Source organism: Mobula birostris, chromosome 5 (assembly GCF_030028105.1).
Source record: "Mobula birostris isolate sMobBir1 chromosome 5, sMobBir1.hap1, whole genome shotgun sequence".
Taxonomy (NCBI): domain Eukaryota; kingdom Metazoa; phylum Chordata; class Chondrichthyes; order Myliobatiformes; family Myliobatidae; genus Mobula; species Mobula birostris.
Window position 1 is genome coordinate 33135017 of NC_092374.1, and position 117088 is coordinate 33252104.

The 117088-nt window shown below is 41.6% G+C and overlaps 1 protein-coding gene across 5 annotated transcripts; it reads right to left on the reverse strand.

Annotated features, from left to right (window-relative positions):
• Positions 1–3260: 3260 nt before the first annotated feature.
• Positions 3261–113497, reverse strand: LOC140197613 (cardiomyopathy-associated protein 5-like). 5 transcript variants are annotated; one of them, XM_072257823.1, is made up of 13 exons: positions 113209–113497; positions 86170–90610; positions 73424–73519; positions 69895–70125; positions 55706–55728; positions 45905–46026; positions 40605–40754; positions 38322–38471; positions 34501–34648; positions 30172–30305; positions 27305–27419; positions 11569–11742; positions 3261–7319 (listed from the first exon to the last, which is right to left on the reverse strand). In XM_072257823.1, exons 1-13 carry the CDS (start codon positions 113355–113357, stop codon positions 7061–7063), a joined length of 6192 nt encoding a protein of 2063 aa, XP_072113924.1. In that variant the 5' UTR covers positions 113358–113497; the 3' UTR covers positions 3261–7060. The 5 variants fall into 5 exon arrangements, 4 of the variants coding, with proteins under 4 accessions (XP_072113924.1, XP_072113926.1, XP_072113925.1 ...); XR_011885974.1 differs by lacking the exons at positions 3261–7319; positions 11569–11742; positions 34501–34648 and having other exon boundaries at positions 27328–27419; XM_072257824.1 differs by lacking the exons at positions 3261–7319; positions 11569–11742; positions 27305–27419; ... (2 more) ...; positions 38322–38471; positions 55706–55728 and having other exon boundaries at positions 40668–40754.
• Positions 113498–117088: the final 3591 nt, after the last annotated feature.

The window sequence follows — 117088 nt, forward strand, 5'->3', positions numbered from 1 at the left end:
GCCTTCATTCTCCTTTTGTTGTTCATTAGTGACGAGTTCTGAGTTCTCCCATCCCCCTGTACAATCAAAGCAGCTGCGATCCAGTGCTTTCAGTGCCTCGTGAATTGTCAAAGAAAGCTGCCTACACACAAAATAGCAGTAAAAAATATTGGTTAGTCCACACTTGGAATATTATGTACAGTTCTGGTCACCGCACTACAAGCAAGACGTACTAGCAATGGAGAGGGTGCAGAGGAGATTTACCAGGATGTAGCCTGGAATAGAGGGCTTTTAATACAAGGAGGGGTTAGGTAGGCTAAGCTTATATTCAGCTCGGGGTGATCCTATAGAGATTTACAAAATTATGAGGGCACAGATAGGATAAATAGTCCTAACTTTCTTCCGAAGGTAGGATAATATAAATTTAGAGGGTACAGGTTTAAGACGAGAGGGGAGAAATTTAAAGGAAATCTAAGAAAGTTTTTCACACAGAGGGTGTTGGATACCTGAAACAAGCTGCTGGAAGAGGGAGTGAGGCAGACAATATTACATTGTTCATAAGGAAGGATATAGGCAAATGCGATTAGTGTTCATAAGCATCACAATTAGTCTGGAGGGGTTTAGCCATAAAGACGTGCTTCTGTGCTACATGTTGCTACTTTACTAGGATTCTATGAAAACATGACTTGACACTTTTCAATACAAACAAAATATTTAATGACAGCTCGTGAATTTATGGTAACCACTGTCTAAAGATCCTTCACACCCTTCACCTCACACGCAACTAACAATACATGATCCAGATTTAGGAAAAGATGGATGAACATGATAACAGTTGAAATGATAAACTTATCCCTTAGTCTCCAGACTTTGTGACAAACATGAACAGATTAGCACCCTCTGGATTGATGATCACATTGTGGATCTTAAACGTTTAGCTTTGAAAGCATATTAAAAGCAAAATCTGTAAGGTATATCTGGTTTTAAAATATTTTACAGGTAAAATAAGCAAATTGAGTCGATGTTGCAATAACTGGAACAGAATTAACATAAATTACACATGCAGAGTGTCTGTAACCTAGGATCCTGCATGTTGTATCACATGTGATGCATGTGAATATATTGATTTATTTAAAAATGAGGTTTGAATAGATTGCAAATTAAAATTAGCTTCATGTTCAAGGGAAGGTTGAGGACTTTCAGAAAATGATGCATAGGAAAATTGTTAATAAAGTGAACAATATTATTATGACACAAGGCTGCAGATGCAGGGATTTGGGCAAAATCAGACTGCTGGAGGGACTCAATGAGTCAGAAAGCATCTGTGGAGGAGAGGGGTAGTAGCCATTTCAGGAATGCAAAGGGAAAATAGCTGTTAGTTAAGGAGGTGGAAATCAATGCAGGTGAAGAGAGGTTATTGTGCAGGTGGATCCCAATGAAGAGAGGATCATGGGCAGAAAGATCCAGGAAGAGGAGGAAAGGATGGAGACAGCAACAAAGCTAGGAAGTAATTAAGAGAGACAACAAAATGGTGGAATATAGAGAGTGAAACCAGGGAAAAGGGACACTGGGCAAATGGGAACAGTGGAGGACTGAATGTGATAAGGAACTAAGTGGGTGATAAGCAAACGGAGCCTGGGGTGGGGGGTTTGGGGGAATAAATTCACCCATGTTTTGTCGATAGTTTAGCACTGAGAACTTAATATTGGAGAAATGAAATTGAATTTGCCAATTTTTATGGAAATGCATCCGTTTCCAAATGGTCAACATTGGGAGTGAATGATTCAGTGAGCATGATTGAAATAGTAATTCCCACATTACTAGTTAAGGACTGGTAAGCAGACTGATTAAGTTGGCATCATGCTTGCATCACTGGTTATCTCAGTCATCAGCAGGCCCAGGGTTTTGGTCATTAGCACTGCTTTTACTAGCGATTCCATTACTTCATCTGCACTGGTAAAATACATTGCACCTCCCTTCATACTGACCTCCAGAATTCCACTGCCACAAGTTCTAAAAGAAAAACGATGGGCAGATACAAGACACAATGTTGGAGAGAAGGATGTTGAAACACTGTATATACTGAAATCTTGAAAGCCATCTACCAATTAAAACTTCACTTCTCTCATGACTGGTGTAATAAATAGAATGAGTTATAATTTTCAGTTAGGTTCTAAATTACTAGTAAATCCCATGTGCTAGCCTTCCTGAAGCAACTACTCAAAATATTTTCAATGTACCTGCAGATGTATTAAAGAAACAACTCCAATCACAGGGTGGTCTAAGTCTTTATTTCTCAGTCTCTCTCCCACTCGACCCTGTATTTGATCTGTTATATCATTTCAGTGAAGTCTAACATAAGCTCACAAAGCAATATTTCATTTTCTCAGTAAGTACCTTACAACCCTAGAACAACATTAAATTGAACCAGTTCAGAGAACTATCTTTTCCAGCCTGTAACGGACTAGCCAATAGTAACAATAGGTCTTCAATCTGCAAAATTAACTCCATTGTTCAGGGTGCTGACCTGCTCGTTAATTCCAAAGTTCCCTTTTGCATCTGGTTAGCTTCAATTCCATTGCTCTATCTCTCACAGTTTCACCATAATTGTTCTATCTCTTAGTTTTACTATAGTTGTTCTATCTCTCAGAGTTTCAGTATTGAGTTGTCTCTCCTCTATCCCCAGTCACCTTTTTCTTTTTATTTCTCCAGATGGTGTAGATCATCTTTCTTTGTTGCCTTCTTCTCTCAGCTGGCACAACTAATTCATTCATTCTTTCTCTTGATCTTTGCCTTTTCACAGATGTCCTCCCCCACACCCACAGAACACAAAATTTTCTTTCCCAGTTTTGACGAAGGTTATTGACCTGTAAAAATGCTGTTATAGTACCATTGATCACTGATAGGGGTTCAATTCCTGCTGCTGTATGTAAGGAGTTTGTACTTCTTCCCATGACCGTGTGGGTTTCCTTCCATATTCCAAAGACATACAGAGACGGCTAGTGAGATGTGGACATACTGTGTTGCCGCTGGAAGCCTCATTGCTAATTTGATTTGATGAAAACAACACATTTTGCTCTATGCTTCAATATTTTGATGTAAAAATAAAGCTAATCTTCAATCTTTAACTCTGTGTCTCTATCTAAACTCATTGCCTGATCTTTTTACTAATTCCAGCCCATTTTCCATGTGCAAAAATCAAATTTAGTTTGCTATATTTCAATTAACACTGTTACAAACAAAATAAAGACACCATATTTTTGAAACTTAAACCACTTTATTTTACTGTTTATATATGTAAATAGCATAATTTACAGTAATCAAAGAGAACAGCTTACATTTCTTTCTAGAAAGGCAAAAGGAAAGTATATCCAGTCATTTGCACACATGGTTTATTATCAATTGGAAGTTCATTATCCAAATCCTTAACAATCTGTGTAAACTTTATGCCAGGAGCCAAAAGAGATCTTATTTTGTGAGAATAAGTTCAGATTCATGATCTCTATAAACAATCAAAGATCGATTCAGAACACTTACCGTTAAGGTTTCTTTCAGTAAGGAGCTGCCCTGTACCTCACTTGACTTAATTTTTATGGTGGATTAGAGGCGCTGATATGTTTCAAAGGCCCAATTTATGTTGCAATCTTAGAACGGAGATGAAGGGATAGTTGGTGAATAACGCAATGGAGCCATTATCAATATAAATTGTTTATAATTATCTCCTACATATTTTCTATTAGCCGCATTGTTGTATTTATGATGCCAGAATTTAAAAATTTCATCAGTATAGATGTTGTTCCTTTTTGCGCCCTGTGGCGCATTGGGCAGCATTTTTTTTTTGCCGTTTCCTTAACATTTGTCTGCTTTTTATGAGACTGAGTTGCTAGCTTGACCCTCAACACAAGCAGGGGTGGAAAGTGTGCAAGGAACCGATCGGATTTGAACCCGGGATGATCCTCCTCAAAGTCCAGTGTGGATGTTACTACACCACCAGCCAGCCAGTATAGATGTTGCCACATCTGTTTTCTCTTGACTTTTAGGTAATTATATAAAGGCTAAAACTAAAGTTTAATATCTTTTCATTCCTGTGCTAAAGATTTTCTATGATAATTTAATGAAATTATCCATTAATCTTTCTCTCTATAACAACATTCTCAAATTCCTCCTGGCATTTGATATAACACAGAGTGTTTATAATACCCACATTAAGGGGTATTGTCAGCTCAATAGGGGTTTTTTTTAGCTGCAATGCATAGCATTGACATATGACTACTTTCAGCTTCATTTTTATGAAATAAAATATAAATTAAAATAAATAAATTCATAGCAGAAAACACAATTGATAGTTAACCACCTAACAATTTATTGCACCTTCTAAGAACAGTGTTTTTAAATGTATTCTTTCATATGATGTGTACATCATTGGTGACACCAGTGTTTATTGTCCATCCCTAGGTGCCTCTGATTGGTTGAGATAGTAATGACTCAGCACAATGGTTGATCTCAGTCATGCGAAGGCCAGACCAAAATAAGGATGGTGGATTTCCTCTGAATGACACAGGTGAACCAGATGAGTTTTTACAACAATCCAGTAATTTCAAAAGCCTACAATTACCAAGACTAGCATATTTTTAATAAAAAATAGACCCCAGGTTTATTTAATTAATTGATTTAAATTCTTGATTAGCCAAAGTGTGTTTTGAACTTATTTCACTAGATCAATGGCATTGAAACTTGGCAGCTAATCCAGTAATTGAATTAATATGATATCTTACATTTAATTCAGACACTTACAAAACTAGTCCTATAATACTCCCCATCACAATATTCTTTCATTGAACCTCAAAAAATTCTTAGTAAGAGCTGTACAAGCCTTTTATCACAAATGAAAAGTGGATCAGTAAAATCTTTTCAGCCATTCTACCTTATCCATTCAGAAAAAGAAACCTCATCACAGCACCTAACACATAGTGGAAGAATCATAAGGTTGTTTGCCTCCATTATTTTTCTAATATCCATTTCATAGTAAGTCCTAAACATAATTTAATAGTTTCTATTAATCAAGGTCTCAGATTCCAGGGATTAGTCTTATGATTTTCCTGCAAGGTTAGATAATCTATTTTGTGAATTGCTGGCATTAATGGGCATAACCGGAAATTTGAATATAAGAAGCTCACTCCTCTCTTTCCGAAATTCATTTTAGTTGAAGTCGTTGTTTCCCTCCATAGATGATTTCAATGGCACCAACTTTCCGAGGTGGAGTATAACATGTTATCATTACTATAAAGCTGGCTCATGGATAAATTTACAGAGTGTCTCACCAAAACAGCAGAATTTTAGTATGACATCATTTTACATACTTCCATGGCCTTTAAACCTACAATTTGCCTTCCTAACCTACAAAAACCAGCCCAGATTATCTTAATTTACATAAAAGGTTCAATTAAACTAAAAGGATTGAAAAGTACTGAAACCTACAATTGTCTTTGCCTCTGACAGACAATAACCGCAGTTTCACAGAATCAAAAAATAGCTTTCATTTGCCTACTTGATGACAAGGAATTCATGCCAATGCAAAAAAAGGTATGATTTCCATTCATGAGTTGAAATTAACAGTAATATAAAGTACCCGTACATACCACAAACATGGTAAGATATGTTAACAGCTCCCTCTCTGACTGGTAAATTTCATATCAAACTGTCCTATATGACATGCCACTTTTTTTAAAAAAAGAAGAGTATCCACAATAGAGCATGTTAAGTATCAGTTTGGCCTGTGTAAAAATGCAATTGTTTTAATTTTCAAATATATCAATTAATTAAAGTAATACAAAACGTTCCTGCAAGAAAAAAATATTCTTGTGTGTCACATATATTACATAGCAATACATAAAACAAGCATGTTGCTGTCAAATGATATCCTCAAAAGCTGTCTATGTAAGAATACTATTTTAAAGTAATTCTCTGGGGGATTGGACTAGACAAATTTATCACAAAGGAGCATAAGTCGAACCTCAAGAAATTTGGAATTTTCAAGGGAGTCTGGTTAATAGGCAATCTGCTATTAGGCATTGCTGTAGTTATGTTGTCGATGTTCTAACTACTGCATGATCAGGGCTCTTGTCATGACTTTCAATGTCATAATTTTGAATTTCACTGAGATTATTTCCCAAACATCTTCCAAATCTACAAAGAAGGTATATCCAGCAGAATGATAAAATAGACAATTAAACCACAGTATGTATGATTATTTATATCCAATTCTATATTATCAGAACTTATATTTTGATTTGCACAGGTCTACAACAAAAATGGTTGCAGTGTGAAAAGACAACCTTTTATGTAAATCAACACATGATAAATAATTTGGACTATCATTAAAAAAAACCCAGACAGCAGTGTTATTTTAACAAACATGCAGTATCAGGGATATGCTACGGGTAGATATCAAACAATATCTGAAGATATTTTTCACCCGTTAGTAAGCATGATGAATATCAAAACATCATTTAATGCACATTTTAAAATCCCTAAAATTATTTAGCTCTTAAGCACAACCATTTGGGCACACTCATTGGGTTGAATGGCTTAATTCTGCTCCTCTGTCTATGGTCTATGGTTTGTCAATTGAATATATTTAATGGATTAAACTGGGGGATTTTTTTTCCAATAAATTCCAAAGAAGGACTCCACTGAAACTGATCACCATCTTTCTATTTTTTTTAATGATATCATAAAAACTTAGAGAATGTTATCCAACCAGCTTCAACATAAGGAAATAACACTAAGAAATAGCAATTCCCATGCAACGGTGTCCATTGTTGATTGGATCTACTGGAAGCTTCATTGCACTGTGAATAAAATGGAACATATTTCTCTTCTAAATTATTTCAGCATCTTTAATGATACCGTGGAGCTGAACTGTGGATAATCCTTCACAATGAGTTAAGAATATGTTGAATTTGTTGAGACAGATACAGCTGCTTCTTTTGTGTATCAGGATAAGTTTGGGATGTGAAAATCAAAGATTACAACAGTTGAAAGACTTGGACAACTGAAGTCTCTGATAGCATGAAAATGTTTAGCATTTGCTGCATTTAGCAAACTTTGGTAATTCAATTCCTGTACACAGAGACAGAAACCCAGGCTTCTCAACTACAAAGGCTGGACAGATGAAATCAGTGAATTGGTGCTTGAAGGTATGAAGTAACTGTCCGTTGTGGGCATTGAAGAACGACAATTGGCCACTGTCACAGTCCACAAAAACACCAACGCTTGTTGGGAATTCTGTGAGAAGGACATCATGTGATGTACTGTTGTGAAGAAATTCGTATCTATGCCTATTTAGAAAAACAAGAATGTTAATAAGGTAACAAAATGAATGCAATGACAAGATAAAATTAAGCAACAAGCTCAAAGAATATGTTCGGTGTTCACATCAATTATTATGATCTCATCAACCAACTCAAAACAAAATTCAACCACTGAATGTCAATCAATGTTTGCAACAAAACAATGTTTTTCAGTTGAGGTTTTGCTGCAAGGAAACCAACTGAGATCAGTCAAATTACTGTAATCACAATTTTAGAAAAACGGCCCTTAAGTCCATTAGAAAAGGCTCAGTGTGACAGCAATCCTACCTGATTACACGATTAAAGTTGAAGTAGTATGTATGTACGAAGCTGCACTGAGGTAATGAACCATTGACTACCTTACTGCAATGGACAGCCAGCCAAATCATCATTAGTGATCCCTCAAACACGAGGAAATCTGCAGATGCTGGAATTTCAAGCAACACACATCAAAGTTGCTGATGAGCACAGCAGGTCAGGCAGCACCCCTAGGAAGAGGTACAGTTGACGTTTCCAGCCGCGACCCTTCGTCAGGGCTAACTGAAAGAAGAGCTAGTGAGACTCTTACTAGCTCTTCTTTCAGTTAGTCCTGACAAAGGGTCTCGGCCTAAAACATCGACTGTACCTCTTCCTAGAGATGCTGCCTGACCTGCTGTGTTCACCAGCAACTTTTATGTTAGTGATTCCCTCGAGTATTGATCATCAGTGATCCTTCGAGTGTTGATCATTAGTGATCCCTCGAGTATTAATCACCGATGGTCCACTCAAGGTGACCAGTAGAGTTCCGCAGGGATCTGTTCTGGGACTACCCCCCCCCCCCCCTTTGAGATTTTTATAAATGGCCTAGATGAAGTAGAAGAATGGGTTTAGTAAGTTTGCTGATGACACAAAGGTTGGGAGTGTTATCAATAGGCTGGAGAGTTGTCAAAGGTTCCAGCGGGATAGCAATAACATGCAAAACTGGGCTGAGAAGTGACAGATGGAGTTCAACCCGGATAAGTGTGAAGTGGTTCATTTCAGTAGGTCATATTTTGAAGACAGAATATAACATTAATGGTAAGACTCTTGGCAGTGTGAAGGATCAGAGAGATCTTGGAGTCCATGTCCATAGGACACTCAAAGCTGCTGCACAGGTTGACAGTGTTGTTAAGAAGTTGTATGGTGTGTTGGCCTTCTTCAACCAAGGGATTGAGTTCAAAAGCCGTGAAGTAATGTTACAGCTATATAAGACATTGGTTCGACTCCACTTGGAGTACTGTGATCAGTTCTGGTCACCTCACTACAGGAAGGATGTGGATGCTGTAGAGAGAGTGCAGAGATTTACAAGGATGTTGCCTGGATTAGGATGCCTTATGAGAATAGGGTGAGTGAACTTGGCCTTTTCTCCTTGGAGTGACGGAGGATGAGAGGTGACCTGATAGAGGTGCATAAAATGATGACGGGCATTGATTGTGTAGATAGCCAGAGGTTTTTTCCCAGGGCTGATATGGCTAACATGAGGGGGTATAGTTTTAAGGTGCTTGGAAGTAGGTACTGAGGGGATGTCAGGGATAATTTTTTCACACAGAACGTGGTGGGTGTGTGAGATGCACTGTCAGTGAAGGTGGAGAGCCGTATACAATAGGTTATCTTAAGAATGTCTTAGATAGGTACATGGAGCTTAGAAAAATAGAGGGCTGTGCGCTAGGGAAATTCTAGGCAGTTTCTAGAGTAGGTTACATGGTCGGCACAACATTGTGGGCCGAAGGGCCTGTAATATGCTGTAGATTTCTATGTTTCTATGTTTAAAACTCTCAATAATGTAACTACTACCAACTTTACAAATTGGTTCAAACCGGCAATGTACTATTGGCCTGATATGCACAAGCACCACTTAAATGAACCATGCAACCAGCAGAGAGTTGGATTTGATTGCTGGTGTCTGCTGGTTTTAACTGATCTTTGCAAAGAAGCCAGAAAGACTTCTGCAATTGGATTTATGTAACTAGTGCATAAATCACTCATCGTTCCTGTTCGTGATCGTGAACTTTCTGCTAGAGGGTGAGTATCGACACGTGGGATGGCCGAGTATCCAACTTGGCTGTGAGTTTTCCCTCCCAAGCGCAGATGGAGCTAAGGAATTAGCTGCACATGTGAGCAGCTGATCAAGCTGGCTGTTGCTATGACTTGATGGATGCATATCACTTTAGCGGATGTGTTAACCTGCTCAGAATCAGTAATATAGTAAATGATTGCATCATCTACGGAGCTCCGGAGCATAGAGTCAATGGAGCACTACAGCACAGAAACAGGCCCTTTGGCCCATCTAATCCATGCTGAACTATTAATCTGCCTAGTCCCATTGACCTACATCGGGACCATAGCCCTCCATACCCCTCCCATCCATGGGCTTATACAAACTTCTCTTAAATGCTGAAATAGAAGCACATTCATCACTTCTGCTGGCAGCTCATTCTACATTCTCATCATTATCTGAGTAAAGATGTTCCCTCTCATGTTCTCCTTAAACATTTCACCTTTCACCCTTAGCCCATGACCTCTAGTTCTAGTCTCACCCGACCTCAGTGGAAGAAGCCTGGTCGCATTTATCCCACCTATACCCCTTATAATTTTCTATACCTAACAGATGTACCTATATCGAGCAGCAAAATGATATAGTTAACTATAATGTTAAATACAATCTTAAGATATTAAGACCTAAGCAGAACTTAATGCATTATGTTTTACACTAGCTGAGAAGGGAATGAGCTTGTAGGACAAAATTTTCACCCCATTAGATTTAAAACCAAATCTTTTTAATGCTATTTCATGTTGGAAATCTACTTTATCCATGCTTGCAAATACAGTAGGCTCATGGTCTTCTGCTGCTGTAGCCCATCCACTTCAAGATCTGATGTGTTGTGCATTCAGAGATGTTCTTCTGTGCACCACTGTTGTAACACATGGTTATTTGAGTTACTTGAACCAGTCTGGCCATTAATTCTCCTTTGACCTCTTTCATTTACAAGACATTTTCACTCACAGAACTGCTGTTCACTGGATATTTTTTGTTTATCGCACAATTCTATGTAAACTAGAATGTTATGCATAAGAATCCCAGGAGATTAGCAGTTTCTGAGATACTCAAGCCACCCGGTCTGGCAGCAAAAATTATTCCACAGCCTAACTCACTTAGATCAGATTCCTTCTCCATTCTGATATTTGGCCTGAACAACAAATAAACCCCTTGACCATGTCTGCGTGCTTTTATGCCTTGAGTTGCTGCCATATGATGGCTAATTAGATATTTGGATTAACAAGGTATAGAGGTGTACATAATAAAGAAGCCACTGGGTGTACAGTATATTACTTCTCCAACACAACAACATCTGCATTCCCATGATCTTCTGTACTGGCCACAAAAGCCCCATGTGAGATTAATCAAAAACTACCTTTATGTGGAAGTTCACCTTTCCTGGGCCCAGCACACAAGTGCAATAACGAAGAAAGCAAGGCAGCACTCGACTTCCTTAGGAGTTTGTACAGATTTGGCATGAGATCTAAAACTCTGACCAACTTCTATAGATGTGTGGTGGAGAGAGTATGTTGACTATCTGCATCACAGCCTGATATGAAAACACCAATGCCCTGGAATGGAAAATCCTACAAAATGTAGTAGATATAGCCCAGTCCATCATGGGTAAAGGCCTCCCCATCATTGAGCACATCTACAGGAAGCGTTGTCGCAGGAAAGCAGCATCCGTTATCAAGGACCCTCACTACCCAGGACATGCTCTCTTCTCACTTCTGTCATCAAGGAGGCACAGGAACCTTAGGACTCACACCACTAGGTTCAGGAACAATTATTACCCCTCAACAATCAGGCTCTTAAACCAAAGTGGGGGGGGACTTCATTCAACTTCACTTGCCCATCATTCAAACATTTCCACAACCCATGGTCTCACTTTCAAGGACTCTTCATCTCATGTTCTCTATATTTATTGCTTATTTGTTACAATTATTTCCTCCTTTTGTATTTGCATAGTTTGTTGACTTTTGCACGCTGGCTGAACGCCCAAGTTGGTGCGGTCTCTCACTAACTCTGTTATGGTTATTATTCATTTATCGAGTATACTGCAAGAAAATGGATCTCAGGGTTGTATATGGTGACATACATGTACTTTGATAAAAAATTTACTTTGAAGTAGAATAGCCCCTGAATCCCACTATTGTGTAGTAAATAAAAGACAACTCATACCCTGCTGCAGTTGCATAATATCGCATGCACCACGATTTGTTACTTCTCCCCAATGAACAGCTTCTTGTGCTGAGGTATGTTACTCCAATCCTGTAGGCTTCACACCGGTCAACTGTTACTTCCCAGTAGTGTTGACCCCGAGGAGGCAAAGTTTCTCCAAGAACAGAACGGCACCTGCGGAGAGAGAGTGGTCACACAGAGATAATAATTTACAGGATAGCAATACGATCCACATGACAAACCTGCACTATCTTTGTTGACTATTATAACTGGGAGACTGATTCAGATCACTGGTGAAAACAATCTCTCCCTCAATGTCACAAAAACAAAGGAGCTGGTTGTGGATTACAGGAGGAATGGAGATGGGCTAACCCCTATCAATGGATCTGGGGTTGAGAGAGTAAACAGCTTCAAGTTCACATCACCGAGGACCTCACGTGGTCCGTACACACCAGCTGTGTGGTGAAAAAGCCAAAACAGCGCCTTTTTCACCTCAGATGGTTGAGGAAGTTCGGTATGGGCCCCCAAGTCCTAAGAACTTTCTACAGGGGCACAAATGAGAGCATTCTGACTGGCTGCATCACTGCCTGGTATGAGAACTGTACCTCCCTTAATCGCAGGATTCTGCAGAGAGTGGTGCGGACAGCCCAGCGCATCTGTAGTTGTGAACTTCCCATGATTCAGGACATTTACAAGGACAGGTGTGAAAAAAGGGCCTGAAGGATCATTGGGGACCCAAGTCATTCCAACCACAGTCTATTCCAGTTGCTACCATCTGGGAAACAGTACCGCATTATAAGCGCCAGGACCAACAGGCTCCAGGACAGCTTCTTCCACCAGGCCATCAGACTGATGAACTCATGCTGATTTGAGTGTACTCTATATTGCACTGACTATTCTATTTATTATAAGTGATTATAAATTACTATGATTGCATATGGCACATTTAGATGGAGACCTAACATAAAGATTTTTACTCCTCATGTATGTGAAGGATGTAAGAAATAAAGCCAATTCAATTCAGTTCTACACAGGAGTAGTTCACCGAGCTGACACCAATGATTTTAATGTATTGACTGTATGTTAAAAATGACACGTGTAATCAAAGATTAGGATAGACAGTAAATTGGCTGAGTTTGGATTCCTAACATCATGTAGAAAGAATTTTGATGAACACCTTGAGTATTGTCAGCATTTTTATTCCTTGGTTCTATGTTCTTGTCTCCAGAGAAAACACAACCAATCTACAGCCATCCTTAACAAATCGTTCCACTGAGAGCTTTGTAGCCAAGAACAAGACCATTGTACCGTGTGGTGGGAATTGCTGATCCTATTCCTCTAATGTCAGGGCTCTTTCACTGTTCGTTTCTGAATGACCCTTTGTGCTATCGTCCTCACCCAGATCCCCCACCCAATAATAGAGTTATACATCATGGAAAGAGGCCTTTCACCCCTACTGGTCCATGACACCCATCTCAAATAGCCCCCTTTGCCCGCTTTTGACCCACATTCCTCTAAAACTGTCCTATCCATATTCCTGTCCACAGGATTATAAGTGTTGTTAATACACCGGCCTCAACCACTTTCTCTGGCAACTCATTCCATGTATGGAATTCCGTATCATTTCATAAATATTCCACTCCCCACCATCAAATGTAAGACAGCCTGATAACAATGTAAATAATACTACCCTTCCCTTCCAAATGCCAGAAATTCTGCCAACTGCCTACTCAGTTTTAAATTTATAACAAACATCATGAATGCAGGCAAAGCTAGAAGGCACTGCAGATGGTAATGTTATTAAAGATTGTGAAGCCTGAGACCAAGTTCCAGCACAGAAGTTCCAAGTATACAATAGATGCAGGTCATCAAATGCATCCCCCCACCCATCTACTAATCCAATGCTGGCATCAACTCAGCCTTTGTGTTACGTTGTCTCCCACAGCCCTCAGTTCTTCAACCTTTAAAATATTCAACCTTAAATACACCTCATGATCTGGCTTTGACCACCCTCCAGACCATGGAATTCAAAAGGTTCACTACCTCAGAATAATTTAGGGTTTTAATTACAGCAAGTACCGTGAACTTGCTTTATTATCTCAAAAATATATCTGCTTTCTTCATGTCCTTTAAAAAACAAAACATAGTGTCCTTACTTGGTCTGACTTATACAAGACTACAAACAGATAGCTCTGTGGTTAACTCTCAGCTGACCTCTGAAGTGGTCCAGCCAGCCTGTTATGTTTGGTAACGGGAGTCCAAAATGCAGGTCTAACTTTGAGTTTACTTTAAGCGAGGTGCACACGTATTACGTGATAGATAGAAGGATAGAGAGATACTTTATTGATCCCAGAAGAAATTACAGTGTCACTGTAGCGTTACAAGTGCACAGATATACAAATATTAGAAGAGAAGTGAGAAAGAATAAAAAAAATAAGTTACCTCCAACAGTCTAACAGGAGGTGGTCATCACTTCCCTGGCTATAGATTGACTCTAAGAATGTAGAGTGATCTCATGTAGCGCTCTTTGGAGCAGCACAGTTATCTTAGTCTATTACTAAAAGTGCTCCTCTGTTCAGGCAAGGCGGCTTGCAGAGGCTGTGAAACATTGTCCAGAATTGGAAGGATCTTCCTTGGGGTCCTTTGTTCCACCACAGCCTCCATTGTGTCCAGTTTGACTCCTATAACAGAACCAGCCTTTCTAATCAGTTTATTGAGACTGCTGGCATCCTGTGTTAATGCCATTGACCCAGCACACCAAAGCATAGAAGACTGTACTGGTGACAACAGACTGGTAGAACATGTGAAGCAGAGGCCTGCATGCTCCAAAGGACCTCAGTCTCCTCAAAAGTAGAGGTGACTCTGGCCCTTCTTGTACACAGCCTCTGTGTTGGTGCTCCACTCAAGTCTGTCACCCAGGTGCACCCCCAAGTACTTGAAGGTTCTCACCACATCCACATCCTCACTCTATCAGGGAGTAGTGCAGGCTTAGTCTCCCTAAAGTCTATCACCATCTCCTTTGTCTTACTAATTTTGAGCTGCAGATGATCCAGCTTGCACCATTTGACAGAGTCCTCCACCAGGGCCCTGTATTCATCCTCCTGTACCCCCTTTATACACCCAAATATTGCTGAATCATCGGAGGATTTCTGCAGGTCACATGACTCAGTGTTATATTGAAAGTCCGAGGTATACAGGGTAAACAGGAAGGGAGCCAATACAATCCTCTGTGGGGCCCCAGTGCTGCTTATAGTCATGTCTAACACACAGCTCTGAAGCTGCACAAACTGTGGTCTGCCAGTTAGGTAGTCCGTTATCCAGGATACAATGGAAGTGCCAACCTGAAGTGAACTGAGCTTCTCCCCCAGCAATGAGGGCTGCATGGAATTGAAGGCACTTGAGAAATCAAAAAATATGATCCTCTTATCTGCTTATCCAAATGGCTCTGTTCAGCAGGTAGATGACAGCATTGTTGACTCCAATATGCCTCTGGTAGGCAAACTGCAGGCGATCGAGGGCTGATCTGACCAGGAGTTAGAGGTGAGCCAGGAACAGCCTCTCTAGGGTCTTCATGATGTGTGAGGTCAGGTCCACTGGACAGTAGTCATTCAAGATTTTCGGTTAGCCTTTCTTGGGTACTGGGACCAAGTATGATGTTCTCCACACAGTCGGGTCTCTTTCCAGGCTGAGACTCAGACAGAAGTCACATTTCGCGATGTCATAATGGCGTGAAGACATATACAATTCACATATATATTTATATATCACCTGTAATGAATTTTTTAAAGGAACCACATAGGACATCCACTGCATAGTGAAGTTTTAAATTGTTCCATTCAGGCCTAAAGATTTAATCACAGTGGAGGATTTCTTACTCTTGTGGAGTATAACTTCTTTCTTCACTCTGCTTGGCAGATGAGACTTGTGGCTATGAAACCAATTTCAGGTTTTGGAGCCTCCTCCATGATGACTGTAGGAGTTGACTCGGAGACTGCAGAAATGGTTCTGACAGCTCCAGTGATTTTTATTCTTGTTCTTTTTCCATCTTCTAGTTTGTGAATCCTGATCTTGATCCATGCATTTAGTTCACTGGAGTATTCTCTTATTAATCTTTCTGTTGCTCCCTTTACAATTTGATCTCTCCTCTTGGTAGCCAGGGCATCAAAGGTTACGGTGAGAAGGCAGGGGAGTGGGACTAAATGGGAAAATGGATCAGCTCATGATAAAATGGCAGAGCAGACTCGATGGGCCAAATGGCCGACTTCTGCTCCTTTGTCTTATGGTCTTATGGTTTCCTCGTCCACAACAGCATCTGATGAATCTTCTATTTTCATATCTTCATTGACTCCTTTCTTCATGGCCTTCCATTCATCCAGCTGGGCTTTGGTCTTGGCATCTACTTTTACAAACAGCTTTTTGTCTCCCATTTGAAGTTCATGTAATAGCCTTAATGATTGCAGAGTAGATTCTAGTTCTTTATATTCACAAAAGTCAAATGTTTGCAACTTTCCTGAAGCTTCTTGAGCTCTCTTCTAGCTTAAAACCAAACCACATTTCATAAGTAACTGCCCGATAAACATATCAAAGGTTTTCTCAGATATATTGCCTACAAAAGCAGTTGTAGTCAGACCAATGCTTCCATTACTTTCACAGTTCTTCTGAGCAGCATGGTCCTTCCTTTGTCCAATATTCTTTCCAACCAGAGTACAGAGGTTGACACCAAAATCTGTTTGTGCTCTGTTGGCCAATGTTTCATGGTGTACAGCATGGAGACAAGTGTGGCATCATACAGTACCTTGTTGAATTCACTTTCAGTTGACTTCATTGCAGGGAACATGGGATGCAAATCATGGATGGATCTCCAATCAAGTTGTACTTATCTCAGCCAATCAAGCCCCAACAATGCTGGTCCTCCTGTTTCTATCACATGCAAACTCAATGTGGTTTATTGGTTGTTTCATTTCATTCACACGGATTTCATTCTCACAGGAGTCATCTTTTCTCCAGTATAAGTTCTTAGTTGGATATCTGCAGGCTTCAGTTTAGCATCTTTGAAATGCTGTTCAAAATCATTTTATGGAATGACTGTAACAGCTGAGCCAGTGTCCAATTCCATTTTAATTAATTTGTTGTTCATTTCTGGTGTAAGCCATATTGCATGTCTATTGTTAGTTTTCATATTGAAAATCTAAAGGGTACTCAGTCTTGTATCACTCTCATCATTATCAGATTTTTCATCAATGGCATGCAGATTAGTGCTCTTTTTGCAAACTGCAACTTGACTTATTATCTTTTTCTCCTCTCCGTGCAGTCCATTTGTTTTTGTCTGCCCGACATGATCTTTGTATGTGATCTACTTTGTTGCACTTTCTGTGAGTTTCACCTTAAATCTGTAATTGTTCAGTGTATGAGAGCCCCTGCCACAATGGTAACACAATTTGATTGACCAGGCTGATTTCTGTTTAGACGCTGCAATTTTATTCATGTTCACTTTCATTCCTGAGTGCAACTCAACTGCATCTCTGTCTGTGGTTTCCATTGAAACAGCAATTTCAATTGCTCTTTTAAATGTAAGTTGGGCTTCAGTTAGGATCTGCTTTTGAATGCTTTCTTTTAAGATTCCACAAACTAAATGATCTCTTAGTGTATCATTAAGTCCATTACTGAACTGGCAACACTCAGACTATCTCTTCAATTCAGCCACATATGCTGAATGGAATCACGCTCTTCTTGATTCTGCTTATGAAATCCAAAGCGTTTTGCAATCAAGAATGGCTTCAGTTCTAAGTGTTCCTGCATTACACTGACAATATTACCAAAGCTCATTTCTGCTGGTTTGGTTGGAGCAAACTGTACACCTTTTGCACTTGGAAAAATTGGCACTTGCTTTTCAGTGGCTATTTCAGTTGCTTCAAAAATACTGTTCAGTATACATAAGCCAATTACCAATTGTGTAATCAAACTTGTCAATCTTTTCGATGTAGCCAGCCATTTTTGCTTTTTTTATGATTATTATCATCCAGTACTCACTTTTTACGAATCATCAATTCTTTCATTTGTGGCCTTTATTTTCTCTGCATGTGCTGGGCTACGTTTTTTACTCACCGTGTTTTTTTTTAGTTCAAACGATTCCCTGCATTTGAACGGGTCTGTACCCATCTCGGGCTCATTTTAAAAATACCCTGTTGCCAATATTATGTTTTTGTAACTTCAAATATTGAAACTAATTCAAAGGTACAAGAGTCCAAAATGTGAGTCTAATTAAGTTTACTTTAAGCAAGGCACGCATGCATCATATGTGTATATGTATGTATATATATATATATATATATATATATACACACACAAACTACACTACATTACTTAAATATTAAATACACAACTGCATCAAGTCTCTACAAGGCGTTCAAGCAGGCAACAACTCATCACCCTTTCCTTGGGGAAATTAGGACGAATAATAGTGCTATCTATACCAGTCACATTCTACAGATGAAATTAAACAAAAATCTCCCAGGTCCATTTGAAATAACAGGGATCTTGGCAACTGAAACTTTCGTGACCACTGGTGGTAAGTGAGGACTTGGCAGCCGACAGGTTAAACAGTGAGTTGGATGGATGAGCTGAATGACATAGGGCAGGAAATAAACAGCAGGGCTTTGCAAAGCCTGCAGCTAATGGACAATGGAGCATGAAATGCTATAAAACAGATTTGGGGGTTTCAGCAGGAGTAAAACTGTTACACAGGTAGGGTGAAATGAGCTAACAAATGTGATTCTTTATGCATTTTATTCAGTACCTTATTTAAATTTGGACCATAAACACAAGGGATTCTGCAGATGCTGGAAATTCAATTTTAATTTTGACCATAAACACAAGAGATTCTGCAGATGCTGGAAATTGAAAAGCAACACACACAAACTGCAGGAGGAACAAACAGTCGATGTTTCAGGCTGAGACCCTTCTTCAGGACTGGAAAGGAAGGGGGGAATATGCCAGAATAAAAAGATAAGGGAAGGGCAAAGAGGACAGCTAGATGAAATAAGTGAAGCCAGGTGAGTAGGAAAGGTAAAGGGCTGGAGAGGAAGGAATCAGATTGTGAGGAGAGTGGACCATAGGAGAAAGGGGAGGAGGAGGGGCAACTGGAGGTGCGGAAGGGGGTGTTAGATAGGCAGGTGAGAAAGAGGTAAGAGGCCAAAGTTGGCAATAGAAGAAGAGGGGAGATAGAGGGAATTTTTTTTCACCGGAAGAAACTGATATTCATGCCATCAGTTGGAGGTTACTCAGACAGAATATAAGGTGTTGGTACATGGACCAACATGTCAAAAAGGGTATGGGAATTGGAACTAAAATGTTTGGCCACCAGGAAGTTCCGCTTTCGGTGAATGCAGCAGAGGTGCTCGATGAAGCATTACTCCAATTTATGTTGGGTCTCAGCTATGTAGAGGCTGCATCGGGAGCACTGGACACCATAGACAACCCCAGCAGGTGAAGTGTTGCCTCACCTGGAAAGACTGTTTGTCCCCTGAATGGACGTGAGGGAGGAGGTGAATGGGCAAGTGTAACACTTCGGCCGCTTGAGGGGATAAGTGCTGGGAGGGAGATTAGTGGGTGGGGACAAATGGACAAGGGAATCACAGAGGGAGTGGAAAGCAGAGAGTGGTGGGGGGGGTGGAGTTGAAGGTAAAGATGTGCTTGGTGATAGGATCCCTTTGGAGATGGCGGACATTCCCTCCGGTGAATGATGTGTTGGATGCGAAGGCTCATGGGGCGCTAGGTAAGGACAAGAGGGACTCTATCACTGTTAAGGCAGTGGGAAGATGGGGTGAGCGCAGAAGTCCAGGAAATGGAGGAAATGCACTTGAGGGCAGCATCAAAGGCGAAGGAGGGGAAATCCCATTCTTTGAAGAAGGAGAACATTTCTGAAAGGAAAACCTCAGGCAGCATCAAAGGTAGAGGCGAAACCCCGTTCTTTGGGCAGCATCAATGCTGGAGGAGGGTGGAGAACACAAACATAAAATGCTGGAGGAACTCAGTAGGTCAGGCAGCATCAATGGAGGGGAATAAACAGTCCTTCATGAGGACTGGAAGGAAGGAGGAAGAAGCCAGAATAAGAAGGTAGGGAGAAGGGAAGGAGTACAAGTTGGCAGGTGATAGGTGCGGAGGAAGGCATGTGGGTTGGTAGCACTTTATTACTTTATATTTGAATGAATTCTACTTCCATTGAATCTGCATATAATTGAGGAGGTTTTGGAGTGTCTCTACTAAAAGTGGTATCGTTGTGATTTTACTTTGAAGTGAAGAGGAGATGGAGTTGAAATTCAGCTCCAGCCTGAACGAGGCACTAAGGGTGATATACAGTACTTTGACTCAGGTGAATGACTGACCAACTGTTGATGGGAGATTGCTTGTGTTTGAGCTGGGGAGCAGTGTCACAGATGGTGTGAAAGCAACATTACTGAACTTACCAATGTCTACTAGATGGAAGTTAAGCCACATGCCGACATAGAGTTAATGTGAAATGTGGCCTTTGTTTTCAGTCCACTGTTGCTGCCTGATTCATTGAGCATTTCCAGTTTATTCTTTTGAGTTTATGTCAGACTTATAGCATCCAGATAATGTAATTATTTTAGTCTGTTTAGTGACATTTATTAAACCAATTCAGGCACAGGGCACTTCAGAGAGAAACGGATAGGAAACTACGGAAGAGGTGGAGTTGAGCATTTTAAAAAAGAATTTCACGAAGATGGAGAAAGGGCATGCATCAGAGAAGGATCATTCCTATCCTGATGGCTGTGATATTGCCATGAAGGCAAGGTGAGTGAGTTTAGTGAATTCAGTCAATATACTGGGTGAACCGTATGGGATTATGGGATCGATTGCAAGAACATGGCAAGAGTGTGTGTGGCTGATTGGTCGTGCAGTGAACTGATGGGGCCTCCTGCGCGGGGAGGGCTCTCTCTTTCCGCACGGGCTGACGCTCATCTCAGTGGGCCTAGTTCCTCGCTCCCACACTGTCAGTTACCCAGCATGTATTGTGGCTAATATGACTCAGTGAAAACATCAATCCAACTGCGTGGTTGTCATTCTTGCTCTGCGCATACTTAACACTGGAAATGAGAAGGGAGGGAGGAGTGGGAAGTAAGTAGACAGAAACCGAGATGAGAATTCAAGGTTAAGATGGAAGGAAAAATTGAGAGGGAATACAGAGTCAGCAGAAAGGTGAGGTGGCTTTGCTTTGCAGCACACAGAACCAGTGCAAATAGTACCATAGTTTAGGATTATCATTACTCCCCAGGATAGTCCTCAAGTGTTAAGCAATACAGACCTGTAATGTCAAATCATATCTGAAAACTGGTGGCTATATCAACTGTGCAGCAGGCACAGTCAGATTTGCATTACTTGTAGTTGAGGGAGTTGAGAAAGAATCACAATCAGGTTTAATATCACTAGCATATGTCATGAAATTTGTTTCATAGCAGGACTACAGTGAAATACATAATATTTTAAAAATTATAAATACAATAAATATACATACTGTATATATAAAATTAAATTAAAGTAGTGTAAAAAGCAAAAAATAGTGAGGTAATGTACATGGGTTCATTGCCAATTCAGAAATCTGAAAGTGGAGGGGAAGAAGCTGCTCATAGAAGATTGGGTGTGTGGCTTCAGGCTCCTGTACGTCCTTCCCTGATGGTAGCAATGAGATAAGGGTATGTTCTGAGTGGTGGGGAATTATTTCATAGATTTTCTAAATCTTTTGCTGGTAATAAAGGTATTAGAAGAAGAGGTCAGGATGAGTTGCAGCAAATTAACAGTGGATATGACATCAATATTTATAATAGATTTGTAACGGATTTCCATTGAAGTTAATAGAACTGAGGCTCAGGAGCAAAATAAAATGTAAATTCACTACTATATGGTGCATCTAGTGGATGAAATTCCAGGCAGCTGTACGTCACTGTTCCTTCTAGTGATTAATTTGACAAGAACTATCCCAAAGAGGAAATTGGAAAGAACCAATCTGTGTGTGTAAGCTTCTAAATTAAGAATACAGTAAATGTAGTGAATCCACAGGTAATGGTTCACAATTCCACTTCTAAAGAGAGGGGAGATTTTCAAAGATAACAGAATGTGGCTCGAATGTTCGCAGGGATAATCAATTGACACAAAATACAGCTTCTGGCAGCAGCTTAAATCACTGCGGGAAAAGTCATATGATTGGCCGACAGATCTCCGTGGATACTAGATACCCTTGATTGAATTACCAGCCAGTAACCCAGCTGAGGGAGTCTGATGAGGTAATGAATTGGCTCAAGAACCTTATGTTTGTCATCTGAGAATGAATTACCTTAAATCCACTGAGAGACGATATTCATCATTTCTGACATTTATCCCTCACAGAAACTTTGCTAAAGAAACAGCTTCTTTGTTACACATTCCTTTGGCGGGGAAATAAAACATACCTTTGTGCTGTGTCTATTCCCCATTAAAAGGCGAGGGTATAAAGTGGTCTAGTCTTAATATTTATAATGAAAGTGTGCTCAAGTAATGTCACAGCAGTCTAGATGCAGAATCATAAAAAATACCCATTACTTTACATTTTGTAAAATGGTTACATTGAAACTCCATGTACAAATTACATCTATTAAAATTCCTCAAAAACACTATTATACTTCACCTCAGGTTTCTTGTCTGAGCCTTGTACTTAAAATAGCTCCAGGGGAACGGTGGAGCCTCTGAAACCAACAGTTGCAGTTCTTTTCTTAGCTTATCTGGTTCAGTTAGGCCATAGCAAATGGACAGCATATTTGAAGATGACATCAAGGTAAAAGGTACAGTGGACAGTGAGAAAAAGCAATTAAAACTTGCAGTGGGATCTGGACCAACTGGAAAAATGGGCTGAGAAACGGCAGATGGAATTTAAAGCAGACAAGCAACACTCACAACCCGCTGGAGGAACTCAGCAGGTCAGGCAGTATCCGTGGAAATGACCGGTCAATGTTTCGGGCCGGAACCCTTTGTCGGGACTGAAGAGGGAAGGGGCAGAGGCCCTATAAAGAAGGTAGGGGGAAGGTGGGAAGGAGAAGGCTGGTAGGTTCCAGGTGAAAAACCAGTAAGGGGAAAGATAAAGGGGTGGAGGAGGGGAAGCAGGGAGGTGATAGGCAGGAAAGGTGAAGAAGGAATAGGGGAAAACACAAAAACTCTTAACTGGTTTTTCACCTGGAACCTACTAGCCTTCTCCTTCCCACCCTCCCCCCACCTTCTTTATAGGGCCTCTGCCCCTTCCCTCTTCAGTCCTGACGAAGGGTTCCGGCCCGAAACGTTGACTGATCGTTTCCACGGATGCTGCCCGACCTGCTGAGTTCCTCCAGCGTGCTGTGAGTGTTGCTTTGACCCCAGCATCTGCAGATTATTTTGTGTTTAAAACAGACAAGTGTGAGGTGTTGCACTTTGGAAGGACAAACCAGGGTAATTTTTATATAGTGAATGGAGGGATACTGAGGAGTGCAGTAGAACAGAGATATCTGAGAATCCAGATCAATAATTCCTTGAAAGTAGCAACATAAGGAGATAGGGTAATAAAGAGAGCTTTTGGTACGTTGGCCTTCATAAATCAGAGTATTGAGTACAGTAATGGGCCATATTCGGGGACTCATCTTTGGATCTGAATGAATGTGTCACAGTTGGCACCCCCTTCATCGAGACTTGTGGATGAGCACGTGCCTTTGAGAATATACCAGGCATATCCAAACCCAATGCCGTGGAGGAACCAGGAATCTCATAGTCTGCTGAGGCCGGGAACCGTGCCATTCAAGACTGCTGACCTAGAACTATACAAGTACTTCAGGTACAAACTACGGAAGGCTATATTAAGATCAAATAAACAGTTCCAATGGAGGTTACAGACAAAATAGGATGCACATCAACTCTGGCAGGGCTTGCAGGCCATTACTTCCTACTAGGCAAACCCTAACATCATGAATGGCTCTGATGTTTCACTAGCAGATGAGCTCAATGCCTTTTATGCACGCTTCGCAAGGGAAAATAAAACTACACCTACACAAATCCCTGCGCTATCCTGTGACCTTGTGATCACTGTCTCAGAGGCAGACGTCAGAACATCTTTTAAGAGGGTGAACCCTCACAAGGCATCAGCCCCTGATGGTGACCTGATAAGGCTCTGAAAACCTGTGCCAAATGATGGGAGTGTTCAAGGACACTGTCGGTCTCTCACTACTGCAGTCAGAGCTGCCCATCTGTTTCAAAAGGTGCCCAAGACCACCAGGATGATCTGCCTCAATGACTATCACCCAGTGGCACTCACTTCTACTGTGAAGAGGTTGGTCATGGCTAGAATCAACTCCTGTCTAAGCAAAGACTTGGACTCGCTGCAATTTGCCTATCGTAGTCTTAAATAGATCTTAAAGCAGATGCAATCTCATTGGCCTTCCACTCGACCTTAGCTCACATGGAAAAAAGTAATATCCATGTCAAACTGCTGTTTATTTGTACAGCTCAGTGTTCAACACAATTGTACCCTCAATTCTGATTAATAAGTTCCCAGATCTGGGTGTCTGCCCCTTCCTCTGCAACTGGATCCTTGACTTCCTCACAGGGAGACCACAGTGTGGGTTGGAAATAACATCTCTTCCTTGCTGACAGTCAACACTGGTGCACCTCAAGGATGCGTGCTTAGCCCACTGCTCTACTCTCTCTACACCTATGACTCTGTGTCTAGGCAAAGCTCAAATGCCATCTATAAATTTGCTGACAAACACAACCTTTGTGTTGGCAGAATTCCAGATGGTAACAAGCAGGCATAAGGAGCAAGATAGATGAGTTGGTTAAGTGGTGTCGCAGCAACAACCTGGCACTCACTGTCAGTAAGACCAAGGAATTGATTGTGGACTTCAGGAAGGGAAAGTCGAGGGAGCACACACCCGTCCTCATCGAGGGATCAGCAGTGGAAAGGGTGAGCAGTTTCAAGTTCCTGGATGTCAGCAGCTCTGAAGACCTATCAAGGGCCCACCAAACTGATGCAATTACAAAGGCACAACAGCAGTTATATTTCACTAGGTGTTTGAGGAGACTTAGTACCACACCAAAGACACTCGCAAATTTCCACAGATGTACTGTGGAGAGCACTCTAACTGGTTGCATCACCGTCTGGTTTGGAACGGCCACTGCACAGGATCAGGAAAAACCTGCTGGAAGTTGTAAACTCAGCAAACTCCATCACGGGCACAGGCCTCTGCAGCATCCAGGACACCTTCAAAAGATGATACCTCAAAATGGTGGCATCCATCATTAAGGACCCCAACATCAGGATATTTCCTTCTTCTCATTGCCACCATCAAGAAGGAGACACATTCAACGCTTCAGGAACAGCTTCTTGTCCCCCGTTCCTGACATCAGATTTCTGAACAGACAATGACTCTGCGAACACTACCTCATTTTCTCTCTTTCTTTTTGCACTGATTTAATATATATATATATATATATATATATATATACTTTTTATTATAATTTACAGCTTCTTATAATTCTGTTTTGCAATGTGCTGCTGCCGCACAGCAACACATTTCACAACATATGCCAATGGTATTAAACCCGATTCGAATTCTGATTCAGAGGTTAGGATGCTATGCTGAAGCTGTATAAGATGTTGGTAGACATTTTTAATATTATCTCAAAGGTTTTGAATAGTGATATTTCTCCCCATCCTATTACTGCTATCTTTGGATTACCTATAACTTCTAGTAATTTACCCCCCTCAGTGCGTAGAATGATTGCATTTCTTACTTTAATGGCAGAAAGATGTATTCTACAACATTGGAAGGAGATTAATGCCCCAACTACGTTTTTTTGGTTCTCTCAAACGATACTGTGTCTAAATTTGGAAAAAACCAGAAGTAATCTTTATGATACTTCAGTTAAATTTGAACAGACCTGGAGATCTTTTATTCAATATTTTCATTTAATGTAACTATTTTTTTTCTCTCTCTGATCATACATACATTCCCTTTGTGGATTTATCTGTTATTAGTGGAGGTCGGGTCTGAGGACGTGATTGTTTAATTTGTTCAAGTCTACTATTTACCTAGTTAGCCCATTGCTTTGCTTTGTAGGTTAGTTGCATGGTAGGTTTTTTCCTGGGTTCTTTTTTCTCGTTTTATTGGTATATATGGAAAATTAGTATACAACTATATTACCTTGTTATTTTATAACTAACTTACGTCGTTTGCATTGTTTTTTTTGTATTAATATTACTTGTATATTTATATCTTAACAATGTATTGGTTGCTATATGTTTTACCTTTTGTGTACTAATTCAATAAAAAGATTTAAAAAGATATTGGTGAGGCCCAGTCTGGAGTATTTTGTGTAGTTCTGCTCACCTACCTACAGGAAAGATTGCAATAAGATTGAAAGAGTACAATAGCATTTAGAAGGATGTTGCTGGGATTTGAGAACCTCGGTTATAGGGAAAGGTTGAATCGGTTAGGAATTTATTCCCCAGAGCATTGGAAATGAGAGATTTGATCAAGGTATACAAATTTATGAAGGGTATCGATGGGGTAAGTGCAAGCAAGCTCTTTCCACAGAGGTTCGGTGAGTCATAGGTTAAGGGTGAAAGGTGATATATTTAAGGGAAACCTGAGGGAGACCTTCTTCACTCAGAGGGTGGTGAGAATGTGGAATGAGTTGCTAGCAGATGCAGGTTCACTTTCAACACGAGTGAAATTTGGATAGGTACATGGATAGAGAAGTATGGAAGGTGATGGTTCAGGTGCAGGTCGATGGGACTAGGCAGAATAACAGTTTGAAATGGACTGTAGTGCACAATGACTCTACAGTCATATAAGCTGTGAGAACTTGGAAAAACATGGTCACATACAGGAGGCCCCTTTGGAGTGCAGACTATGAAATCAGTGAAGCAACCAATTATTTTTACTAATCTTGTTCAGTTCCTTTGTTTGGGCAGGGCCTTGCCTCTGGTGGAGATTAGGCGTCTTTTTAAAATTTCGTCCTAGTTCCTATTTAGTTGTTCTGCACGCCCCAAATCACACTGCACAACTGACAGGGCAGGAGGAAGATCTGAAAACTGAGTGAAATGAGTGAAATGAGTGACTGGGAATTGCAACAGGATAGTCGGAACATAACCTGAGTTTGGTCAGGTTGGAGGAATAACATCTTATATTCCATCTGGGTAGCCTCCAACCTGATGGCATGAACATCGACTTCTCTAACTTCCGCTAGTGCCCCACCTCCCCCTAGTACCCCATCCGTTATTTATTTTTATACATACATTCTTTCTCTCACTCTTCTTTTTCTCCCTCTGTTCCTCTGACTATACCCCTTGCCCATCCTCCGTTTTCCCCCCCTTCCCGTCTTTCTCCCCGGACCTCCTGTCCCATGATCCTCTCATATCCCCTTTGCCAATCACCTGTCCAGCTCTTGGCTCCATCCCTCCCCCTCCTGTCTTCTCCTATCATTTTGGATCTCCCCCTCCCACTCCCACTTTCAAATCTCTTACTAACTCTTCCTTCAGTTAGTCCTGACGAAGGGTCTCGGCCTGAAACGTCGACTGAAACTCTTCCTAGAGATGCTGCCTGGCCTGCTGTGTTTACCAGCAACTTTCATATGTGTTGCTTGAATTTCCAGCATCTGCAGAATTCCTGTTGTTAGAGTGAAATTGTTCTTTTTGTGCTTCACTGCTGTGGCTACTTACTCAGTCAGTGGATTCTCATTTTCCATAGCTTGGTCATCAAAGTGAATGACTGTCCCATCTTCAGACAGCTGCATACTTGGAGGGACTGTTTCTTTGTTCAGATGAAAGCGAGTACCTATTCAATGACAAATAATTTTAAAACAAGGTTTTATTCTCTATAACATTCAACACATAAATATAGGCCAAAGGGAATTGGGTGAAACTCCCGAACATCCACACATCTCTTTTGCCAGCTTCAAATCTGGTCATGAGCTATAGGCAACAAATTACAGCTCCTCATCCTTAGCACGATGCAAGGTCTCTGTGTGTATTTCATTGTCAATCATTCCATATCCCTAGTTATGTATCCAGACATTACCCCAGGGTTCTCAGAAAAGGGAAAGGACAAGTCCAAATTCAATTTCCTGGTTTCATGGTTTTTTTTTTAAACTTTTGACTTTCAATACAATGTAATACGATTTTGAATTTCTATTCTGTCCTCTGTTGTGAATTAATCCTTAATTCCAGTTGCATTAAATGTGTTCACCCTCTTCCTGCTTCTAATGATATATTTGGTTAAAATTTAGAGGTTACAGTTCAATTTCTTTGCCGATAAAGCTCTCAAACCACATTTACCATGCCCATGTATATTAACGATCAATACAATCTACCCTCTCTATCGAGCAAATTCTCCTTAAGCAGGTCTAAGTCAATGCAGAAGATAGAACACAGAAAAGTACCGCACAATACAGACCCTTCAGCCCAAGATGTTGTGCCAACCTTTTAGCCTACTTCAAGATCAATCAACCCCTTCCATCCCATATAGCCCTCTATTTTTTTTTCCCATACATTGCCTACCTAAGGGTCCCTTAAATGTCCCTAATATATCTGCCACTACCACCACTCCTGCCTTTGCATTCCACGCATTTAACATTCTCTATGTATAAGGCTTACCTGTGACATCTCCCCTATATTTTCCTCTAATCACCTTAAAATCATCCCCTCCTGTATTAGCCATTGCCACCCTGGGAAAAAGGCACTGCCAGTCCACACTATCTATGCCTCTTATCATCTTATATACTTTTATCAAGTCACCTCTCATCCTCCATCATTCCAAAGAGAAAAGCCCTCGCACGCTCAAACTTTTCTCATTAGACATGTTTTCTACTCAAGTCAGCATCCTGGTAAATCTCCTCTGCACTCTCTCTGCAGCTTCTACATCCTAACTAATGAAGGACAACACAGCATATATCTTCTTAACCAGCCTATCAACTTGAATGGCAATTTTGAGGGAATGATGGACATGGGACCCAAGATCCCTCTGTTCCTGCACACTGCTACGGATCTTGGCATTAACCTTGTTCTCTGCCTTCAAGTTTGCCCTTACAAAGTTATCACTTCACATTTTTCCAGATTGAACTCAATTTGCCAATTCTCAGTCCAGCATGGCATCCTATCAATATCCTGTTGTAACCAAGACAACCTTCTATATAATCCATAGCACCACCAACCTTAGTGTCATCTGCAAACTTACCAAGCCACCTTTCCACTTTCTCACCCAAGTCATTTATAAAAACCACAAAGAGCAGGGGTCCAAAAACAGGTCACCATGGACCACCACTAGTCATAGACCTCCAGGCAGAATACACTCCATCTATTACTACCCCATGCCTTCTATGGGAAAGCGATTTCTGAATCAATGCAGCCAGGTTTCCCTGAATCTCGAGCCTCCTGACTTTCTGAATGAGTCTATTGTTAAGGAGTATTTTGGAGTCATGTGAATGCAGACTTTAATTCGAACAAGAACCAGTCTTCAGCTCTTAATGTGGATTGTAAATTGTAAGCAACAAATCGAAGTTAAAACCACACCTCTGCACTATACATGGAGCACAGGCTGGCCCATAGACTAGGAGATAAGGCTTGTCAAATGGTGACCATGAAATGCTTGCATATGTATCAGGCAAATATTAAGACAATAGGGTTGTGTTAATTGGCCTGCATCAAACATTGCTAAATTATTTGCACCATTGTGACTTGAGTTCAAACTGGAAGATCAGGCTGGGTTCCTCCAGCATTTTGTGTGTGTTGCTCGGATTTCCAACATCTGCAGATTTTCTTTTGTTTGAGGTCAGATTGACGTTGTCACTTAGCATTTCAAACATGGTCACAGGTATTGTTGCAATCAATAGCTAATTTATTCTTTTGTGTGCTCAGAGAGTCAGACTGCACAGACACTAATCTTGAGCATCTAGCTCTTGATCCTCAGAGGTTTTTAGAATATCTCTGTCAATTAGTTTGTCCCAGCACGGGTGTTTGAACATTCCAAGGTGTCTCCCACTCTAGCTATGAAAATCAAAGGAAGCATTGTCAAGCTAAAATATCAAAGTGAATGATATCATTGTAACTATTGAAATTGTATTGAATCACCTGCTGTTAATCTTTGATTTTAAGGGTATAAAAATGTGATTTTTTTTGGGCTTGTGAGACTCTACCAGGAGGATCTCCAGAAGAAAGCCTGTTTGCCGTGATGAACAGAGACTTGTGTGTCAACAGCTTCAGTGTTTCTCCGATCACAGTCACAACATGGAGAGCCTTGCAGAAAGCCTTACTAAAATCCATATACACTACATCCACTGCTCTACCTTCATCAATTTGTTTTGTCACGTCCTCAAAGAAATCAAATCAGGTTCATGAGGCTCATTTAGTTCAAAGCTACTCTGATCTTCGGTTGCATTTCATTGACTGTTTTATTGCATTTCTTCCTTCCAGGCTAGAAAATATTCTAATCTCAACAATTTTTGTTTCAAATAATTACTTAAATTAGACGAAGAAAAACTGATAGATATCGAGCATTTCATTTTCAAATATTGTAACAATACAACTCCTACTTTTAGTGGAAATCAGTGCTGGTTTGCTTGTGTCACTGCATCCAAGATTGTTCACAGCTTTAACAAAGAACAGGAAGTTCTCAAGTGGTGGCAAGCTGACTGTCTGCTCACATCCTCGGATTCTTGCCATAGACCTGAAAGGAAAAAATAAAAGGTTGGAACTGAAATTGGAGTTGAAATTGGTTTTTTATTGTCACATGTGCCGCTGAGATTCAGAAAAGCTCGTCTTGCATTCTGTTCATACAGAACAATTCATTGCATGATGTTGAAGGGTCTCGACTCTTTATTCCTTTTCATAAATGCCACTTAACCTGCTGAGTTCCTCCAGCATTTTGTGTGACTGACTCATCATACAGTGAATTCAGATTGAACAAAGTAAAATAACTATGCAGAATAAAGTGCAACCGTTACAGAGGGGGTGCAGCGCAGGTAAGCAATAAAGAACAAGGTCATACGAGGTAGATCCTATCATACTAAGGAACATCTAATAGTCTTATAATAGTGGGGTAGAAACTATCAAAAGTAACTAATGGAAGTCATAATCTTGCAGCTAAGACGACTTTCTAGCTTCCTTATTATTTTAAGTCATGGAATGTGTAGATTGCTGTCAACGTCTGCATTTACCATCTGTGCTTGTATCCTATTTCAGAGGGCAGCTAAGAGTCGAACACAGTGCGGTGGGTCTGGGATCAGATCAGTGCACAATCACAGATTTACTTCCCCACTGCACAATTTATGACATTCTGACATCTTTGTAGTCACCAGTACCGATTTCTTCAACCAGTCATGTTGCTATTAAGAGATTTGAAGGCATATCCGCTGATTATTGGTCTGCACAAGCCTATACTACCTTATCTCTACAGGCATTAAATAACTCATCTGATGAAATAACAGACAATGAATTCTGGGCCCTTGATTATAATTAGCAAAACAGACGTCAAATGTTGCTTTCAGCTTCAAAAACACCTTACTTACGTGTTAGGATTAGTTGGTGAGGCTTTTCTCAGAATTCAAGAGACTCAAGTCTAACTCAGGATATGAGCATGCAGCGTAATCTAAACATACATCATAATACTAAGAGGGAGAAGCAATGCAAAGGGTGATGGCGAGGGGGCAGAGAAGGGGATGGAAAAGGGTGATGGCGAGGGGGCAGAGAAGGGGATGGAAAAGGGTGATGGTGAGGGGGCAGAGAAGGGGATGGAAAAGGGTGATGTCGAGGGGGCAGAGAAGGGGATGGAAAAGGGTGATGGCGAGGGGGCAGAGAAGGGGATGGAAAAGGTTGGGGGCGAGGGGGCAGAGAAGGGGATGGAACAGGGTGATGGCGAGGGGGCAGAGAAGGGGATGGAAAATGGTGAGGGCAAGGGGGCAGAGAAGGGGATGGAACAGGGTGATGGTGAGGGGGCAGAGAAGGGGTTGGAAAAGGGTGATGGCGAGGGGGCAGAGAAGGGGATGGAAAAGGGTGATGGCGAGGAGGCAGAGAAGGGGATGGAACAGGGTGATGGCGAGGGGGCAGAGAAGGGGATGGAAAAGGGTGAGGGCGAGGGGGCAGAGAAGGGGATGGAAAAGGGTGAGTTCAAGGGGGCAGAGAAGGGGTTGGAAAAGGGTGATGGCAAGGGGGCAGGGAAGGGGATGGAAAAGCGTGATGGCAAGGGGGCACGGAAGGGGATGGAAAAGGGTGAGGGCGAGGGGGCAGAGAAGGGGATGGAACAGGGTGAGGTTGAGGGGGCAGAGTAGGGGATGGAAAAGGGTGATGGCGAGGGGGCAGAGAAGGGGTGGAAAAGGGTGAGGGTGAGGTGGCAGAGAAGGGGATGGAAAAGGGTGAGTTCAAGGGGGCAGAGAAGGGGATGGAAAAGGTTGAGGGCGAGGGGGCAGAGAAGGGGATGGAAAAGGGTGAGGGCGAGGGGGCAGAGAAGGGGATGGAAAAGGGTGATGGCGAGGTGGCAGAGAAGGGGATGGAAAAGGGTGATGGCGAGGGGGCAGAGGAGGGGATGGAAAAGGGTGAGTTCGAGGGGGCAGAGGAGGGGATGGAAAAGGGTGAGTTCGAGGGGGCAGAGAAGGGGATGGAAAAGGGTGAGGGCGAGGAGGCAGAGAAGGGGATGGAAAAGGGTGAGGGCGAAGGGGCAGAGAAGGGGATGGAAAAGGGTGATGGCGAGGGAGCAGAGAAGGGGATGGAAAAGGGTGATGGCGAGGGGGCAGAGAAGGGGATGGAGAGGAGGCAAATTATGACCCTTTTACTTCTTTCTTCTGATCTACAGAGATCATGGTAGCCCTTTTTTTTAAAAAACAGTGCTTGTGCACTTTGTCCATATCAGTACTTTCAACTGCTTGACGTTCCAGAACTAGAAAAGTACCCAATGCTGCTCCTTGGTTGGCAGATTTCAGAGATCATGAACCAGCTTTACAAGTCTTCCAAGCTTAGCAGCTTTATAAAGCTGAATCAATTTGTTCTGTTCACTGTGTGATTTTAATATCCATCTGACGATGGAATACCATCCAAATCATAGGGCCAACAAGTGACAAAGGCAAATTCTGGGAGGCCACATCAGATGCATAATCTCGGTGAAACAGGGCCGTGGACCATATGTGTATGTAACATAGAAACATAGAAAACTTACAGCACAATACAGGCCCTCCGGCCTGCAAAGTTGTGCCAAACATGTCCCCACCTTAGAAATTATGAGTGTTACCCATAGCCCTCTATTTTTCTAAGCTCCATGTACCTATCCAAAAGCCTCCTATCGTAGCTGCCTCCACCACCGTTGCTGGCAGCCCATTCCACGCACTCACCACTCTGCATAAAAAACTTACCCCTGACATCTCCTCTGTACCTATTCCCAAGCAGCTTAAACCTGTGCCCTCTTATGGCAACCACTTCAGCCCTGGGAAAAAGCCTCTGACTATCCACATGATCGATGCCTCGCATCAACTTATACACCTCTATCAGGTCATCTCTCATCCTCTGTCGCTCCAAGGAGAAAAGGCCGAGTTCACTCAACCTGTTTTCATAAGGCATACTCTCCAATCCAGGCAACATCCTTGTAAATCTCCTCTGCATCCTTTCTGTGGTTTCCACATCCTTCCTGTAGTGAAGCAACCAGAAATGAGCACAGTACTCCAAGTGGGGTCTGACCAGGGTCCTATATATCTGCAACATTACCTCTCGGCTCCTAAATTCAATTCCACGATTGATGAAGGCCAATACACCATATGCCTTCTTCTTAACCACAGAGTCAACCTGCGCAGCTGCTTTGAGCATCCTATGGACTCGGACCCCAAGTATGGGTATGGAGTAGCATAGGGGGAAGAGGGAAAAATGGCCAAGGAAGGAAGGAAGGAAAGTGACAGGAAAGTGAGGGTCAAAAGGGGATCTACGAGGGGTAATTGATAAGTTCGTGGCCTAAGGTAGAAGGAGATGAGTTATACAGCTCTCGTTACATGCACGTGCAGTTCAACTCTTTGGGTGACTATGCAGAAAGTTTGAAGTTAATAACTCATCTCCTTCCACCTTAGGCCATGAACTTATCAATCACCCCTGCTGTGGACCACTTTCTGGAGGTCCAAGACACTGACTTCTACAAAGAAGGATCCGTATGCTGGACTAAGTGTGTAAATGTAGGAGGGGACTATGTTGAAAAATAAATGTGCTAGGTATTATAAAATTGACTCCTTCTACCTTAGGCCACGAACTTATCAATCACTCCTCGTATAACGAGTTTCATAAATGATGAGAGAGAAAGGCAGATTTGGGGACACAGGAGATGGATAAAAGAAGAGTTACACATACAGTACAAAATGCTGGAGGAAATCAGCAGGTCAGGCAGCATCTATTGGAAATGAATAAACAGTCGACGTTTCAGGCCGAATCCTTTCATCATGAAGGAAGGGCGCTGGCTCCTACCTCCCTAAGGCTGGTTTACCCCTCAGCATGGGGCAACTCTGCCCAGGATGGTAAGAACACAGCGCCAGAGGCACATAGGGTCAGGGAATATTGTTGAGATGATGACCAATGTTGGAAGGTTTATTCAGACCAGAGAATCAAAGCTGAGGAAACTGCTGGCGAGGTCATTTTGCTTCATCATTGGCAATGCTTTATGTCCAGTGAAACATGGTCTTTCTTTACCTGTATCAGGTGTACTCTTTATCCTACAGTCTGCTCTGACTACACTGGTACCATGAAAACCTGGAAATGTGGAACCTATAGAGCATAAGATCTGTTGCAGCTGATGAAATACTTCATATTTGTATTTGCTTTTTTAAAAATTAGTAGATAAGTTGTTTTAGAAAATAGCAGCTGAATAAGACGACTTCTCGACCAGGAGTCAAACTGACCTGAACTTTGATTTTTGATGATAGTTTTGTTTGTGAAACTCAAGGATGAAGAAGTCAATAGTATCGAGATCTCCAGACGTCCAGCGGATAGTGGCACTGTCCCAGCACACAGTACAATCCTCAGCATTAATCATAGGTGCCGCTGGAACTGCGCAAGAGACAAGTCACAATATAATTATGCAGCTTCATCTCCTGACTGTACGATGGCCACTTACTACTTTGTAAAAGAAAATCCTCAGTACGTGGAGAGCATGCTTTTCACCACCATCACCATGGACAAAACATAACGCTATCAGGCTGGGCCAATTTCATTACAAGCATCACATAATATCACACCCCATTCCACAGATTGAAAGTTTAATTTCGGGCTAATGCTAAGTTTTAAGTTTTCCTTATGGGACATGGGTATCAGCAGCAGATAAACAATAAATATTCACGACTAATTCCCTGGAAAGGTGAAGACTGAACCAATAAAGCCCCAGTGAGGAAGCTTCTCCCACATAGTTGCTCATTCTATTGATGTGTTCTATTTTTAATTATGATTTGTTACAACCATTTCAGAGGGTAGCTAAGAGTCGGCTGCATTGTTCTGATCCACATAGTTGGACTAAGAGAAGCAGATTTCCTTAACCACTGGCCATCAACAAAACAGATAGGTTTTCCTGTACAGTCACTACAGTTGCCAAGGGCGATACCGGCCTTTACAAAAAAATATCCAGATTACTTCATAAACTGATTTTATAGTCAGAGTTACACAACACAGAAACAGACCCATTGGGCCCACAACGACCTAAAGCATTAATTTCTTTATATTCTCCTCACATTCCTATTGACTCCCCAGATTCGACCACTCACTGCCATGTTTACAAAATTTACAGTGGCCAATTAACCAATCAACCTGCCAGCTTCTGGGATGTGGGAGGAAACTAGAGGAAACCCACGCAGCTGAATTTGCTGCTAGGCAGTGAAGATTGGTATTTACTACGTATTGCTAGTTTTGACAGCAATGCGGAAGAGAAAAAATAAAACATTTTATGTTAACCCTTGATGGAATGTTTGTAACAGATATGACACTCCTTCTTGTTAAGGGATCTTGTTAAGGAGTAGACAACTGGATGAAACACTTGATGAAGGTGACCACGTGACATGTGATAGTACAAATCAGCCCCTGCATAAATGCAGGGCCAGATTGGAAGACCAAAAAAAAGACAAGGAACAGCAACTCTATAAGTGACTGCAGCTCAGGCATCACTGGTAGAAAGAGGGAAATATAGACTTAATGTATCTGCATAATGACCTCTCATTAGAAATTGCACTGGTGAAATATCATTCATGCGAAACACTAACTGTTAATTATCTTTCTTCAAAGTTAACTGCTTCACTCTCCATTAAGTGGTATTCGATCGGGAGCATATTTTCAGCATGTTCTCTTTTTATTTCAACACTGTAGGGTTTTGCCTTGGTCTTTCTGTGAACAACTAAGTTTGAAGCTTTTTAGAAAGAGACAATGATGGTCTCATGGGTGATTGAATATCCAGTGGACTGCGCACAGAACTGGTTATGGGTTTATGTTAGAAGTTCTTTGTCAAGGCTGTCTTCATATATGGAACAAATTTATGATTTCTATGGTTTAAACACTTCAGGAGAGAGCATCACTTCTTGTGAGACATGATATAAAACCATTCTTCGCCAATTAAATGTCTCTTTTTTTAAAAAAAAGAGATTAGCACCTTCAGAAAGGGCAGTGAGTATCTTGAGCCCAATACACTCCTCTCATTTGAAAGAGTGTGGATCAAAATCAAATATCAGTGCTCAACGGCTCTGAATTTTCTGCAAAATAAATATATCAGTTTGAAATCTATTGACAATTAATGTTAAACAGGTGACAGTGACCTGCCAAAGAGATGTAATATAAACAGCATACTTAATGCAGGTAAAATGTTTCAAGATCTTTTCTTTTCTAACCTCCATTGGTTCCGCTACCTAGCAATATGCACGCTGACAGTGTCAGGCTCCAGCTACCGTTTTGACAGAGTGTCCCTTTAATACAACTGGGGACCTGCAGTTAGCTGGAAGGAAGCAGCAGCTTAACGTAGCAGTAACAGCGGTGCAAGCACTCGAGTTGAGTGCAACATCCTCCTAAGGGGTTGCATTCTCCCTTAATGAAGAATACCCGTGCATGACTTTGATTAATGTGGGGAGGTTGATGCACGCGGTCCTTGAAAGAGCGGGGTCAGGGCCCAGTGGCACGGATTGCAAGATGACTGGGGCTGCTGCAGCCTTGCTCTGCCTTCACTCCTGTTGTGATGCGTTATCATCCTTCACCAGCTCCACTGCTTATTTGGAGGTCTTACTTGGATTGCTTTTTATGCAGAAATTCCCCCTTGACCCTACCAGGAGCTATGTGCCAGATGGCTGAACACTAGACACCATCACTCTCGGGATCTCAGGAACACAGAATCGTCTCCACCACCACAAGGTGAAGATCCTCAGAGAAGAAGATGCCACCAGCATCCCTCTGTTCCTCAGTCTTAGCTGAGTAGCTGCAGGTGACGTTATTTCCAAGTAAAAAAACTCATTGATTTGGTAATGGATCAGACACTTAATTTAAATTAGCAAAAACCAAAAATATGCAATTATGTGTGTACTTCTCAGCAGATGATAATTGTTTGTGAGGTAAATCATTCAAGTCGTACAGAAATTGATTCAGTAGTCAATAGAGCAAAAAGCAGACATTAGCTCAGTAATTTAGTTAGTCTCACAGATTAACCAGAGACTTATTTCAAATTTGTTTGTCAAGGGTTATGGGAGCAAGTTGGCAAAATTCTGCTTCAAGGTGAACTGGTGAACTGTCCTCGTAGAGGTAATTCAAGATTGAAAGTAAAATATCTTAAGAAACAGGAAGTCTCAGTCACATCAGAATTTTTTTAAAAACTAGCTTTCTTTGCTCAACAGCACAGGGAGGCACAGTAGCATAGTGGTTAGCACAGTACCAGCAACCCAGGCTCAAGTCCTGCTGCTGTCTGAAAGGAGTTTGCACGTTCCCCCTGTGACTATGTGGGCTCTGTCTGGGAGCTCCAGTTCCCTCCCACGTTGCAAAGGTGTATGAGTTGGTATGTTAATTTGTCACACGTGTATAATTGGGTGGCATGTGCTCATTGGGCTGGAAGAGCCTGTTACTGTGCTGTATGTCTTTAAATAAACTCCTCAGGATACAGATGATTTGATGTGTTTCATTTTACACAATCTCCTTTGCTGTTCTGAGAGCCTCAGCAATGTCAGATTGTGATCCAGTCACAGGGGTGAGTGATATAAGAGAAATATGATCCCATTTGGATCAAATCCGTTCTCACCTGATATACACGTGTAGTAAAGGCCATCGTATAGTGTTCTGGACTGGAGACCTGACCATTGGAGTCCTCGCTATACCAAACAGGCAACTGCCATCTATTGTAAACACGGGAAAATCTGCAGAAGCTGTAAATGCAAACAGCACACAACGCTGGAGGAACTCAGCAGGCCAGGCAGCATCCATATAAAAGAGTAAAACAGTGGACGTTTTGGACCGAGAAACCTCAACTGTTTACTCTTTTCCACAGATGCCGCCTGGCCTGCTGAGTTCCTCCAGCATTTGTGTGTGCTCCCATTTATTGTAGCTAATCCACCACTCAGCTGAGTAAACTACTCTTTGAATGAGCTTATTGAACAGCAAAGTGGGAAATCAACTCATGGTAGCATTTACATGGAACTTCTAGCTAAAAGGTAAAACATATTATCACCATGTAGAATATTTTTCAGCCACACCACTTGAGCATACTCACCAGTTTGAATCATCACTTTCTCACTAGGCAGACTGCACCCAGCAAAGTTCACTGCCATCACCCAAACTAGATAACGCCTGCTTGGCTCCAGATTGTCCAGAACACAATAACTTTCCTTCACTGCCATTTTATATTCTTCAGCAGTACTCCCTTTAAGAAAAAAGTGAGAAAGTTGTATTGCAGCTTCATAAAATTCTGGGGAACTGCATTACAGAATGATGTGGAGGGTATACAGAGGGTGCAGAAAAGGTTTACCAGGTTGCTGCCTAGATTAGAGAGTATGTGATACAAGGCTGGACAAACTAGGTTTCTTTTCTCTGGAATGATGGAGACTGATGGAAGATATGATAGAAGTTGATACAATTATGAGCGGTATCGATAGGGTTGAAATACTGCAGGTCTACCCCATCAGCGAGTTGCTTGTTGGTGGAGGAGCTGGACTTGCAGACCGTGCTGCTGCCTGCTACAGAAAGGTGTCAGAGTCAGTGCGAAAGTGGTGTGTGGTCTAACAGCGAGTGAATGTCTTGGATGCCTTTTTCACAATCGTAAAATTCTGGTGGACATTGGTAATATAAAATGCTGAGTGAATGGTTCACTGGTTAATCGGTGTGGCAGCTGCGTAGCCTCGGTTGTAGCGAGGTCTAAGCATCGTGCCGCGGGCTCGCCTGTCGCAGCAGTCCACGAGGCTAAATGCTGGAGGCGGTGTGGAGTGTATGTTGTACTGGGGGCTGTCCCCCAGTGTTCGCTCGGTAGGACACAAACTGGATTGCATGTGTGCATATGTTTGTCTGGGGACTGCTGAGAACCGCTTGCTCCTGTCAACAACACCCCATGCTCCATCAATTCACAGAACAAGGCTTTTTCCCAGGACCAAAATGGCGAACGTGAGAGGGCACATTTTTAAGGTCCTTGGAAGTAGCTACAGAGGAGATGTCAGGGGTAAGTTTTTTTATGCAGAGAGTGGTGAGTGCATGGAATGGGCTGCCAGCGATGGTGATGGAGGAAGACACGATAGGATCTTTTAAGAGACTCCTGGGTGGGTACATGGAGCTTAGAAAAATAGAGAGCTATTGGTAACCCTGGGTAATTTCTAAAGTAAGTACATGTTCAGTACAGTATTGTGGGCCAAAGGGCCTGTATTGTGCTCTAGGTTTTCTGTGTTTATGTGTTTCTATGTCACTCAGGGACTTGGGTGACAAATATTCTTTGAGACTGTATGTTTACTGCTATCTTTACTGCTGTTTACTGTTTGTTTACTGCTATCACAGTACGTGCTATATGTGTCTTGTGCCGTGTATGAATGCTGGGACTGTGGTTCGCACCTTGGCCCAAGAGGAATGCAACTTCATCTGGCTGTGTTTTTTTTTGGTATCCCTGCATGGTTGAATGATAATTAAACTTGAACTTGAAAGTCTAATACTAGAGGATATGTATTTGAGGTGAGAACAGGAAGGTTCAAAGGAGATGTGTGGGGGAGGTTTATTTGCACATAGAGAGTAGTGGCTGACAGGAATGGATTGCTGGGCTGGTGGTAGAAACAGATATGACAGAGGGGATTATGCAGAGAATGGACGCATATGGACCACGTGCAGGCAGAAGGGGCGGAATGGCCTTATTCTCTTTCCATGTCTTATAGCTCAGATCACATCTATGGCCAGAGAGATAGATAAATGATAATCTTACTGGAGCTTCTGATGTAAAGTCAAAGCTTGAAATGTTTGTCTTTTCTCTCTTTCTATAGACGTTAATTGACCTATTGAGAATTCCTAGCATCTTCTCTATTTATTTCCGATTTTCATCTTCCAGTGTATCTCACTTTAGTTTGTGAGGCTCAGGAGATGAAATAGATAATTAAACAAAGATATTCATGCCTCTCAAAGTCCAACCCTACGTTCCTTTCGTGAAAGGTGGGAACTGGTAAGGCCGGCCAACAGGGCTCTGGTGAAGCTGTATAGGTCAGTGCCCTGTAACAGTGGATGCAATGGATTGCAGAAGTGTTGGTGAACTCCAGCATTGACCAACTCAACTTAACCATCAACCACCTACGTCAACCATTTGAATTATTTCCAATACCATCAACTTCCGAGGAAGATGGAGACGGGAGGTCATCAATGGCCTATGCTCCACTGGGAGCTAAAGACCCAAGTAGGACTTTATTATTAATAAGGTACACCGTACATTATTGCAATTATTTAGTCATTTCTGTTATATATATATATATTAAAGCTCACTGACGTATTGAAATCAGATCAAAAATGGACAGTGATCAATGTGGGCCCTTACCGCTTAGTTCTCGGCTTCCCTCAGAATGCTCCACGCAGTACACCTGGAAATAATCAATGACGTCTTCCTCTGCAACTGTCCAATAGACGGTTATTGTTGTGCTGGTTGCTGTATTTGGCTCCTGAGGTACAACTGTTGGAGAGTGGGGAACTGAAAAAAAAATAAAATTCTGTGAGACAAATCAAAAATTTTATACGCTGAAAAATATACTCATTCTTTTAAGTGTTATTGGCATTCCTCTGTCATGAAATACTTTTCTTCCTCAGCCAGCATAGACTTGTAGGGCCAAATTGCCTCCCACATCATGAGAAAATAAGGAAATTTGAATTCCAGAAGGGAACATGTGATTGTAGTGATGCACATGATTATAAAAAGAAACTTTAGTTGATCCCTTAAGGATAAGAGAGGAAACACGGACTGTAAGTCCTATGAGTTGAAGTAAGTCTTACACAGTTCTTGGAAGGGATGAAATAATGACTAATGGCCCCATGAGAACTCCCATCTTCTGAATGGCACACATTGGATTGCTATTGGTTGAAGTGTTACTTTGCAGAGAATTGGCAAAGTATTACTTTATGATCAAGGCCCTCATATTAGTGGGGAGAAAGAAACACTCCGAGAAAGCTGGAAATAATGGAAAGCTTTGAAAAGGTTCCTCAAGTGAGCGCTGAAGGAGACAGCCTTCTTGGTGAGTCAACAGCTCCAAGCTTGAAGCAGCTGTTGGGAAACTTACCCGACCCCTCTCTTCCACTGGCCAAATGCCACTAAATTTGCGCTCTGCCACTGACAGCAGCACTGGACTTTCACTTAGACATTTTAAAGGATGTACGCTGAATGATATACTTTTAAACTTAAAGGCAAAAATAGAATTAATTAGCTGACGCCTGATATTTTGATCCATCCCTTTAAAAACTCATCCACCCAAGGAATGCAGGAGAAAAGGGAGGTTCTAGGATGTCACCCTTTTCTTGCCAGTGCTTTGGAAAGTAGCTAAGATGGACCACAAACACAATACGAAGTCACACAAACTCTGAACACTCTGGAGGTCAGGTACTTGAGGTCACTAATCCCATTCTGGCTACAGCCATATGTTGATCAAGGATTAATTTTATTTGCCATATACATTCATTATTTCAAGGTTCAAGAAGATTCAAGATTGCTTAATGTCATGCTCTATACACAAGTGTAAAGGAGAATAAAACAATTGTTATTCTGGCTCTGATGCAACAAAAAAAATATAAGATAAAGAACACAATCAACTTTGCCTCCACCTTCCACACTGCCCCCAGATTCACTTGGTCCATTTCTGACACCTCTCTCCCTTTTCTCAATCTCTCTGTCTCCATCTCTGGAGATAAACTGTCTACTGACTTCTTTTATAAGCCTACCGATTCCCATGGCTATCTTGACTATACTTCTTCTCACCCTGTCTCCTATAAAAATGCAATTCCCTTATCTCAGTGCCTTTGTCTCTGCCACATCTGTTCCCAGGATGAGACTTTCCTTTCCAGGACATCAGACACATCCCCCTTCTTCAAAGAATGGGGTTTCACTTCATTGATGCTGCCCTCACCTGCATCTCCTCCAGTTCCTGCATTCACTCCTTCTTCCTGCCACCTTATCATGGATAGAGTTGTGCTTTGTCCTCACCTACCATACCATAAGCCTTCACATCCAACATATCCTTCTCTGCAATTTCCAACATCTTCAACAGGATCCTACCATATGTTTACCTCACCAGTCACAAATGGTGGTCAACCATTTTTATTCCTATCTCCATTCCTGTTCTGACATGTCAGTGCACGGGCTTCTCTTCCACCACAATGAGGCCACTCTCAGGGTGGAGGAGCAACACCTCATATTCCCTCTGGGTAACCTTCAACCTGATGGTATGAACATCAATTTCTCCTTTTGATAATATTTTTTTCTTTTCCCCTCTCCCTTCCCTCTTCTTCCATTCCCCATTCTGGCCTATTACCTCTTCTCCTTTCTGCCCACCTCCTATCCCTTTCTAGCTTGTCCTCCTTCCCCTCCTTCGCCCTTGTTATTCTGGCCTCTTCCCCCTTCCTTTCCAGTCCTGACCAGGGGTCTTGGCCCGAAACATTGATTGTTCATTCATTTCCATAGATGCTCTCTGACCTGCTGTGTTCCTCCAACATCTTGTGTGTGTTGCAAAGAGCACAACACAGTAATAAAAAAAATGCAATAAAGTACTCAAAAATAGCTTATACACATAGATTGATTGTATGTCCATAAAATGATGATAGGAGTGTCTGTGCATAAGATGACCGACAGGAAATGATAACGTAGTGGTGGTTGGGGTGTGGTGGGTTAGTGGGTGGAGGCGTCGATCAACCTTACTACTTGGAGAAAGTAACTGTTGTTGAGTCTGGAGGTCCTGGTGTGGATGCTACATAGCCTCCACCCTGGTGCAGACATCCCACCTCTCCCGGAAGTTCCGGGAGTCTCCCGCATATTAATAGTGGCTCCCTGATGCCCGCAAATTATATACAATGTCCTGGAAATTGAATTTTTTGAGAGTGAGCGTGAGAGAATGTGCGAGAGAGAGTGAGCGCAAAAGCAAGAAAGCAAAGAAAGCAAGCGAGAGAGCGCGTGCGCGAGACAGCGCGAGAAAGCAAGCACGAGAGTGAGAAAGCAAGCGCGAGAGAGAGCGAGAGCAAGAGCGAGAGAGCAAGCGCGAGTGAGAGTGACCACGAGAGAGACAGCGCGCGTGAGAAAGCAAGCACGAGAGAGGGAGGACGAGCAAGCAAGCGCGAGCAGCGAGAGCAAGAGCGAGAAAGCAAGCACAAGTGAAACGAGCGAGAGAGTGCACGCGATAGAGAGCGAGAGAGTTCCAAAAAAAGTCAGAGTGGCAGTGTTCCAAAAAAAAACGTACGTCACCCCAGACTACACTGAAGTGTACCCCTGCCTAATAGGGGTCAAAATAATGACAGTGTTGCTCGCTGCACTGTTTGCAACAGTGACTTTTCTATTGCCCATGGTGGATTAAGACTGTAAAAGACATGTTGAGGTGAGTTTAACAGGTGTCATTCGTTCATTAGCATAGCTAACGTTATTTAAACTAGCTGGCCAGCTGCTAACGAGCTACTCTATTGCAGACATCCCACCTCTCCCGGAAGTCTGCCACAAATTGATGGTGCTACCTCCCTGAAATGAGTTTTTGTAGAGTGGGATGTCTGCTAATGGGTGTGGGACAATCAGAACATGAGAGGGGTGGGTGAGAACCTTCATTATGTTGCTGGCCTTTTTCAGGCACCTTTCTGTATATATGTCTGTGATAGCCGGTAGGCTGGTGCCTGCCTGGGCAGTTTCAATGACCCGTTGTAGAGCCTTCCTGTGTGCAGCAGAGCTCTTTCCGTACCACGCAGTGATGCAGCATACTAGGATGCTCTCCGCTGCCCATCTGTAGATGTTTGTTAAGGATATATATCCCTTACATGCATGAATTATTTTACAAACATTGCGGGTTTTAAAAAAATATATTCATTTACGGGATGTGGGCATCGCCAGCTAAGCCAGCATTTATCGGCCATCCCTAGTTGCCCTTGAGAACGTGGTGATGGGCTGCCTTCTTGAACCGCTGCCCCCCCTGAGGTGTAGGTACACCCACAGTGTTGTTGGGGAGGGAATTCCATGATTCTGATCCAGCGACAATGAAGGAATAGCAAACAACAGGAATTCTGCAGGTGCTGGAAATTGAAGCAACACACATCAAAGTCGCTGGTGAACGCAGCAGGCCAGGCAGCATCTCTAGGAAGAGGTACAGTCGACGTTTCAGGCCGAGACCCTTCGTCAGGACCTTCATCATAAATATACGATGATATGTGTAATCATAATCATTGTTTGAACTTTGTTAAGAATGATGTCATGAGATAGACTGTTGCAATATTGTACATACTATTTTTCAGAGTCTGTTGAGAATATGATTACAGTATAACTAACTGTAGAACAAGAAGTACCCAAATATTCAACACGGGCAATCAGGATTAATGCCACTGTGAGATTGTACCTGGTGAGCCAATCATTTATATAAAACAAATGCAGAAAAATAGAAGGGAAACCCCTTAAGTATGTAAGCAGAGCTCAAGATGAGTCAGCAAAGATGACTTGGACTCTGTACAACAGAAATCTCAGTAAATATTACAGAAAACAAGAGATGTTTTCAATTTACCTTGGAAGACCGGATATATCCCTTCAACAATAAAATTACAGAAGGTACAGAAGAAGCTGCTGAAGAATAGAATTTAGTGATCCTCGAGCAAAAGAAAGCCAAGCTATTAATGGAAGTGGGATTGGATACAGGTGCAAAACCAGCTAGCTCATTGGAACCATAAAATGCAGCTTTGTAGCATCCAAGACATCTTCAAGGAGCGGTGCCTCAGAAAGGCGATGTCTATTATTAGGGATCCCCATCACCTAGGCCATGCCCTCTTCTCATTGCTACCATCAGGAAGGAGGTACAGAAGCCTGAAGGCACACACTCAGTGATTCAGAAACAGCTTCTTCCCCTCTGCCTTCTGATTTCTTAATGGACATTGAACACATTTCTGTTTTTGCACTATTTTTAACTATATATATATATATATATATATATATATATATATATATATATATACACACACTGATTTATTTATAATCTCTATATTATCATGGATTGCATTGTACTGCTGCTGCTAAGTTAACAAATTTCACAACACATGCTGGTGATATTACATCTGATTCTGATGCTGATCATTTGCCAGCAGAAGCAATCAAGATTGCATTATGAGTCTGAGAGATCTAACAATATTGTGATTTTAGAACATTGTTGGATCAAGTGTTTGTGAGAAAGGTTAATGTGTTGGCCAGCTTTTCAGTTCATCTGACCTTATCTTCAAGGGAGTGAGCAGGATAGACACTGAAACGGAGATGGTGCTGAAACGTGGGCAAGTTCCAGTCAGCTCAAGGTGCAGATGTATGGATATTGCACAAAGGCACAGAGATGGTTATGACAAACACTGCGTTATTAGAGCACTATTCCCATGCTTACGTCATATCAATATACTTTAATTAATGCATTAATGTTGGCATATTTATATCACTACTTTCCAGGGGGAAAAACATAGTAATGCTACTGGCCTAGTGAAAATCCACTGCTTGCCTTTTTTTGAATCACATCCCCAGTTATTAATTTTCCCACTCTATCAGCATCCTCAAACCGTCAATGAAACTTGCTTCTAAATGGAGAAATATCTCTATGCTAATGAGATTAAGCAGCCAATAAAGCTTAATAGCAGTACCAGGTAAATTTTTCAAGGACTCAAATCCAGATCTTGAAGATTTGACAGCAAGGTCTTCCAAGGAGGAACACCAACTTGGCTTCAAATCCAGAGAAATTGCAGTCTCCAAAGCAGAAATCACTCTGTAAATAGACATTGATTTATCAGTTATTCTATTTCCTTTTGAATAACAGTAGCAAATTAATTATTAAAAGTAGGTGATTATTGGAATGTTTGTATAACTCTTGAGTAATTACTTCGCTACTCCCTCCCACTCACAATGCAGAATGGGCAAAAGGTCACTGAACTGAACCAAAACACTTTCTTGCTCCACAGCTGCTGCCTAAACCATTGAACATTTTCATGGATTCTGTTATCACCCACGAATATCATATTTTGTTTCATCAACAGTTTTCTTAACATTTAAAGACTATAATTATCTGAGAACCTGTCATATTCCAACACATAAAGCAACTCTAATGACAGTGAATTATTTTGGAAATTAAACCATTCAGAACTATTTGAAGGAATTTAGTCATAATTTTGTAATAATCAATCTAAAAAAATCATAGATTGATAGGGACACATAGAGTGGAGATATATAGAGAGAATGTTTCCTATAGCGGCGAGTCTAGAACCAAAGGGCACAGAATCAGAATCTCTGTAGAAGAACGGTGAGGATGAATTTCTTTAGCCAGTAATTTCTCCCGAATTAGTTTCAGGACTGGGGAGCAAATTCAGGGTCGCCTCTTTGAAAATGTTCTGCAAAACAACAATATACTCTATAAACCTTGCCTATCTGAAAAGAACTTAAAAAACATGACTCGCCATACCCACTGAAATACAATATGCTTACTATCTGACCATGAGAGCATTCTGCTGCCCATTTTAAGTGTGCTTTGACTTTTACTGGCATTTTAATATTGCACCCTGTTCTGAGTAATGACTAGATATTATTCAGGAGAGAGTCAAGAGGTTTATTCACTCTGAAAAGCATGAATTGTGTGGGAATTTCTGGAGGAACATGGGATCTTTTGCCTAAACACATTAAATTCGAAGGCTGGTCTTGTAGTGTTGTGGAAAGCTGTTAGAGGAACAGAACAGGTATATCTTTACTGTTACAAACAAAACAATGGGACATGTAAAACTACTAACTTATTTAATGACAAACAGGCAGAAATGATTCCTCATATGGTGAACAGTAAGAGCAATAGATTACCAGGAAGGGTAATAGAGACAAAATATTGAAGTGGGAGTTTCCATGGTTTTCCCAATGAGGAATCTGATGGGAAAAAGGGTGTTCATCGTTTGCAAATATTATGGGGATTTTCTAATTTATTAAGGTCATAATGGGAAATACTTTAGCTTCCCTTTTATTTAAGTCAATACAAAAACGATAATCACATAGAACTTTCTGACAGTGCCTCTATCAACTTAAAGATCTTCCAGCTACTGCCAGTCTAGTTAGAGGAGCCAAAAGCCTAAGTAATTGTTTCAAAATGTAATACCAAGTGTTTGAAAAGATTGGAGTAAAAAGGGGAAAAAAAAAGTCGATAGCTGTTGGGCACATCTGAGAACCCAAGTCTGCTGAAGAGTATAGGTGTTGGGAGGAAGAATAATTAGATTGCAGAGTTCAGTTTATTTCAGTGCTTCGTTAATGAAAATTGATTTCCCAGAGTCGAGCGGATAAATGACCGATTTTGTGTTGAGAATTTGGTATTCCCTATATGAGTCATGCTAGAGCATGGCACGCTTCCCAATGTCATTAATCCTTGTGCGACAGCGTATTTTAGCACCACTGTATCTTAGTTGTTTTTATTATGCACACATGTCATCAGCCAATCAGAAACCCACCAGGTTCTCCTAAGGTTGCAGCTGCCTGACTTAAATGGTCATCATACCCTTGCCTGTCACCACTTGCAGTCTGGCGCAGGCTGCCTGCTCATTCTGACAACACTACCATACATCATCACCCTCAGCCGAGACCTCCACTGAGTTCCTCTGTCACTTCAGACCTTGGGAACTGCAGCTGGAAACCCCAGTACTTTTGATGCAAGACTTGGAACTGCAACGTGGGGGGATTAAGGGTGCACAGTAATGCAAGGTATTCTCTGAGGGAGAAGCTATGGAAGAGTTCAATACCACAGACCCCTCCCCATGGTTGTTAGGTAGCTGCACTCCTTTCTCAATCTCTCCAAGGACAGTCGTCACTGTTGTCACAGAAGTATGAAACCTTCTATGACATAAACCATAGTCTCACTACCTGAAGTATATTATCAGTGGGATGAAGATCCCTTCCAAGCCCAGATTCCTCACTTCAGGATTACATTAGGTAGCTGTAGTTGATCAATAACTTATTACATTGTTTGCTGCTGACTACAGCACTATGACAATCCCTGTTGTAGTTTGCAGCAGGACAGGCAATTCCCTTTATTGCTCATTCAGCCGAGATCATGAGGCAGAGGGAGTGCTAGGATATATAAACATTCCAGATACACTTCAGATATAACATGCTCTTTCTTTCAGTTTCTCTCAGGACTGAACACTTGTACATACCATTTATTTCCTTTCATTTGTATATTCTGCTCAGTATGTTCCAGTAAGCCAATTGATTCAATGTTACCAGATCCCACAGCATTAGGAACACATCACATTGACAAAGGAGGTTAGCTGTCCATCGTGCCATCCTTTTATCGACGTTTCCTCTGTTCCACCCATTGCCCACTGCTTTCTCTCTAAGCTGCTTTCTCACTTCTGATAAAGGGTCTTTGACTGGATTATTAACAGGCAGCACTTCTCACAGACACTGTTTGACTAGCTGAGTTCTTCTAGATTTTGTTTCAGATTCCTGCATCTGCAGTATTGTTTTCCCATAGTTATGAGACATAGACCACAAGACATTGGGGCAGAATTGGCCATTCAGCCCATCTAATCTGCTCCACCATTAATCATGGCTTATTTATTATCCCTCTCAACCCCATTCTTCTGACTTCTCCCCGTAACCTTTGAAGCTCTTACTAATCAAGAACCTATCAATCTCTGCATTAAATACACCCAATGACTTGGCCTCCACAGCCATCTGTGGAGATGAATTCCACATAATTCCTGGCTAAAGAAATTCCTCATCTCTGTTTTAAAGGGACATCTTTTTAATCTGAGGCTGTGCCCTCCAGTCTTAAACTCACCCACTATAGGAAATATCCTCTCCACCATTCTATCCAGGCCTTTCGACAGGTTTCAATGAGACTCCCACCACCTCCCATTATTCTAAACACCAGCAAATACAGGCCTAGAGTCATCAAACACTCGTCATACATTAACCCTTTCATTCCCAGGAACATTCTCATGATCCTCCAGATCATCTCCAATGCCAGCAAATCCTTTCTTGGACATGCGGCCCAAAACTGCTCACAAAACTCCATGTGCAGTCTGACCAATGCCTTATAAAGCCCCAGCATTACATGTTTGCTTTTATATTCTTTGGTCAACCAGCCCAAAATACTTGTGTGAGCAAGATCAACTTCAATAGAAAAGAAGTACCCTCTGTTAATGTCATGCAAAAGCATAATAGGCAAATGCCGATCTTAACAAGTAATTACTATCAATATTAAATGGAGTAATATTTTCTGATACTTCATTTTTAATACCATCAATGTCATGGAAAAGCTTGTAAAAGCCATTAGAATATCTATTAATTCTATACTAACAAGAGTAAGTCAGTAAAAAGTCAACAGCAATGCTAATTGCAAAGCCTGTGCTGAAGTAGTGTCATATTTGAAGCAGACAGAACATTAATTAAATCTTCAAACAAGCAGCATGCTGCCGAGGTACGGTACTCAAAACAAGTATATTAGGTTCAGAACAGCAAGTACATGACAGAGATCAATGGGGAGGTCCAAACACTGAAAACACCTTAGAAATGAAGCAAAAGAGATTTGCAGCAGAGGAAACAATGAGGGTTTGAGGAACAGGAGGCGTATTTTAAAAGGCGGAATATCAGTGCTTAGAGAAACATCACATCCTTCTACCTAGAATCTCTTAGGTTCAGTACAAAATTTAGCTTTCACTGCCAGAGGAGTTGAACGCAAGCAGAGATACCTTATCCAATTACAGGTGTCTCTGTTGAGACTGCATCTGGAATATTGTGTACAGGTCACATCTCCCTACCATATAATTTATGGTAATCTTGCATTACCTTTTGTACCCTCATACTAAGGGAGACAATAGTGCCTCCCCCTATTAAAGAATACTTCAGAGATATTGAGATACTGTCTCATCTTTCACATGATGAATAATACCTTAACACCAAAATTGCAAGTGCTGATTCATGTGCATTATCTACAATAAAGAATGTTCTGTAATTCTGTGATTGTAGAGTAAACAATTAATTGATCTCTGTTGAGCAGGTTGCTTATTGATCTGCACAGTTTCTGGATTTCTCATTGCAATTTAAGATTAAACAAAAGTGTTTAATTCAGAATTCAAAATGAAGTAGAACTTAAAGGCCTCAACATTAAATCCTTCTCCAGTCCAAATTAACAAAATAATAACATTTAAATGGAATCAGATAGTTGGGTGGGCTCCTCTGTGTTACCACCAGGCAGTTCCTTGCCCATGGCTGCAGGAAGGTCGTCTCTTCTCCTTGACTGGTGAACCAAATATCTGTGCTGTTTGCCAGTAAGGCTGGCTTCCAACTGCTGTAACCATCTGGGGTGGCTGCAGTCGTTCATTGTCTGGCCTCTCACACAGACAATGCTGTGTGGTTCTGCAGTGCCCCAGAATCCTGGGACATGAGGTTCAGGTGATCCATCTCAGCTCCTGAGGCCAAATGAGCCTCCCTTCTGTGTAAAAGTTCCAGCAAACCTAGACTGTGAGGCTAAGGGGCAAAGTAAGGAACAGGACCCATGACAAGGCTAATTTACAGTGTATATACACATCTCTCTCTCTCTGTGGCAAATGTGGGGGAATAAGACCCCAGCGTCTGACTAATCAGAGTATTGCAGCCAACAGAAGTACAGTACCTTTCAGTAGCAAGTGCAAGCCGGACTTCATAGAGTAAAACAGCAAGGAAACAGCCCTTCTATCCCACTTGTCCATTCCAATCAAGACGTCTATCTACACTAATCCTATCTACATGCATTTGCTTCATAATCCTCTAAACCTTTCCTATCCAAGTATCTATCCAAATTATTTTTAAACAGTATGACTGTAGCTGCCTTGCCACATCCTCTGGCAGCTCACTCCATATACCCCTCTACCCTCCGTGTGAAAAATGTGCCCCTTTAAATTTTTCTTGTTTCACCATAAAACTATGCCAACCATACCCTCTAGTTTAAGACTTTGCTGTCATTGGAAGAAGACAGTGACTATCTACTGTACCTATAACCCTCAATTTTTAGAAAGTTTCGTAAGATCACCCACTAATCTCTCACTTATCTCCCACATCCACACAACCTTGTGCACCTGTGGTGCCATTTCTTGCACATACAGTATTGAAGTATCTCACTTCCGAAGCTCAACTTTCTGCTAACTCTCTCACCAGATGTACCTTACTGTGCTCCCACCTCACCAATACACAAGCACATCCTGCCATCTTTTAATTGCCTTCAACATGATTAAATTAGATTAACTTTATTTGTTATATGTACATTGAAACATATATTGTAATGTGTTATTTGCATCAAGTCAAATCAAATCAGTGAGGATTGTGCTGATAGAGATAACATTCCCGATGCCAGCACAGCATGCCCAGAACTCACTAACCCTAACTTGTACATCTTTGGAATGTGGGAAGAAACTGGAGCACCTGGGGGAAATCCAGATGTCAATGGGGAAAACGGTCAGCACCGGGAATCGAAGCTCGATCTTACGGTCAGCGCTGGGAATCGAAGCTCGACCTTATGGTCAGCGGCAGGAATCGAAGCTCATTCTTACAGTCAGTGCTATACAGCATTGCACTAACCACTACTCTACTGTGTTGCCTCATGTTGAGATAATCATCAGTGAAGTGGCAGAGGCTCATTTCCTCCTTACCTTTTCTCTCAATCTCACACTCTCTTTCCATAGCACCATTTCCAGCATTGGGTGCAACATGCGTGGGCCCTACTAGCAGCTAGAGCCTGGCACTGCAGCCACATAGCTAAGTGGCATTGGTACCAAATTCAGTAAGAGGTTTTATTGGAATATGTCTCTTCCCAAAAATGGAAGCATTTGAGAAAATGATGTATCTGTGTTGCTGCACTAAAATCACCTCATATACATAGAAACATACATAGAAAATAGGTGCAGGAGTAGGCCATTCGGCCCTTCGAGCCTGCACCGCCATTTATTATGATCATGGCTGATCATCCAACTCAGAACCCCGCCCCAGCCTTCCCTCCATACCCCCTGACCCCCGTAGCCACAAGGGCCATATCTAACTCCCTCTTAAATATAGCCAATGAACTGGCCTCAACTGTTTCCTGTGGCAGAGAATTCCACAGATTCACCACTCTCTGTGTGAAGAAGTTTTTCCTAATCTCGGTCCTAAAAGGCTTCCCCTCTATCCTCAAACTGTGGCCCCTCGTTCTGGACTTCCCCAACATCGGGAACAATCTTCCTGCATCTAGCCTGTCCAATCCCTTTAGGATCTTATACGTTTCAATCAGATCCCCCCTCAATCTTCTAAATTCCAACGAGTACAAGCCCAGTTCATCCAGTCTTTCTTCATATGAAAGTCCTGCCATCCCAGGAATCAATCTGGTGAACCTTCTTTGTACTCCCTCTATGGCAAGGATGTCTTTCCTCAGATTAGGGGACCAAAACTGCACACAATACTCCAGGTGTGGTCTCACCAAGGCCTTGTACAACTGCAGTAGTACCTCCCTGCTCCTGTACTCGAATCCTCTCGCTATAAATGCCAGCATACCATTCACCTTTTTCACCGCCTGCTGTACCTGCATGCCCACTTTCAATGACTGGTGTATTATGACACCCAGGTCTCGTTGCACCTCCCCTTTTCCTAATCGGCCACCATTCAGATAATAATCTGTTTTCCTATTTTTGCCACCAAAGTGGATAACTTCACATTTATCCACATTAAATTGCATCTGCCATGAATTTGCCCACTCACCCAACCTATCCAAGTCACCCTGCATCCTCTTAGCATCCTCCTCACAGCTAACACTGCCACCCAGCTTCGTGTCATCCGCAAACTTGGAGATGCTGCATTTAATTCCCTCATCCAAGTCATTAATATATATTGTAAACAACTGAGGTCCCAGCACTGAGCCTTGCGGTACCCCACTAGTCACTGCCTGCCATTCTGAAAAGGTCCTGTTTATTCCCACTCTTTGCTTCCTGTCTGCTAACCAACTCTCCACCCACACCAATACCTTACCCCCAATACCGTGTGCTTTAAGTTTGCACACTAATCTCCTGTGTGGGACCTTGTCAAAAGCCTTCTGAAAATCCAAATATACCACATCCACTGGTTCTCCCCTATCCACTCTACTAGTTACATCCTCCAAAAATTCTATGAGATTCGTCAGACATGATTTTCCTTTCACAAATCCATGCTGACTTTGTCCGATCATTTCACCGCTTTCCAAATGTGCTGTTATCACATCCTTGATAACTGACTCCAGCAGTTTCCCCACCACCGATGTTAGGCTAACCGGTCTATAATTCCCCGGTTTCTCTCTCCCTCCTTTTTTAAAAAGTGGAGTTACATTAGCCACCCTCCAATCCTCAGGAACTAGTCCAGAATCTAACGAGTTTTGAAAAATTATCACTAATGCATCCACTATTTCTTGGGCTACTTCCTTAAGCACCCTGGGATGCAGACCATCTGGCCCTGGGGATTTATCTGCCTTCAATCCCTTCAATTTACCTAACACCACTTCCCTACTAACATGTATTTCGCTCAGTTTCTCCATCTCACTGGACCCTCTGTCCCCTACTATTTCTGGAAGATTATTTATGTCCTCCTTAGTGAAGACAGAACCAAAGTAATTATTCAATTGGTCTGCCATGTCCTTGCTCCCCATAATCAATTCACCTGTTTCTGTCTGCAGGGGACCTACATTTGTCGTTACCAGTCTTTTCTTTTTCACATATCTATAAAAGCTTTTACAGTCCATTTTTATGTTTCCTGCCAGTTTTCTCTCATAATCTTTTTTCCCCTTCCTAATTAAGCCCTTTGTCCTCCTCTGCTGAACTCTGAATTTCTCCCAGTCCTCAGGTGAGCCACTTTCTCTGGCTAATTTGTATGCTTCTTCTTTGGAATTGATATTATCCCTAATTTCTCTTGTCAGCCACGGGTGCACTACCTTCCTTGATTTATTCTTTTGCCAAACTGGGATGAACAATTGTTGTAGTTCATCCATGCAACCTTTAAATGCTTGCCATTGCATATCCACCGTCAACCCGTTAAATTTGCCTGTCTATCTTAGCTAATTCACGTCTCATACCTTCAAAGTTACCCCTCTTTAAGTTCAGAACCTTTGTTTCTGAATTAACTATGTCACTCTCCATCTTAATGAAGAATTCCACCATATTATGGTCACTCTTACCCAAGGGGCCTCTCACGACAAGATCGCTAATTAACCCTTCCTCATTGCTCAAAACCCAGTCCAGAATAACCTGCTCTCTAGTTGGTTCCTCGACATGTTGGTTCAAAAAACCATCCCGCATACATTCCAAGAAATTCTCTTCCTCAGCACCTTTACCAATTTGGTTCATCCAATCTACGTGTAGATTGAAGTCACCCATTATAACTGCTGTTCCTTTATTGCACACATTTCTAATTTCCTGTTTAATACCATCTCCGACCTCACTACTACTGTTAGGTGGCCTGTACACAACTCCCACCAGCGTCTTCTGCCCCTTAGTGTTACGCAGCTCTACCCATATCGATTCCACATCTTCCCGGCTTATATCCTTCCTTTCTATTGCGTTAATCTCTTCTTTAACCAGCAACGCCACCCCACCTCCCCTTCCTTCATGTCTATCCCTCCTGAATATTGAATATCCCTGAACGTTGAGCTCCCATCCCTGGTCACCCTGGAGCCATGTCTCTGTGATCCCAACTATATCATAATCATTAATAACAATCTGCACTTTCAATTCATCCACCGAATCCACCGAATTCATTATTACGAATGCTCCTTGCATTGACACACAAAGCCTTCAGGCGCTCTTTTACAACTCTCTTAGTCCTTTTACAATTATGCTGAAAAGTGGCCCTCTTTAATGCTTGCCCTGGATTTGTCGGCCTGCCACTTTTACTTTTCTCCATAGTACTTTTTGTTTCTACCCTCACTTTACACCCCTCTGCCTCTCTGCACTGGTTCCCATCCCCCTGTAGTGAACTAACCTCCTCACGCCTAGCCTCTTTAATTTGATTCCCACCCCCCAACCATTCTAGTTTAAAGTCACCTCAGTAGCCCTCATATGTCATGTGCTTACAGGATAAGGGCAATGTACAGGGCTGTTTCTTCCCATTTTGGAACAAAGGAGAATGCAATCTGTTATCTAAACAGTGTATCAATGTACTTTTGAATCCAGAATATTACAAATCATCATGTTACTGACGTTACTTCAAAACAGGTTATTGCCCTTCCAAATACGTTTATAAGCCTCAAAGTGCAAATTTAGTACTAGTATTGCAGAAAATATACTTTAGCAACACAAAGTTAGTATAGTATTAAAAACATCCCAAACGTATTAATCACCAACTTCAAGGCTCTTAAGCTTTTCACTGCCATAGCATTGATCAGCTGTTAGATTCGGCTGTCAACCACTCTGAATGAAGCAAGCAAAAATAGATCAATCCAAAAGTACCTGTCATTGATCATCCTGAAGGACTGTGGATAAGGAGGAGAAGCAGAAATGAAACAAACTAAGCAGTGAGAACAAAGCCTTCAAACTGTCAGCAACAGACATTAAACATTCTTCAAGAATACTCAAAATTCCATCAAACGTTCTAGTACTGATCGACCAGGAAGGATTTAAGATATTTTCACTAAGCTATCCCATAGATGTTCAGAAAATCAAAATCATTTAAATTAACTACCTTTCAATTAATTATTAACATTTGTGCACATAATATTTTTTAAAATTTTGATAAACTGGCATTAAAATTATCTAAAAGACCATGCTATCTGCATGGACGTTGGTACAGAGAGTAGCAACATGCACATTAAATAGGTTCAATCATCCGGTTTCTGACAGTTCCCAGGCCTTTTTAAGATATAGTTGGAAATTTTTCAGTGGTAATAGATCAAATACGGTTATGGTTTCAAATTCCACTTTAGAGTCTTGTAAATAATGTGAGGAATGGTGAGGAAAACGTTGTACTTCAAATGGAAATTTAAACTTTCCATCCATGGGGTGGATTTCAGACACTGGGAAAACTCACCTGCTCCTGTTCAAAAGTATCCTGACCAACATAATTAAAAGCAGATTATTTGGTCTGATCATAGATTATGTCGCTGTGCACAAATTGGCTCTGGTCCCATTGCATCAGTGTAGTTGACAAGTCATTAATTGGCTGCGCATAACTTCATAATGTTCAAGGTAATGGAGGGTGCCATACAAGTCTTAGAAATATTTTGATAAGTATAAAAGTATGTTTCAACAAATATTTTAATTAGGAGCCTTATTTTTAATTTATAATAATGTGGAGATAATAGCAAATCCTTTGCAAATTATTTCATTTTAGAAAAAGTCAGATTTAGTAAGAATAGTTTAGTAAGTTAGAGATTGCAACAGCAACCTCTACATATCTATCTGTTGTTTTTAATAATGAAAAATACCACTCAGACAAAATTGATTATGATCCAACGGAGATACTAATTATGAGGGGATTAACAAATGCTTTGGTAAAGCAGAGAGTATTTGAGGGGTTTAAAAAGTATGATCAAATTGTGAAACAGCTGAGGAAGCAGAATATTAACTATTTACTTGCTTGATCTCTATCAATCTGGTAGTTCCAAATCCATCCCACCAATTCATTGCAATACTACAGACTACCACACTCGGTAATTTCAGGCTTTTTCACAGATCCAAATCTTCCATCACCTATACTACATGCTTTGTTCAACAAACACATAATAGTCTCATCACTGATGTGTTAGCAATCATTTTGTCCTGAACGTAGGACAAGACCGGAGCGGCAGAATGAAAGGGGTATCACTACGAATTGGAATGTAATATCTATAGTGCAGTGATTGGGATTATAGATGGAGCCACCCTAACCTCCTGTATCTATTACCCCAGACACTGCACGGCACACACTTTAAACCACTTTTTATAATGCGGTTCGTACATGATATTATTTACATATTTATGGACAGTGCAGAATACGCCCTTCTGGCCCTTCGAGCTGCACCAGCCATTGATGAATGTTATTTTTGTTCCATGCCGCGCCAACGCACCATAGCATATTCCTAATACACATAAATGTATATGGCAAATAAGGCTGATCCTTGATAGAAATAAATGCAGTGATAATTTTTCAAAGGGTATGGAATATCTACTTCGACAAAAAGTTAAACTGCTGAGCTTTAGATAAAGCAACACACATCAAAGTTGCTGGTGAACGCAGCAGGCCGGGCAGCATCTCTAGGAAGAGGTACAGTCAAAGTTTCAGGCCGAGACCCTTCGTCAGGACTAACTGAAGGAAGAGTTAGTAAGAGATTTGGAAGTGGGAGGGGGAGGGGGACTTACAAAATGATAAAATGGCTCCCTTGCCCGCAGCAAAGTTTTAATTGTTAGTCCTTTCCACTTTATATTTTTCAGTTATGAGGTCATCATTGGCAAGGCCAGTGTTTATTGGCCAATCCTAAGGCGGTGATAAGCCATGTACTTGGCCTGCTGCAGTACAAGTTCACCATGATGTTGTTGGAAGGTGAGTTCCAGAACTGAGACCAGGTGACAATGAAAATAAATCAGTAATATCTTTCCAAGCCAGGATGGGGAACCTGCAGGTGGTGCTGTTACCACATGGTTTCTGCCTGAGTCCTTGTCGGTGTACAAGTCATGTGCTTGAAAGGTGCCATCAGATTAGCCCAAGGCAATATACATTCTGACTGTGCTGCACTGGATGTGAAGAAAGTAAATATTTAGGAATGCCAGTCAAGGGAGTCCCATTGCCCTGGATGCTGTTGGCGCTATGTTCATCCAAACCAAACAGAGAGCATTCCATCACACTCCTGGAAAGCCATTGAGAAGGTCAGGAGTCACCCATTTCAGTATAATTATCCTCTGACCCGCTCTTGGAGTCATTGGTTTCTGGAGTTAACTTTATGGTCAATGCTGACCCCCCAAGATAAGGATGGTGGGAACTCAGTGATGGTAATGTTGAAAGGACTAGATAGGGTGGATGTGGAGAGGATGTTTCCTACGGTAGGGGTATCCAGAACTAGAGGATACAGCCTCAAAATTAAGGGGAGATACTTTAGAACAGATAAGGAGGATTTTTTTTTAAGACAGAGTGTAGTAAATTTGTGGAATGCTCTGCCACAGACTGCGTTGGAGGGTATATTTAAGGTGGAAGTTGATCGTTTCCTGGTCGGTCAGGGCATCAAAGGATATGGCAAGAAGGTAGGTGTGTGGGTTGAGTGGGATCCGGGATCAACCATGATAGAATGGCAGAGTAGTCTCAATGGGCTGAATGGCCTAATTCTGCTCCTCTGCCTTATGGTCTTATGGTAATGTCAATGAATTTTGAGAGCTGGTAGTTAGACTCTCCTTTGTTGCTGATGGCCATTGTTAAGTTGGTCAAAAGTCAAAGTCAAAGAGAATTTATTAACAAAGTATATACACATTACCATATACAACCTTGAGATTCATTTTCTTGCAGGCATTTACAGGAAAATAAAGAAATACAATAGTTTATGGAAAACTATACATAAACAAAGACTGACAAGCAACCAATGAGTGAAAAAAGGCAAATAAAAAATAAATAATACTACTGAGAGCATGTGCTGTAGAGATAGCTAGGACACAACATCCAAGGTTGACCCTGACCAATGGAGGACCTTGTGTCAGTTGATTACTTTGAGTATGGAATGCAATTTTAACACTGTTACGAGAGAGAAACATCATTCAGAAAAAAAACCATTCCAGCCATGGTCCAAAAGAAAACATAAGCTTCCAACTAGTTCAAAGTTCAAAGTAAATTTATTATCCAAATACAAATTACCATATACTACCCTGAGGTTTATTTTCTTGCGGGCATTTACAGGAAAAAAATACAATAGACATTTTATATATATGGAAAACTACACATAACAAACTAAGACTGACAACACCAATGTGCAAAAGAAGACAAACCATGCAAATAAAAATATACTGAAAACATGAGTTGCACCAAACAGGCAAGAACTATGCAGACCTGCAAAAGTTAGCAGCCATTCCCCCAATTTTACGCTGTTTTCAAATGTTAATAGGCTTAGACAGAGTAGATGCTGAAAGGATGTTTCCCATGGTGGGGGAGTCTAGGACAAGAGTGCACAGCCTCAAGGAAGAGGAGGCATCCATTTAAAACATAGATGTGGAGAAACCTCTTTAGCCAGGGGGTGGTGAATTTGTGGATTTTGTTACCACAAGCAGCTGTAGAGACCAGGTTGTTGGGTGTATTTAAGGCAGAGATTGATATGTTCTTGATTGGACACAACATCAAAGGCTACGGGCAGAAGGCAGGGAATGGGGTTGAGGAGAGGAATAAAGGATCAGCCATGATTGAATGGTGGAACTCATTCGATGGGCCAAATAGCCCAAATGGCCCAATTCTGCTCCTATGTCTTATGGTTTTGACTAGATAGACAACCTCATTCTGCCGTGGGTGGATGGATGAGAAATTAACTCACATCACAAGTTCACACCAGGAACACAGTTCAAGAAAAATACTTCTGGATAATTTGCCCTTCACATAGCAGAAATAACTTGGCAGTTGTTAATCCACATAGAAAGACATTTCTCATCTGACTGTGATGAAAACAAACCAAGTCAATGTATCCAGTAAGAAAATTATTGTAATCCAGGTCAATGAAAAACATTATTATTTGATCTACTCTTGATGTAAGGTACTGCAGACTGGAAATGAAAGAGTAACTAACAGCTGAAACAAAAACAGAGGCTAATCAGGGAACCAAAGGAAGAAATCAAATCTAAGCTAGAAAATAAAAAACCTGTTGACAAAGGAAATATGACCCAAAAAAGGTCGGGTATTTATTTATTTATTTGGAGCGATCATGTGGAACAGGCCCTTCCTGCACAACAAGCTGCACCACTTTTTTAACCCTACCCTAATCACAGGACAATTTACAATGATCAATTAACTCACTAATCAGTACACATTTGGATTGTGGGCGGAAACTGGAGCACCCAGAGGAAACCCACGCAGTGGCAGGGAGAACATATAAACTCCTTACAGACAGCTCTGGAATTGAACCCCAAACTCATGGCGCCTCGAGCTGCAATAGAGCACACTAACCGTTATGCTACCATGCTGCGGGCAGAGAGAATGTTAAGGTTTGATGCTGAAGGCCCTTCACCAGAATTGGAAAAGTGAGAAAACAATTTAATTTTAACTTGTCCTCAACTTGAAATTTATCTCCATTTTGTTTCTCAGTAGGTCAAGGAACATCTGTGGAAGAAGGAGAAACGGTTCATGTTTCAAGTCAACAGAAATTAAAACTACCCTGTTTTCCCCTCTCCCCCAGCTCTGATGAAGGGTTTTCCGGCTGACATAATAACTTTTTCTCCTTCCACATGTGCTGGCTGATCTACTCAGCATTCTCAGCAGTTTATGCTTCCGTTTAAATTTCAGGAATCTAAATTAGGCTTGATAGTGTGACTCAAGGGCAAAGCACGTTGAACCATAACAAACTGAGTTGATCTTACAAGGCCAGCTTCATTAAGCATTGGTTCAGTGTGTTCATGCATGACTTTATAATTAGAAGGCTGCAAGATCTATCAGTGCTAATTATTAAATAGCTTTAGACTGTAACCAGATCAAAGTTTTCAAAAGAAGGAAAAAACATCCAAGTACATTGTTTTGCAGTTCAGTTGAACAAAACCATTTTAACATGTTTATTCAAAATATCCCATGAGATATTTTGAATATACCCATCAATACATAGCAAACTCTGATAACATGTCATTTCTATTGAAGCTGAAGGATGTAACATTTGAATATTCTTCTTGTACACAGGCTATATGACACAAGTCAGGTGGGCAGAAGCTCCCATTGTGTGGTGTACAGTGAGCATTAATGATTGTACCACAGCCCGTGAACACCTTGTTTTATTTTTGGAATGAAGGGTATGCAGCTTGTAAAATTGGCAATGATAGTCAATGTATTATCAGAGGAATAAGGGTTGGCAATGCATTAATTTAATGACATGGAAGATCTATTGGTGGTTAATGGCCAAGTATTCGGTGTAGGCGTCAAGTTTGAAAAGGTAGGATCAAACCCGGCCTCATGTACTCAACCACTTTACTAGTTAGTAATGGTGACTGAGAAGGCACTGGCCAGAGAGATCAGGAAGAATGAATTTATGCCAAAATATGCAGGTCAGTAAATTGAAAATTTGGAAGACATTTATTTAAAATGCAAAGCATGCTAACTATGCTAAGTTTATTGTGTGAACTTTACAAAATGAAAACAAAAAAAAATACTGGAAATACTCAGCAGGTCTGGCAGGTTATTTTCTGTTTTAATTTCAGATTTCCCACATCCACAGTTCTTTTGTTATCAATTACACTTCAATAAATAAGTTGACATTCGTGTTTCACAGTGTTGTACATCTATCAACACAACTGATTGGAGGTGATGTAGATAAATTATACACCTACTGCCACTTGTCACAAATGTTATGGAGTCATAAATCCAAATCTTTTGTTGCGTGCGATCATGTAACAGCAACAATTAATAAATGGATATACATCTGTTGGCAATTAGTACACATCAGGATGAAGGTGAAATCAGGATAAAATAAATGATGCCATTCCTTGAACATATTCACTAAAGCTCCCTTAATTAGCACTTTCAAAACTGAGGTTTATTCACAGCATGGAAAGTAATCCTTATATTCACTATGAATATGATTTATGGCATCTACAGTATCTTCTACTTCTTCCTATAAAAATGTCAAAGATTAAATACACACAAAATACTATAAGAACTCAGCAGGCCAGGCAGCATATATATAGGGAAATAATCAGTTGGCGATTCAGGCCTAGACCCTTCATCATACGAGGGTAGGGGAAGGCAGAAGAGCACAAGCCAGCAGCTGATGCCTGAGACAGGTGGAAGGGGAAAGGCAGGAGGATGGGGAGTAATAAAAAAAGGGAAAAATGCTGAGATGCTGAAAGGTGATGGGTGGAAGGATTCTGATAGATGAGAATGGTAGATCATGGAATACAGGGAAGGAGATGGGGAACCAGAAAGTTGAGGTGATGGGCAGGCCATGAGAGCGGGGCAGGGGAAAGAGTTAAAGTTAAAGTCTGTCCTGAGCCTTGTGGCCCATCAGGCTGGTGCTTATGCCGGTTTCTGTGACATGAGGCGACTGAGAGTACAAGACTCCCCCCCACCCCCCCGGATAGGATGCCAGTCTATCGCGAGGTTAACCCCCAGCATTTGCTGGTACCCATTTTCAGCTGGGTGGACTGGAGCAGTATGTGGTTAAGTGCCTTGCTCAAAGACACAACACGCTGCCTTGGCCGAGACTCGAACCCACGATCTTCAGATCGTGAGCCCAACGCCCTAACCACTTGGTCACTTGCCACACTAGGGGAAAAGAGGCCACAGGGATAAAGGAAAACAAACTGGGGATGGGTTACTGGAAGTTACAGAAATCGATATTGATGCCATCAGATTAGACTACCAAGACAAAATATGGTTTTTGTTCCTCCAGTTTGCATCTGGCTTCAAAGTGACAATACAGGAGTTTGTGTACAGCCATGTCAGTGTGGGAATGGGAAGCGGAATTAAAATGGGTGGCAACTGGGAGATTCCATCTGTTGCAGCAGACTGGGCGAAGGCGCTGAATGAGACAACCCCCCACTCTGCACTGGATCTCATCGATGTACAGGAGGCCGTACTGGGAGCACCAGATGTAATGAATGACATTGATGTATTACCATCTGATGTGCTGCCTCACCTGGTTAGAATGTTTAGGGCCCTACATGTTGGGGACAGGAGAGGTGTATGGGCAGGTGTAGTACTTATCACTGTTGCGTGGTTAAGTGCCTTGCATTGGATTGGTGGGGAGGGTCAAACAGACAAGCGAGTCACAGAGAAAACAATCACTGCAGAAAGCAGTGAGGAAAGGGGAGGTTGTAGTGAATGATGTGTGGGATCCTGAGGCACATGGGGTGACAGCTGAGGACAAGGGAAACCCTATCCCCATTATGTTGGGGGGGGAGTGCAAGGGGCAAGGGCAGATGTTTGAGAAATGGAGAAGTCGTGAGTGAGATGTGCGATGTGAGATGTGAGTGAAGATCTGAATGCTTTGAGAGATTGGCCATGACTAGACTGAACTCTTGCATCAGCAAGGACCCGGACCCATTGCAATTTGCCTATCACCACAATACGTCAATGGCGGATGCAATCTCAATGGCTCTCCACATGGCTTTAGAACACCTGGACAACACAAACACCTACGTCAGGATGCTGTTCAACAACTATAGCTCAGCATTTAATACCATCATTCCCACAATCCTGACTGAGAAGTTGCAGAACCTGGGCCTCGGTACCTCCCTCTGCACCTCCCTCTGCAATTGGGTCCTCAACTTCCTAACCAGAAGACCACAATTTGTGTGGATTGGTGATAATATCTCCCGCTCGCTGACAATCAATACTGTTGCACCTCAGGGGTGTGTACTTAGCCCACTGCTCTACTCTCTATATACACATGACTGTGTGGCTAGGCATAGCTCAAATACCATCTATAAATTTGCTGATGATACAACCATTGTTGGTAGAATCTCAGGTGGTGACAAGAGGGCGTACAGGAGTGAGATATGCCAACTAGTGGAGTGGTGCCACAGCAACAACCTGGCACTCAACGTCAGTAAGATGAAAGAGCTGATTGTGGACTTCAGGAAGGGTAAGTCGAAGGAACACATACCAATCCTCATAGAGGGATCAGGAATGGAGAGAGTGAGCAGTTTCAAGTTCCTGGGTGTCAAGATCTCTGAGGATCTAACCTGGTCCCAACATATCGATGCAGTTATAAAGAAGGCAAGACAGCGGCTATACTTAATTAAGAGTTTGAAGGGATTTGGTATGTCAACAAATACACTCAAAAACTTCTATAGATGTACTGGAGAGGATTCTGACAGGCTGCATCACTGTCTGGTATGGCGGGTGGGGTGGGGTGCTGCTGCACAGGAACAAAAAAAAAAGCTGCAGATGGTCATAAATTTAGATAGCTCCATCTTGGGTACTAGCCAAGGACATATTCAAGGAGTGGTGTCTCAGAAAGGCAGCAGCCATTATTAAGGACCTCCAGCACCCAGGACATGCCCTTTTCTCACTGCTACCGTCAGGTAGGAGGTACAGAAGCCTGAAGGCACACACTCAGCAATTCAGGAACAGCTTCTTCCCCTCTGCCATCCGATTCCTAAATGGATATTGAATCCTTGGACACTACCTCACTTTTTAAAAAATATATAGTATTTCTGATTTTTGCATGATTTTTAACCTATTCAATATGCATATACTGTAAAAGTATACTGAATAAGATTTACTTATTTATTATTATTATTATTTTCTTCTTCTATATTATGTATTGCATTGAACTGCTGCTGCTAAGTTAATAAGTTTCACATCACATGCCAGTGATAATAAACCTGATTCTGACAACTGCATTGATGGAAGTGGAGGGGAAACTCACTTTCCGAAAAAAAAAGAGGACAATTCAGCTTCAGCAGAGGAGAAACTGCGAGATGGGAATAGCATCCTTGATCAAGGTAACTGTGGGAGTCAGTAGGTTTGTAAAAAAGTATCAGTAGATAATACAAAGAGATGAAAAAAGCAGAGACAGCTTTTGGAAATGGGCCAAATGAATTTGAGGGCAGGGTAGAAGTTGGTGGCAAGTGAAAGCTGGTGGCAAAGTTGATGAAATTGACGAGCTCAGCATAGGTGTGGAAGGTAGCACCAATGAAGTCAACGATGCAGCAGAGAGAGAGTTGTGGAACCTTATATAGAAACATAGAACACCTACAGCACAATACAGACCCTTCAGCCCACAAAGCTGTGCTGAACATGTACTTACTTTAGAAATTACCTCGGGTTACCCATAGCCCTCTATTTTTCTAAGGTCCATGTACCTAGCCAAGAGTCTCTTAAAAGACCCTATCGTATCCATCTCTGCCACCATGGCTGGCAGCCCATTCCACGCACTCACCAATCTCTGCATAAAAAAAACTTACCCCTGACATCTCTGTACCTACTTCCAAGCACCTTAAAACTGTGCCCTCTTGTGTCAGTCATTTCAGCCCTAGGAAAAAGCCTCTGACTATCCACACGATCAATGCCTCTCATCATTTTATACACCTCTATCAGGTCACCTCTCATCCTCTGTTGTTCCAAGGAGAAAAGGCCAAGTTCACTCAACTTATTCTCGAAAGGTATGTTCTCCAATCCAGGCAACATCCTTGTAAATCTCCTCTGCACCCTTTCGATAGTTTCCACATCCTTCCTGCAGTAAGGCGACCAGAACTCAGCGCAGTACTCCAAGTGGAGTCTGAGCAGGGTTCTATACAGCTGTAATATTACCTCTCAGCTCTTGAACTCAGCCCCATAATTGATAAAGGCCAATGCACCGTATGCCTTCTTAACCATACAGTCAACCTGTGCAGCAGCTTTGAGTGTCCTATGGACATGGACCCCAAGATCCCTCTGATCCTCCACACTGCCAAGAGTCTTACCATTAATACTATATTCTGCCATAATATTTGATCTACCAAAATGATCCACTTCACATTTATCTGGGTTGAACTCCATCTCAGCCCAGTTTTGCATCCTATCGATGCCCCACTGACAGCCAGTGTCCACAACACACCCAACCTTTGTGTCATCAGCAAATTTACTAAGCCATCCCTCCATTTCCTCATCCAGGTCATCTATAAAAATCACAAAGAGAAGAGGTCCCAGAACAGATCCTTGAGGCACAACACTGGTCATTGACCTCCATGTAGAATATGACCCGTCTACAACCACTCTTTGCCTTCTGTGGGTTAGCCAATGTCCCCTTGGATCCCATGCATCCTTACTTTCTCAATAATCCTTGCATGGGGTACCTTATCAAATGCTTTGCTGAAATCCAAATACACTACATCTACTGCTCTACCTTCATCAATCTGTTTAGTCCATATTCTCAAAAAATTCAATCAGGCTGGTAAGGCACGACCTGTCTTTCACAAAGCCACGCTGACTATTCCTAATCATATTATGCCTCTCCAAATGTTCATAAGTCCTGCCTCTCAGGATCTTCTCCATCAACTTACCAACCACCGAAGTAAGACTCACTGGTCTATAATTTCCTGAGCTAGCTCTACTCCCTTTCTTGAATAAGGGAACAACATCTGCAAGCCTCCAATCCTCCAGAACCTCTCCTGTCCCCATTGGTGATGCAAAGATCATTGCCAGTGGCTCAGCAATCTCCTCCCTCGCCTCCCACAGTAGCCTGAGGTACACCTCATCCAGTCCCGGTGACTTATCCAACTTGATGTTTCCCAAAAGCTCCAGCACATCCTCTTTCTTAATGTCTATAGACTCAAGCTTTTCAGTCTGCTGCAAGTCATTCCTGCAATTGTAAAGGTCCTTTTCCATAGTGAATACTGAAGCAAAGTATTCATTAAGTATCTCTGCTATCTCTTCAGGTTCCATACACACTTTTCCACTGTCACACCTGATTTGTCCTATTCTCTTACGTCTTATCCTCTTGCTCTTCACATACTTGTAAAATGCCTTAGGGTTTTCCTTAATCCTGTTTGTCAAGGCCTTCTCATGGCCCCTTCTGGCTCTCCTAATTTCATTCTTAAGCTCCTTCCTGCTAGCCTTATAATCTTCTAGATTCCTATCATTACCTAGATTTTTGAACCTTTCGTAAGCTCTTCTTTTCTCCTTGACTAGATTTACAACAATCTTTGTACACCACGGATCTTGTACCCTACCATCCTTTCCATATCTCATTGGAACGTACCTACTCAGAACCCCATGCAAATATCCCCTGAACATTTGCCACATTACTTCGGTACGTTTCCCTGAGAACATCTGTTTCCAATTTATGCTTCCAAATTCCTGCCTGATAGCCTCATAGTTCCCCTTACTCCAATTAAACGTTTCCCTAAATTGTCTGTTCCTACCCCTCTCCAATGCTATGGTACAGGAGATAGAATTGTGATCACTATCTCCAAAATGCTCTCCCACTGAGAGATGTGACACCTGACCAGGTTCGTTTCCCAATACCAGTTCAAGTACAGCCTCTCCTCTTGTAGGCTTATCTCCATATTGTGTCAGGAAACCTTCCTGAACATACCTAACAAACTCTACCCCGTCTAAACCCCTTGCTCTAGGGAGATGCCAGTTGATATTTGGGAAATTAAATTCTCCCACCACAACAACCCTGTTGTTATTATTACACCTGTCCAGATTCTGTCTCCCTATCTGCTCCTCTATGTCCCTGTTACTATTGGGTGGTCTATAAAAACACCCAGTAGAGTCATTGACCCCTGTTTCTAACTTCCACCCACAGAGGCTCCGTAGACAACCCCTCCATGACTTCCTCCTTTTCTGCAGCCATGACACTATCTCTGATCAACAGTACCACACCCCCACCTCTTCTGCCTCCCTCCCTGTCCTTTCTGAAACATCTTAAGCCTGGCACTCTAAGTAGTCATTCCTGCCCCTTAACCATCTAAGTCTCTATAATGGCCACAACATCATAGCTCCAAGTACTGATCCACGCTCTAAACTCATCCACTTTGTTCATGATACTCCTTGCATTAAAACAGACACATCTCAAACCATCAGTCTGAGCGTATCTCTTCTCCATCACCTGCCTATCTTTCCTCTCGCACTGTCTCCAAGCTTTCTTGATTTGTGAGCCAACCGCCCTTTCCTCCATCTCTTCAGTTCGGTTCCCACCCTGCCAGGACATTGGTCCCCCTTGGATTCAAGAGCAACTCATCCTTTTTGTACAGATCACACCTGCCCTAAAAGAGGTCCCAATGATCCAGAAATCTGAATCCCTGCCCCCGCTCCAATCCCTAGCCACGCATTTATCCTCCACCTCATTCTATTCCTATACTCACTGTCACATGGCACAGGAAGTAATCCCGAGATTACTACCTTTGAGGTCCTGCTTCTCAACTTCTTTTCTAACTCCCCGTAGTCTGTTTTCAGGACCTCCTCCCTTTTCCTACCTATGTCATTGGTACCAATATGTACCACGACCTCTGGCTGTTCACATTCCCACTTCAGTATGTCGTGGATGTGATCAGAAACATCCCAGACCCTGGCACCTGGGAGGCAAACTACCATCCACATTCCTTTCTTGTGTCCACAGAATTGCCAGTCTGACCCCTAACTATAGAGTCCCCTATCACTGCTGCCATCCTCTTCCTTTCCCCACCCTTCTGAGCCACAGTGCCAGAGGCACGACCACTGTTGCTTCCCCCAGGTAGGTCCCTCCCACCAAAAGTATTCAAACAGGAGCTCTTATTGTTAAGGGGGACAGCCACAGGGGTATTCTCTAGTATCTGACTCTTGCCCTTCCCTCTCCTGACTGTTACCCACTTACCTGTCTCCCGAGGCCCCGGTGTGACTACTTACCTATAGCTCCTCTCTATCACCTCCTCACTCTCCCTGACCAGATGAAGGTCATTGAGCTGCACTTCCATTTCCCTAACACGGTCCCTAAGGAGCTGCAGCTCGATGCACCTGGCACAGATGTGACCATCCGGGAGGCTGGGAGTCTCCTGGACATCCTACATCTGATACCTAGTACAGAACACCAGCCTCACAGACATACTTTCTTCACAAGTAACTTACCTTGCCTCGACCCGTTATCGCCAAAGCTCTGTTGAGCCAAAGCCCTCCTACTCTGGTTTCCTCTACTCTGTCGCCCGCTCTATAAAGCTGTCTTCTTTTTAAATTCTTCCCGCCAATCTAACTCGCTGATGTCCACGCGCCTGCACAGTCGTTCCTCTATCAAACCACCAAAGAAAAAATGATCACCTTTTATACTCTTCCCGGCAGTCTAACTCACAGACGTGAATGCAACTGTGGAGTTGTTCCTCAATATGGACTGTGCCACATTGCCAATGAAAAGGCAGACAGAGGTGGGGTCTATATGAATGCCCATTGCTATATCTTCTTCTGGTTGAGCTATCCTTTAACTCTAACTTCTGCCCACTTCTTTTCCAATCCTGATGAAGGGCCTCGGCCTAAAATGTCAAACATTAACTTCCCTCCAATTGAGTTCCTCCAGCCTATCTAACAACTGCAGTCCCTCATGTTAAAGTTTAAAATTTGGATATGAAACGAAAAACATAGAACACTAAATCATAGTACCAGCCCTTTGGTCCACGATGTCATGCTACCTTTTTAACCTACTCTAAGATCAATCTAACATTTTGGTATTTTGTATGTTTTTTCTTAAAGTAACCATAGTGTAGCGGTTAGTGTGACGCTATTACAGCTTGAGGAGTTAAGAGTTCAGAGTTCAACTTCGGCACCATCCGTAAGAAGTTTGTATGTGCTCCCTGTGGAACGCATAGATTTCCTACGGGTGCTGCTGTCTCCTCCCACAGTCCAAAGATGTTAATGAGTCATTCTAAATTGTCCTGTGATTAGCCTAGGGTTAAATTTAGGGGTTGCTGGCAGCACGGCCCAAAAGGCTGTATCTCTAAGTAAAATAAAATAAATAAATTACTCAAAAATTTACTACTAAATCTGACCCCTTAGATTTGTTCATACTGTGGATATGGTAACAATAGATATGTAAACATACCTTTAGGAATGCCAAGTCATCAAGTTCAAAGCTCTCTCTCGTCTTCTCAGCAGCCTCCTTTGTCGAATCAATGCTACATCGGTAATGGACCATTTGGTCACACAAGTGTTCCAGTTTCATCTTTTTCTCCTCTTCAAGGACCTGTGTCATCTCAGTGTACTGTGACAGCAGCAACTTCATTACTTCTTCGTGCTGCTCCTCCAGATACTTCTCCTCTTTGGCACAATTTTCCTGTGATTTTTAGAGAAATAGCTTGATCATTAATGAAATTAGCTTAACTTCCTTCATGCCTACAGTAATATTCATTCTGCTCCTATGTACGGGAGATTACAAGTATAACTTCAGTTGAGAGCATTAAATGATAACAAAATGGGGATAAATGGGTATTTTTTTTCTACATAACTAACAAGCAAGTGGGCACATGGCCAAGTGGTTAAGGCAATGGACTAGCAACCTGAAGGTCGTGAGTTCGAGCCCCAGCCGAGGCAATGTGTGTTGTGTCCTTGAGCAAGGCACTTAATCACACATTGCTCTGCGACGACACTGGTGCCAAGCTGTATGGGTCCTAACGCCCTTCCCTTGGACAACATTGGTGTCGTGGAGAGGGGAGACTTGCAGCATGGGCAACTGCTGGTCTTCCATACAACCTTGCCCAGGCCTGCGCCCTGGAGAGTGAAGACTTTCCAGGCGCAGATCCATGGTCTCACAAGACTAACGGATGCCTTTACTAACAAGCAAGTTCAATGAAAAATTGAGGAACTAACGATTTACAGATGACAAAATATTGAAACCAATATGTCCAGTATATAGGCAAATTAAATATAATGTTATATTGTATAGCTAGGGCATTCCAAATGTAAACTGAGGACTTGCACCTTACATTTAAAATGCTTTAATATGCTCACAATACTATAATACTATGCTCAGTTTTGATCTCTCCACTTAAAATGGTAGATTAAATCATGATTAAGGTCCATGTTATTGTCATGTGCACAAGTACAGTGAGGTACAGGTACAATGAACGCCTTCCTTGCAGCAGTATATACGCAATGGCCAGTGTATTTGATACACCTGTACACCTGCACATTAATGCAAATCATGTGGCAGCAATTCAATGCATGAGAGCATGCAGATATGGTCAAGAGGTTCAGTTAATGTTCACACCAAACATCAGAATGGGGAAGAAATGAGACTTCGACCGTGGAATGGCTGTTGGTGCCAGATGGGGTGGTTTGAGTATCTCACAAAACTGCTGATTTCCTGGGATTTTCATGCACAACTGTCTAGAGTTTACAGAGAAAAACAATACCAAAAAAAAAACATGCAGTGAGTGCCAGTTCTGTGGGCGAAAACACCTTATTAATTAGAGGTCAGAAGAGAATAGCCAGACTTCCAGCTGACAGGAAAATGACAGGAACTCAAATAACCACGTATAACAACAGTAGTGTGCAGGACAACCTCTCTGAACACACAACACATCGATCCTTGATGTGGATGGGCTACAACAGCAGAAGACCACAAACATGCACTCGATAGCCACTTTATTAGGTAGAGGATGTATAGCTGCATTAGGTATAGAAATTACACAATATATTATATACAACATATCTACATCAATTACATAAGATAGTGAAAAAAGGCTGCAAAAAAAGACATTTGTACAAAAAAAAACACGAAGTCCATAGGGTTCCAAGAGTTGTTCTGTTCCATTGCTGAAGTAGGATTAAAGTTGGTTTAAGTACCTCATTGTTATAGTTACAAGAATAATATCTGTGCTTATAAATCTTAGTTATTTGTTTAAGTTAAAATAACTTAGATTTTTTTTAAAATGAGGAAATGTTTGAAATTCTAAAGGGAAAATTTTCAGTTTGAACATCTGGGTAACAAGTGTAACACAGGGCTGGAAAACCAGGGAAGATCAAAAGGAACATGAGAGCATAAATAGCTGGAAATATTTCTTCGCAAAGGGACAGTGATCTGGAACAAAGCACAAACACTTGTAGAAAGCATTTGTTCACTGCTGGAAGCTGAAAGCAATGCTTATTATAGACATGTGCAGCACAGTGACACAGCTGGTAAAGTCACTGCCACATAGCCCCAGTGACCCATATTCAATCCTGACCTCCGGTGCTGTCTGTACATTCTCCCTGTGACTGCTTGGGTTTCCCCTAGTTGCTCTGGATTCCTCCCATACCCTAAAAACATGGAGTCAATGAGTTAATTCGCCACTGTAAATTGCACTGTGTAAAATTTGAGGGATGTTGATGGGAATATAGAGAGAAAACATTGTGTTGGGGAAGGATTAGTTTAATGGGTGCTTGATGCTTGGCACAGATTTAGTGAGCTAATGGCCGAACCTGGGTTCGAGATGACAACAGCTGAAGGGGATACCTGATAGTGTATTAAATTATGGGAAGCATAGATAGGGTAGACAGTCAATCATTTTCCCAGGGTAGAAATGTCAAATGCAAGAGGGCATGCATTTACCGCATATCTTATATTCCCTATTTGCTGTTTATTCCAATACAAAATTGGAATTGGACACAGAATCATTAATACTACACTCAGTGGCTATTTTATTAGGTATACCTGCTCATTAATGTAAATATCTAATCAGCCAGTCATGTGGCAACAACTAAATGCATAAAAGCATGCAGACATGGCCAAGAGGGGACATAGCTTCAAGATTCAGGGGAGTAGATTTAGGACGGAGATGAGGAGGAACTGCTTTTCCCAAAGAGTGGTGAATCTGTGGAATTCTCTGCCCAATGAAGCAGTGGAGGCTACCTCAGTGAACATATCTAAGACAAAGTTGGATAGATTTTTGCATGGTAGGGGAATTCTGGATTATGGGGAAAAGGCAGGTAGGTGGAGATGACTCCATGGACAGATCAGCCATGATCATCTGGAATGGCGAAGCAGGCTTGGTGAGCCAGATGGCCAACTCCTGCTCTGATTTCTTATGTTCTTAAATTCAGAGCCCCAGTTTTTATTCAGACCCAACATCAGAATGGGGAAAGAAATAAGTGACTTTGGCCATGGAATGATTGTTGGAGCCAGATGGGGTAGTTTGAGTATCTTAAAAACTGCTGATCCCCTGGGAATTTCATGCATAATAGTCCCCAGAGTTTACAGAGAATGGTGCAAAAACAAACGAAAAAAAAAACACCAGGTTCTGTGGGCAAAAAACACCTTGTTAATGAGAGAGGTCAGAAAAAAAAATGGCCAAACTGGTTCAAACCGACAGTAACTCAAGTAACCACGTTAACAGCAGTAGTGTGCAGAAGAGCATCTAAATGCATAATACGTCAAAGTGGATGGCTACAGCAGCAGAAGACCGCACTGAGTTCCACTCCTACGCCTAACAAAGTGACACCGAGCACATGTCACCTGAAATATATATTATTCTTCCTCATTAGCAGTCCATAACAAAAATTAAACAAATACAGTTTTTGTGGTATTTACACAAACCTCCTGACCTGGATTGTATGAATATCAAAACTGATGTAAAATTTAACATACCACCCACCTCAACAGTATTAAATGCATCTTCTAGTTCTGTCACAAATTCCTCTGTTCTGTATGCCTTTTCCTCAGCTGCCTCCATAAACTCATCCAACTTTTCCTACAAAGAAAGAAAAACATTTAAAAAGCAATTACAATATCTTTTGAAGGTTATCTTATGGAATTAAATATGCTACTTTTAGTCATAATTGTTAAGAACAAAAGGTTGTCATTTGTCTTGTATATGAGAAGTTTTTATATCAGTGATTTAAGGGGATAGGTAACTTTCCTCACTCAAATTTTAAATTCTGCTGGGAAAATAATGTTAAATTTGAGAAATATTAAAAGAAACACTGAATGTGGCTTTATACAGTTATGTTAATGAGTCACAGATTTGTAATACACAAGAGCTCCCAATGAAACTATGCTCTGGTCAAGCCTAAGAGATGATGCTTAAATATCTATTGTGTGCACCGATTGGATGTCCACTCATCTATAAATCTTAAAATTTCAATGTTTTAATTTTGTTGATTAAAATGATGGGAAAAAAAACATCTCATTATAAATAAGTGCCAGGTGCAACCAAAACAGGAAATGTTGGAGAAAAACAGACAACCTTTAAGATTAAAATTTTGATCAAAATAAAAATGTTGTCCGATCAAGTTTTCAAACTGAAGTATTAATTGTGTTTTTCATCCATAGATCTCTGTGACCTGCTGGCTATTGCCTACATGTTCCATATTTTTATTTCTTATTTCCTGCAGTTTTTTGCCTTTCGAATTCCAGATGAGATAGCCAACAAGAGTTTTAAAAACCCGATTCTGATGGCAGAGGCAACAAGTGTATATGGGTTGACTACCACCACTGGAGAGCACAGGGCTGAACAGCAAAATGGAATGAAAGACTCACACTTCCCTGTCAGCTACAGACAATTCTGGAGCCGGAGGAGCCATTATTTACAAATCTAAAATATAGTGGATACTGAAATTAGAATAGAGTACTGTATGGACCCTTAGCCTCACGAAGATCTGTCAATCTTTTAAGCTCCAGTAAGAGGGCGGCAGGCCTGGACGTAGTTGCTTCTATGCGGCCAACCAAAGGTTTTATTGTCCTTTTTAAATGTATTTTTATATGATCACAAGACACAGCTGGACATTAAGAACTTAAAGTACTGCAGGTCGACCCCAATAGCGAGGTGTGCATTTCGACGGAGAAACTAAGGGAGCTGGATGTGGTGGGGATTGTGCTGCTGCCTGCGACAAGAGGCGACATAGGAGTAGACGTGTAAAGGCGGTGTGTAGTCTAACAGCAACTGATCATCTTGTAATCATAACAATGGACATCAGACACTGCAAGTCCGACTCACTGATTTAGTGCGGACAGCAGGGGAGGACAGCGGAGGAGCTGTGTAGTCTTGGTCTCAGCAAGAACCAGGCCTCAGGCAGCGATGTCGCCAGTTTACAGTCGCTCAGGAGAGAGGTGTTGGAATCGGTGCACTTTAAGCAGCGATGTCGCTAGTTTACAGTCACCCAGGAGAGAGGCGTTGGAGACGGTTTACTCCGAGCAGCGGTGTCGCTAGTTTACAGTCGCCCAGGAGAAAGGTGTTAGAGTTGGTGCAGTCCAAGCGTGTCACAGCATCCAAACTGGAGCCAGTGCTGCTCCCCAGTATTGGCTCAGCAGAAGGCAAGCCATATTGTGTTTGGCTGCAGACTGCCACAACAATCATGGACTCAGGGTCTTGAACTACATATTCTTAAAAATAATTTTACAAATTTTATTTATACATCTTTTGTGTGACTGTATTTTACTAATATCTTAGGTGTTCTTGCTATCTTATACAGTATGTGCTATGTGTGCCTTGTGCTGTGTATGACTGTTGGTACTGTGTTTTGTACCTTGGCCCCAGAGTAACACTCTTTCATTTAGCCATATTCATGTATGGTTGAATGACAATTAAACTTGAATTTGAACCTACTCCATGAACAATCTAACCCTTCCCTCTCAAATAGGCGTCCATTTGCCTTTCATCCATGTGTCTATCTAAGAGTCTCTTAATTGTCCTTAATGTATCTGCCTCTACCACCACTCCTAGCAGTCCATTTCATGCACCTTCCACTCTGCTTGTAAAAACCTCTGACATCCCTCTATACTTTCTTCCAATCACCATAAAAGTATGCCCTCTCCCATTAGCTGGTAAATCTCTGCGTCTTCTTCAAAGCTTTCACATCCTTCCTATAATAAGGCCACTAGAATTGAACATAATAGTAGTTAACATAAGTGTAATTCAACTGGGGGCTCTTGAACTCAATCCCCCAATGAAGGCCAACACACCATATGATTTCTTAACTGCACTATCAAATTGTGCAGCAACTTTGAGCGAACTATGGTCAAGATGGACCCAAGATCCTCTGCCTTCAAGGTCAACCTTCCAAAGTGTATCAAACTTACATAAAAAACAGAAAGTTCCAGAAAAGACACAACAGTTCAAACAACATCACTGGAGCGAGTTGATGATGTGGGTGATAGAGGGTCACGTGAGTTTTTTCAAACTCTCAGTCCCAAGCTCATCCACTTTGCAGGTTTTATAAAAGTGGGACGGGGTGAAGGAACCAAAGTTTTACAATAAAGCTGGGGACCTCACAATCAATTATTCATACTGGCTCAACATTGGCCATTCAGGCTTCCTAGACCCAGCAGCTCAGGAGAAGATGCAAGTGCGTTTACAATATTACCTGCAAATCATGAGCAGCTTGAAAAGCTACTCATGGTTCTCCCAAAACTCATACAATCCCCTTTGATTGGAAATTGGTTTATTATTGTCACATGTAATGGGATTACAGTGAAAAGCTTTTATTTGTATGCTCTCCATACAGATATTTCCAAACATAAGTACAAGGATGGCCTACTGCAGCTCCTACATACCTATTAAAGGTAAGAAGAAAACTCATCACCCTCCCAGCCCAGCACTTATCCCGGCAAGCGGCCAAGGTGCTACACCTGCCCATTCACTCTTCCCTCTCCTCCATTCAGGGCCCCACACAGTTCCTCCAGGTAAGACAACACTTCACCTGTGAATCTGCTGCTGCTGTCTATCGTATCCAATGCTCCCAATGCGGCCCTCTCAACACTGATGAGATCCATTGTAAGTTGGAGGACCACTTTTTCAAGTGCCTCCATTCCAGATGCCAAAAGTGGAACTTTCCAGGTTTTAATTTCGATTCCCATTCCTGTTCTGACATGTCAGTCCATGGCTTCCTCTTGTGCCAAGATGAGGCCACCCTCAGGATGAAGAAGCAACATCTTGTATTCTGTCTGGTTATCCTCCAACCTGATGGCATGAATATTGATTTCTCCTTATGGTAAAAAAAAATTTATTTCTCTCTCCCCTCTTCTTCTATTCCTCACTCTGTCCTCTTTCTTCTTCTCATTTGCCTCTCCTTCCTTTTCTCCCACGGTCCACACTCCTCTCCTATGAGATTCCTTCATCTCCAACCCTTTATCTTTCCCACCCACCTGACTTCACCCATCACCTCCTAGCTATCTTGCCCCTCGCCCCCACCTTCTTATTCCCCTTTACTTCTCAGTCCTGAAGGCAGCTCTTGGCCCGAAACGTCAACTGTTTCTTCATTTCCATAGATGCAGTTCCCTCCAGTATTTTATGTGTGATGCAGAACAAGTGTTACAGTGACAGAGACAGTGCAGTGCAGGTGGACAAATAAAGTGCAAAGGTCATGTCAAGGTAGACGAGGAAATTGAGAGTTCATCTTTGGCCCAAAAGGTCTCTGTTTAAGAGTCTTATAACAGCAGGGTAAAAGGTATCCTTGAGCCCAGCAGTATGTGTTCTCAGGCCTTTGTACATTCTGCCCAGTGGGAGGAGGTGAGAATGACCAGGTGGGAGGGGTAGACAGAGTCAGTGGAGGGGAGGCTCACTTCTGTGCTGGCGCAGGCTACTCAAATTTTCCTCCAACATCCCTACGTTCCCCTGCCAAAGGACGCACTCTACAAAAATCACTCTACAGTTACAACCACACTAAATTTGCACCCTTCTCTTCAGCTCATCAAGCCCACCCATTAATATCAGGGTAATTAATTGTTTCTTTCTCCAGAAAATGCTCGATCCCCTGAATGTTTCCTGGATTATAGAACATAGAAATCTACAGCACATTACAGGCCCTTCGGCCCACAATGTTGTGCCGACCACAGAACTTACTCTAGAAACTGCCTAGAATTTCCCTATCACGTAGTCCTCTGTTTGTCTAAGTTCCATATACCTATCTAAGAGGCTCTTAAAAGACCCTATTGTATCTAACTCCACCAGTCTCCAGTAGCGTATTCCACACACCCACCACACTGCATTCTGTGTAAATAACTTACCCCTGACATCCCTCCTGTACCTACTTCCAAGCACCTTAAAATGATACCCCCTTGTGTTAGCCATTTCAGCCCTGGGGAAAAAGCCTCTGGCTATCCACATAATCAATGCCTCTTGTGATCTTATACACCTCTATCAAGTCACCTCTCATCCTCTGACACTCCAAGGAGAAAAGGCCAAATTCACTCAACTTATTTTCATAAGGCACGTTCTCCAATCCAGGCAACATCCTTGTAAATCTCCTCTGCACTCTCTCTATAGTATCCACATCCTTCCTATAGTGAAGGGTGACCAGAACTGAACACAGTACTCCAAGTGGGGTCTGACCAAGGACTTATATAGCTGTAACATTACCTCACGGCTCTTGAACTCAGTCCCACAGTTCATGAATGCCAACACACCATACGCCTTGTTAACAACACTGTCAACCTGCACAGCAGCTTTGAGTGTCCTATGAACACGGACTCAAGATCTCGCTGATCCTCCACACTGCCAAGTGTGTTACTTCGATATCTGTTATTTTGGATACTTTTCAGCATCCAGGCAGCAAAGGTCTATCATTTCCACTTTAAACACAGAGGCTTATCATTTTCATATTGAATGCAGAAGCCTATCATTTTCATACTCCAATCTATTCCCATCTCTGTTCCAATCCTATCTGACTCCATCTCTCATGTGGAATTTTGCTGTGAAAGTAGCTTAAGAATGCAAAACAATTGAAGCAAACAGACCACTTGACAATTTACAGCTGTTAGCTGACGTAATTGAATCACATTACTCTCTGAAATTAAAATGACAGATAGAGATAAACATGACACAGACCATAACTAATATTCCAGAAAATAATCAGCAGCTTTAGATATTATAGCAAGCAATTAGGCAGTGCTATCAATAAACGTTAGATGTCTAGCAATAATTTCATCTGAATATTTACATAGAACATAGAATAGTACAGCACAGTACGGCCCTTCAGCCCACAATGTTGTGCCGACCCTTAAACCCTGCCTCTCATATAACCCCCCAACTTAAATTCCTCCATATACCTGTCTAGCAGTCTCTTAAATTTTACTAGTGTACCTGCCTCCACCATTGACTCAAGCAGTGCATTCCACACACCAACCACTCTCTGAGTAAAAAACCTTCCTCTAATATCCCCCCTTGAACTTCCCACCCCTTACCTTAAAGCCATGTCCTCTTGTACTAAGCAGTGGTGCCCTGGGGAAGAGGCGCTGGCTGCCCACTCTATCTATTCCTCTTAATATCTTGTATACCTCTATCATGTCTCCTCTCATCCTCCTTCTCTCCAGAGAGTAAAGCCCTAGCTCCCTTAATCTCTGAACATAACTCATACTCTCTAAACCAGGCAGCATCCTGGTAAATCTCCTCTGTACCCATTCCAGTGCTTCCACATCCTTCCTATAGTGAGGTGACCAGAACTAGACACAGTACTCCAAGTGTGGCCTAACCAGAGTTTTATAGAGCTGCATCATTACCTCATGACTCTTAAACTCTATCACTCGACTTATGAAGCTAACACCCCATAAGCTTTCTTAACTACCCTATCTACCTGTGAGGCAACTTTCAGGGATCTGTGGACATGTACCCCCAGATCCCTCTGCTCCTCCACACTACCAAGTATCCTGCCATTTACTTTGTACTCTGCCTTGGAGTTTGTCCTTCCAAAGTGTACCACCTCACACTTCTCCGGATTGAACTCCATCTGCCACTTCTCAGCCCACTCCTGCATCCTATCAATATCTCTCTGCAATCTTCAACAATCCTCTACACAATCCACAACACCACTAATTAAACAGAATACATTGGGTCAAATATTGTGAGTTTGGCTGCAGAGGGACACTTTCTGTTCTTTACTGAAATAAAATACTCTTTTTATATTGTGTATATCTACTAGAAGTGACAACAATTCCATATATTCATTGTACCAAGAACAAGGCAATATCCAAGTTGAATGATGTACAATCATAAACCACTGTGATATTATTACAGTAAATTTTCAAAGTAAATACTAATTAACAACAAGGCCATCATCAGTTTAATCACGAGAGGGTTCTCCTAGCCCGTAACTTGTGGTTTGGACAATTCCTAGATGGAAATGTATGATCTCTGAAACCAATTGTTTGGAACTAGTTAAATACCACAGTGGGTCAAAACTAAGCCCTGTCACAACCACTGCACTCACTGGCCTTTACAATTATGATGTTAGGGTGTAATCTGGAGTTATGGAAATATTAATTTCAACAGCAACCATTCTACAAACCTGAATGTGGATTGTAGGTTGAGAATAAAATGCAGCTCTGAACAATGGTTTTCTTGGAGCTGCAGACCTGGGTCAGATGCAAACCAAGAAATACTACATTGACTTGAGATGTCTGCATAGTCATGAATGCAACCCAGAGTCAGTGGCAATTAACATTCACTTTGGGTACCTGGACTGTTGGTATGAAGTTCTAGGTGCTTGAAAATTATATGTAATTCCAAGGAAGCATTGTGAATACATTGTAACTATAGAATTGTTCTGCCATTTTAGCATATAAAAATGTCATGTAATATTGAATCATGAAGGCCTCTACCAAGAGTGTCTACAATGAAGCCTGCTTGTTGTGCTGAATAAAGACTTCTATATCACTAACTTCAGTGTCTTATGGTGACTTCGATCATAGTCACATCTGGGGGCTCATCCAGGTTACTTTCGTGGCCCATTGTGTGCCAGTGATCTCAGCAGTCCTCTTAAGACTCAGCAGTAGATCTGTTCAGATCAATAATCATGGGATCATGAAGTATCATGAACATGACAGAGAGCTGAACTGGTAGATATAAAAGTAGGGTTTGTGTAAGAGACCAGACAGTTTTGGCAAGTTTGGTGAGGCAGGGCTATCAGTGGTGGTTACTAACCATTTGGAACCCCAGTAGGGTGCGTGTGTACTCATCTGGAGAACTGTATAGTGCCAGACTCATATACAAATGTGTTTGTTTTTTTAAGAAAAAGTCTGTAACTTTGGTATAACAGTCAAATACAAAGGATAAAGTACAAGTTCAAACACACATAAGTGGCGGATTGCAGAGTACATACCCTGTGGTTTTAAGTATGTACTGATTCATTTTTATCTTCCATTTATATTTTGCATATTGTGGTAATTAGTGTGGAGATACTTGAGGGAGAGGAAATATCTAGATATATCTGTCAGGGTGGCACCGATGAAGTCAAGCAACATCAAGTTGAAAACCCTGATAACCAAAGCCAGTCCTTCACCCTAATTATGACCATCTATAAGGTCTTCACTCCTAGGGAGAGCAAAGCATTTTGTCAGAGCTACCCTGCCAAAATTGCCTGTGGGAATACAGAATTCTGGCGCAAGCCTCAGCAAATGGTTGAAATTCACCAGATGCACCCCAAAGATATACATGTGTTAGCAAAAGCAAAGTGCCCAAGGAATATGTGGGCCAGTATGGCCCAGGGGGTGCAGGATGGTACATAGCCAACTATGGGGAATACTAGCAATGACAAGGGATATCAATTCTTTAAGGAGAAAGTGAGGCAGTGATGGGGGGAGGTGAGAGTAACTGGGGAAAAATAATGTCAGTTTTTCAGAGAGCTGGTGCGTCTGCCATGGTTCGTGCAGAACGTAAATATCGAGTGTATGAGTAGTATTCAGGGTTGGATAATCCAGGGAGGAATGACCCAGTCTTCCTGAAAATGCTGAAGGAGGGCCTGAGCTCGCTCAGCAGGAAGTTTTAGATTTGAAGATAGCGATGGGACCAACCTACTCCGCAATAATATCAGAGGACTTGCTTTGTGTGCCAATATCCAGAGCACTTAGCAAGGAACTGCTGGAATAGAGGTGGAAGGATAAAGGAGATAATGTGTTACAGCTATGGCCTATTGGCCATGGTTGGAGGTAGTGTTCTGAAGAGAAAGGAAGGTGTGAGGATTACTCACCAAAACAGGCAGACTCCACAGCAGCGCCCTCTTGTTCCTATTTAACTGCCAACCACATTACAGAGCTGGTGAGGTCAGACAAACAGCTGGCTACAGCCTCTATTGCCAGAGGTGGTCATCCATGGATGTACACAAGAGGTTAATAAACCAGCAATGTGAAAAGTTGGACACAGGGTCGTCAGAATCAATAACTGATCTACCCTTGTCCATGACCAGAAAGGCAATTTACATTACCATTACAGGAAATGAAACAATGAGGGTGGAGAGAAGTCAACCTCAGGTACTTGAGATTGAGGGACTGCAGCTTCCAAGAGATTTTGGGTGTGTCCAAACATGAAAGTACCAGACACAGTGATTAAGGCAGGTGCTATCATAGACTCAGAAAAAAGATGAAATACATGAACAAGACAGGAACAGCAAACATGTGTGACCCACAAAACAACCAGCATGGCCCACAGAGTAACAGCAGCCCCAAGCAGCGAGGTGAAACAGGGCAATGTGTGGGAATCATGTCAGGAGGTCCCAAGGGTAGGGGCCAAGCACAGCCAGGAGCTGTCGGAAGTCATGCAGCTGCCAGAGGAGGCAGCAGTGATTAAAGGCTCACAGAAAGGGGATAATTCGGAGCAGAAAGGGAATGAGTAGGCAGACTCAGTGCAGGGAGGGAAGCAGAAGAACAAGAGGCAACTGTAATTACAAGTGTACAGGAAGAAACTACAAATGCCAATTTAATGAGATTATACAGAGATGCGAAGGACCACTGTAACCAGGGTAACACAATGAGGGACCGAGCAAACAACAGCAACACATTGCTGCTCAGAGAGAGAAGAGATAGTCCTCCCATGATCAAGTCATGAAAAGGAACGGTTTGCTCCACGATAGATAGGACCCCAGATGGGACGTTTAACCAATGACACCTGTGTTTGTGTGCAAACCTGATGAGGTAGCCCATGGAAACACTGGTCTCCGGTGAAACTCACAGACAGAGTGAGGGATCAAGGTACCTGTTAACAGTGTCATTGCAAAGAACCTAAGTGATGAACCCCAGCTAGCTGCATTAGATCTGACTGCACCTGTCTGAAGCAGACCCATAATAAACACAAATGCAGAAGACACCGAAAGCGTGGTAGCAAGCTATGAACTGCCTGTTAAAGTATAATGGCCACTATACTCCATAATGAAGGCTGGTTTCTGGAGGCAGATGTATAGATCAGAATAGAAGAACACTGGGGAAAATAGATGGGAAGGGATCTGAGTTTACAGGGACATCAGGTTCCACAACTTTGACAGCATGACAGACTAAGAGAAGAAATTACAGTCACTCTAGCCTGAATAGGGAATGAAAACAAATGAACTGGACTCTTTCAGTGCTTGGGCCAGTGATTGAATGGGCAATCCAGAAGGGGGTGCCATCGGGGTGAGGTCCTCACAGTAATTAGAGACCATCCAACCCCTCCTGTACATCAGTTAAAGGGTCTGAGAGACTAGTTGTCAGATTCTGACAGTCTTTTGTCAGGGTATGGATTGTGAACTGTTGCCTGTGAGTCTGACCAAAGAGCCACTAATAGCCACTGTTGAGTTTTAAGTTATCAGAGAATGAGGAGCAGAGACAAAGAATGTGATTAAACCGCAGTCGGCCAGCAGGAAAGGAGACAACAGTCAATGACAAAGCAGCATTTTAAAGACTGTTCGTCAAATTTATTTATTTATTTATTGAGATACCGAGTGGAATACACCCTTCTATCCCTTCACCACACTGCCAAGCAATCCCCAGAGTAATCCTAGCCTAATCATGGGACAATTTACCATGACCAATTAACCTACCAACCAGCAAGTCTCTGGACTGTGGGAGAAAACCACAGCACCCAGAGGAACGCCACGCAGTCACATGGAGAACGTACAACTTTCTTGAAGGCAGTGGTGGGAATTGAACCCAGGTCACCTGTAGTGTAAAGTGTTGTGCCAACCACTACGTTACCATGCTGCCCTGGCACAGTACCATCTCTGCTTGGGTTTGTAGTTAGCCATCAGGGATGGTAGTGTAGATGTAGAAGCACATAGGGATATGACAGGTAATTGGCGAAGAGAGTCCAAAGTACAGGACACTTTTGCTGCCTTTCTTGATTAGATCCTTAAGGTTTGGTCTTTCCTGGATCAAAATTATGTTTGTCCAGGGGGGCCAAGAGGAGGGGCTGTTAGGGCGCATTCTGGAGTAATGTAATACAGCAAATATTAATTGGAACAGTAACCAGTCTTCAGACCTGAATGTGGATTGTAGATTGAGTTTAAAATGCAGCTCGGAACAATGATGTTCCTGGAGCTGCGGACTGGGGTTGATTGCAAACATATAAATACTTTATTGACCTGAAATGGAAGCATAAGCATGAATGCAGCCAGAGCCAGTGGTGATTAACATTCAGTTTGAGTGTCTGGAGTGTTGGTGTGAAGATCTGTGTGTTTGAAAATTATATGTAATTCAAAGGAAGCATTGTGGACACATTGTAACTATAGACTTGTCCTGCCATTACCTTTGATCTTTAGCATATAAAAATGTCATGTGATATTGGGTCAGGCAAGCCTCTACCAAGAGTGTTTCCAATGATGCCAGTTTATTGTGCTGAATAAAGACTTCAATCTCACCAGCTTCAGTGTCTCCTGGTAACTTTGATCACAGTCACAACATATGGTACCCTTCAAGAATACTCCTAACTACTTGTTAGGTCTCTGATACCCAATCATTAAAATCTCGGCACGTGAACATTTGTAGGCGCACACTTCGTCCTACAATGTGTGGTAGACATTTTGGTAAACAATATTCTTGGGATTTTTCCTGGGAATGCCTGCGTAAAAATGTATCTTCTGATATGGTGACACTAATAATAAATGTACTTCGATAATTTGAGAAGACAATCTTGTAATGATGTTTATTGTACTTACTGTATGCCTATTATTTGTTCAACCAAAATTCACCGTGTGAATTAAAGGCGTGGTATACACTGTATACAATACATGATCATTGGCGATCAAAGGAAAAAGCAGTCCTAGTTACTGCCTTGAGTTTTTTTTTTAAGTGTGAATATGTTTTATTGACTGAGATTCTAGTTAGGAGATTAATTCAATCCGTTAGCTGGATCAGTAATTTCCCTAAGCGGTAAACTATCTGCATCTGGCATTCCCATGTCATCACCATCCAAATTATCCATAACGCCCAAGTATGCGTAATTGAATACTCACAAGGAGCATGACACAAAGGTATTGCTCCTTGCTTTGATAATAACTGGGCAGCAGAGCCATTGCATTCCTGACGGACTAATGGTTAACCTGCCTGTTCCTGTGCCAATCTGCTTAATAGACATCAACACATTTACTGTTTCAGGTTTCAACCACAGCTGTATTGTGCGGATATATAGAAAATTAATAAATAACAGTATTTCATTATCTTCATGAAATAGAGTTTGAATCCTAGGATTTCATTTGTAATGATTGATAATAAGCAATGATAGAATCATACAGCACTACAGCCCTTCAGCCCATCTAGTCTCTGCCAAACTATTATTCTGCCTAGTCCCATCAACCTGCATCTGGACCATAGCTCTCCAAACCTCTCCCATCGATGTATGTATCCAAGCTTTTCTAAATGATGGAATCAAACCTGTATTCACCAATGTGCTGGCAGTTCTTTCCAACCTCTCACCACCCTCTGAGTGAAGAAGTTCCCCTCATGTTCCTCTTAAACATTTCAGCTTTCACTCTTAACTCTTGACCTCTAGTTCTAGTCTCACACATTAGCGAGGAAAAAACACGTTTGCATTTATCCTATTATACCCCTCATAATTTTGTATACCTCTATCAAATTTCCCTTCATTCTCTTATGCTCCAGGCAATAAAGTCCTAACCTGTTCAACCATTCCCCGTAACTCAGGTTCTTAAGACCTGGCAACCTATACTGGTCTGTTGTTACAAGCTACTCCTGTTAGCTCCATTTATCTCCCCATTTCAATAACCCCTCTCCACTATTTGCCTGATGCCCTTATTTTTGGGTGCCTGTTACAACAAGTTTCAGGCAGAATGGAGATTGTTGCATGATTAATTGATAATAACTACTAAACTGATATCCCCAATAGAGTCAAGTTTTCTTATATTTGTAAATGGCTCATCAAAACACTTAGGCAATGCATGTATTCCTTCCAACTAGACACTTTAAACATCAGTATAAGGAATAAAACAACATAAGGAAAATTTTGAAGTTAGATAATTTTGCTTAGTTTACAGTATTAGTAGCCAATAATTATCTTTCTATTCATTTAATAAGTATTGCACAATTTTTTTTTAACCAATCAAGTGCCACAGAAATAAATTTTCACTGGACGGCTGCAATTTGGGATGAATGCTTCAATGTGCAAGGTGATCTAAATGTGGGTTTATTTAACATAGCATTTCTCACCTTTAGGTTCACCACAGCTGCATCTATTGAGATGACATCATGATCTTGATGTTCTCCAAACAGTTTATCAATTGCAAAGATTGGAAGCCTACAGGTAACACAATAGGTGTCTGCTGGCTTTGGTGGTTTCTGTGGGATTACTGCAACTATATCCTCTCCTACTGTCTTCTGGAGACTCGATTCTTGAGTTTCTTCTTGATTAATTTCTTCCAATTCTTTATCTGTAAATTCCAGACTATCAAGTTCTGCCTGGTTTCTTTCATCCTCAATAATTTTCACATCTTCCATTAAAGACAAATCTTTGGATTCTTCCTCTACATCTTTCACAAGTAAATCCTCTCGGCTGTCATGAAGATAAGCTTTATCATTGATATCCACCTTATTCTGGATCATCTCTAGAGGGCAATGCTCTTGTGGAACCTCAATTTCATGATCTTGTGTTTCACTTATTATTCTGTGAGCATCTTGCTCAGTTTGAATATCATCAAAAATATGCTTTGACTCTCGCTCATAAGTTATTACATCAGTAAGTATCTCACTTGATGGCATCTTGGGTGACTCATACTTGTTTTGCATGGGTTGCACTGTGTCACCAGTCAGGCACTCTTCTTCCTGCAATTGTTCAGTAAAAGCTGGAATAATTTCATAATTATTGACTTGCGATAGAGTCACATCATTGTTTTCTTCAAAACCTGTTTCATCTATAGTGTTTCTTTGGTCTTCGGTTTCAATGTTAACCTTTTCCTTAGAAATGCTTTCAATACTCTGTAAATCAATTATTTCAACATCTGAAGTTTCCATTTCATCAACGGGTATTGGAACTTCAGTTGATTCTGAATGTAATGTCCTATCATTAAGACCAAAGTCTTCTTTCTGAACACCTTTACAGATTTCTTCATCCATTCTTGCTGTATAGTCTGTCTTCCCATATTCTTCTGTCCCTGGTTGTGGAGCTATTTCTTCAGTCTCTAAAATGTGCTCCCCAATGATTATTTCATCATGTGCTGTATCTTCAATATTTCTGGATGGTTTAATGCATTCCTGGTCAGTTTCCTGTCCCAATTCAGCAGGAGCTTGTTCATCTTCAATTCTGAATTTTTGTTGAACAGATTGTTCCTTCTCCAAAACATCAAATTCATTCTGATAAATATCTGCCTTCTTACTGGACACACATTCCTGAGTATCTTTAATTTCTAGTGCTGGCAAATTATAATTAATGTCTAATCCTGTTTCACTGGAGAGGTTTCCGTATTTGTCAAATGAGTAATCTAGATTGACAAGATGCCCTGTATCCAAGTGATCTTCAACATCAGCGGAAAGTTTTTCTTTTACATAAAGTGTTTCCTCAACAGGGAATATATGAATATCCAGTGTTTCCTTACTTGCCATTTCATTAGCATTTTCTTCCTTTTGCTCAACTGCCATACTTAATTCTTCTGAAACTTTCTCACATGTTATGGATAGAGTTTCTGACAAAACTTTTTGATCTTCATGTTCTTCCATTGATTTTTCTTCATATTCTTTCTGTAGCTTCAATACTTTTTCAGAATCTCTTTCTTGCATTGGAACTTCTGCCTCATCAATGTCTATTGCAGGAAACTGCTCTTCACTTTCCAAAAATAATGAAATTCTTTCTGCTTCCACTGCAACATTTTGCGGCAATGCTTCACTCCAACAAGGAGATTGCTCTGGTTTCATTCCCCTTGGCAAATCTAGGATATCATCCTTCAGGATGTACTTCTCGAAGTACAAACCATTCCCTTCATCTGTGTCAGATGAATGACAATGAAATGAAAGTTCGGGATTACTGCTGTCCTCATCTGACTGGTCATTGTTTTGGTCTCTCCGTCCCTTAGCTTCCTCATAGAGGTCTTTATAATAAAATGCCAGTGCAGGTGGTTCCTCTAGAAGTGTAAGATCAACCAGCTTGGTTGAAATTGGAAAACAATGGGAGCGCGAAAGAATTCCTTCAGTTGTGTCAAAGAGCAACGAACCAGCTTCCTTATGATAAAATATGCCTGCAATATCTCCTTCCTCTCTTTTTCTCAATGGCTCAGGCTTGGGTGTTTGTACAGAAAATTCTGTTGTATCGTCATAGCTTCCAGGATTTCCAGACACATCAAACTCATCAAAATTAAAAAGCTCTTTTTCTTCTGCACTCAGGCCCATTTCCAGGTTTCTCACAGATGGATTCTCTACCTCTGGAACTGGTAATTCCCAGACTTTGTGTCCTATTGTAACTGGATCAATGGGGACTCGTTCATCCACCAAAGTATATTTTTCAAAATAATCATATTCCTTGGTTCCGCTCTTCTTAGCAGACTTATCAACTGCAGTGCTCTGTTCAGTGGATGTAGGATTGGATACTGTAGCGGTGGAAGAATTGGGTGTCTCAACTGAAGTGGGTTTAGATTCGCTCCCGTGAGAGGGATTAGAGCTGATAGTATGAGGATTGGATCCAAGTCGATGGGAAGCATGTGTCTCAATCTCATGAGTGGGATTGGTTCTAATCGCATCAGAGGGATTTGACCCAGCCACATTGGAAGGATTTGATCCAGTTACATGGATATGTTCAGCATGCACTACAGAGGAAGGAATGGATTTTCCCACAGTGAAAGAGTCCCATAAATTCTGAGGATTCAGGTGTTGCTCACAATGTTGTGATGCACCCAATAATCTTGATTGTTGTGCATCCTTCATTCTATTAAAACTATCTGTGCTTGCAATATCACCTTCAAGATATTTTTTTTCAATATTAGGATTGACTTGTAAATACATCAGGTTGTCCTGCATTTTGCGACATTCCTCTTGGTCCACTGAACAAAGGTTTGCTGGAGCAATAATGTTCAATATTTCAGAACCTTCAGCCACTATGTTGAACACAGCTTTCTGAATTTTACTATCTTCTTCAAGCTGTAATTTATCTTCCAAATCCACTAACCTTGAGAGACAAGCATCCTCAGGTGTTCTGTGAAGGGATCCATTTGGCGCTTCCAATGTCTCCGGATTTGCCATTGAGTAAAATGGTTTCTCCTGTATCTCAGCTTCATGCCTTTCTGAACTTTGAGGTGTTTCCATACCTGCAACCATCCCTACAGTTGGAGTGAAAGATAAATTCTGTAAGTTTACATCTGCAGCTTCTACACATTCATCTTTGATTACTGATCCAAAATTATCTGTGCCTTTATAAGGTATTCCAGATTCTGCACTTCCCATGGGCTTCGTAAGCTCTGAACTGATAGTTATAGGCATCCCTAGGAAGTTGACTTCTGGATTTGCCATTGAATAAGCTTGATCCTCTTTTATCATAATTTCTTGTTTCTCTGGAAAACTATGAAGTATTGTTTTTGTTAATGTGTTGCCAGCGGGACTTCTATTTAAATGTGATCTATCCTCAAATGGAACAGATGTTAGCTCCATGTCAGAAGCTAATTTTTTACAGTCTGGAATAGATGTTTCATGAGAAAAGGGTGGACCGTAATCTGAAGCAATTTTAATATTTTGCAAGTCACCCTTGCCTGTAGGTATTGTTCCATTAGATATTACCATCTTGGAAGGTGAAGAGAAGAGCTCTGTGTCTTTACAAGTCTCTTTCAAATGTGAAATTCTTACAGGCTCTGTACTAGTTTCTACAGACAGCCTTGAATCTTTGCACTCTGGTGATGCTGAAATAAGTCCTGTATCTGAGAAATGTTTCAGAGTTTCTGATTCTCCTTGCTTTCTTAGTTTTGCTGGAGGTATGCTAACTTGCTGGTCTGGTCTTGTTGAAAATGAATTGATTAAACAACTGTCTTTCAGCTTTACACTATTTTCATCCTGTTCTACTGTATTTTTATGATGTTTCCTCCGACAGTGCACTGGAGCATGATGTTGCACAACATCTTCAGAGGTTGCTGACACTTCATGCATCACATTTTCATCCTCACTAGGTTTTCTTGCTAATTTCGACAATACTGGTCGATGTTCTATGAGCGGTTGACTGTAAACCTCTGTCTTATTAGTCTCCTTCAACAATTTTGAATTTGTCATTTTGTCCATTCCAACTTGTTGAACTTTGTCTGCTTGTGTTCTTAAAACACACAAGTTATTTCTGGCCATTTCCAAGGTGTCCCCGGGCCTGAGATCCATTGCCTCCACACGATGCTTCTCAGATTTACTCTTTTTATTGCTTTGATGCTCATTCACAGATGAGCACTGAGACAGTTCATCTGTAATAAATATTACTTTCCCTGGTGGAGAGCTCAGAGGAGTACTTTCCACGCTGTAAACGTCAGAGGCAGTGCTTTCCGATGCCCACGGTGTGGAGCACCGACTACTTGAAACAGTTTCCCAAATAATTCCACAGTCCTCACTTTGAACCGCCAACATGGAGAAGGATGAGCTTGACATAATGTAATTCACTTTAGGTTTTACTGACTTGTCTTTAATGACTTCCTTTAGGCTATCAGAAAATAAGCAAACAAAGTTGTAAGGCAAGATTTTGCATTGTACATTTCCAAACTATTTCAAATACATAAATTATTTTTAAAATAAATTTACAGTAACTCCTCAATTTGTGATCATTTGATTCATGCATTTTGACTGTGACAGCATTGACCCTGTGGGACATGTCACTCTGGGGTTCGTGAAGCTAGTCACTTCAATAATAGATCACCACTCTATCAATAGGACTGAAAGAGTAATATCAATAAGAAAGCTCAGGAAGTGATAGAGCAAGAGTTGAAGAGACAATCTTGATGCAACACCCTTTTTAGAATTGATTCAATTAGCATTCATTTTGCTGGGAACACCTACTGAGAGCCACGTGAGATGCCAGTGCAGTCCAGGAAGCAGTATTTCATACAAAGGCTGAGTTTAAATGCATTGTGGGCATTTGGGTATAGTGTATTCCTACATGTGGCAAGAGACACTCTGCTCATTATAGCAAAAAGAGCTTCATAAATAGAAGTTACCCCCAAAAATTATGTTTTAGAAAAATTCAGTAAGTAATCATAGATCAAGGAATTACTATAACATGTGCTAAAGTAAGACAATAAAAACATTGTAGACATCTGAATTTTAAAAACTACAAATTGCGTATACAAAATTCTGAACAGTGTCAATTGTCTGATAAACTATTTGAGCAAAATACACAACTGTAAAAGGATCCATAACTTCTGCTCAGAATTACTGTGGTGTATGTGGTAATGCCCTTGTTAGGTTTAGAATCCGGAGGGATATAAAGACGATTGGCCATTTTGACATATGTTTTCGAACAGCCTCAAGCTGACCCAACTCAGAACAATGGTATATTAGCCAGAGTAAAAACTCAAGGGTAAAGTTTACAGAAGTTATTCGGTGCTTGGATGTTAGTTGCTTGTTCACACCTTCTGGTTACTGTCTTGTTGATAGAAATGTTTTGAAGTGTTCAATTAATTGTCAGACTTTCTCAACATAAAGTGAGATTTAGCTGATTCTTGCAAAATTTTCACTTGACTCACAAATGTGTGGTCCGGGTTAGAACATGATTGAAAGCATCAAATACAATAAAAGGAGGCAGGAACAGATGCATGTAACAGGAAGCCAAATCCCAGAGTATTCAAGGAGTAGTTCTATCTTAACATCACTGATGGGAAATCTTCACCAATGGTGATTTTTCCCAAGCTGAACCAACAGCTTTAGCAACGACAGCAGATCCATACCCAATCACTGGTCATAGTCATTAATTTATGCCTCAGGATATTTTAAGCTGCTGTAGAGGTATTATCTCACAGTTTGTTGTGCATTGATATAGCAAGTAATTACCACTGCTCCCGATAGCAATAAACAAGATTCCATCCTCTACAGTATGGGGAAGTGATAAAGAAGATACGTGAGAACAAGACTTTACCCACATGGCAAACCTTTCCAAAAGTAATATGGCATTGCCTGCATACTTACTGCCTTGGATATTTCACTCCAGCAACATGAAGTGTTTATCAAGCTTAAATATTTAAGAATTCTACTATTTTTAAGTCACGTTTGCACTTTTCATTCCATTTTCCTCAAATAATTTCAGATAATTGTTCGGCATTTCCACCTCCTCCAGAGTGACCTTATCTAATACATAAAACAGTACAGCACACAAACAGGCCCTTTGGCCCACAATGTCTCTGTGAAACACAAGGCCAAATTACACTAAATTTAACTAACATTGCCTCACCTTCCACTATCATCTCTTTCATTACATCATCACCTTATCACATATGTTGTCTCCCCCCACCCCCAGGTAGGTGGTGGTGGGGGGGAGGGGGTGAATGAAGTGAAAAGTTGAGAAGTGATAGGTGGAAGACATAAAGGGCTTAAGAGGAAGAAATCTGATAGGAGAGGATAGTGGACCACGGGAGAAATGGAACGAGGAGGGACACCAAAGGGAAGCGATGGGCAAGTGAGAAGAGAAAGGGTAAGAGGTGAGCCAGAATAGGAGATTGAAAAAGAATGGGGGAAAGGGAGAAATTACTGTGTTAGAGAAATCGATATTCCTGCTATCAGATTGGAGGCTATGCAAACAAAATATTAGGTGTTGCTCCTCCAACCTGAGAGTGGCTTCATCGCGGCAGTAGAGGAGACCATTGAACAACATGTTGTCACGGGAATAGAAAGAATCAAGAACGTCATAGTTGCCTTGTAGCTTAAAATACACTCCCATCGTAAATATATTATGCTGTAGAACCATTTGTTCACACGCAAAATAGTAAAATAACATACGGTGAACAACTAATTGTATTTGACACCTGTCAATCAAAGTGAGATGTACAGTTGACCCCTCCCCCCTACAGCAATTTATTTTTCAGAAAACTGCCCATACAAAATTCACAAACCACTTCCCAAATTTATAAAATCCCTCTCATGGGATATGTGTGAAAAAAAGTAAATTAGTTAGTACAAAATATATTTTATTTGAACTATTGTTTCATGATGCATGCATAGACAACAGTTTTGTGTTAAAGGAAATCATGATACCGTCCTGCTTTTTGGAATGCAACCAGCTACACTGTGGAGGCCATCTATATTGGACTGAGCAGTGTACATACTGTATTTGTGTTTGGGGCCTTCCATTACTTGGTCTTCCCGAAGTGTTTTCTCTTATTGAATGAAATACTGCTTCAGCTCAGCGCTTTGGATTCTGATTGGTTTTTTTTTCCTCACCTAAAACAAGGAGTTGGTCAACAGATACACATATTTGGTGAGGCAGGTGCTTTAATAAACTCGGGAAAGGAAGAAATTGCATGGACATCAGACACAGTTGCTGTAGTTGAAGAGTTATTTGGAACTTGAAGTGTTGTTGAGGCCTATTGAAGGCCATTTGTGGTCTGAGTTGTTGAGGTCTATTGCCTTAATAACAGTTAGCTGTTATATTGTGTGAAACAAAAATTATACAAGCATTGATATATATTTGCATGTATATATGCATCTTTCTTTGTTTTTCTCTACGAGTTAATTGGACCAGTTCTATTTATTGCAATACACTAAAATATTCCATTCCTCTGAGTATTTAAATCATTTCATTAAAACTTCTGTGGATTCTACTTCACTAATTTAAAGTTTAGATTTATTACATGTACAGTACATCAAAACATTGTTAAATGTGTCGTTTGCGTCAATGACCAACACAGTTGGAGACGTGCTGGGGAGAGCCTATGAGTGTCACCTGGCTTCCAGAGCCAACACAGAATGCCCACAGCTTACTAACCACAACTCATACGTCCTCAGAATGTGGGAAGAAACCGGAGCCCAGGAGGAAACCCACGCAGTCACAGGGCAAACGTAAAAGCTCCTTCTAGGCAGCCTATCCCCACTATTGAGGACATTTTAAAAAGACAGGTGTGTAAAACGGGCCTGAAGGATCATTGGGGACTTGAGTCACCCCAACCACAAACTGTTCCAGCTGCTACCATCCAAGAAGCGGTACTGCAGCGTAAAAGCCAGGACCAACAGGCTTCGGGACAGCCTCTTCCACCAGGCCATCAGACTGATTAATTCATGCTGACACAACTGTATTTCTATGTTATATTGACCGTCCTGTTGTACATACTATTTATGATAAATTACTATAAATTGCACATTGCACATTTAGACAGAGACATAACGTAAAGATTGTTACTCATTAATATGAAGGATGTAAGCAATAAAGTCAATTCAATTCAAATTCAATGCTACCACAGTGTACAACAGAATATTCCACATTGAAACAACCTTAAATATTGGCACTGTAACATAGTGGTTAGCGTACCACTTTACATTTGGTGTTCAATTCCCGCCACTGCCTAAAGAATTTGTACATTTTCCATGTGACTGCATGGGCTTCCTCCAGTTTTCACTCACATTTCAAAGATGCACGATTTGGGTTAGTTAGTTGTGGTCATGTCACGTTGGCAGCCAAAGCGTGGCAACCCTTGCGGGGTGCCCAGCACAATCTTTACTGATTTGATTTATGCATTTCACTGTATGTTTTGATGTACATTCAAGATTCAAGTTTCAAGATTCAAAAAACTTTATTGTCATTCTAACCATATGTAGCCCCCCTGGCCACCCTCAGGGTCGCTCGGCTTGCTGTCGTCTAGGGAAACAGCCTCGGCCCCGCCAAACTGGGTAATAGTTTGTGTGGATGCTGTGTGATGTACCCCACCCCGCCCAAATAACAGACAGTACACCAGATGCAATTAAATGATTTACAGTTTATGGATATTACTAGAACTATATAATTAAGAGAGAATAAAATATAAAAGGAAAATAAAAGGTGCCACACTTATCAAAGTTCAATCTCTTCGTGCACAAAACAGTTGGAGCTCAAGGACCTTCTTCTTCACCCTGCAACCCCCTCGGACCACCTCGACCGGCTGCCTGGGACCACCAACGGTGGTTGACCAGACGCTCCACACGAGTTCGTCTCCGTCTCCTCACCGAACGCCCTCCTCGGGGTCTGACCCCGTTAGCGGACATCACAGCACCTCGTCCATCCTGTGTCTCGCTCTCCCGCCTTCTGCCCCCAAAACCCCGTGCATACAGTATCTTCAAATAAACCAAAGACGTAACAACTATCCCAATTGGTTCATAACATATTTCTTATCACACTCTAAACTAAAACAAGCTGCTAGCGCAAACTTTCCCAGCGTTTAACACAACAAAGCCGCATTCCCCAGATTAACATAATAAAGAGGCCATTTTAATTAGCCTCTGCAGTAACATAAAAGTTGAAACCCCCTTACACGTACATCAGCTCTGCTGGGCAGAATGAGACAGCGTTTCCCAGGAGCAGTGCAATCATAACATAACAAATGCAACACTAAATAATAAACATAACAATAAATAGTAAAACACAACAGCCACATATCAGCTAAAATCAGGTTATAAGTGTCCAGTGCAAGTTAGAAGTGTCTAAAAGCAGAGTCAGGTAGAGCAGCTACTTAGCAGTCTGACTGCCTGTGGGAGGAAGCTGTTTAGTAGTCTTGTGGTTTTAGTTTTGATGCTCCTGTAACGTTTGCCTGATGGCAGAAGAACGAACAGTTCATGGAGAGGGTCTGAGGGGTCTTTAATGATGTACCGTGTCTTCTGGAGGCATCGACTCTGAAAGAGGTCTTGGACAGTAGGGAGACCCCAATAACCTTCTCTGCTCCCGTAACCACCCTCTGCAAGGCTTTTTTGTCAACAGCACTGCAGCTGGAGTACCAGGCTGTGATGCAAAAAGTCAGCACACTCTCAACCACGCCTCTGTAGAATGTAGTTAAGATGTTAGTGGGGAGTGATGCTTGTTTAAGCTTCCTCAGAAAGTGCAATCTCTGCTGGGCCCGTTTCACAATCCCAGTGGTGTTCCTGGACCAGGTGAGATTGTCCGAGATCTGCACCCCAAGGAACTTGATGTTTTCCACTCTCTCCACTGTGGAGCCGCTGATGCTGAGGGGTGTGTGCTCAGGCTGAGAAAAGCTAATCTCTTAAATCAAAACTTATTTTAAAAATTTACGCTCTTGGGTTATGACAGAGAAAAGTGGATCAGAATAAGAAAAGGAGCAGGAGTTGGCCAAATCAGTGCCTTGAAACCCCTCTGACATTCAATAAGATCACTACTGACCTATCTTATCCTCAACACCACCTTCCCATTCCCTTCCCAAATTCAAGTCTCTGTCAATCTCCACCTTGACTATATTTCTTGACTCTGCCTCCACAGCTCCCTGTCCCAAAAAGTCTTGACCATCTGAGTGAAGAAATCCCTGCTTTTCTTTAAGTCTGCCCCTTTTTTCTAAGTATACCCATTACGGAAAACATCTTGTCAAAATCCACCTGCTAGATACCCATAAAACCCACCTGCTAGATACCCACAAAATCTTGTCCATTTCAATACATTTTTGTTCTCTTTACCTCAGTAAAGGAATATCCAGGTATTATATATATATATATATATATATATATATATACACACACACACACATCTGCGAGAGGTTGTGATTAAAAAAAAAATCATTCTTTGAACTTCATACAACACATGACACTAGCGCTCAGAGTGGTGGGCGAAGGCTGAGCAGCCCCGGCTAGCAATCTCATTGGAGGTCTCTCAGCCCAGTGTGGCAGTGCGCAATAGAATTTGGTTGAGTTCATTCTCAATTTTGGCCGCAAGATAGGGGAGGCTGTTGATAATTGGTGAGCACTGTATTGCACAAAGGGGAGGATGGTAGGCTGACCATTGGTGAGCGCGGTCCTGTACAGAGGAGAGGCCAGTAGGCCGATGCGGAGCATGAAGTGCATTTTCCAAGCATTGAATAGACTCGCCCAGCTTGGGATGTTATGTCAGCCTCTCCCTCCCTCATTACACCCCTTGACTTCCCCTAACACACTGCCGACTGACTTATCGGATCGAACAAACTCTCTCGGTGTAGTAGAAAATTGGAGCAAATTTTTCATTCTAAAGACAGTCCAAAGTGACGATTTTTGAAGAGGATGTAAGCAGACATCCCACCCTGCAAAAACTCATTTCAGGGAGGTAGCACCATCAATTTGCTCTCTTGCTCGCTTGCTTGCTCTCGCGCTCTCTCTCGTGGTCGCTCTCACGCTCTCTCGCTTTCTCTCAAAAAAATTGATTTCCCTGATATTGTATATAATTTGCTGGCATCAGGGAGCCACTATTAATATGCGAGAGACTCCCGGAACTTCCAGGAGAGGTGGGATGTCTGTGTATGAGTTGGAAGAGGAGGATTCTAGGCCCCAGCCTAAGGACAATTCTGATAAGGTTAATGATGAAGAATTTCAATCTTCTGAGTCATTTCACTGCACCAGTGCAACAACAGACACACAAAAAGTCTGTCTTTACAATGGAAGTTACTTATCAATGGGTTTTACATGGACTAGTGATCCAAGTTTCCTTTGTGCCAAGTCTGCAGCAGAAAAGAAAAGAAAGAAAATATAGTGGGTAAAATGCTAGGACAAGATGCAGCATGAGAAAGTCTTGTATAAAATTGTGTCTTAGGCTATATTTTTTATCCATATTACTTTGGCTTATGTTTTTTAGGAACTTTACTATTCAACATTGTCAATAAATTTACATATTGTAAATAGCATTAATTATAATCAATACTGACCAAGCCTACCTTTAGAGAAATCAAATCCCATTTTTAACAGAAATTTATGTTTTTCTTATGAGTTTTTAAAATTTATGAAAGGCAAAGAAAGAGATTAATTGCAAGAAAGGTAAGTTAAGCTTAACTACCTGCTTTTCGAGCAAGTTTGGCTAAAAATACATTCTGTTTTTATCAGGATGTTTTAAATGCTTCTTTGATGAAGACTGATCAAAAATAATTTACAATTTCTGACACTTTAGCCAAATGGTGGTGAATCTGTAGAATTCATTGCCATAGACAGGTGAATGGTATATTTGAAGCAGAGGTTGATAGGTTCTTGATTCGTCAGGGCATCAAAGGTTATGGGTTGAAGTCAGGAGAATAGGACTGAGAGGGACAATAAATCAACCGTGATCGAACAGTGGAGCAGACACGACCTAAATTCTGTTCCTCTCTCCTATGTCTTAGTTCTGCTTCCTGTTATTATTAATTCAATTGTCTTATCCTCCAAGGGACCAAAGGTTGCTATTGACAATGGCTTTTGGTGTGGTGCACCTCTGCTGTGTATGTTTACTTTTGCCTTTATATTTTTCTCCCTTTTGCTGTTCAATATTTAATTTGATTTTGTTATGGTTGCAGTTTTTGCGGATGTGCTGTATTTTTTTTTGTTTGTAATAAATAAAAATAAAAATATTAATATAAAAAAATGCAAGAAAATAGAGCTGTTGACTGTGGAGTTATATCAACCCAACGACATTAGGTTTCAAGATGGCACTGGAGTACATTGGTGACTTTCTGTGTGGGCTTCAGAAAATTGTACCAGTTTTCCTATAAATACAGGTGTCCCCCGCTTTTCGAACGTTCGCTTTACAAGACCTCACTGTTACGAAAGACCTACATTAGTACCCTGTTTTTGCTAACAGAAGGTGTTTTCACTGTTACGAAAAAAATCAGCGCGTGATAAAAAATCAGCGGGCGAAAAAATCAGCGTGCGATAAAAGGCAGCGTGCGTCCCGAGCAGCTGCTCTCCCCTGGATTCTCGCCGGCATTGCTTTAACACGTGCCTGTGAGCAGCCGTTAGCAAGATGAGTTCTGAGGTATTGGAAAAGCCTGAAAGAGCTCATAAGTGTGTTACACTTAGCGTAAAACTAGACATAATTAAGCGTTTTGATCGTGGTGAACGAAGTAAGGACAACGTGAGTTTGGCTTGTGGAAGCTGACGAAGATGATGTTGAAGAGGTTTTGGCATCCCATGACCAAGAACTGATAGATGAAGAGCTAATGCAATTGGAAGAGGAAAGGATAACAATCGAAACGAAAGGCAGAAGCGAAATGAACGTGAAGCAACTGCATGAGATTTTCGCTGCAATGATAAAGTACGACTTTAATTTTGAAAGGGCACGTAGGTTTAGGGGATATTTGCAGGATGGTTTGAGTGCTTACAAAGAATTGTATGATAGAAAAATACGCGAGGCTCAGCAGTCAAGCAAGCCTTCCACATCAGCCACCGCAGATGACGAACCTCAACCTTTGACATCGAGGCAGGCAGAGATAGGAGAAGATGAGCTGCCTGCGCTAATGGAAACAGACGACGATGAGATGACACCCCAGTGTCCCACCACCCCAACCCCCGGGCCATGGACAGATACCGATTCACGGAGAATGCAGCGGTAGCTGGGAGACACACAGCACATCTTTAAGAAAAAAGCCAAAATAAACATGCTAATTAATTAGGTGCTGCCTGACACGTAAATGTCGGCCCAGATCAGAGGCGATGCAATAGGCAATCGGCACTGATCTGGGCCGACAATTACATGTCGGGCAGCACATAATTAATTAGCATGTTTATTTCAGCTTTTTTTCTTAAAGATGTGCTGGGTGCCTTCCGGCTGCCGCTACACCCCTGCGTGCTTCGCGGCAATGTATCAGTCGGCGGCTTGGAGGGTGGGGGCCACTGCACCACCCCAGCCTGCGATGACTCAGTCTAACACACCATCATCAGTGTGCTCGGCGCTGTCTTCCCAATTCCAGTAAGTGATACTACACTGTACATAACATTATTTCTACTTTATATAGGCTGTGTATTTTTACATGTTATTTGGTATGATTTGGCAGCTTCATAGCTTAAAGGTTACTGGAGAGAGTATTTTTGCCAACAGCGCTTGCGTGAGATTTTCGCTTCGGAGAACAGTGCCGGCAATGATTGTGGAAAAGTATTTCTACTTTATATAGGCTGTGTATTAATCATATCATTCCTGCTTTTACTATATGTTACTGTTATTTTAGGTTTTGTCTGTTATTTGGCATGATTTGGTAGGTTATTTTTGGGTCTGCGAACGTTCACAAAATTTTCCCATTTAAATAAATGGTAATTGCTTCTTCGCTTTACGACATTTCGGCTTACAAACCGTTTCATAGGAATGCTCTACCTTCGGATAGCGGGGGAAACCTGTATACTTCTTTTGAATTACTTTTCCTACAATCTGCAGCATATAAATTTCCTCTTAACAATGGACTATGAAATTATATCAACGATCTTCAGATCTCATATTCGACGGTTAAATGAGGAGAAGTTATATGCAGCGACTTTAAGGCTGAAAATGCAACAGGAGAGGCGAAATTCAAATCAGACTGAAACACAGACAGGTGAGGCTTCCTCTAACCAGCATCTTGTCGGCGAATGTGTAAACAAGTCAAGTCAAGTCACTTTTTATTGTCATTTCGACCATAACTGCTGGCACAGTACACAGTAAAAACAAGACAACGTTTCTCAGGACCATGGTGCTACATGAACAATACAAAAACTACACCGAACTACGTAAAACAACACAAAACTACACTAGACTACAGACCTACCCAGGACTGCATAAAGTGCGCAAAACAGTGCAGGCATTACAATAAATAATAAACAAGACAGTAGGAACAGTAGAGGGCAGTAGGATGGTGTCACTCCAGGCTCTGGGTATTGAGGAGTCTGATGGCTTGGGGGAAGAAACTGTTACATAGTCTGGTCATGAGAGCCCGAATACTTCGGTGCCTTTTGTCAGATGGCAGGAGGGAGAAGAGTTTGTATGAGGGGTGCATGGGGTCCTTCATAATGTTGTTTGCTTTACGGATGCAGTGTGTGGTGTAAATGTCTGTAATGGTGGGAAGAGAGACCCCGATGATCTTCTCAGCTGACCTCACTATCCACTGCAGGGTCTTGCGATCCGAGATGGTGCAATTTCCGAACCAGGCAGTGATGCAGCTGCTCGGGATACTCTCAATATAACCTCTGTAGAATGTGGTGAGGATGGGGGCGGGGGGGGGTGGGAAATGGACTTTTCTCAGCCTTCGCAGAAATTAGAGACGCTGCTGGGCTTTTTTTGCTATGGAGCTGGTGTTGAGGGACCAGGTGAAATTCTGTAGCAGGTGAACACCAAGAAATCTGGTGCTCTTAACGATCTCTACAGAGGAGTCGTCGATGTTCAGCGGAGGGTGGTCGCTCCATGTCCTCCTGAAGTCAACAAGCATCTCTTTTGTTTTGTTCACATTCAGAGACAGGTTGTTGGCTCTGCACCAGTCCGTTAGCCGCTGTACCTCCTCTCTGTAAGCTGACTCATCGTTCATGCTGGTGAGGCCCACCACGGTCGTGTCATTGGCGAACCTGATGATGTGGTTTGAGTCACTGGAAAATAAAACTGACGATCTCAGGGCAAGGCTGCTGTATCAGAGACAAATGAGGCAGATCTCAGTTGTCCGTTGCACTGAAACTTGGTTAACTGCGAATACGCTTGATTGAGTTATCCAACCAGAATGTTTTATGATTTTCAGATTGGATCGAACCGTGAACTCTGGTAAGGAGAAAAGTTGCAGCATGTGATTTTTAGCCAATTCTCATTAATGTACGGACATTGGGGTTTTGTGGACTTCTTGTTCATCTGACTTAGAACACCTGACGATTAAATATGGACCACTTTATTTGCCTCATCCACGATCCTGCCTTGCAGTTTACATACCACCAGTGGCTGAGTACAAACAAGCATTCGCAACACTGCACAACATTGTCTACAGGCAAGAAGCAGCCCACCCTGGCACACTTCAAATTATAGTCAGCGATTTTCACCAGGCCTCTGTGGAGAAAACCCTGCCCAATCATCACCAGCATATAACCTGTTGCCTCAGAGGTCCCAACACACTTGACCACAACTACACTATGATAGGGAAAGCCTATCATTCCTTTCCGAGACAACATTTTGGCAAATCAGACCACTTAGCTGTACTCCTGCTACCTGTATACAAACAAAGCCTAAAGGCGCATGGATCAAGACAACTAAGAGGTGGTCACAGGATGCAGAGGAATGGTTACAGGATTGCCTTGAGTCAGTAGACTGGGCTGCATACAGGAACTCATCTGGAGGACCTCAATGACTACACCAGAGTTGTAACAGACTTTATTAGAACATCTGTGGATGAATGTGCCCCCACAAAATTGTTCAGGATTTACCCCAATCAGAAGGCCTGGATGAACCATGAAATCCAGAATTTGCCGAGAACCAGATCAATCATTCCAGTCTGGAAATCAAGAATGCTACAAGAGGTGCCGTTATGCTCTCTGGAAAGCCATCTCTTGGACTAAGTGGAGATTCCAGACTAGACTGGAATCAACGAGGCTTGCACAACTGTTGTGGCAGGGCTGGAATGCCATAACCTCCTACAAAGCTAGGACATTGGGGACCAGCAGAGCTTTGCTTCCATATGAGTTCAATGTCTTCTATACTTGATTTGACCACCAGAACAGGGAGGAACCTTCATGCACCCCCATGTTTCCTAATGATCCTTTGGTCTCAGTATCTGAAGATGACATGCAGGCTGCCTTCAAGAGAGTGAATTCAAGTACAGCTTCTGGTCCAGATGGACTACCTGGTCGAGTATGATGACCAACTGGCTGATGCGTACTCAGATATCTTCACCTTCCCGCTCTGGCAGTGTGTGGCACCCACCTGCTTCAAGCAGGCTTCAGTTGAACCGGTGCCCAAGAAGAGTGTGGTAACCTGTCTAAATGACCATCGGCAGTGGCACTTACATCCCCAGTGACAAAGTGTTTTCAGAAGCTGGTGTTGAAACATATCAGCTCCTGTCTAAGTGGCGACTTGGATCCTCTCTAATTTGCCTACCAAAGCAACAAGTCTACAGCAGATGCCATCTCAACCTTGGAACATCTGGACAGAAAAGATGCATATATTGGATGCTCTTTATTGATTACAGCTTGGCATTCAATATCATCATCATCCTCCCAAAACTAATCAATAAACTCTGAGACCTTGGCCTCAATACCCCCTTGTACAATTCGATCCTGGATTTCCTCACTTGCAGACCCCAGTCAGTTTGGATTGGGAAAAACATCTCCTCAATCTTCATCAACACAGGTGCATGACAAGGCTGTGTGCTTAGCCCTCTGCTCTAATCGCTTTACACCTATGAGACTGCGTGGCTAAGTACAGTTCCAACACCATATACAAGTTTGCTGATGATACCACTGTTGTGGGCTGTATCAAAGGGTGTGATGAATCAGCATACAAGAGGTATGCTATTGAAAATTTGGCTGAGTAACAACAACAATCTCTCACTCAATGTCAATAATACCAAAGAACTGATTGTGATCAGAGGTGGAAAGGGTTAGTAATTTTAAATTCCTGGGTGTCACTATCTCAGCGGACCTGTCCTGGACCCATCATATAAATACAATTGCAAAGAAAGCACAGCAGTGCCTCTACTTCCTCAGGAGCCTGTGGAGATTCAGCACGTCATCAAAAACCGTGGCAAACTTCTGTAGATGTGTGGTGGAAAGAGTGCTGACTGGCTGCATCATGGTCTGGTATAAGAACACCAATGCCTTTGAACAGAAAATCCTACAAAAGGTAATGGAGGTCCGTGAGCCAGTCCTCATAAGAGGACCAGAAGAGGAGGGGGTCAGCAACTTTAAATTTCACCATGTTATCATTTCAAGAGAATCTGCCCTGGGTCCAGCATGTAAATGTCATTGCAAAGAAAGCACAGCAGCATCTCTATTTCCTTAGATTTAGCATCACATCTAAAACTTTGACAAACTTCTATAGATGTATATATTGACTGGTTGCATTGCATTGTAGCCTGGTATGGAAACACCAATACCCTTGAATGAAAATTCCTTCAAAAAGTAATGGATACAGCCAGTGCATCACAGGTAAAGCCCTCCCCACACATTACACACATCTACGTGGTGCTCTGTTATGGGTAAGCAACATCCATCATAAAGGACCCCCTGCCTTTTCAGACACAGCACTGCAATCTGACCGCTTCACTATTCTCCACAAAGGCAGGTCAACTCAGTCTTTTAAAGATAAAGGAGCACTGTAAGCTTTATCATTAACTCATCATGGTGCACGGATGTTGTGGTTCTGTCTCAGTCCTGCTCACCTGACCCAGAACATCTAGCGGTCAAATGTTGTCCATTCAATCTGCCATCATCCTGGTAACAATGTACATTCCACCACAGGCCGACGCCAGGCGGGCACTGGAGAAGCTGAGCACCATGATCAACAGGCACAGAACAGCAAACTATGACGTCTTCCCCTTCATTGCGGAGATTTCAACCAGGCCAACTTGGAGAAGTATCTGAACAACTTCCACTAACGTATTGCCTGTGGAACCAGAGGAGCCACACACTTGACCAGTGATATACCACCATCAAGAATGCTTATTGTGCCAACCCACGCCCACACTTTGAAAATTCCAATCACCTGGTTGTATTTTTACTATCAGTGTAGAGCCAGAGACTAAAGACCACTGCACTAGCGGTGAGGACCAACAAAGGTATGGTCAACAAAGGTAGAGCACATGCAGGACTGCTTTGAGCTGATGGACTGGACTGGAGAATACTCAGGGATTATTCTTCATATTCTGAAGGATTATGCCACAGTTATCACTGACTTCATCAAGACCTGTGTGGGTGAGTGTGTGCCTTTGAGAACATATGGACATACCCAAACCAAATAATGTGGATGAACCAGGAGATTCATAGTTAGCTGAGGCCAAGATCTGTGGCATTCAAGGCTGGTGATCCTGAACTATACAAAAAGCCCAGGTACAGCCTACAGAAGCCTATTTTACAGTGAATAAACAACTCCAATTGAGGTTACAGATTGAATCAGATGCAAGATAGCTGTGTCAGGGCTTGCAAGCCATTTCTTCCCATACAGTGAAACCTAACATCAGGAATGGCTGTAATGTTTCACTCCCAGCTGAGCTCAATGCCTTTTATACACACTTTGAAAGGGAGAATAAAACTACAACTATGCAAATCCCTGCAGCATTTAGTGACCCTGTAATCTCTGTTTCGGAGGCCAACATCAGAACATCTTTCAAAAGGGTGAACCCTCGCAAGGCGTCAGGCCCTGATGGTGTACCTGGAAGGGCTTTGAAAACCTGTGCCAACCAACTGGCAGGAGCTTTCAAGGACATCTTTAATCTCTCACTGTTGCTTCTGAAGGTTTCCACGTGCTCGAATCATGCCCAAGAAGAGCAGGGTGAGCTCCCTCAACGGCCATCGCCCAGTGGCACTAACTTCCACTGTTTTGAAATGCTTTGAGATGTTGGTCATGTTAGAATCAACTCCTGCTTAAGCAAGGGATGGACCTGCTGCAATTTGCCTATCACCACCATAGGCTACAGCAGATGGACTCTCATTGGCTCTCCACTCAGCCTTAGAGCACCTGAACAATAACAAAACCCATGTCAGGCTGCTGTTTATTGATTACAGCTCAGCGTTCAGCAGCATCATGCCCTCAGTTCTAAACAACGAGCCGCAAAACCTGGGCCTCTGCATCTCCCTCTGAAACTGGATCCTTGAGTTCCACACTGGGAGACCACCGTCCATGAAGAGCAGAAATAACATCTCCTCCTAGCTGACAATCAACACTGGCACGCCTCATGGACGCAGTCTTACCCCACTGCCGTATTCTTTCTATACATGCAACTACGTGGCTAGTCACAGCTCTAAGGCCATCTATAAATTTGCCGATGTCACAACTATTGTTGTCTGAATTTCAGAGGAGGAGGAGGCATACGGGAGCGAGACAGATCAGCTGGTTGAGTGTTGTTACAACTACAATGTTGGACTCAATGCCAAGGTAATGCAATAGTTGGCGTGATGCTATTACAGCTCAGGGTGTTGGAGATCAGAGTTCAACACTGGCATCCTCTGTAAGGAGTCTCTGTGTGTTATCACTGTTGGAAGCGTGGGTTTTCTCCAGGTGCGCTGGTTTGCTCGCACAGTCCAAAGAAGTAACGGGTGGGTTAACTGGTTATTGTGAATTGTCCCATGATCAGGTTAGGTTTAAATCAGAGTTGGGTGGCACATCTTGAAAGGTCAGGAGGGCCTATTCTGCACTCTATCCCTAAATAAACAAACAATCATCAGTGAAGAACAAGGAATTGATTGCTGACTTCAAGAAGGGGGAATCAAGGGAATATATAACAGTCTTCACCAAGGGATCGGCAGTGGAAAAGGTGAGCAGTTTCAAGTTCCTGTGTGGCAACATCTTTGAGGACCTATCCTCGGCCTAACATATTGGTGCAATTACAAAGAAGGCACGACAGCAGCTATTTTTCACTAGGAGTTTGAGGAGACTCGGTATGTCACCAAATACACTTGCAAGTTTTAACAGATGTACTGTGGAGAGTACCCTAACTGGTTGCATCACCTTCTGGTATGAAGGGGCCTCTGCAGAGGATTGGAAAGAGCTGCAGAATGCTGTAAACACAGCCAGCTCCATCATGGGCACCAGCCTCCCCAGCATCAGGGACACGTTCAAAAGGAAATGCCTCAACAAGGAACCATCTATCATTATGGACAACCACACCCCCACCCAAAAACCATCACCTAGCACATGCCCTCTTCTCATTGCTACCATTAAGGAGGAGGTGTAGGAGCCTGAAGATACACACTCAATGTTTCAGGAACTGTTTCTTCCCCTCTGCTATCAAGTTTCTGAATGGACTACGAGTCCATGAACACTACCTCTATTTTTTTCCCTCTCTTTTTGTGTGTGTGTGTATCTATATATATATATATATATATATATACACACACACACATTTTCATACACACATAGTGTAATTTATAATTTTTATGTATTGTACAGTACCACTGCTGCAAAACAACAAATGTCACAATTTATGCCAGTGATATTAAACATGATTCTGATTCTGTTTCGTTCAGTCTCCACTACAGTAAATTCTGTTTCCTTTTCTCTACCCTTCACTGCAACTTAAATCACATTGATTTTCTAACTTTCCTGAGATCTGAAGAAATGTGATCCACATGAAATATTACCTCTGTTTTTCCACAGATGCTACCTAACCTGGTGAGGATTTCATGCATTTTCTGCTTTTATTTCGTATCTTACCCAGAATTATATTGCAGATGTACACAGATTTGGATTAATATGTTAATCACTTGTTTAAATTTAGGCCACATTACTAACATTTCACAGTACAAACAGATGATCATAAATCTTCCATAGGCTGAGTAGTCCTCATCTCATCTCTGAAGAGATGAAGAAATATAAACTCAGTTGTTTAAATATTACCTCTCACTTTATCCTTTTACAAAAGGAATCAATCTGCTGCTTAATTTATAGAGACAGAGACAGAGACCAGCATACAGTATGCTGGAGGAACTCAGCAGGTTAGACAGCATCTGTGGAGGGTAATGGACAGTTGACATTTCAGGTCAAGACCTCATCAGTCTGGATGAGAAGTCTTCACCCAAAACGTTGAAAGTCAATTATTACTTTAAGCATTTGATCCAAGTTTACTTCTGAATTAAATTCTGTTGGCACTCTGAATCCTGAATGGAGATAAGGTACAGCGCTTTAACATAGGAAAAGGAAGTTTAAAGTAAGTAAATTATTTAACTTGGCCAATCCATTACAGTGTAAAAACCAGAAGGATAAATTCATTAAACCCAAGCAAAATGTTAACTCTTCTGAGATCAGCTTAGTTGATATGAAAATAATTTACATCAATTTCTCCTTGGGAGGCGGATCACAACCGAGATGGGGAATTAAAGTTTATAAGGACATTAACCATACAGTTTAAAATTCTGATTAAAAAAAAAGAGAAAACAAAATTGCCTTACATACTGTGTAAAAGTCGTAGGCACACACAGTATATACAGCCAGGAAGCCTAAGACTTTTGCACAGTGCTGTAGTAATTTTATGTATTGCACTGTACTGCTGCTGCCAAAAAAAAATGACATATATGAGTGATGATAAACCTGATTCTGATATGGGTCTCTATTGTGGACTGAGAGTAGGAAGCGGGCTGGTGATAAAGTTTAAGGGAATGGGGGATTCTCAGATTCCTGTAAACAATGGATTAAGTACTGACTATGTCTGTGACTGCAGTGTGTTTGAATAATGTCTCACAGCTGCTTTCTTTGGAGCAAGGTAAGGGTTAAAGTTCACCCAGATCCACATAAGATGTTTCTGGGCTTTTCACACCTTTTGATTTTGACAAAAAGCAGTACCTGATGGAAATTAGACAGAACATTCCTTTCTCAACTAAAGCATAAATTTGATGGATGTTCTTATCTTTGTCATTAAGTTGTGGCTCCAGCAAACCAGGTAGGATATTCCTTTTCTTTAATTAAGGTGGCTGGAGTGTCTATCAAATTGATTGTACTTTTGTATCAATAGTCCATTGACTTGGCCGGAATGGTTATCAAACTGGTTGTTCTTTGTATCAATAGTCTATTGACTTGGCTGGAATACTTAACAAATTGATTGTTCTTTTGTATCGGTGGCCTTATAACTTCTGACAATTCTGACATCAGGCAGTGAACTTGTAGAACCACCGGGGAGATGAGAAAGATTCTCTCCCTGATGTCGGGTCCAAGTTCACTCACCGGCTGAGCTCAAAGAAATAGATGGGTGAAAAGATAAGAAACGATCTTTTTGTGCTGTCGTTATTTGATCTAGCAAAGTTACGTTTACACTGGGAGAGGAGAGGGAGCAGGGAACACCAGAGACACATTCTGTAATGATCAATAAACCAATTGTTTGGAATCAAATGACCTTGCCTGGTGTTTCAGGGCTGGGTGTGTCTGCAGCCACGCCACCAACACAGTCCTGTCCTGGCACTCCTTCTCTGCCACCTGTCCCACACCTCTCCTGCGGCACCCCACCCTCACCGTTCCCAACATCTTTTGCTCCCGCCAGATTTTTAAACTCACTCTCCGCTCCATGTTGACAAATACAGTACTGTGCAAATCCTAGCTCATATATTTCTAAGACTTTTGCTCGGTACCCTGTATGAGACATAAAGGTTGGCAAGAAAATTTCATGCCATTTTAAATAGGGTCGCCAAGATGCATCAAATAGCTTTTCCAGCTCCCTACTTTCCAATGAATTGTGCGACAATAAAAATAACATGTTAAACAGTTAAGAAAATAGTTTATTCTGGATTCAGGTTTTATAGACTTTGAATGGAATTGGAGATAGTTAAAGAACAATCATTCCTGCTTGAAGGGAAACTAGATTAAAGGGGCATTTCCCAGTCATCCAGCATTATCCCATTTTGTAATAGTTTCCACAAAGTGATTGGTCATAACCTTAAAATCAGAGCCAAGCCATTCTGGAGAGATGTTAGCCTGTTGGAGAGATGTTCACCATGCAAAGGCTGATACAAGTGTGGAACTCTCTCAGAAAAAGTAGCACGTGCTATCTTGATAGATAATATGTGATGGATTTTGATAGCCTGCAACATTAAGGTTATAGGACCATGATGTGTGGATGGATTTAGGATTTTATGAGAGCTACAAACTTGTTTGAATGGTAGTTCAGATTTGTGGGGCTGAATGGCCAGTTCCTCTTCCTCCATTCTGACATTATTATTTTATGCATTGAAGAAAAACACAAAATATCGGCACCTGAATACTTCAAAGCATCCCTTGAGATCAACTGAGCAATTCTACCTATTTGATATACAGCCAGACACATTCATATTATACATCAGTCTGCAATGAAATAATACCCATGTCTTGGCCCCAACCATCCTCAATGGCAATCTGTTCTAGTTGTTAATCATCTTACATATAAAGAAATTCACTTGAACATCTGTTCTTAATTTGTTCAGCACAACCCTAAATTCTTGCCTTTCGGTTCCACATTCGTGAGAAGTATGAAGGTTCGTGCGCATGAAGGCTCATCTCGTTTACTTTCTCAGTGTCATACTCATTCTTACTTTTTAAAAGATCCCACTGAAATGTCAATTTTAATTGTTCTTTCTGCAGTAAATGATTCTTATATATGGCAACCACAACCTCACAGTTTTTTTTGATGAGGCCTGTATGCCTTAATTCTGATGTTTGAATGACTGAATAGAAACATAAGTAGGTATCAGAGGAGAAGTTGCTATAACTTAGTATCAATAGTTTAGGGTGTAACCATTTTTCACACAGTTTTCAACCTATTAAAAACATTGTCTTTTGGTCTCCTAACTGCGTTTTGGCCATATCCGTATATCCTTTTTCCATGCATCTACCTGTTCAAATGCCTTTTAAATATTGTAACTGTACCCAGCTCTAAAGCTTCATCTAGCAGCTTCTTCCGCATTCCCACCATCCTCCATGTGGAAAACGTTGACCCTTGGGCCCCCTTTAAATCTTCTCTCACTTGCCTTAAACATATGTCTTCTAGTTTTAGACTCTCCTGCCCTTGAAAGAAGACTGTAACCATCTAACTTACCTGTACACTTACACATGCTTTCATATACCATCCCAAACTACTCGGATGTATGTGCCTCCGATTTGCAATTTTCATCAACAGTTGGCATTATTTGCCACTATGAAGCCCCGCCCAGCCCTCTTTGCAAGGTCTTGACATCAACTTGCTTTTATCAGAGACAAGGTACAGCGCTTGAATATAGGGAAGGGAAAGGATGATTAAAGTGAGTAAGTTATTTAACTTGCCCAATCAGTTAAGGAGTAAAGACGATGAGAATAAATTCACAAAAATACAAGCAAAATGTTACCAGTAATATGCTGGTCAATACACCACAAGTGACCCCAGTCGATTTAAGGCAGGTATGAGAGACACAAAGCTAAATATCTAGAATGTCCCTATATCATGGGCAACATGCAGAGTTGAATCATAAAATCAACAGCTGCAGAAAAAGTTATTACTAAGATACCATGGTAACAGCATGGTTAGCACAACACTTTACAGCAGCAGATACAAGTTCAATTCCCACTGTCATCTGTAAGGAGTTTGTACATTCTCCCTGTGACTGCATAGGTTTCCTCCAGGAGCTCTGGTTTCTTCTCACATTCCAAAAGATGTACGGTTAGGGTGTGGGTAAGTGAGATGTGGCCATGCTATATTGGCACCAGAGGCACGGGGACACTTGCAGCTGCTCCCAGTCCAATCCTCTCACTGTGGTGGTCATTTACACAAATTACACATCCCACCTTATCCTCAATGTATGTGTGACAATAAAGCTAATCTTTATTTTTATAATCTCTTTAATATACAGGTTGCTTTTAGAACCAATACAGTCTAAAAAGACTTCGACTATCCTTAGACTATGCTAAGGATAAAGAAGGGATGCAAGTCCAGTCCTACCCAACAATTTTTAAAAATTTGTTGCTAAACTTAGATTGTTTACTATTGACATATGAAATAGCTAGAAAGAATACACCAAAAGCATATGTGACCTCAGGTGAATGTTGAGTAGAAAGTAATGTGTCAACATTGAAATACTCAGCCTTCTTGTGGGACTAGAACTAATACCATAATTATCCATATAAAACTGGCTGTACATGTTCACATGTCAGGTGAAGAATGGCTTGCAAGAAAAGGCCAGCATGGGCCAAGGAAACTTCAAGAATAATTGGAAACAAGGGACATTTATAAATAATGCAGAAACAAGGAAATGTTTAGCCAAGGATCAGACAGGCTGTAGATTAGAGATAATTATGCAGCAGTGTGCTGCATGTTTTGGAGGGAGCAGTTAAAATGGTATGTAGTAAGCAGCCAGCAAAAATTGGCCAATGGACATAAATGGCTACCTGATGTACAGTACCTACCTGTCAGTGTGGTTGTGCATTGTGAAGCAATCCCACAGACATTCTGGAGTACTGTATAAAACTCCTTTATGGCAGATAGTTACACTTACCTTGATCTTTCCCCAGGTTTACCATGTTATTAAACAAAAGGTTATCTAATTATACTGAACTAATAAAATGTCATCAAAAGTTCTGTACATTACCACCATTTTACTTTGGGGGGTCCAAGTTCTAGTTAGCTGCAGCAAACAGGTAATTAGAAAACACACAAAATTCTGGAGGAATTCAGCAGGTCAGGCACCATCTATGGAGAGGAACAAAGATCCGACCTTTCGGACTGCTAGCTTCTTTATTCCTCTTCATTCCTCTTCATTGATGCTGCCCGACGTGCTGATTTTCCTCTAGTACTTTGTGTGTGTTACTGCGGATTTCCAGCACCTGCAAATCTCTCATGTTTATGGTAGTGAGAAAAGCAGAGGTTTAATGATACCCTGATGTCCCTTCTGCAAACCACTTGGTACAGATACCATGATATCAAGATTCAACGCAAGGGCTACTAAGTATCCAGTTCGGATCTTGTCAGGGCCTTGTGATAGACAAACGTAAACAGAAAGTGTCAAATCCCGTGGAATCTGGTGAAGTTTCGATCCAGTTGGTTCCCTTTAATTTTGTTGTGGATGCTAACACTGTCACTGTTTATTGCACATTCCGGTCTCAACTATACAACTACACAGGGCCAGAGTCCCAAATAATTTCCCCCTCCCCCCCCCCCAACTCCCGACCCAAACACAATTTCATAGTTAAATCGTGACTCGGAATTAAAGATGGGATATACTACAATTTTGGTGGAAGTACAGCAAATATCCTTCACAGCGGGCCAAAATTTCTACTACTACTTCATACAATGCTGTCCAAATCAACGATCTGTTGCTGTTCTTATTTTTGTAATCGCGTCATCGACAGGGACCCCATATTAACTTGTCCTTTGACTAACTCGTCTGTCCAATAGAAAGTTACTGCCGGGAAGAAGGTGGAAGGAAGGGGGTCATATTTGATAAAGTTCTTGCCGGAGAAACTGTCATTCGACAATGACATTCGATTTAATGCAAAATTATTTTGGTTTCAACAGACAACAAGTAGGAGGGGCAGAGAGGCCTTCGTATCTGGTGTCCAAGTCAACTTTAAATAGCCGGCAGTGCAAACACCACCACTGCCAAACTGCAGGCGAGAACAGTGAGCAAAACGAATCTAGATCTGCACAGAATCATATCTGACCACTTCTCTCTACATTATTTCGCAGCGCTCGTCTGTATTGCTAAATTATGTAAACAGTGCCCCATGGCTAAAATTGTTCCCTCAGCCGTCTCTCTAAATCCTGTTACCTTTCTACAAGTTTTTCTTCCTCCTCCGGTTCCAGTACTCCACCTTCACATACTTCGTCCTCTAGCAAAGATATTTCCGGCTCAATTTTATCAGTTTCCGCAGAAATGCAGGCGTCCAAGGCGTCCAAGTCTTCCATTTTCGCTTCCATTACTCTTCACGCCGGCAGTTTAACAGAGAGATTCTCGAAGCCCGGTCATTACGGAGCCCAAGTTTCCTGACTCAGGATAATCTTTAAATAGAAATATCGCCGCCAATAAGGACTTCCTTTTCCCTCCCGAAACCACCGTCCCCCGGGTCCTAATGTCCACTACAAATAAGTTAATGATCAACATAATCGACATCTTATCTATTTGGAGAGATCATATTCTGCCGCCTTGCTCTTGCTGTGAACTAACTGGCGATTCTTTATTAACTAAATTTCAGAAAGGCACTTCGGAGGTTGTAAAGCGTCTTTAATCGCGAAGTTTTTTAAATGGATGAAACAGCGTTTCAGCCTTCATTTCTTGATCGGAAATCTTATTTTACGCTTCGTTCAATACGCGTGAAAAAGAATCCCCTATTGTCAATCCTTTATTCCTATTTTACAAGTTTTACTCATGTCCAATGTTACCACATTCATCGTGGAAGTCAAATTAACATTCTGAAACTTTCCTCCACTTTATATATTATTTTTAAGTAAACTCTGCTTTGGGCTGAGAAGTTTGGATTCTCCAGACCTAGTTTGTAATTTAAGTCTCTGCTATTGAATTTCGGCCCAGGGGATTCTATTTCCAATCTTTTCTTGCCAATAAGTACAAAACATGGCAGTATCCAAAATATTACACAACTGTAGCGCTTGATGATCTAGCAATCAAAAGTGAGGTCAAACTATATTAACCAACGATTAAATTAGGTCTTTATTTGGAGACATACTATGAACCACTTTAAATGATTTTTACAACAGGAATGTATTAACTCAACGTCATTGTTCTTTTTGCAATGAGGCGCAAGACAACTTAACCCTTTGAATGAAGGATGAGACATCATTAACAATTGTCATGGTGCTCGTCTGCCCCAGAGAAACGAAAAAAAAAATAAACTGAATAAAATCAATTCAAAGCTTTCGGAGCAATAGTCTGCTGGAGGGTAATTTTTTTTCCCAAAGACATGAAAACATCTTCAGTGAGCACTCTACCAGAAAGTGAAGCTTTTAAAAATTTTAATAGAGAAGTTTGCAAATTCTCCAACCCAGAGGGCTATGGATGCTCAGATCGTAATATAAGTCTGAACTTAATAGATTTTTGGCTATTAAGAAAATCAAGGAATATCAGGATCTAATGCAGAACAACCAATGGAGCATACCATTTAATTCCTAATATTTTCCATATGTTAGAATCACACTATTAATGCAGCATAGAAGTTGGCTATTCAGATCATCACATTTCCCAATAGAATAAACCTATCAATTCTATTTCTCCATCATCTTACAAATTATTTTCCCAAGTGCCTATCCAGTTCCCTTTTAAAGGCACTGATAGTTTCCACACCTTTAAAAACTGAGAATTCCCTTTTAACTATTGAGTAAAAAGTGTATTTCCTTGCATTGAGTCATACAACTTGGAAACAATCTCTAACTCCACGAGATCTGCTCTAATTATCCACCCATAGAATAAATCAGCCATGATGGAATGGTGGAGCAACCTCCACGGGCCAAATGTCCTAATTCTTCTCCTGTATCTTATGGGCCCATTCTATTTTATTATCCCTACATTCTCAACGAATCAACACAGATTTTAAAACTCAATCTGCACATCTTTTGTGATGTTGGAGGAAACTGAAACACCCAGAGGAAACCCACGCAGTCACAGGGAGAATGTGCAAATTCCACACAGACGATACCAGAGGTTGTGATGGAACCTAGGTCCTGGATCTGTGAGGTAGCAGCTCCACTAGTTGCACAATCTTCATTGTATTTTTTGCTCTTAATTTTAAATGTGTTGTCAAGTCCCTGAACAATTTGTGAATGGATGCCCACTAAAAGACCTGTAACTAGAAAAACATTATCTGACAAAAAGCATATTACTAAGAATGAAAATTACAAATAAATGAACTGCACATGATTCTCATGATGTGATCTAATCTATATTGGAGAAGGTAAACACAAAGACACTCTTTGCAGAACACCTGTCAAAGAGGGCAACCATTATTTTAATTCTCCATACCGCTCCCACTTTGATCTCAGTCTTTCTAACATAGTCCAAGATGACCTCAAGGAGCAGCATCTGATCTCCTAAGTATGTTACAGCTACTAGGGCATAACATTGAATTCATGTTTTTCCTTTTCACACCAGAATTTGCCAGCTATGATGAAATGTTATTAACCTACAATGTTAATTCACTTATTCTTCCACTACACAAGCTGCCTGATGTACTGAGTATTTTCAGCATTATCTTTTAATTCAGATTTGCCGCAATTATATTTCAATTATGTTGTTGCTGTTGAGGTTGAGTGCCACTGAGTCATTGTTGACGACTAGCAACCCTATGGACCCATAGTGTAGTGCTGTCCACTACACTATGGAAATAGATTGCCAGATCTTTCTTCTGTGCAAATACTGCTGCTACTCAGGTTGGGAGCCGGCCAGATTCAAATTCAGGACCATCCACCTCAAAATCCAGTGTTCAAGCACTGGCCAAGCCCATTTCAGCTGTAAACATAAAAATGTCTGCAGAAGCAACACACACAAAATGCTGGAGGAACTCAACAGGCCAGGGAGTATCTGTGGAAATGAATAAACAGTCAGCGTTCCGGGCCGAGACCCTACTTCAGGACTGAAAAGCAAGGGGTAAGTTTCCAGAATAAAAAGGTTGGGGGGGTGGGGAGGGGAAGGAGGATAGCTAGAAGGTGATAGGTGAAGCCAGGTGGGTGGGAAAGATAAAGGGCTGGAAGGGAAGAGATCTGATAGGAGAGGAGAGTGGACCATAGGAGAAAGGGAAGGAGAAGGAAACCCGAGGGAGAAAATAGGCAGGTAAGAAGAGGTAAGAGTGGGGAATAGAAGAGGATTAGGGGGAGGGATTTTTTTTACTGGAAGGGGAAATCACTAGATATATTTCAACTATATTTCCAGTTCCATTCGCACTATATTTCAAAATTCCAGCATTATTTATTTTCTCTCTTCTGACCTCATTCATCTCCTTCCCATTAAATCTCTTCCAGATAGATAAGCACTTCACCAATCCCTTGGACCTGACAGCTCTACTGCTTGCATTAAGTCTAACTTGTTCTCACTCTATTTCACACATTCTTTTTTTTCCATCTCTCCATTCCTCTTCTTTCTTTCAACTTAAAACATAGTTGTTTCCTATGTTTCCCTTACTCTAATGAAAGATCATCCGCCTGAAATGTTAACTTTCGCTATCCTTCAGATACTGTCCTATGTGCTGACCTTTTATGGTCATCTGATTTTATTATATTTCTCCTGAAATAAACATAATTGTCTCCTGAACATAAATCCTGTGGTATTTTTTCACCAGTGGTTTAGAATCTGGTGTGCAGTTTTGATATTTGGCAGATCTGCTAGCGCCTAAGCAGACCATGATATGGTTCATAAATACACTAGAACAAAGTACTGAAATCATGGTATTCTACTTATCAATAGCAAAATTTGCAATCTTCACATACTGTATATGAACATAGAACATAGAATAGTACAGCACAGTACAGGCCCTTCGCCCACAATGTCGTGCCAACCCTTAAACCCTGCCTCCCATATAACCCCCCACCTTATATTCCTCCATATACCTGTCTAGTAGTCTCTTAAATTTCACTAGTGTACAGTATCTGCCTCCACCACTGACTCAGGCAGTGCATTCCTTGTGGGGTGGGTGAGTTTTGAGAGA

What these genes read in the sequence shown, in the direction of transcription:
- LOC140197613 (XM_072257823.1), bottom strand. Translation starts at nt 113,357, where the DNA reads ATGGAAGCGAAAATGGAAGACTTGGACGCCTTGGACGCCTGCATTTCT. An exon ending in ATGACTTGGCATTCCTAAAG is followed by an intron (nt 55,729 to 69,894) that starts GTATGTTTACAT and finishes CCTTATCCACAG; the next exon opens with TCCTTCAGGATGATCAATGA. An exon ending in AGCACTGATTTCCACTAAAA is followed by an intron (nt 27,420 to 30,171) that starts GTAGGAGTTGTA and finishes GTCATTGAATAG; the next exon opens with GTACTCGCTTTCATCTGAAC.